The 142,432-nt window shown below is 36.6% G+C and overlaps 13 protein-coding genes and 1 non-coding gene across 25 annotated transcripts in view; 11 read left to right on the plus strand and 3 right to left on the minus strand.

Moving 5' to 3' along the window:
• The window catches only part of LOC6565341 (glycine, alanine and asparagine-rich protein), a 4,401-nt gene extending 973 nt beyond the window's left edge, over positions 1-3,428 (plus strand). The window contains exons 2-4 of one of the 2 annotated variants that reach the window (XM_043216259.1): positions 340-497; positions 1,253-1,445; positions 1,767-3,428. In XM_043216259.1, coding sequence (XP_043072194.1) covers positions 340-497; positions 1,253-1,445; positions 1,767-3,260 — 1,845 coding nt within the window. In that variant the 3' untranslated portion in view covers positions 3,261-3,428. Of the gene's footprint in view, positions 1-339; positions 498-961; positions 1,175-1,252; positions 1,446-1,766 lie in introns of those variants that run through there. The other variant, XM_043216260.1, reaches the window with a different exon arrangement.
• A 1,777-nt stretch (positions 3,429-5,205) lies between these two features.
• LOC6565340 (glutathione S-transferase theta-3) lies at positions 5,206-9,766 on the minus strand. The gene is made up of 4 exons (XM_001991850.2): positions 9,401-9,766; positions 6,659-6,945; positions 5,804-5,939; positions 5,206-5,726 (listed from the first exon to the last, which is right to left on the minus strand). Exons 1-4 carry the CDS (start codon positions 9,516-9,518, stop codon positions 5,548-5,550), a joined length of 720 nt encoding a protein of 239 aa, XP_001991886.1. The 5' UTR covers positions 9,519-9,766; the 3' UTR covers positions 5,206-5,547.
• Positions 9,767-11,937: 2,171 nt separating this feature from the next.
• Positions 11,938-12,009, minus strand: Trnad-guc. The gene has a single exon. It is a non-coding gene; the product is annotated as a tRNA-Asp (tRNA).
• A 1,071-nt stretch (positions 12,010-13,080) lies between these two features.
• LOC6564785 lies at positions 13,081-14,639 on the plus strand. The gene is made up of 2 exons (XM_032738247.1): positions 13,081-14,137; positions 14,199-14,639. The coding sequence occupies exons 1-2, from the start codon at positions 13,101-13,103 to the stop codon at positions 14,464-14,466; spliced, it is 1,305 nt and encodes a 434-aa protein (XP_032594138.1). The 5' UTR covers positions 13,081-13,100; the 3' UTR covers positions 14,467-14,639.
• Positions 14,640-16,120: 1,481 nt separating this feature from the next.
• LOC6564784 (rapamycin-insensitive companion of mTOR) lies at positions 16,121-26,530 on the plus strand. The gene is made up of 12 exons (XM_001991848.2): positions 16,121-16,529; positions 18,039-18,249; positions 18,322-18,867; positions 18,934-19,087; positions 19,156-20,031; positions 20,088-20,276; positions 20,342-20,550; positions 20,653-21,444; positions 21,511-21,635; positions 21,744-21,982; positions 22,040-22,752; positions 23,747-26,530. The coding sequence occupies exons 1-12, from the start codon at positions 16,466-16,468 to the stop codon at positions 25,839-25,841; spliced, it is 6,213 nt and encodes a 2,070-aa protein (XP_001991884.1). The 5' UTR covers positions 16,121-16,465; the 3' UTR covers positions 25,842-26,530.
• Positions 26,531-26,878: 348 nt separating this feature from the next.
• On the minus strand, positions 26,879-29,385 carry LOC6564783 (sarcospan). Of its 4 annotated transcripts, XM_001991847.2 has the most exons (5): positions 28,434-29,381; positions 28,236-28,362; positions 27,927-28,093; positions 27,214-27,545; positions 26,879-27,155 (listed from the first exon to the last, which is right to left on the minus strand). In XM_001991847.2, the coding sequence occupies exons 1-5, from the start codon at positions 29,040-29,042 to the stop codon at positions 26,981-26,983; spliced, it is 1,410 nt and encodes a 469-aa protein (XP_001991883.1). In that variant the 5' UTR covers positions 29,043-29,381; the 3' UTR covers positions 26,879-26,980. The 4 variants fall into 4 exon arrangements, with proteins under 4 accessions (XP_001991883.1, XP_032594136.1, XP_032594135.1 ...); XM_032738245.1 differs by lacking the exon at positions 28,434-29,381 and having other exon boundaries at positions 27,927-28,040; positions 28,236-28,292; XM_032738244.2 differs by lacking the exons at positions 28,236-28,362; positions 28,434-29,381 and adding an exon at positions 28,098-28,183 and having other exon boundaries at positions 27,927-28,040.
• Positions 29,386-35,469: 6,084 nt separating this feature from the next.
• LOC6564782 (sushi, von Willebrand factor type A, EGF and pentraxin domain-containing protein 1) lies at positions 35,470-44,729 on the plus strand. Its single transcript, XM_001991846.3, has 14 exons — positions 35,470-35,767; positions 39,792-40,057; positions 40,112-40,586; positions 40,704-40,856; positions 40,930-41,079; positions 41,172-41,348; positions 41,411-41,706; positions 41,776-42,184; positions 42,272-42,451; positions 42,537-42,663; positions 42,906-43,018; positions 43,095-43,448; positions 43,521-44,072; positions 44,159-44,729. The coding sequence occupies exons 1-14, from the start codon at positions 35,587-35,589 to the stop codon at positions 44,290-44,292; spliced, it is 3,567 nt and encodes a 1,188-aa protein (XP_001991882.2). The 5' UTR covers positions 35,470-35,586; the 3' UTR covers positions 44,293-44,729.
• A 338-nt stretch (positions 44,730-45,067) lies between these two features.
• On the plus strand, positions 45,068-47,658 carry LOC6564781. Of its 2 annotated transcripts, none has more exons than XM_001991845.2 (7): positions 45,068-45,215; positions 45,283-45,386; positions 45,446-45,517; positions 45,597-46,236; positions 46,304-46,892; positions 46,962-47,148; positions 47,212-47,658. In XM_001991845.2, exons 1-7 carry the CDS (start codon positions 45,125-45,127, stop codon positions 47,530-47,532), a joined length of 2,004 nt encoding a protein of 667 aa, XP_001991881.1. In that variant the 5' UTR covers positions 45,068-45,124; the 3' UTR covers positions 47,533-47,658. The 2 variants fall into 2 exon arrangements, with proteins under 2 accessions (XP_001991881.1, XP_032594133.1); XM_032738242.2 differs by having other exon boundaries at positions 47,215-47,658.
• Positions 47,659-48,396: 738 nt separating this feature from the next.
• Positions 48,397-50,766, plus strand: LOC6564967 (serine protease gd). Its single transcript, XM_032738241.2, has 5 exons — positions 48,397-48,731; positions 48,834-48,984; positions 49,046-49,217; positions 49,475-50,119; positions 50,216-50,766. Exons 1-5 carry the CDS (start codon positions 48,465-48,467, stop codon positions 50,727-50,729), a joined length of 1,749 nt encoding a protein of 582 aa, XP_032594132.1. The 5' UTR covers positions 48,397-48,464; the 3' UTR covers positions 50,730-50,766.
• Positions 50,767-51,851: 1,085 nt separating this feature from the next.
• On the plus strand, positions 51,852-52,644 carry LOC6564966 (protein twisted gastrulation). The gene has a single exon (XM_001991843.2). The coding sequence runs from the start codon at positions 51,852-51,854 to the stop codon at positions 52,581-52,583; it is 732 nt and encodes a 243-aa protein (XP_001991879.1). The 3' UTR covers positions 52,584-52,644.
• Positions 52,645-58,890: 6,246 nt separating this feature from the next.
• LOC6564964 (voltage-dependent calcium channel type A subunit alpha-1) lies at positions 58,891-113,416 on the plus strand. Its single transcript, XM_043215942.1, is given in 33 exon segments — positions 58,891-59,360; positions 59,597-59,915; positions 60,092-60,231; positions 62,688-62,788; positions 63,267-63,422; positions 63,503-63,723; positions 63,799-63,902; positions 64,967-65,082; positions 67,813-67,872; positions 67,933-68,037; positions 69,831-70,028; positions 70,172-70,685; positions 71,706-72,041; positions 73,320-73,883; positions 78,061-78,204; positions 78,361-78,562; positions 80,406-80,570; positions 81,897-82,007; positions 83,844-83,927; positions 85,850-85,855; positions 92,063-92,112; positions 92,114-92,237; positions 93,473-93,564; positions 97,968-98,249; positions 99,021-99,223; positions 99,308-99,516; positions 101,754-101,813; positions 108,173-108,294; positions 108,379-108,542; positions 109,314-109,514; positions 111,431-111,582; positions 111,859-112,085; positions 112,158-113,416. Coding segments are annotated over 32 exon segments (5,583 nt in total). The 5' UTR covers positions 58,891-59,360; positions 59,597-59,696; the 3' UTR covers positions 112,309-113,416.
• Positions 113,417-117,288: 3,872 nt separating this feature from the next.
• LOC6564963 (PDZ domain-containing protein 8) lies at positions 117,289-121,632 on the plus strand. 2 transcript variants are annotated; one of them, XM_001991840.2, is made up of 8 exons: positions 117,289-117,699; positions 117,773-118,015; positions 118,085-118,277; positions 118,368-119,682; positions 119,767-119,916; positions 119,978-120,622; positions 120,689-120,947; positions 121,013-121,632. In XM_001991840.2, the coding sequence occupies exons 1-8, from the start codon at positions 117,535-117,537 to the stop codon at positions 121,229-121,231; spliced, it is 3,189 nt and encodes a 1,062-aa protein (XP_001991876.1). In that variant the 5' UTR covers positions 117,289-117,534; the 3' UTR covers positions 121,232-121,632. The 2 variants fall into 2 exon arrangements, with proteins under 2 accessions (XP_001991876.1, XP_032594130.1); XM_032738239.1 differs by having other exon boundaries at positions 119,981-120,622.
• Positions 121,633-123,140: 1,508 nt separating this feature from the next.
• Positions 123,141-126,283, plus strand: LOC6565309 (leucine-rich repeat-containing protein 20). 2 transcript variants are annotated; one of them, XM_001991839.2, is made up of 4 exons: positions 123,141-123,734; positions 125,539-125,682; positions 125,749-125,916; positions 125,988-126,283. In XM_001991839.2, the coding sequence occupies exons 1-4, from the start codon at positions 123,437-123,439 to the stop codon at positions 126,146-126,148; spliced, it is 771 nt and encodes a 256-aa protein (XP_001991875.1). In that variant the 5' UTR covers positions 123,141-123,436; the 3' UTR covers positions 126,149-126,283. The 2 variants fall into 2 exon arrangements, with proteins under 2 accessions (XP_001991875.1, XP_032594129.1); XM_032738238.1 differs by lacking the exon at positions 123,141-123,734 and adding an exon at positions 124,953-125,179.
• Positions 126,284-128,159: 1,876 nt separating this feature from the next.
• Positions 128,160-138,859, plus strand: LOC6565308. Of its 5 annotated transcripts, none has more exons than XM_032738236.2 (7): positions 128,160-128,245; positions 132,650-132,872; positions 133,814-133,897; positions 133,999-134,136; positions 134,321-134,460; positions 134,829-137,064; positions 137,118-138,859. In XM_032738236.2, the coding sequence occupies exons 2-7, from the start codon at positions 132,684-132,686 to the stop codon at positions 137,256-137,258; spliced, it is 2,928 nt and encodes a 975-aa protein (XP_032594127.1). In that variant the 5' UTR covers positions 128,160-128,245; positions 132,650-132,683; the 3' UTR covers positions 137,259-138,859. The 5 variants fall into 5 exon arrangements, with proteins under 5 accessions (XP_032594127.1, XP_043071884.1, XP_001991874.1 ...); XM_043215949.1 differs by having other exon boundaries at positions 128,240-128,268; positions 132,669-132,872; XM_001991838.3 differs by lacking the exon at positions 128,160-128,245 and adding an exon at positions 128,543-128,603.
• Positions 138,860-142,432: the final 3,573 nt, after the last annotated feature.

Here is a 142,432-nt window from a genome sequence, read left to right on the forward strand (position 1 = left end):
TTGTGTTGTATGTTGTACTACCATTTGCCATTGGCGTTTTGCCTTTGTCAATAGTATGACATTCAACTTGTTCGCTTTAGCAATTAGTTCTCTTCTGCTCTATCTGTCCTTCCTACATACCCCCTACCCCCTACATACATACATACATATATACCCATATATACCAGTATATGTATTGGATGTTGGTTACTTATCCCCCTGTCTATAAATAGTCACGTCACACACTTTACTCGATTGCTTGTGTGCAAAAAACACAAAGCTAATTGCTGCGTTTAAATACCCTTTCTCTCGATCTTTTTTTCCAACTCACAACAACAACGATAACAACAACAACAACAGGTAACGGCACGCTTCTGCGAGGGTGGTCACATCTGTTCGCTGCCACGCGAGTGCTGCACCCAGGGCTGCTGCCCACCGTATCAGGGTGGACCGCGACAGCTGCCTCCACCATCGGAGCATGTCCTCAACTTGTTCTTCATCAGCCACTGGTTCTTCTGGTAAGTAGTACTCTAACTCGTCTTTTTTATTTATTCTTTTTTATTTTGGGGGGCAAATTAAATATATTGTCCAGCTACTATCGTCGCCATTATTAGCATTTGTGGTTGCAGTTGCCCGCAGTCTCCTGTGTGACCGCAGGGGGTGGTAGGGGCAGCTCTTCTGCATAACGTTCAAGGCTGCCGGGAGGGGCTTGATTGGCATTGTGTATCTGTGTATGTATATGACTGCGAAAGAGTATGAGTATTATTATTGGCAGCAAAGGTGGCCCCTAGCTGAGTTGCGTCAAGTCAAGTCAAGTCAACTCAAGTCGAGGCCTTATGCAAGTCCGGCCCGGGTTCCTCAGAGACGAGACGAGACAGAGAACGCCAAATGGCATTGCCAACTAATGAGACACTGTCTTGTGTGTTGTTTTAAACCCCCTCGAACATATGTATGTATGTATGTATGTATGTGTGTGTGTGTGTGTGTGTCACATAATCAAATCTCAAGTCGCCAAAATGCCAAGCGACCAAACCAACCAAACAGTTGAAACCCATTTAGTTTGAATTCGTTTGCGAACGCAGCCAGGCCGTAACTAAGCAATATCCTGTCCTGTTCCCATCGTTCTCACTTCTTACTCACCCTCCTAATCCCAAATGGGCTTCTTTATACAGTCACGCCAGCTGCAAACGGAGCAGTAAGCCAGGGGATCCATTCACTGATCCCTCAACTAATCATTTGTTGTGTTTATTATTATTCGTCTCATCACTGTCAGGTGCGTGGTGGTTGCCGTCATCCTGGCCATACTCTGTGCCTATTCGCTGTGGAAGAAACGACGCACACTCTGCGGATGGGGCTTTACGGAGCATCATACACAATCCGAGGGAGATTCGGCCGGCTCATGTTATGCACCGCCGCAATATAGCCGCTGTAATTCATTTCATCATCCGCCGCCGCCCTACACGGAAGTAAGTCCAAAAATATTATTCCTTTAGAAATTATTGTTGTCTTTACTTAAAAACAGGCGTGCTCCAATTTTGCGAAAACGGAAAAAGAATTTCGTTTTTTATAATTGCTTTTATTGCGAACATCGTCAATTGAAACTCACATCGCTAACAAAATTGTGCGTAAATTGAGGCACCCAAAGCCGGAAACGGACGAGTTTGTTTCAAAGCAAAACCCGAAACGGAAAACTTTCCCGTAAAGTGGAGCACGCATTTAAATGAATTAAATTGAGTTTATTATGGAATTTATTGTGGATCACTAATTTAAAATCCATTCCATGACAGGTAACCTCAAAGCCGGATCTATATCCGCTCGTCTTCACGTGCAACAGCGACAATAGCAAGGGGAATGCCGGCTCCAGCTATCTGATGGTGCAATATTTTCGCAATTATATTGTGCGTCCGGCTGGTTCGTTGAGTGCCGCCAGCACCGTTGACTCGCTCAGCTCAAGCTTCATATGCAACATCAATGAGGCAAACACACTGGTGCCACCGCCCTATTCCCGGGCAGCCAGCCCCGAGCTGAGCATGCATTATGGTGGTGGTGCACATCGAGAGCTAGCGGCGACGACGGCAACGACGACGGTACCACTATCATCGCAATTGGTTGGGCCGCAATACGGCTTGCCACGCTCCGCCTCGCAGCTGGTGGAACCGGACTATCAGCCGCGCCAGGCAATGCAGATGCACTACGCCACGGTCGCTCTGGGTGGGAATATGGGTGTTGGCGCCGGATCAGCGCATTACAGTACACGACTGCATGCCTCGCACAGCGGACACTTTTCGCCGGACGAGTCCGGCAATGAGTCTACCGGAGGAGGAGGATTAGGAGGTGGATGTGGAGGAGGAGGAGGAGGAGGAGGTGGTTTTTTGCAATCGCAGAGCGATCAGCATTTTCGGTATATGGGAAATAATAGCAGCAGCAGCCTCAGTGATATATTCGTGAATAACAGTTGCGCAGCGGGCTTCGGTGGCACGGGAGCGGATCAGGCTGGCATTATGGGAGAGGCTGCCACGCAGGCAACATCGCTGTGCAGCCTGGCAATGGCTGCCGGTGGCACATCGGTCATCTATGGCAACGGTTGCATACAAGCGAATCCGTTGCACAGCTTGGACAATTGCTGCCAGGTGGCGTCGACAACGCAAGCGGCAACGGCAGCAGCAGCAGCAGCAGCAACGGCAACAGGACCAACCACAGCCAGCACCGTTTCTGGTGTGAGCAGCCTATCGAATATTGGTACGCCAAGCTCACCGCCCCAGGCGACCAGTCCCACGGGCGAGGTGCGTGAGATTCTCGATCAAATCAGTCAACTGCAGGCGGACGTCAACTATGAACAGCTGCTGCTGAATGGTGGTGCGAAATCGCGACTACAGCATACACTTTCCACACCAATGACACGACCAGCTACACTGCAACATCAGCAGCCAACATCCTCATCCTCATCCGCATCCGCATCCGCATCCAGTAAGGCCAAGAAATATTATGCATCAAAGCCGCCAAATAAGGCGCTTTATATACCAATGGCCGTTTTGACGCCACCATCTGCACAGCGCTGTGTGCTCAAGAGTCCCATTAGCAGCGTTGTCAGCGGCGCCAATTTCTTTGTGAATCGCGGACGTGTTGCCCGCAAGGGTTGGATAACACGCTCGGCGCCAACAACACCCGGCAGTGGATTGCCGCCCAATCGGCTGGGCGACGACAGTCCATTGCTGCTCAACGAGCATGACGAGGATGCCATCGATGAGTCCATGGGCGACCATGGTGGCCAGCTGGAATAATAATAATAATAATAAGTATAATAATAACAAATTGGCAGCGACATCTCAAGCGTCATTGTAGTTGTAAGCTTTTAAACTGCAGTTCAAACATTTTTAAATGAATGCATTTTTTTTTTTTTTTTGATAGGTTGTCGTTTTTTAAACGTCTGAAATCAAAAAATGCCAAAAATACAAAATCAAACTAAATTGGATTATTGGATTTTTCGATTTATTTTATTTGATTTTAAATAACAACATTTAAAATTTATATGAAAAACAAGAGACAAATTTTGGCTTCCCGATAAAAATCGATTTTTTTTTTTGTTGTTGGTTTGTTTGTGATTTGTATTTTGGCAAATTGACTTAAACAAATGCACAATTGAAAATGATAAATGTATGTATAGAGAAACAAATACACATGTACATGAATGTATGTACAAATATGTAGATAGATAATTCTTAAATTATTGGCTGATAATTGTAACTTGATGACAGGCTTGGCCCGCAATTGCCGCTTCTAATGGCCAACCGTGTTCCTATTGCACAAAATGTATACATCAACAAAAACAACAACAAAAACAACAATTAAAATAAATAAACATACAATGTATCATTGATGAAACCCCTTTTTAAAAGTACGACTTCATCTGTATGTATATACATATGTTCATACCAATACGTTCAGATGTACATATGTTTATACATACATTTGTATGTGTGAGCCAGTTATGATTCGTACAGCTAGCAAAGGACTCGAAAACAAATATTTTGGTGTGCTTCAAATATTGTTGTAAAATGTTTCAAGTTTCCATGTAGAGCTTAGGTATATTAATATATAAGAACTTAAATATATTTCGTTGTTTTGTGTTTTTGTTTTTGTTTGTTTTTTTTTTTATCTATCTAAGCAGTACTCAGTTGAGAAATCAACAAGACAAGACAAGTTTAAGGCCAAGGCACAAACGCATTGACAAATTATTTTACATTCGTACATATATAGTTGCATATATATGTACGCATGTGGCATGCATAAGACTTAAGCTGAAATCAATAAATAAAAAACAAAAACAAAACAAAACTACTCAAATTTCAAGAAAGTATAGAGAAAATGCAGAAAAAAAAAATATATTAAAAACGATGAGATAAGAACGCGTTAGAATGCAGCAGTGCCTTTCGACTAAAAAAGAAAAACAAAATACCGCTTACATATATTTACACAGATATGAATCTATATGTGGCATATGTACTTCCATATATGAATGTAATAGCAATAACCAAGCAAAGAGCAACAAGAATGAGCTAAAAACTAATCACACAAACAAAAAGCACGCAAATAATACAATCCAAGAACAGCAACAAACGTGGGCAATATTTAAAGTCAAAAGAAAAAAACACTACAAGATTTAAGCTAACCAAAACGAAACCAATAAATATTAATATATTTGACTATAAACCCTATGTATACATATATACATACGAGTACATACATATTTGTAAGCGCATTTTAACAAGCATGATTGAGACCCTCATTTACACAACACGCTTCAAATAGTAAATTTGTTTTCACAATCACAATTTGGGTACATACATTTCTTAATTAGCTGTAGCTCATTTAATCCAATACCATTCGAGTTACTTTTTATTAGAAACACATAACAACTAAAATCAAAAACTCAAAACAAAGCCAGTAAATTTTCAAAAGCAAAAGTGAATTGTTGTAAAAAAGAATAACATAAAAACCAAATTTAGAAACAATATAGAAACCCTAACGAAATAACAAAAAAAGAAAAACACACACAAAAATAAAAATAAAAACATCCAATGAGCAAATAAAGAAACATTCAATTGATTTAAATATGTACATGTTAAAGTATTTTCATCTGGTCCACAGAAGTTTCTCCATCGGGTTTCTTGTCTACTACAACAGCTATTTTGAATATTCAGTTCAGTTGAGAGAGATTTTGGTTTGTTTTCGGATTATTATGTGATATTTTTAATATAAGTTTTAACATATTTATATATATAGATACATATATATATATATATCTTGTTGTTTAGGTTTTTATATATTTGTACATACAAATATTTTGTTGTTTAAGTTTTTACACATTTAATAACTAACAGCTTAGTTTGCGCCCATCAGCGAAAATTCTATTAAAACATTTTCCATTTAAGTGAGGTGCGTCAAAATAATAATAAAAAAAAAATGTTACAACAAATAATAAAATAAAATTACAAAAAATAAAAAATAAAAAAAAAAAACAAGATATCAAAATAAATACAAATTGGATCGGAGTTGGACAAGAACTGTTTACTGCTTCAAAGCATGCGCCTGCGCCTCGCCCTGTTGCTGCTGCCCATTGTTAAGTTTCAACTTGGCGTTGAACTCTTTTTGGACACTCTTATAATAGGGACCCAGCTCCTCGGCCACTGACTTATACCAGTCGGCTAGTTTGTTGCGATTCTTGAAGGCGCCGAAGCCGATTGCTTCTGCAATTCAGAGAGAGAGAGAGAGAGACTGGCTAAGATTAGTACAAATTTCATTCAAATAATCTGCAATTACTTACTGGTCTGATCAACTTCACAGATGGCACTCAGATCCGCATAGGAGATGTTATTGCCAAGTATAAACTTGCGCGAATTCAGGAACAGTTGCTCAAAGTCATTCAGCGTGTGCTCAACCTGTTTGCCGGCCACATTAACCTGCATAGAAGATCATTTATTATAAACATATATATATATATATATATCCTGTGATGTAATAGAAATCTTAAAGATACATTTTTCATTCGTCACAGAAGGCATTTTTAAAGTCCATATTATTTAGTGTCACACGCAAATTACGGCAAATTTCTATAAGAATGTAATTGATTTCTCGAATAATCTCCGACTGTGCGAAATATATTCATCAAATAATCCATAAGCGAGAACGAAATGCTCTGATACTAATAAGTAATATCAGCTGATAACAGGTACCACAAAACAATTTGCTGATATTTGCTGGAAATTTCACGAAATGTTCCCTCCAAGAGTGGCTTTCAAATTGTACAAAATGTTGGCGATGTTTGCTAGTCAACGGCCTTCCAAGTTTGGTAATCTTAGCTCTACAATTGCGGAAGATGTAAGCTTAAGAGAAATTTGGAAATTTTGATCTATGAAAGACATCGCCAACAATCTATCAACCAAATTTACTGACTGAGCATTAAAGTTTTGGGAGATATGGGGGGGGCCTTATCGATTCGCGATTATGGATTTTATCGATGTCGAAGACGTGGACGTAGCAACCCAATTTTAACACTTTGTCTGACACGACAAAGAGACAAGAACAACATTTCTATTATCTATCATTAATAGTCTTAATTTTGGTATTTATTATCAAGTTAAAGACACACATAAATTGGAGATTGGGTATACGAACTTACCGCACTTTCGGATGGCCGGGTTTTCTGCAGGTAAGGCACCAGCCACTTTTGCTGGAAGTAATCAGTGGTGGCCACCGTCATGTTTGATTGCTGCCAGGCGAGATACTCATCGGTGCGACTGCGACCCAGATGACGGCGCGGATACCAGTGCTCTGGAACAAGCTTCTCCCTCGCCAGATGACGGAAGATGGCCGCACTCTCCGATAGCTGATAGCCGTGATCGGTGATCGCGGGCAGCTTGCGGAAGCGATTTACATTGTCTCGAAACTCGCCCGTCAAATGCTCACCTGGAAAAGTTATGAAAAACAAATGCATTGCATTGATTACTTGCAATCAATAAATGTTTAAACAAAATATTCAAATAATCAATTATTAACAGTGCATTTATTGTGTCGTGTTCAAAATAAAAAAAAAAAATTAATTGCTTAAAAATTAAATAGTGGAAGCATTTAATCATTCTTTCCAAGCATGGCACTGAATTCATTAGATTAATATTTATATGTATGTATGTATATGTGTGTGTACTTAGGTGTTGTCAGTGTCCCAGACAATTGTGTCAAACATTTAATTGCAGCCAATTGAAAATGATGGAATAATTGTGTACTTGAATTTTGATAAGCTCAAAATCATTGTCAAAGGGCATTTGGCACACTAACAATTTAATTTTAATCGCAACACTCAATAGTGATGACCATTTGGCACTTTTGACACATTTGTAAATAAAACAATCAATTGAATTTATAAGACAATTTCAATTATTCAAACCAAATGCCATAATTATATATATATTTATATATATAGAATACTTATTTCAATAAAATCGATAACAAATTGTTTTTCATAATTCCCATATTTGCCGTTGTTTTCTATATTGAAATACGAATATTTAAACAATTTACTACGATTTAAAAGTCTATAAATGTATGCATATATTTAAATATAAAAAATATAAAAATTTTTCTGTCGCTATTTTGGACTTTTTTTTATGGCATCACTGTGACCGCTAGATTTGGCTGAAGCCTACGTGATGTGGCGCCATTTGTTTTCGTTCCATTCAACCTACTAGTTAATTCACATGATAAGCAAGTGCAGCTCCAGTCGGTCAACAAAGGATGGCGCCCTTGCACCCCTTCCTAATTACCACGCTAGTCAAGTGGCATGATCTAACTGAATATCTGATTTGTGAGGTCTGAACTACTATATACATATACATATATACACTATAATTATAATGATGCAATATTTAAGATGGCAAACTTATGTGACAAACAATGTAGATAAAACATTGTTATTGCTATTCAAAATTTAGTGTTTTCATAATTTACATATTGAAAAGTCGGCTTTTATTTGTTTATTTATGCTTGTAAAGTGCATTTTTGCTATTTTTCTCATTTGAAAAAGTGAGCAACAAGCGCAGTCAAGCAAAGTCTTTAACCTGGCCAAGGCTGTCTGCGCTCAAGACTCTAGCAAATCGTCTGTTTCTAAGCTTGTAATAGAATAGTATATACATATATGTCTATTGACTATTTACTGTTTACACCTGGGCTCAATGCACTGCCTCGAGGCCAAAAATATAAATATATATACATGCAACAACTGAACAACAATAGTTGCATTGCGATTTCGATTTCGATTGGGTTTAAAGTCCAGCAATGAGCAAGTTTTGTGTATCACTTGCATTAAACTGTGGCAACAAGGAAGCTCTGATCAAATCTGCAATTTGTGTTTCACAGATGCGGATACGAGTTATGGCCAAAATGTAAAATATACATATATACATATATAAAAATATATACATATATGTATATGCATAACTGATGACAAGTTTTTGCATTCAAATAGCTTTGTTTTGGACGGTGGTGCGATGGCACTTAACCTTGACCAAGTTCACAACTACAGACATACGAGCGCCGAGGCTCGGCTGAGCCATGCTTGAGCTGGCTTTCAAATGGCTATCAAATTGGCTAGATGCTAAATAATATATGGTAAGACGCACGCGCTGCTAACAAAAGCTTGTTCTATTTTTTTTTTCCTTTCTTTCTGTCTTTTCTGCTGTTGTTCGTTATTTGTATTGTTGTTAACGTGTTGACATTGTTGCAAGCGCTTTAGACACCGACTCTACACCAAAAGAGCAAACTTTGCAACTGCGTGTGAAGTAATTTCATTGTATATTCTATGTGTGTTCAATACACAACGCCAGATTCCAGGCCCATAGATAATCCCATTAAGTGTTTTTTTTTTTTTTTTTTTGGCAGACAATTTTTTTATTATTGTATTATTCAAATTGGTGCATATATAAATATATATATATATATGTGCATGTATCATCTAGTTATAAGTCATAAGATCGTGAAATTGGAAGAGGCACGTATAGATTGGGTTACAATATTGTTTAGATGTGCCACTAAACTATATTACCTAATCCATTGTCAAGGCGTTTGCATACACATTTATGTACATACATTCATACATACAATACAATACATACATACGTATTGCACTTTCCCCTCCGAAAACTTGATAATCGGAATGTTGACCAAAGTGGAAAATTTTTGAAAACACTACAAAAATATCACATAAAAACGAATAGACCAAAGTACATGTGTATGTATGTATGTGCATGTGTGTATGTATATATGTGTATGTCTGTGTGTTTGTCCATGGGCTGATGCAGGTTGATCAACATTTGGGTTAGTTAGACACATTTCGGCACGTACTCAAAATATCAATATGTGGACATACCTTTGACCATTGAAATAGGTATCGCCTCGAATGGGATTTTGGATGCCTCCAGAAATATGTAGAGGGCGCGGCTGGATTGATTCAGCAAATCAAAATAGAATTTCAACGGTTGCGTCATTTTGTTCTCGTTTGTCCACCGTTTTGAACTTAATTAATTTTGTTGAAGTTTTACGATATTGTTTTTATTTCCACAAAACGGGAAATCAAATCAAATTAATCGGTATTGCAATCAAAAACAATGACAACAATATCACAATAATAATAACAAAAACAATCGACTGCAACTAGACTTAGTAACAAGGACAGTTGCCTTCTGTTCGATCGCTCTGAGTGCTGCTTTTAGACTGAGCTGAAAGCGTCGCCGAATGCGACATTTTAAACTGCGACGCATTCGCAGTGACGAACGCTGCCAACGCCAGCGCCGGCGTCGCAGCACTGCATAGGCAAAGCCTCCACCGTCTGTCTGTCCACTGCGCCTGCGCCGCATTCGAATTATGCATATGTATGCGTGTATGTGTGTATTTTACGTAGAGGGGGGAAAAGCAGCGGGGCGTTTAAATGTACACATGCGTGCCGCTGCTGCTGATGACGCGTCGTCGATTTGCTTCTTTTGCTTGTAGTATCAGCAATGCAAGAAAAATAAAAGAAGCTGTTCGGTGCTTGCCTGTTTTTATACCCTATACGTATCAGGATAGGTAAAAGGGATATACATAAGAATGTTTGTATACATATGATCAGTAATGTTAATGCATAAGCATGATTTGTATACAGGTTCGTAATCGCAGGGTATTTTCTCGCCGAACATTTTGAATCACACTTGTTTGATTTCGTTTGGCATTTTCTTGCGTTCGCTGTTTTTGCTGCTGTGCTTATGACTTGCACCCATTGAGCATTGATATAAAGGGTATATATAAATGCGTATGCCAATTTGCCAGATACAAAAATCAAACTTCAAAAGCAGTTGAAGCTTATTACATTTTATCTACAACTCACAATTAAAAAAAATATATATATATTTGCATTCATTATTATTTGATTTGCAGTCCGTATTTTGGGGCAATTAATTGTGTACTGGGTATCTTCTGATTGAGATTTCTTGATCAGCTCTTTAACTGGTTATCAATTTGTATTATTACTATTTTTTAAATGATTATTATTATTATTGTTGTTGGTAATGGTGTTTGTGTTGTTATTTCGTTTGCTGGTTTGTTTTTGCGGCGCATTTAATAGACGATTTTGTGCACCCTATAAAAATTTAAAATCGGCTCGATTGACTTTCATACACATAATGTAGAAGGGTGTGGCATGTTGTCTATCTGATAAGCTTAAACTTTTTTATTAGTTTGAAATGAATTATCAATTCAATTTAAATGAATTTTTCTTAAAAAAAATAATATCAAATCGAATTTTAGTACAATATAAAATATACAACATATCGGCTTCAATTTATGCTATATCCAGCTGTTTAGTTAAACTTAAACTCAATTCATCAACCAGTTTCATTTGAATCTATCGCCTTTTTTCGCTATCCGACCGGACATCCGTATATTATACAGGATAATAAACTATAATTGACCTTTCATGCAAATGAAACTTTGTCTCCAAGGGTATTTAATCTTCGCCCCACCGAAAATTATAGTTCTTGTTTGCTAATCTTCTTTTCTGTTTTGTTTGTCGTTCATTGCTTATGTGTTGATTTCTTGCGCTTGGCTTTTTGCTAGCCGGTTTCTGCTGCTGTTGTTTATTTTTTGTTTTGTTTTTGTTCGATCTTTGATTATCCACGATTACACTTTGTACTTCGCACAAACCGCAATAGTGTTGCTTCTTCCATTGTTGTTGTGATCGTTTCTGCGGCATGTACCTGTATGTACATACCTACGTACATACATGTATGTATTTAGATCAAAACAAAAAAAAAATATATAAAATGTACGCCTTATCTATTAGCGATTTGCAATCACACACATCGTACATACAAATACATTCATACATATGTTCTAATTTTGGAGCAAATACACACATACATATGTATGTACTTATATATACATATATATTTTCCTGCACTACCCGTTATCTTGTTTACCAGCGAACACACACACATGCAACAATATTACCAGACAATATCGGTCAGTGCGCTGTTGTTTTTGCTGCTGATAGCAGGCAGAAACAGCGGCCGGCTTCTTTGACTTGGTTATTAAGTTGTTGTATCTTTAAACATAATAAATATAACAAAAAATCATTAAATATGAGGTGCATTAGTGGCCTTAAATGACAGGTGGCACAAAATCAAATCCAAGTGAAAACCGCAAATTAAATTACAAGTTGAGAAAGTGTGAAAGCGAGGGATGGTCATAGAGACAAACGAGAGGGAGTGAGACAGAGAAATATTGATAGTAATTACGAAGGTGAAGGGACAAAGGCAAATGATTCAAATCTTAAGAATCTACATACATATATACATATTTGATAGTTGTATATTATATTAATTAAAATAGAAAATATGTTTGATAAAAAAAGAAGGAAGGAACTACCCTTCTCTCCCCGACGGGGAATTGAACCCCGGTCTCCCGCGTGACAGGCGGGGATACTAACCACTATACTATCGAGGATGTTGCGGCCAATTTGAATATTTGTAGGCATGAATTCTGAACAGAGCCAACTCATTACATTAAATTTAATGCTTAAACATTTATAAATATACATATATCTGTACATACGCATGCATATACATACATATGTAGATGTTGATGTTGAAATTACATCGCCTGGGTTTGCAAATCGAGTGAAAGCTAAACAAAGAAGAGCGGGAAAAGCTTTCAGTTGTTCTTACGTATATAAATCTATATATATATATATATATATGTATGTATGCAGATGTTTCTACATTTTTCATAGCCTACTTTAGTCAAACCTTTAAAAATACTCGTATTAGATATTTATCATTTTTTTTGTACTATTTTACTGCGAAATAATATCCGAATATTATTTGGAAAGGATGTTTCCTAGCAGACAATTTTTTACTAACAACTTATACCATAAACTAAATGCAGATACAGCTTTAAGTTGAAGACTTCCTCTTCAGTTTTTAGAAAAAAAGGAGAACTACATTAATAAAAAAAAAAGCAGATGTCATCGATTAAATGTTCTTGCTTGACCTGCTTGATATGATGTTGTTCCAATTGAATATTACTGGATCCAAGCTGCTATTTGAGGACCTTTGAACTGGGCAGCAGTTTCTTTAGGTAACCAATGGTGAACTTACTATTATTATTACAATTTTTATTGGTTGGGTGCTGCAATAATAAGCATTGAAATTTGAGTTACGAATTTGCGGTTGCGGTCTGACTATAAATATATAGCTATGTATGTATATATGTATATATGCACATATATAAACCAAACTGTGTTGGCAATGATCGAAAGAAAATCAATTAAAAAAAAAAAAACATAGAAAATGATATATATTTAAAAATATAAAAATTATTAATCAGTATAATATATAAATAATATTTAAATCAATAAACAAAAATATTTAACAAAAAAAAAAAAAATTACAATCACGGACTCTGGTGGCGATCCCTCCAAAATGACATCACTGATACATATATATGTAGGCGAATACATATATACATGGTGCATATGGCTATAAAAGCAATTGCCGGTTAAAGCCAGCTGCACACAGTACGCAGAGTCTGCCGCGATGGCCCAGCAGCAGGAGAAGCAGGAGCAGCAGGAGGATCTGCCCAATGCCAGTGTGCGTCAGACACTCGAGCAGTTGCTGGGATGCAAGGATTATGGGCTGGAGTTGGCTTGTGCCAAGGGCGATAACTATTTGGGCATTGTGTGGCGCATACACGTGCCAAAGGAGCAGGGGCAACTGGCGGTTGAGGTAGAGCAGGAGGTCGAGGGGCAAAGGAGTCTAATCCTTAAGTTGCCGCCACAAAATACGGTTAGGCGCAAACAGTTTTTTGCCCGGCCATGCTTTACACGCGAGTCGCTTGCATACGAAGAGTTTTTGCCGCTGATTCAACGTTTTCAGGCCGATCAAAAGCTGAGCAAAACGGAGCGTTTTCGCCAACATGCCCGCTGCTTGGTTACCCGCCAGGATGAGCCCAACGAGTGCATTGTACTGGAGGATTTGTGCCGTCGCCACTATCAGCTGCATGATCGTTTCACGGACTTAACGCCCGCACACGTCTCACTCGTGATGGGCGCATATGCCAAGTTGCATGCCACATCCTTGGCACTGAAAGCAAAATGTAAGTCGCAGCAGCAGCAGCAGCGGCTGCTGTTGCCATTTCAGACACTTGTGGACATATTTGAACAGCGCCGCAATGATGCCGCTTTGGGTGCCTACTTCGAGCAGCTGAAGCAGAACGCACTGGATGCACTGCATCAGCAGCAAGATGCACACTATGTGCAACGTTTGCAGGCATACTTTGGGCGTGGCAGCTATTTTGAGCTACTGCTGCCACTGCTCAGTGGCATGAACTGTGAGCCATATGCTGTCGTTTGCCACGGCGACAGTTGGAACAATAATTTTCTGTACAAATGCGATGTGGCGACAAAGCAGCCATTGGATGTGTGCCTAATTGATTGGCAACTGATGCGATATGCCTCGCCGATAACCGATTTGGTCTACTTTCTGTTTAGCTGCACGACACGACAATTTCGACAGCAACACTTCAGGCCGATGTTGCAACTGTACTACAAGGAATTGGGCCAACAGCTGGCCAGGTGAGTGCTTGCTTTTGAAATTGAACTCGGAACAGTTCTCAATTTCTGAATTCTCTGACAGATTGGGCGAAACAGCAGCCACATTATTTCCATTTGACGCATTCGAGCAACAATTGCGCGAAAAGGGCGCTGTGGGATTGCTGTTAGCCATGATGGTATTACCAATAGTGACCATGCGTGGCGAAGATGTGCCCGATCTGCAGGTGATTAGCGACCTGGTCGAAGGCGGCGCCAGCACATCGGGATTTCTGGGCGTTGGCAACGAGTCGCTCTACAAGCAACGAATGCGCGACGTCATCCTGGACTGTGTAGACTATGAATATATTTAGTTGTCCACCATTTCTACTTTGTAGATGTAATGTTTGGAATACATCTGAAGAATGTAGACTAAGGCAACCCAGCAGGGTTAGATGGGCACCCGCCTTGGGTACATCATAGACATAGTCTCCATTTGTCTATAAATAATAATAATAATTTAAATAAAGTATACATATATATATTATATATAAACTCTTCCAGACCGGAGTCAAGCTGCCCATTTTTATAAATTAAAAAGCTGACTTTTTGATCCTAGAAAATCTTCATACTTTTGGCTCAACTTATTGCTCAGAAAGCATATTTTCAAAGCGTAAGTTTGCCTGTTTCTAAGAACCAAAACTTATATTTACTTAATACCAGGATCGATTTATCTTAAATTTAGAGAATAGATGCCTAATTCTCCTTTTTTTTTATGGGTTCCCCGAATTATAACATCACTTTCTTTTCTTACTCCAATTATTAATTTAAAAATGTTAATACACAACAATTTCAGATAGTTTATCAAATTTAGAATTTGAATTAGAATTAGTTGTACGTGAGAGACTAGAACCTTAGAAAGGGAACTAGACTAGACTAGACGACTAGAACGAATGGTTGAGTTTTCAGGAAGATGTTGCATATTTCTTTTATCACTTTTAGTTTCCAAGGGTTGACGACCAAGATTAGCTGCCGATGGACTAGTTTTTGCATAGAAACACAGACAAGACAGAGAGAGAGAGACGAGCGACCATAGTATGGGTATATTTTGAGCAAAACAATCACAAGTCATGCAACAACCATGCTCATCGCGGGATTCGAACCCACAGCCGTTTATTGACTAGAAGAACAGAACCAATACAAGACACTTAGTCTTAACGCTCAGAACTAAACAGCCGGCAATTACAGCGCCTGCAAATTAATCCTTTATCCTGAATTCATTTACTAATTCAAATGGATGTGGAGAGCTGTAAATTTCTATTAACATTGGGATTCGCCTCCGAAAACTTTATTTGGCTGACATATTTTGGATTGTTTTTAAACCTCAGTTTGGCCATTTCCTAAAGGAAACAGTACTCAAAACCACGTTGAATATATATGAGGCTTAGATATAGTGGGGCAGCTGGCTCTCCGACTTTACTTGGCTACACTAATAAAAATAAATTACTTCAGAATTGGTTTACTCCATGAAAATCATAATGATTGGTTTTGGCGTGATATTTCAAAAACCAAGCAACTCGAGATACAGGAGATATTGTAAAAGTATCGATGCTATCGATGTCGCATTTCATTATACTTTGGTATCGACCCTATCCGATATGCAGTTTCATCGCACATACATCGATAGATTTAGTTTAAATACCGAATATATTTCGAATTTTTGTACTCCACCATTACGATTAAAAATTTCCACTGAAAATATGACATACAAAATTGGCAGCAAAACCCATAGAAAGTAATTTCTGATTTTAAATTGGTTTAATCGTTTTAAGACAATTTACATCATTAGCAGTGCTGCCAACTGCTCAAAAAATCGCGGTCTTATGCTTTTTAAGTAAACTAGGGATGGGTGAGCGTTACAAAATGCAGCCCTGCCAGTTATCGATTGTTCTCATTGCTGCTATTTTTCTACAAAAAAAAAAAACAAAAAAAAACAACGCGTCCGCTAGTCAACTTTGCGTTTGGTTCCCTTTGCAAATAAAATATTGATATTAATGAAAGCCAAAGTGCATGTTATCAAAACACACGTATACGAGCCAAAAATATATTTGAAAGTGATTTGAAACGTGATTTAATGTTATAATATGCAAATGTTGACCAGCTGGAGATTAACATCGCTATCAATATCAACAACAGTGCAAACAGTGCCATGAAATGCAAATAAAATGTAGAAAGTAAACAGTGGCACCTCAAGTGAAATTTAAAGCAATATATTTTTATTTTCTCGTGTGATCTTATTATTTTGATTTGGCATCGGCGGCGAATGGGCGCCGCTGCCACCACAACCGCCATCTTCGCCGTTGCCCTGAGATTATGGCCTCCCTACATTCCAGTTGGCGTTTTGGCAAGAAAAGAATGAAGCAATTACGCATTAAAGGTACTACATAATGTGATGTCTAGGCTAACTACAAATGTTAATTAACATATTTATGTATCGGCAACGCAACTGTTTACATATGTGCATGCCATACAGATGCAGCCATGTAAATATACATAACATACTGCGATATGTTAGTGTTATTTCTAGCATGCCCAATAGCATGTGGTTTAGCTATATTCTCATGCATGCACGGAGGCACATGTAACTGTATTGCTAACAGGCGACAGGCGCATGTCTTCTTTTTTCGTCATCCATCGCTAGCATACATGTCTATGCTATGCATGCGCATGCATTTGTATATCTATGTATGTGTGAGAGTGTATATACTTCATCGACCTGAGAATATTTGTTTACATTACTGTTAAAGCATCAACTGCTAACGCAGCAGCGACGACGTTATTGTTGTTTTTAGCAGAGCCTCGCGTAATCCACTCACTCGCAGGCAAAGTCGATTGCGCATAACGGTATCAAAGTTACAGCAGCAGCAGCCGCCGCCGCTTGGCACCATTCTTTTTGACATTCCCGCATTGTACATACTTAAATTTATTTGATATGTTTGTATATGTAAACGCATATGAACATATACATATATATATATATATATATATACATATATGTATATTTATGTTTCGTTTGGCCAAATATTTTTCGACATATTTGGTTTCTATTATTAGAGGCCCCAACGATGACGCAGCAAGCTAAAACAAACACAAAAGCAACATCAAAAACAAAAACACACATTTGTTGTTAATTTCTTTTTATTTCTGAGTGTGTGTGTGTCTGTGTGTGTGTGTGTGTCTGTCTGTGTCTGTGTGTGTATGTTGCTTCTTGTCGTTCATGTACAGTAAGGTTTCGCTGGACTGCAATCACAACAAAAACAACAACAAGAATTTCACGTGCGCCGGCAGCGCTGTTGACGACAGCAGTTGGCGCTGATTAATTTCGATGGTGTAGCAATTTCACCTTGACTACTATTTTATTATATTATTGATATTATATATGTGCTTATTCTCTGTCTATAACTATGCAAATTTGATGCCGAATTACACTTGAAATTTTTAAAATATTCAATTCACGAAAGAAAAAATCAAAATTAAACACAAATAATTTCCATTTTATTCCTTTTGACGATCATTGCCATAACTTTGTACCATGATAAAAACAAATTATATCAAGCAACACGATAAAAAACTATTAGCTCCATTTTTATATATATATATATATATAAATATTTTTGTTGATAGTTTTTAATCTTGTCGCGGAAGAGATTAAATATGGTTGAGGTCTTATAATTTTTTAGACTGGGATATATACAGTGGTTTGCGAATGATTCCTATTAATAATTTTTTATATATATGTATTATTTAATTAAAACATTATAAATCCCAAATTTATAAATATCTTTTTTAGTTTTAAATATTTGATATTCGTTGTTGAAATTGTAATATATATTTTTAAGATGTGTGTAATGAGAAAATATGAACATAATTTTGTTGTTGTTTTCAGACTCGCAGGATCCGGAAGACTTTTATCGTTTGGACTCAAAAAAATCGGCGGCAGAAAATGCCTATGACATATACGCGATGCTCAGTGTGGAGAAGACCCGAGACACAAAGCGTCTGTTCCTGCTCAATGCGCTGGCCTCGCTCTGCCTGGCGGCCAACACGGGCTCACCGCACAATAATCTACGCTTTAGCACCGAGGAGCTGCTCTACTGGTGACAATTGCTATATATATATTTATTATAATTATTATATTATCGTTGTTGTTGTTTTTGTTGTTGTTGCAGCCTGAGCGCCTCGTTGGTGCACACATTCACGCAGGTGCGTGCGGCTGCATTGCGCACGATTCGGTATACGCTGAGATCGTCAAAGGATATCAAGGCATTCAATTCGCTGCAGTTGCAGCATTTGTTATGCCGCTCCATTGATCTGATGCTCAAGAACGATGATGAGCGCGTTCAGGCATTGAAATTGGTACGCAAAATGCTTGCGATTGCGCCGGAGGATATCAGTCCAGTGGTGATCAGATGCCTAGTATCGCTGGCCGACAGCGGCATTGAGGAGAGCGATAATCTGTTGCGTGCCTGCCTTGCAACGCTCGCCGAAATCGCTGTACTCAATCCGGCGCTGCTGATTGTGTGCGGTGGCGTTACATCAATCACCCGCAACGTACTCGAGTGCCACAATCCACGCATCGCCGAAAGTCTGTGCGGTGTGCTGCTCTATCTGCTCGAATGGCCCCAGACGCGCAACATTTGCGGTGTCCGACTCGATTGCCTGGCGGCGCCATATTGTGACTTTACTTATCGATTAGGCATCATGGACAAAAACAAGTAATTTCTCATTTGAATTGTTCATTTTTATTATTGAATTTCATTGATCATCTCACTTGATTGCAGAGATGCTCGAGAGTTGCGTTACACCAGCTGCCGACTGGCGTTGCTTTCCGTGCTGCGCAGCTGGACGGGCACACTCGAATTCTGTGATCCAAGCAAACCTTCGGGTTTGAAAGCAATAGTGGACGCTTTATATTTAAATCAAATTGAAGTTCGAGTATGTACAAAAACTATCTATGTATATATATATGTATATATATCTAACTGATTGGCATCTCCACACAGAAAGCAATATTGGACTTGCTTTACGAGCTGTTATCGGTGCCCCAACCGAGTTGGACTGATGATTATGCGGTCGCATTGCAAACGGTTGATCCGTCCGATTTTCAGGACTCGTGGCTGCTTAGCAATGGCTTCGTGTCCGCCGAGGGACGCTCCATCTTGCCTAGTCTGGCCGCACGGGCGCCCAATGTGGTTGAACAGCATTTGGCGCTGCTGCTTTACTGTTTCCTAGAGACGGGACTGCTCAACGCACTCGTTGAGGTGGCCGTTGGCACCGATCAGTTTGTATCGGTGCGCGCCACCGTATTAATTGGCAAAATCGTTCAATTAATGCATACACATTTGCCGGCGGATATATGCAGCACGAGTCCAGCGCTGCCGACGCTCATCGCATATGCCACCCAAGGCAATCAGCAGGCGAATGCGGCTGTCGCCGCCCTCCAAAACTATCAGAAAATGCTCCGCCAGCGTCCGGCGTCGTGCAGTCTATTTCTCGATAGTATTATACAGGGCGGTGCGCTAATACAGACGCGTCTCTTTCGCCGCAACATCAATGCCCAGGAGTCGAGCATTGCGCTACAGCTGCAGGATACGGCTGGGGCAGCCGCTGCCGCCGTGGCCGTTGCATCATCATCCGCTGGCGTTTATCGGGGCACACTGGACAGACAGCGTCTGGACTCGGTCTCCTCTAGTGATGAGTCCAATTCGCAGGCATCGAGCTCGCTGCGCTCCAGCTTTCGATTGAAGCGCAAGTTTCTGCCGCAGGTATTCAATATCGATAATATTCGTGCCTTCAATCGAATGCTGGACGAATCAAATGTGCTAAGCCAGGCGGACGCCAAGGACTGGGATTGGGAAGTGATTAGCACGCTGCTGAGAGTAAGTAACGAATCGATTTATGTTCAATTTTGTGACTAAACCATATCCGTTTTCAGTCGAATTTAATACGCAAACTGGACTACACTCAGGGCAAATTCCTAAATAAGCTGCTAAAACGTCTGGTGGACTTTTTCAAGCCAAGCAACAATCGTTTCTCGCATCAGGATCTTGTGCCCGGCCAGGCACTGCCAGCGTATGTGAGCACTGGCCTCGACCTTATCGATGTGCTCCTCAGCAGCAGTGAGGTAAGCATTTCTCAATGATTATATATATATAGATATATATAAGTATGTATTTGTTGTTGTTGCAGTTGGAATGCATGCGATACATAACGGATTATTTCTCGGACATTAGTCAGCATCTGTTGGCGGTGACGACTTCAAGTCGTGCTCATGATTGCCTGTTTAGTCCACAGCATATGAACAACACAATGTGCCAGCAGTATTTCCTTTACATTGGACGGATGTGCCGCAGCAGCAAGGGTATCGAGGTTCTTAAGAACACAACCGTATTCGAATAGTGAGTAGTATGAGTAGTACCCCATCCCATCACATCCCATTTGAATATTCGTTATTCATGTTTTGTATTCATCATTTATTATCTCTCACTCTCACTCTGAAGTCTGATCACATTGGTACGTCATACGGATCACGTTTGCTATGTGAAGCTGATTGTCTCGGGACTCAACTACAGCTGTCAGAAGCTGCCGCAACAGGTGCTGGAGAAGGCGCTAACGCTGGCCAAGACGCGCAGTGGTCGCTTGTATGCCACACAATTTTTGGCTGTGCTGCTGCGTGCCCGTTTGCCAAATTTTGAAGTTTGGGGCATACCGTTGATCATACAGCAGACCAAGGATGCGGATCGGAGTGTTGTGCTGGCCGCCATGGATGTGCTCGAGGAGGCATGCCACGACAAATACTATCTGGAGGAGATTGTCAGTCTCTGGCCAAATCTGAAGCAGCTGGGCGATGTCGGCCGTCTGTTAATGTCACGCTTCTATTCGCTGTCACGCGGCCTCAACAGCAGCGAGGCGCACATCGAGGATGAGATCAAGTATTGGCGCAATGGCTACAACAAGCGCTATGTCCTCCTTGTCGAGGCCGATACACACGCCAGCCTGACGCTGCACGTCCGCAACGAGGATGGCTACTACTCGCGACGCAATTGCAATCAGCGGGCACAGTTGGTGCCGCCGAATATAGCGCCGCATCTCTATGGCCAGATGGTGCAGACCACACAGGGCATGACAGCATTACGCAATCACGCCGATCTCACCAAGCTGCTCGATGTGCTGACGCGAGGCAAGACCAATGACGATCTCGAATGCCTGGAGCTTAAAGCGGCCATTTGGGCACTTAGTCACGCCTCGACGCACTCCAATGGCATTGAATACTTTGAAGAGCTCGGCTCCAGGTGAATATCTATGCGATATATTTCAATCTTTCATTTTGTGCATAGTTTCTCTGCTTTGTGTTGTAGGCTATATGAGAAGTTAATACTGATGGTGACCAAGTGCGAGGTGTATTCGCTGCGTGCCACTTGCTTCAGTGCATTGGGCCTAATTGCTGGCACTCAGGCAGGCGCCAACGTTCTCTTCAAGCTGAGTAAGTTCCAAATGGTTCCATAACAGACAGACAGACTGAGACGGAGAGACAGAGACAGAGATAGAAGCAAATGTGTAATATGTGTTACGTGTTACTATTCATTTATAGATTGGCTCAGTGTGCGTCACGACCGGAACACAATGTGGCCGGTGCATCAGCCAGAGGATTGGATGTCCAGTCAGTTCACACCGGTTCGTCATCACTATGAGGATATGCCGCCGTATAATTACACTGGCATCGAGGATCAAATCGATGCTTCCTACGAGACGGGCAGTTGCTGGAATCTGCAGGATGCAAACACCACCACAACGACGACGACGGACAGTGTTCGCACCACTGCCGACGAGGTACATTTTGTTTTGAACTGTTTGCGAAATCTTTGATTCAATTTCAACAATTTGCAGCTACAGTTTAGCAGGCCGCTAAACATTGGCGCAGTTGCGGCTAAGTCGAAAACGCTGCCAGAAGGCAGCAATGTGCGTCAGGGCAAGCATCAGCGTTCGCTATCCGAATCCAAGACAACGGATGTCATCAGCCTGCTGGGCGGCGGTGGTGTTGGTGGCGGCGGCGGCGGTGTCGTTGGTGGTGTCGGCGGCGGCGTTGTCGGTCCCACTCCGCTCGTTGGATTCTGTCCAATGCACACGCTGCATCAGCATCAACATCAGCATCGCATACGTTACAATTCATGCACGGACTCGAACACATCCGGCGTCAGCAGCTGTGAGTCGGTTACGGGGCGAACGGCTGCCTTGGCCGCTGCTGCTGCTGCTGTCAACATGGGTGACTTTCAACAGTTCCCGCTGAGTCCCATACCAAGCATGTCCAATCTGATGGAGCTGCCGACAATGCAAGCGGTCAAACTGCTCTATCGCACATCCCTGATGGGCAACAGTTTTCTGCCGCCAGCTCTCAGTGCCCTGGACATGAAGGGCTATGCCCAGTTGCGCTCCCTGCGCGCCCACAGCCGTCCCGTGTTCGCCTCGACGGCCGAGCTGTATGACTTCATCGAAATAGCTGATCGAGGCGAGGTGCAGCCACGCAAATACTCCTGGGGCGAATCGAGCCGACGGATGAAGGTGCGCAGCCTCGATCGACAAACGATGTTCAATGTCTTCACGTAAGTGTTGTGTACTACAACAATTCAACAACAGCTCTTCTGTGGTCAACATACATACATCATTCATTTGTTTCTTATACCCTGTACCCATTAAAAATGGGTAAAAAGGGTATAATGGCTTTGTGCAAATGTATGTAACAGGCAGAAGGAAGCATCTCAGAGACTGTAAGAGGCAGAGAATTCAAATTTGGAATTTTGGTTCTCGTATACCAGGCGCAGATCGAGTTTGCTTTATTTGATCGATAACTGCCTCGGTTTCTCGATTATCGATGCATATAAATTTCCGATAGCAATAAAAACGACAATTTTAAAGGCAGAATATTTTAATTTATACAGATAGACATAGACATAGAGACATATGCAAATTGTTGATCAACTGAACAAATTTCATCAAGATCGGATAAGAAAGACCCAAGTTATTGTCGAAAATATATTATCATATCATCAATATGCGAGCGCATGTGTGAGACAGAGATGGCATGATAATCGACACGAGCGTCAATATGTCTTCGTGTTCAGTCTGCAAAGCCCCGTTACCCCGCTACGATTGCGTATATATGTATGTATTTATGTATATTCACGGGTTTGTCGGCGGAGAACGTTTGCAGATCTGCTGACATTTTGATGTCAAACTTTTTAGAGGGAAATTTGCCAATTAAACTAGAATATATTCAGGGTATATCGTAGTCGAGCTCACCCGACTACAGCACTCCGACTTGTTGTTATTTGTTTATTTGTATTTATTTATATAACCACAAACATCGCCTGGGTTTTGCTACTCTTTTTACATATTTTATCTGCATTTATATTCGTCAACTTTAGACTGCTTTAATTAGAATTTAATTAGATTGTTATTCAAGGAACAAGCAGTTTCGATAGTTGACTAATTTAAATGCATACATACCTATGTATGTATATAGTGTATTGATATCAATATCGTTCAATATGTAATTATTTCTTGGTTCTTCTCTTTATTTTTCTTGTTGACTTGCAGACGTCTCTCGTCGGAGGAGTTGCAGGTGCCGATACCAACATTAAATGTGCCCAAATTTCTGCCGTCAAATGATCTACAGGGTCCTTGCTATGCGGGCATCTGTTTGCCGAAGAATGCGCTCGATTTGTTTCCAACGCGCAATCTGAGCCGTACTTATGTCTCATGTGATATCATCGATCAGGATCTGATGGGGCTCAATCTGTTGAATGTGCGACCGCAGTTCTCCACATTTCTCAACGATTCCATCAACAACGAGGGCGGCGACGAATCCTCGGTAATCTCCTCGCTATCCGATGTCTCATCATCGGCCAGTCGACGACCGTCCAAATGGCAGCAGGGCGCCAAGCATGCGCGCAGCCAGTGCCTTCATTGTACGCGCTCACGTCGCCAACAGCAGCAGCAGCAGCAGCAACAGCAACAGCAACGATTACAGCCGCAAGAAACCAGCACCATAAATGGTGGCAACAGCACAATGGTGGCACCCTGTGAGCTTTATAGCAGCGCCGCTGCTGCACTGGTCGCCGCTGGCATTCAGGCTGGTCCGGCACTGGCGCGCAAGAGCTCGTCGGCGGGCAAGGGCAGCGTTGTCAGTTCCATACAGCTGGCGGATATGAGCTTCCATTCGCCGGAGAGCATATTGAGTGACGAGAGTCTGCCGGACAAGCTAACCGCTTCCATACTGTACAATGTGCAGCGACTGGCGAATCCGGTCAGTGCGAAACAATCAAAGATGGCATTGCTGGAGCTCAAACAGAAGCATCCGCCGGCCTTTCAGGATATCTGCCTGTATTCGGAATCGTGCAAGGCTCTGGGACGCAGCAGCTATCGGATGAGTGCGCGACGCTTCCTCCAGGAGCTGTTCCTTGACCTGAACTTTGATACGTTCTATGTGGAGCCGCAGCTGATAATTGGCGCTCGCAAGCAGCCCGGCGATGAGCCAATGGAATCCACACTTGCCTCTGTGGCGGCAAACTTACTATTAACCACATCGACAACATTATCAACAGCAACAACAAGCTCAACATTATCATCATCATCGTCATCATCAACATCATCAGCAGCAGTAGCAGCAGCAGCAGCAGCAGCAGCAGCATCAGCAGCACCAAATACAACATCATCAGTAGGAGTAGGAGTAGCAGCAGGAGCAGGAGCAGCAGTAGGAGTAGGAGCAGGAGTAGGAGTAACAACGACAAATCCCACATTGATGTCGCACAAGGCACAGCTGAAATCGAAGCAGACGGCCCAGCTGGCGAGCGTCTATGAGACGAGCTGGGAGAATCTACTGATGGATCAGTCACCGCGTCAAGGTGTCTATGTAACGCCGGTGCAAGCACGATCAGCGTTGCAGCTGTCGACGTTGCCGAAGGCGGAGGCGACACACATTGAGCTGCACATCCATGATGATGATGATGATGATGGTGATGGCAATGGCAACGATGATGATGAGGATGATCTATTTAGTGACGATGCTGATGATAACGACGACAACGATGATAACGATGATGATGATGATGCCGGTGACGATGTCTGCGATGGTGGCAGCGGTGCGGGCAGCACCCAGGCCAGCAGCGTCACAACGGCAAACACCGCCCTACCCGCCGCCCACAGCAATCGCAGCAGCATCGGCACCATCAGCAGTCAACCACAGCAAACACCATCGACCTCGTTGTCAACTGCCGGAACTGTAGCGGGAACAGGAGCGGGAGCAGCAGCGCCCGCTGCTAGCAAAATGGAAAATGATAATCGTCAATATACGCGCGGACGTTTCTATACGCTGGAACTGGATCTGAGCTGTACGAAGAACAAGTTTCCCATTACCGATCGCAATCGAGCAACGACAGCGGCCACAAAGACGACGGAACAAGAAGGTGGCAATCCGCCGGAAATGTTGCCGCTATTAATGCGGCAAATTAGTGCGGATACCAACACGGATGGCATCACCACACTGAGTGGCACTGATTACTCAAAAGTCACCAAGAGCCTGGCTGCATCCATTGCCAAGCCGGTGGGCAGTTTGTATTGCGAGAAGCGTTTGCAGAGCTCAAAATCGGAGGCGGTGCTGGATGCGGGCACCAAAGGCAATGGCAGCATCTGACAGACAGACAGCAGCAGCCAGCAGCAGCAGCCAGCAGCGTTGACTAATCTAATTGGACTGAATGAAAAATGTAAGATGTAAGATTCGGAGCGATCTCCGATTTGGTTATTCTCTTGATTTGCATTCGCTGAGCAATTTATGTGACTTGTGCATATATCTCCATATGCACACACATACATGTATGCTACATACATATGTACACACACACAGAGACACACAGACCCAGACCCAGACACAGACACACACACACACACACACACGGACACAATTCATACACACACACACACATACGCATACATATAAATATACATATACACTAACTATATAATATGCTAAGTTCTTTTTCTGCAGTTTTTACGATTACAATTATTGAATAAATTGTTTTTTTTTTAAGAAATCCATTAACGTTAAGTGACAAACATAATCCAAAAATAATCTATAATTTTTTTTTATGTATAATAATCAACAAATGAAGAAATGAAACAAACAAAAAAAAAAAAAAAAAAGCATACCCAAAAGCAACAACAACAAAAACCACCGCAATTTATTTATTCAACTGTACTTAAATAATAAAAGCATAATAAATAAAAATAAAAAATGAAACAAAAAACAACCGTTACAACAAATTAAAGATTGTAAAAGCAATTCAAAAACGAAATTCAATAAATACATCCCCAAACCAATTGAAATATTTTAAGACAATAACTACAAAAATTGATTGAATATTTTTTAAATTGAACGCAATTTGATTTTTGACAAGCACAAATTATGCCGAAGTTTCCAAATTGAAATGCAGCATTAATCCAAAGGCAAAATAAGGATAACAAAATTGATTGCTATTTAAACCGCTTCAGTTTGGACAAAGTTGCCATAACTTTATCCATTGTCTTCCTTTGACAGTGATCCGATCCGATCCAGCCGATTCCAACCTGCATATGGCTATATTCCTAAGGTGGAAGCTCTGGCAAGTGGCCAACACTTTAGATTTGAGTTCAATTCGAAATATGTATTTATATAAATATTTATATATAGTTTATTTTGTGCTTGATGTTTGTAGATATTTAAATAATTATTTTATGTGCATAGGTATGCATAGGTTAGGTTAGCAAGTACTTATCTAGTTGTAGGTACAAAGTTTCTTAGACAGATGCATTGAAATGTTTTCGACTGCTATTGAGACAACAAATGAATATTGTAATGTATAAGAGTGTTGCAAAAATGCCCACTGTATTGAGAGCCATCGAGAATCCCAACAGATATCGCCATTCGCCACGGATCGCCTCGCACGTTTCCATGTTGTTATTCCGATCGATGCTAATGAGTGGATTGGATTATTATTATTATTATTATAATTCTCAACAACTCAACTTACACAGCCTCCATGCGATCCGGCAGATCTCCAATCTCCTGATCTGTGGTCGCTGTCTGCTCGTCGTACGTGAAGCAGCTGCAGTTGCGATAACTCAGCAGTGAGCTCGTCGCTGGCCCGCAGGAGCCATCGGTGGGCCCAGCTGTGGCTTGCAGCTGGGCAAACTCATTTGCGGCACAGGCCAGAGCCAGGCAGCAGAAGATGAGCGCCAGGCCAGAAAACACATATGATTCAGCAAGCAACACCTTGTAGCAGTTGTTTTTAGGTGTTCGATGCGATTCGGCTCGCCGATCCCGTCCCAGCAGTATTAGACCGGCAATACTGGCAAGCAGAAGCTGTACACACAAATTAAAGAAATGTCATTTCAAGTTGAAAACTCTTAATTGGAGACAAGTGCGAAATTCTCATAAATTTTAACTGAAAACCAATTTCAATTTACACCTGGTTTGCACGTCAAATTCAATTAAAAGTTAATTCTTAAATTTGAAATGCAAAAATGTTTGTTTTCTTACTCATTTTAAGAGCAAAACAAAGCAAAAGTGTCTTCAATATCTATAATCAATCCCTAACTGTTTAAAAGGAGTTCAGATGTTGAAGAAATTCAATTCAATTTGATTAAGTTGAAAAACAGGCTTAATTTGAGAATTTCGATTCATAGTTAAATCAAGCAGTTCATACTTGGAATTTCTAAGGTAGATAGACGATTTATTACTTACGGATAAGCCACTTAGGTACGGATTTATCAGTATTGAGGCACTCGGTGCCAGAATAAGTATCCAGATAGCGAGACCAACAATCAGCAGGCCAATTGCCATTTGCAATATTAGGAGCTGGCGTGAAAAATTCAAATTACGAATGTGCGTTGAATATGATTCCTGGATACCTACGAGTAGCATTCAGAACAATGTGATAGTGTCAGAGAGTGAGAGCGAGAGCGAGAGAAAGAGAGAGAGAGACAAAAACAGAGAGAGAGAGAGAGAGAGAGACACACACATTTGATTTTGACATTGGGCTTTTGTACTTACTGTCGTGGTTCGTGTGATTGACAACAATCATGCGACTGTGTCTGAGACTATTTCGTGTTGGGGTATGTCGTCCAGCGATCTTCATGCCCTTTATATTCTGTGGCACCGTTGTGCTCATGTAGACTGCCTGAATTGAGATCGATTCGATTGTGAGTTGGTTCAAAGACAAATTAGACAATGGTTATTGTTAGTACACACCTGTGACGGCGATGGCGCATCTAGATCAGCTAATGGAATCTGCTCATAGGTGGCGCCAAAGCGCTGCGATTGAACTATTGGCGTTTTCATTGGCTGCACCAGATCGCTCGATTTCGTCATTTGGGGCATAATTGTACGTGCGGATTGTGGTGCACTCGGGTAATTGGTGTCCGGCCCAATTGAATCCATTGCGGCCATTGCGGTTGGTGTACACAAAATTCTCTCATTGATGTTGATGCCAAAAAATTTGGACTTTGCATCACTGAGTGCCGCTCGAACAGCTGCGATGCTGTGACTGGTTTCGTTCAGATCCTGTGTGGTTGTTGTTGCTGCGGCTGCTGCTGCTGCTGCTGTTGATGCAGCTGCGTCTTTAGGTATTTGTGGAATAATCGTTGTGCCATTCATGTCGGCATCACATTGTAAAGTTGAGCTCTCATTCACATTATTGATTTCCTCTGGCGACAGTCCTGAACTTTCTCCGGTCCACAATTGTTGTTGTTGCTGTTGCTGTTGTTGTTTTAACTTCGGCTTGGTTGTGTTGTTGCTGCTGGCGGTGGCACTCAGGTTGTCATAAGTGCTCACTGGACGAACGTTTTGTTGTTGTTGCATTGCTAATGCTGTTGTTGTTATTCTTGTTGCTGTTGCTATTTTATTAACTTTGTCATCAACGTGAGTCACTTAATCGATTGCTCTTAAATTGGCATAAAGTGCTATGTGCAAATATCACCACTTTATTTCCACACATTTTGCGGCATTACCTGAAAGTATTCGAGTTCTTTTTTTGGCTTTTTACACACACACACAAACACACACACACACAGGCACACACACCTCGGAATCTGCTATGAGGTGAGTTTTAAATGCGAGCTTTAGTCAATACATGGAAGTCTCTTTGAATCTACACGCTTCAAGCTACTTTGTGATTTGCTTAGAACGCTGACAAAGAGAGGCAGCAAGGGAGAGAGAGAAAGAGAGAGAGAGAGAGAGAGAGCGAGAGAGAGAGAGAAACGTTCTGGCCCGCTGAATATGCTTTCACTCAATGTTGTGTAGAGTTCTTAATTTGATTTTTTTTTATCTGTTGAACTCGCACAAGAAACACAAATTTGAATCTACAATTGCAAAACATTGCAACGATCTATTTAAAGGTTTCTTTTTCTATGTTGTATGTTGTATGTTGTGTTTGTTTATTTATCGAATGCATGCATCTCTCTGTGTTAAACAAACAAACAAACAAATGTATTTAGAACAAGACAGTTTATAAACATACCTATACCAATTAATATGTATGTCTGTGTGTATATTTAACAAACAATTCACAACAAAAACGAAAGTTGAATTAAACTGCCCAAAAAGGTTCGTTGGCACACATCAATTTACATACACATGCACATTTACAGCACATTTACAACAGAGCCAAGCAAATAGCGGTCAAAATGAGTGAACAGAAATGTTAACAACAAAAAAGCAACTGAGTAAAAAATTAAAGAAAAAAAAAAACAAAAACAAAAACGAAGCGCGTTCACTGCAACTGTACGCACCAAAAGGTGAAAACAAACTAAAAATAATTCTCACAAAAACACACTCTTCGATCGAGCGCTTTAAGCGAGCCATTTGCGCTCTACGGCTGACTGACTGGCTGACTGGCTGGCTGGCTAGCTGGCTAACAACCACAGATGCAGAGGCAGAGACAGAGACAGAGGCAGAGGCAGCGACAGAGGCAAGCACAGAAACCGAAATTGAAAATGAATCCGCTCACTTACCTGCCAGCGCTTGGCAAGATCAACAGCGAGAGCAAGCTAGCGTTCAAAGAGAGAGAGAGAGAGAGAGCCAAAGCAAGAGCGAGAGAGAGAGGGAGAGGGAGACCACATCAATTGACTCACGCTCTCAGCCAGTTCGAGTTTAAGCCAGAGGCTGCTGGCCGCTGTTATGTGGCTGAGCATAGTTATTAGTGTGCAGAGCAGAGACTAACAAAGTTGGTTGCCCAGCTTGTTGCACACGTAGACGTGGCAATACAATGTACATTGGCATACCTGCAGCATTCTCTTTATGGCCAACAAACCCAGAAAGAAATCGAGAAAGAGAGAGCGACAGAGAGAGCGAGAGAGAGCGAGAGAGAGCGTGAGATCGAAACAGATATGGGCGATTAATGTTCTACCAACATCTTGGAAATTTTAACTCTTTTATTTGCATTTTGTACTTATTTTTCTAGAGCAACTGGTAAATGTATAAACAAAAATATTGTTCTTTTTAGACGTTTTTTTTAGACTGATCAGAGCTAAATTAAATTAGCTAGAAATTATAGGAACCCTTTTGTTTTTCCTATTCTATGAAAAGTATTTGTTTCCCCATTTGTTGTAACCAAAACGCGATAAATTTCTACTGCATTTAGTCACACAAGATGAAAATATTTTTATGATTCTATTTCTATTTTAAATTGATATGTGAAATTTCCGAGTCTTCGATTGAGAGGCTCATCTGTGAATGCAAACTAAGACTGTGATTTGTGTTTAAAGCATTATTCATACCAAGATAAAACAAGAGAGAACAGCTTAGGCGCGCCACTGATTACATATCCTTGTATACCTTATATAAATTGGAAAAACAGACCGATTGTTCCAATGAAAGCTATGTGATACAGTCCGGTGTTAAAAGTTTTTATTGTGTTATTAACTTGATAATACTTATAAGTGATGAGTTTGATAAAAAAAATAACTCATTTATCGACCGAGTCTTCTATGGAAGATATATTATATATTAGTCGGATATTGATAGTTTCAGGTCCAAATGTTAATATTATAAAAATACTTAAAACTGGTTATTTTCGTTAAGATAACTTGGTAAACAAAATATTTGTTTATATAAGAACTCATCTTTTGGACCGATTATTGCTATGGCAGCTATAAGATTTAGTAGTTCTGTTCCAATGATTTTTTGCACAAATGTGAGAAACATAATTGTTAGCATATCTGCTGAGTTGGGTTTGTAAAGCTTGGTAAAAAAAATAAAAAAAATGTTTCATACAAGAATTCATCATATATATGGTGAGCTGATGCGACCGACTCTGACATATTATGAGCTGTTTGATATTTTTTTTATATTATTTTGCTTTAATGCTATACCATATAATCGTCATATTAATGTTGCAACATGGAAAAGCCAAGTAACGGCCCATTGCACTTTCCATCGAGTGACTAGGCTTCGCATGAACCACGACTATTGCAAAATGAATATGTCATATATATATATATATATATATACATATAAATGTATATATATATATAGATATTCAGATGTGCATACGATTTGCATTCACCGATGTTAGCGCATGCTCATCGGATGATAAGGAATTATGTATTGGTATTGTGGCTTCTTTGAAAGAGAAAGTTCTTATTTTGACCAATACCATCATTTTGTCGATTCCCACGTAAAATGCGCCACCAAACGAAAAATGTATATGTAAATTTCTTTGCTCCGACCGGAAGACCAGTGATTAATGCGAAGATCGAACTGAAAAAGTATTCCTATTCCTATCGATGGCGGTTATTTGGACAGATCGCAACGAATTTGAAAGCTATTTTCGAACGGAAACTACAACTTTACGGTATGACTATTTTCAGAGTTAGCTGTAAGCTGAAGTTTTTGCAATATACGCCAAAGTAGGATTGGTATATACAATTGTAATCTTACTGGTCATACTTAAGACTTTTTTATTCGGCTTACGTATTGATATATGTATGTATGTATATATGTACATACTTACATGTGTATGTATTTGCCACAGTTGACGGCTTACCTTTATTGACCATGCCAATTAATAGAATTAAACAGAACACAGCTTTTACTGTACTCCAGTTTAAGTAGGGTTTTATTTTTCTTTAGTCATTTAGACTGGCTCTGTGAACTAGCCAGCAGCAAAATACAAACAGCCAAACAGTAATAATAAAGAGAAGAAAAAAAAAAACAAGTAAGAATGCTTTAGTTGCGACAGCCCGACCGGAAAATACTCTATACCCATGTCGCAATTACCATAAACTCTGCTCAGATAGCCAAACAGCACGGTTTAATTGCTGTTTATATGCATAATTCGCATAAATACCTTTATTATGTAGTAGTCTGATTATAATTAAATTGGGCAAAAGAAAACTTGAGTTGATTAATTAAAGCTACAGAAACAAAGAAGAGGCATCAATCACTTGAAACTTCTCGACTGGGCAGATGGAGTTGAAAGTGTCTCCTTTGAAGCAGTACAAATATTATTATAAAATTATAAAACCCTCGATGAGAGTATGAAAAACAGCCACTTTACGTTGTCCACAATGGAGTAGCGCAGCCGGCGCTTTAGCGCACAGGTGGACCAAAAAGTTACAACTATGCTTGCTATGCTACCATCCAGCTTACATATATTTATATTTTCAGACTCTGATAGCATAAATTGTGCTAATTATGCTCATTTTCAATTGTGTGTTGCTCATCTAGAATTTCATATGAATAATAAGCGTAAGGTGACTGTGATGTTTGACGTGTTACATTCGTTACGATATTTTGTTATATTCGTTTCGAATGCACATTGTACAATGCTATCGAACTGCCCTCTCACAAATTGTGTAAAGCTGTGCGATTGCGCAGCTTGCTTGTATTTCACGTCGGCAACAATGCCACAACAATGACAAACAGCCAACCGACCAGCCGACCAGCAGACCGACCGACCGACCGACCAACCGACCGAACCGAGCCGAGCGCAGCCAACGAACCAAGTAACCAATCAACCTTATGCTGGTCGCTTGTCGGTTGTCGCTTGTCGGTTGTCGGTCGTCGGTCGTCGGTGCACACGCGCAGTGCTGCGCGAACTTCTGTAAGTAGTAAAGCGCCAGCTGAAAACCAGTTATAAGTCAACTTTCATTCCAAGCAGACGTGTCAGGCGTACGGATCGGATCGCGTTATTGTGTGTTGTGTGTTTGGCAACAACGAACACCGTTAATAATATCTATGTAGTATATATATATATATATATGTGCACATACTCTTGCATCTGAATACGTACATTCGTAGATATATATATATATATGTTTTGGTATTTTCACGCTCATAGATAACCATAAATTTTAAAGTTTGCAATCCATTCCAAAAAGTCACTTTTGTTTTGAACATTGTATGTATATATATAGTTTTTTTTTGTTTTGTTTTTGTTGTTGTTGTTTTTGTTTTTACTGTGCATTGTTTCACGAGTGTATGAACAACTTCGACACCCACTCCCAATATTGTGAATGGTAAAAACAGAAAATGTCCAAATGTCCAGAAAGCGAAATCAATAGTTCTGGCCATATTTGTACATGGCTTATGCATATATAATCATAAATAAATATATACACTCATGCATATATATACAAATATATACATATGTATGTATTGCAGACTCTGTGTGTGTGTGACATAAATAACTGAGATCGGGATCAACTTTTGGATTGCTTGTGTGTGCGCGTGTGTGTGTGTGTGTGTGTGTGTGTGTTTGCTTAGTCCCAATACTTCAATTTGAACGTATTGTACTTTCTCATATGGATTCAATTAGCACTTTGTAAATCAAGTTAATAAAAACACTGGCTAAAAGCTAAAATAAAATCATTTTGCTTAGATTTCTGACTCAGCTTTGGCCGCCAGTGGCTATCGATGGCACAGATACTGCAGAATATCAAAGCAACAACAACAAACACAGCACCGCTCACTGTCCACAAGCCACTGATAATTATAATTAGTGAAAGATACGCGGCTGTAACGAAAGTTGCTTATATGCAGCAGCAGCAGCAGGCTTGGAGAAACCGGCCACCAAATTCAATTCTCAGCTCAGCTCAGCTCAGCTCAGCCCAGGTCAGCACTGTTTGGCTCAGTTTAGCTCCGCTCGGATCTCGGCTTGGCTCAGCACCTCAGAAAACTTGCAAGCCATAATTTGCATTTTTGAAATGTATCATAGCACACCCAATGATCGCTTAAACTATCTATGTATGTATGTATGTGTGTAGATACATGTATACAAGCTAAATGCCCCAGGCCAAATTAGCTAAGCAGGCCACACAACAAAACAAAGCCTTGAAAGCAGTCGACACCATGCATATCATACGCACATGCAAACCATGTCTTAGTATTCGTATTAGTTTCAAAACAATGACAATGAATAGTTAACTAGTTGTGCATAATGCACTTACTTTCATATGATGGCTAATTAGAGACTACAAACAAGAAATATGTTTTCAGCAAAACGCTTGTCTGTCTGTGTTGACATTTGTTTTCCGACTTGACGCTGCACATCTGTATATGAGTATATCTCCCAAAGATACATATATCCTGTCGTATTTGCCAACGAAATCACAGTTTAAGTGTCACTGATACCAATTAACAGATCGAGTCACTAAGCAACTTCATCACAATTAAGAAGGCTATTTTCAAACTGGTTGCAGTATTGCAATTTTTGCAACTTGCCTAACCATTCAACTTTAGTTTAATGCATATGGATAATGTTCACAGCTGAAGAGACATAACTTGAACACACACAAACAAACAAATAACAATGCATGTATGTTTACATAAAATGAATTTTGAGTCTCAGTTAGTTTGGAGTTTCAAAGTCATTGCCCGGTTATTGTGATTTTGTATGATTATATGCATTTTTTTTTTATCTCTATGCAGTAATTCACACACACACACACATGTACATATATATAGATATATAAATTTATATATGTATATATAAATGTTGGTAACATGCATGCACACATTCATGATTATACAGTGAAAATTCAATGTGAATGCAAAGTGAAAATCTAGTGAACGTAAGACATCGGCTCACGCTATATATGTATGCACCTAAATACATGCCCGTGAATATAAATTGAATACACACACACACACACACACACATATATATATATATATATATATATATATATGTATATATATATTTATATATGTATGTGAAATTACATAAATACATGCATTTAAAAGATAATAATAATTATAATAATAATAATCATAATAATAGACAAGTGTATGCATAAGTTGATCATCATTGGTGTGATGCGAGTACAACTGTGAATATAACCAACCAACCACCCCTCCCCCTCCACCTACCCAATCAACAGCTAATAACAGCAAAAAGCAAACAATGTTTTGCTTTTGCCGCAAGTTATTGTTCAACGCGGTGGCACCTCGACTGGAAAACGTTTGGCTAAGAGCCATGGCCTTTTCGAGACATAGTCGTACGCACATTCCGTTCACAATGCCTATAATGATGATGATGGTGATGATGATGATGATGACGCTAATCGCATCCGGAAATTGTCATAGTAAGTTCCTTCCTTGCCAACATATCTATCTATTCATCTATCAATCACATTTAAATTAAGATCAAAATCCAATTATATATTCAATACACGACACGACAGCAAAATTAACGCATAAATCATCACTGAGAAAAACAACAAAAAAAAAAAAAAAAACATTTTTCGATTGTTGCACGTAAATCGCAACCAACTTCAAAGTTCAGTTTACTCCATGGATATAAACGAAAAATAGTTTTCCTGTTATGAGCTTATGGATATTTAATAAAATTGCAAAAATAAAATAAATTGTAAAATCGATTCAATAAATATATATATATTTTTTTTCTAATTATATTACATGATTTTTGGTCAACGGTTTGTCGATGGCAAAAATAAAGCTGTAATATGATTTTCAAAATTAAAATAATCTCAATTGATCAAGAATCGATGGATTGCGAAAGGCGGACTTCATTTTGAAGAGTAGAACAGAAGAACAGTAGAACAGTGTAACGGTAAACCAGGCAAAATACTGTTAATCGAACAAGCATGCAAAAGCAGAACGAAAAACAAGCTAAGAAAAATAGAACTGTTTCAATTAGCTGCGTGTCCCACTCAAATGCTAAAGTCAATCGAAAACAACAATCGAAACAATCAACAATCTTTCCTTACCAGTTTCAAAATGCCGCATTCGATTGACTCTTGGCCATTTCACTGCTGTGTTACGAGCTTTGAACATTGCACACACACTCCTACGTGTTATGTTTCTTAAATGTCGTTTACGTTTTGTGTCCGCCTATTTGTGGCTGATGTTGCTGATGTTGTCATAACGGAATTCAGATTCAAGCCACCTTTCTATCGCACAGGTTAGCCGCCTGGTCGCCTGGTCGCTCGGTCGCCCTAGTTACCCAATTTGGCCTGATTCGAGTAGTTCTTCATTTTCATTTACTTCTACTTCTTCTCCTTCTTCTTCTTCTTCTTCTTCTTCGACTCCTATTTTTGCATTCTGTGCATTTCTGATGAAGTTACACAAAGTTATTCCCCCCCCCCCCCCCCATACAGAGTCAGAGTCAGACACTCCCAATACATATATAAGTATCTGTTCTCACACAAGCCAAAAACACCCATTGAAGTATAAACAAACATACATACATATATACATATATATATATATATATGTATATACATGTATCAAAGTATAGATACCACTGGTAAAACCGGATGAATGCGATTTAAGTCTCATAACAACAATAACTGCTTTTCATTCGGCTCTTGGGCATAAATAACATCATCGAAGCTAGCAACACTTTGCAACTGCAAAAAAAAAATAAGAGAGAAAAAAATGAGAAGGGAAACAAAACCTGACATCAACAACAGCTGCAACAGTCACAAAACATCGCGATTCGCGCATGTCTCGGAACAGCTATAAAAAAAAAAGCCAAGTAAAAAACTACACCAAGGAACATATGCAAAACTTCCGCACACACTTTGGCCCCGCCCTCTGTCAGATTATAGGCAAAAAAAAAAAGGCAGCAATACCAATATATATTTAAATAAATAGAAAGAACAGATCTCTCTTTTGGCATGAGAAAGATTACACAGCCTTGTTAAGACAGAAACAGAAATGTTTTCCGTAAATGGGAGCATGCCTGATTAAGTTAAACTATCTTAAACTGTTCCCTGAGAACAATCTTGTTATATCTTAAAATGAATACACATAGCAAGATTGTTCTCATGGGAACTGGATGGATAGATCAGTGCAAAGTACAAATATATATATATATATATATATATATTGTGTCGGAGTTGCCTTTCTCTTTTATTCATCAAGCACCTATAATAATTGTATTGTTTTTGTAAAGAAATATAGAGAAAATCCATATTAGGTAATTGAGTCATTAAATGTTCGCATTCTAAACGCGTTTAAGCCCATTTTCATGCTATTTGCATACATAAAGGTTAGTATGCCCATGTGCCTATGAGAAAAGGTTTAAACAATAATGAGAGAGTTTTATTCTTCAATTTTTTTTCGTCTATAATCTGAATAAGAATCTTTGTTGGTCTTACAGACATACATATTTGTGCATATATTACTTAGCCATTCATTCCCCGTTTGGTTGTAATCTATGCATTATGGGAAAAATCTCGACAAAACTCTAAAGTCAAATTGTTCGTTTACAAATTATTGCCAGTGGGAAAAACTAAAAAGAAAAATAAAAATAAAAACAAAAACAAAAACAATAATACCTAGAACCCAACTAAATACATTATATGCAAATGTGGGGTTAGGGGCCGTGTTCCTTTGCCGCTGGCAAACAAAGGGCAATCAAGAAGAAATAACAACCACACCCACAACACACAACATATATATATATATATAGTTTTAGTATATATACTAAAAACAAGTATGTTTGTTGTTATTGTTGTTGTTGTTGTTGTATAAGGCATTCTCAATTCCCGCGACACTTTAACAGGTTTCTTTTAAATGGCATGTATTTCGTAGGATTCTTATTTAAGAAACTTGAACCCCGACTGCTTTGTTTACCAAATGTGTGTTTGTATGTATGTATACCGCTTAAGACGCATACATATATACATGTACGTGTGCATATTTACTTACGTACAATTGTACTTTGTTATTTTACAAGCAGCATGGCACATGACATTCAAGCTTTCTCAACTAAACCCTTTTATTCAGTTGGTTAAGCCCCCGTTTGCATGTTTGCACATACATCATACATATGTATATAAGTGGTACACATTATGTATGTATATATATATATGTATGTATGGACGCAACCAACCCAATTAGAGTATTACATGCACGGAAAATAATGGTAAGAAAACAAACAAACAACACAAAAAAAACAACAAATAATCTAGTCGCGACTGCTTGACGAGAAGACACCTTGAATCCCAGCTTTGAAAGTAGGCCTGCTGATATTAATTTGCTCGATATTAAAATGCGCTTGGGTACGCCAAAAATCTACGTTCCTTATCCGATCTTGGACAATAATAAATCAAGGCATTTGTTTGATGTTTACCCATTTTGAATGATTTCAGCTTTTCATGTTTTACTTTTTTTGAAAATGATCTTAACTACAGTTTCTAGATGACATGGAGTGTGTATTGAACTAATAAATAATAACAATTGGCGGACATATTCATATATTGTCTTATGAACTTATGTATATAATTCCAATGAATTCCTCCAATGTCTGGGACACTATCCAATACAATCTAATCTTTTAAAAACTAATGTTCAAGTAAGGTTTTCTTTTGCACACCAGGCATTTCAGTTATATTAGTTGATGGGCCACTTTCACGGATGACACATCAATATTAAGATGATCAAGCTGCTTTCCCGGCAAGGCACTTGTTTACACTGAACAAAATGATTATGAATTCGGTACTTGAACTGTTGTCTAGCAGCCCAGAAATGGGTTAATACAAAATGTGAAGAGAAATCACAAAAATATCTATCATCAAGTTGGGAATTTATTATGCTATATACAGGCGTGCTCCAATTTGCGGTAAGCTATTCCATTTGCGCAAATCGGAACACGCCGGATAAATGTATTACTTCAAATATGTATATGTAGTGTATGACTGTACATACATACATCTCCATATGTACAAATGGCAAAGTCTGGCCGTGATACTGCAATTAAGAACAAGCTTAAGCAATAACAAGAAATACCAGTAATTGTAGACAAACCGCAGATTACATATACACAGACCTTAGCAGACCGGAGTCTACTCGTATCTTAATTTCATTAATTGTTTTTGGCAAAAATTTTGAAAATCTGTCCGCAAATTGGAGCACATTGATGTAAATATAAATATATAAGTGTATTTAAGTGAGTAGTTGCAAGTTGGCTATCAAAGACGCGAATTTAGTGAGATTGGTTTGGTTTGTGAAATTTGCTAGTCTTAAAGAGAAAGGCAGCTGTACGATAAACTGATCCGATTCCATATATGCCATATATGAATAATGATAATAATAAAAATTATAATAACACCGAACTCGTATTGATTTCTTTACTTGTAGTTTGTGGTCCGCCCGCAGTGCCTCTGAATGCCAAAGTGCGCACAGTTTCGGCAGAGGCGACGGGCATATCTGAGGCACATTATACATGTGATGCTGGATATGAGCTGTTTGGCTCGCCAAAGATTAAGTGCGATGCGAGTGCGGGCTGGGAGCGGGATCTGCCCTTTTGTGGCGTTAATGTCGCCTACCGCAAACCGGTCAATCAGAGCTCTTACACGCGCAGTGGTCCAGCCAGCTATGCGAATGATGGCAAGCCGGGCAATAAGGTAAGCTGAATAACAAATATCTCTACAGAAAAGTATAATCCAATAAAAAAACAGAATCCCGATGGACAAGAGTGCTCGGAGACACAAAAGGAGCCATCGCCGTGGTGGCGTGTGGATCTCTTGACACCGCAGGCAGTCCATGTGGTGCGCATAACGACACGTGGATGTTGCGGACATCAGCCGCTGCAGGATCTGGAAATACGTGTGGGCAACAGCAGTGCGGATCTGCAGCGCAATCCGCTCTGTGCCTGGTATCCGGGCACCCTCGACGAGGGCATCGTGAAGACTTTCACCTGTGCGCGTCCGCTCGTTGGCCAATATGTGGCCATTCAGCTGGTTGGCGTTGAGGGCAGTCTCAGCCTGTGCGAGGTGGAGACATTCACCAACGATGAGTTCTCCGTCGATCGCTGCCTCAGTCCCAAAATCGGTGTGGATACGATCGTAACGACATTCTCCAAAACATGCTACGATTTCCATACAACGAAAGGTGAAAGCTTTGAAAAAGCTCAAGCCATTTGCAAGCAGACAGGCAAGTGCGATTGCAACTATCGATAAATGTGCAATCGATATGTGAACAGCTTTTACTCATTTCTTTTGTTGTTGCTGTTTGTTTTTGTTTGTTTGTTTATCATTTTGTTGGCGACAGGTGGCAACTTGGTGCATGAGTTTCGGGGCGCCACCAGCCAATATATTCTATCAGAATTGGAACGTCGCAAGACGGAATTGAAGCCGCAATTAGTTTGGATTGGCGCACAAAAAGAGCCCGGCATCACATCCCGCACTTGGAAGTGGGTAAATGGTATGATATAACACACAAAAATCGAAGAAAAAAACATTCACATATTGATGTTAACACTGATTGCTAACTCCAGGTGAAGTTGTGCAGAAGCCCACCTGGGGTAAAGATCAGCCGAATAATTACAATGGCGAGCAGAATTGCGTTGTCTTCGATGGTGGACGCAATTGGCTCTGGAATGATGTTGGCTGCAATCTGGACTATCTACATTTCATATGCCAGCACTGTATGTATAGCCCTCTCTCTCTCACTCACTCTACATATATATATGTATATCTTTCTCTCTCTCTCTCTCTCTCATTTGTCTTTTCTGTTTAGCGCCTTTGTCCTGCGGCTCACCGGATGCGCAGCAAAACACAACTGTGCTGGGCAAGGTGTTCACATTGGGTGAGAAAATTCAATATGATTGCCCAAAGGGACACACGCTGCTGGGCCACGCGGAGCGTGAGTGCCGAACGGATGGCGTCTGGAGCGGATCAGCGCCACGCTGTAAATGTGAGTAGCTAGCGAAGCATATTTGTTCGGGATGAGTTTGAAAAGTTTGCTTTATTCAAAAGATGTGGACTGTGGACCATTGCCGGAATTGAAATTTGGTTCGATACATCTGTCCGAGGAGCGCACCAGCTATGGCGTCGTGGCCACCTACAGCTGCCATGAGAATTACACACTAATTGGCAATGAGAATCGTACGTGCATGCAGGATGGCTGGAATGGCAAGCAGCCCGAATGTTTGGTTGACTGGTGTCCAGATCCACAGCGCATAACCGGCGGCAATGTGCGTTTCACGGACAAGCGCGCCGGATCGACAGCCGTGTACGTGTGTGATCCTGGCTATGTGCTCGTGGGTGAGGCGGTAAGTGAACTACTCTATAAAGTTATCCAGTTATCCATCATCAATCACAATCGTTGCACATTATTCCAGATCATATCGTGTGGACTGGGCGGTGAATGGTCGAGCAAGACGCCATCGTGCCGATTTGTCGATTGCGGTGCGCCCGCTCGACCAGATCGGGGTATATCCATACTATTGAATGGCACGACAACTGTCGATTCTGTTGTTAAATATGAATGCGATGAGGACCACTGGTTGGACGGGCCGTCCGAGCTCTATTGTACAAAGGATGGCAAGTGGTCCGGAGAGGCGCCCGTCTGTGAGCTGGTTACATGCGAAACGCCCCAAGTGCCCGCTGGCTCCTTTGTCATTGGCTATGATTATAATGTGCACTCGAAAATACAATACAACTGTGATCCGGGTCACATAATGCATGGCAACACAGTGCTCGAATGCTTGGATACTGGCGACTGGAGCTCCGATGCGCCCTACTGTGAATGTAATTAGCAATGACATTTCTATATATATATATATATATACATATTGGCAAGCATCCACTTAATCAAATCCATATATTATCGTACAGATGTCGACTGTGGAACCATATTGCCAATACCGTATGGCAGCATCAAATATGTGACAAACACAACATACGTCGACTCCGAGGTGGTCTTCAGCTGCACCCAATCCCACAAGCTGAGTGGTGTGGTCAAACGCAAGTGCCTGGAATCGGGCACCTGGAGCGATGCCTTGCCCAAATGTGAAGGTGCGACACCAATTGAACATTAGCAATTATACAATTTATACACATTTATTATTAACTATTACTGATTATGTATTATATATTTTAGAAATTCGCTGTCACGAACCGCAGTTGGCGGCGCACAGCTTCCTGTCCGTCACTGGCAACGACAGAATGTACGGACGCACTTTAATACGCACCTCCGAATCCACACAGAATACAGCCCAGACATACAAGTAAGTTGGAAGGGGTCTCTTCATTTACCAGAGGCTAAATTGGTAAATTGAGAAAATGTTGCCTTCTTCCAAAATTTTATCTCGAATATTAATCATTCAAAAATGTAAATTTTGAGTTGTGGCTTTGGTTGGAAGCTGTTGTAATTCCATACTAATCAATTATGTCCTGTAGACCGATTACTGGTTCAGGACATCTTGGATATATAAATATATATATAGTAACTGATTCTTTGGCATTGCAGAATTGGTGCACTGGCGAAATACCGTTGTGAGCGTGGCTACAAAATGGTTGGCGAGGCCCTGGCAACCTGCGAGGATAATGGCCACTGGAGCGGTACCATACCGGAGTGTGTCTGTAAGTGTTACGCATATTGATATACGCTTTATTAAACTATATATAATCAAATGCTTATTTGCTATTTTTTTTCGAGATGTGGAGTGTGGAGCGCCCGAAAATATCACCGATGGTAAGGCGACCTTGGCTACCAATGCCACATACTATGGAGCTGCTGTTCTTTACGAATGCAATGCCAATTTCAAGCTGAATGGCGTTTCGCGCCGCCTGTGCACAGAGCACGGCAACTGGAGTCATGAGGCACCCAAATGCGTTGAGGTTGTTTGCGATTTGCCCAATTTGACAGACAGTTTGATTGTCGAGGGAGGCACTCGGGCTGTTGGTGCCGTCGCTATATTCACTTGTGCCAAGGGTCGCATTCTGGTTGGCAATGACACACGCGTCTGCCAAAAGAATGGCAAATGGGCGGGCAAGAGTCCAACATGTCGACGTAAGTAGTACACACAACACTCACCTCTTGCAACTCTACTAATTCATATTAATCATGTTTAAAAAAAAACAGCTGTTGACTGCGGCCGGCCACTAGCGATTGACAATGGTCGTGTCATCGTGGTCAATGATTCCACACTGTACGGTGGCTCGGCGGAATATCACTGCATACCAAATTACAATCGGATTGGCCAGTATCTGCGTAAATGCACCGAGGAAGGTGCTTGGAGTGGCAAGCAGCCGAAATGTGAACTGGCCACCGTTGAGGGGCAAGAGAGTTCCGAATTGGGTACTGGCGTTGCCATTGGCGCCACTGTTATTGTCGCGCTGCTGGTCATCTTTGGGCTCATATTCTTGTATCGCAACAAGGCGAGACCGGTGAAAAACACTGAGAACATTCAGGCAGCCGAAACGAAGGATGAACGCAATGCCGCCGTAATGTCGTATTCAACGCTGGAGGCTAACAATCGAATGCATATGGACAACAATCCGTCTGCAACATTCAACACATTCCAAGGTGGAGCAGCGCGCCGAGGAGCTAATAACAATAGCAGCACCAATAACAACAATAATAACAACAACAACATTAACTCTGCGGACGGTGAACGAATGAATAATCGCTCGGGTGAGTGTGTGTGCACGAGAGAGAGAGAGAAAGAGAGAGAGAGAGAGGGGGAAGGAGACAGACTAATAAATATGTACAATTTGCAGAAAATATTTACGACCAAATACCAAATGAACAATTTTACGATGCACCCTACGAGATGCGGACGAATGATGAAGTCTACGAGCCGGAGCCAGTGCCCAGTAATGTGATCACAATCAATGGCATCTCAGTGCGATGAAAATAACCATACATACATGCATACATACATACGTACATACATAGATGCGTATGTAGTACTTGAATATGTGCATTCATAAATGCATCATAGTATCATTAATGTTAACTTGTGTTTATAAATTGTATATAGTAATTTTAGAGAGGACGTGAATTATATTCGTAGTTTCCGACGACAATTAATCGCCTAATGTTCATGTTAAACATTAATGTTTGTATGTTCATTGTACATACATACATACATACGATGTATACTTAAATAGGCATCTTACACGTACTGATTTCTTGAACAACTCCTTTTAAATTTATAAATATAAATATATACAACATGGAAAATAAGTCAAGCGGCAACTTAAAAAACAAAAACAAACAACAAACAAAACAAAACAAAAATCATAAACAAATTAGAGCACGATTTCCGTTCCATGTTTCCTTATATATATATATTATATATTTTTTTTAAATTATTATGTATTATATAAAATATGTATGTATAATCAGAATGTACAATTTTGTTATGCAATGTGTAAGTACTCGTTAATATTTAAGTTAAAAATGCAAATTATGTTTTACTTAAATAAATATGTGGTTAACTAATTTATTATGATTCAGATAAACTAAGTGTATCTATTCATGAATGCATGCACCTAGGCACACCTACACGCAAACATTGTTTGATCAATACTTCCCTGACAAACTTAAACAAAAAAAAAAAACAACGAAAACGAAAAACAAAAAACATCAGTTTACAAATAATTTTTGAGCATGTATTAAGCAAAATTTGAACACATTTTTTGGATTTTAAATTGCATTTGCATATAAATTAAGCCGACACAATGGCAAGGAGAGGAGTAGCTCAACAATTGCAAGCTGAAATCAAGACGGACGCGGATTTGGAAAAATTCTTGGCTCGTCCAGGACTGCTTGGTAACATATCTAAAACGATTTCTTCATCTGTCACTCATCTCATCTGTTGTCATCACTGCATTTGCAGTCTTGGAAGTGTACTCGGAATGGTGTGGCCCATGTCTGGGAATGGTTGGCACATTGCGTCGCATCAAACTTGAAGTGGGTGGCGATAATCTACATTTGGCAATTGTATGCAGACTTTCTATAATCCAACCGATACTTAATAATTTCTACATTTATCCCTTCAGTGTCAATCAGATACCGTAACGGCTCTCAAGCGCTTTAATAAAAAAAGTGAACCCACATGGTTATTTGCTATTGTAAGTTTTCTCTTTCTTTCTCTCTTTCCAACTCACTCTCTCTCTGTCTCTCTCTGTTTCACACAAACTTTCACTTTAGAGGGGTCAAGCTGTTAACATTTTCTATGGGTCAGATGCTCCAAAATTGGCAAACCTAATAATCAAAGAGCTGGAATTGATGGCCCAAAGTGCACCGCGAACAATGTACAATATTGCAGATCTACAACCGGTTGAGAAGGAGGCGCTGCGGATTAAAAACGAAACAATCGAAAAGGCCGAGCGCATTGAGACCGAAAAGAAATATAAGAAAAGAATTGATTATCTGAATCATTGTACGGATTTGATAATGGAAAATTTGCCGGATGTTGGTGTTACGATATTTGGCCCACAAGTCTCGCGTGACATGTTCAAGAAGCTCTCCGAGCCCGCCGATCATCTTAAAATGCAATGCAAAGATCGCAGATATCTCGAAGTGTCATCAGCTGACTTCGAAGTTGTTAACTATGCCTGCAAGAATCCACTATCTGCCGATATTATCGAAGTACTCGATGGCAAAGAGTTGCTCGTGTGCTTCTGGAAAATAGATCCATCCTCTGGTCCCATACCGCATGTGCTGGCCACTTACGCCCATGAGCTGACCAAGGAGCGAGTTGCTCCACCCGATGAGGAATTCAGTGCACCACATCCACTGCCACCAATTATATCGCCGCTAAAGGTTAAATTCGAGGTTGAGGTTCAAGGTAGGCATTTGACATTTTTGAATAGACTAACCGACCTCTTATTTGTATTCATATATTGCTTTTGCAGAGGGTGAGGTATGGGTGGAGGAAGTGAGCTCCGAAGAAGAGGTTAAATTAAAGGTCGAAAGGGCAAAGTCTGTGACGCGTGACGAGAGTCGTGGCACCAAGGATCATGACGGACCAGACGATGATGGGGAGGAAGAAGCGATTGAGGAAGAGGAGGAAGTACATGCCGTAGCACAGTCAGCAGTCCCTGACATGACATTCGATCTAAATCTGGGTCTCGACGATGATGATCACGTCAGCGAAGAGGAGGTTGAGGAAGAGGAAGAAGCAGCGCCACCAAAGCCCATAACTCGCACAAAACGTGTCAAGATTCCACCAATATGGGTTGCCAACAATCGACGCACCCATGCGACCATGGTCTATGTATTCTTCCGTAGCCAAACAGTTGGATTTTTACCACCAGATCCAGTACCGGAGCCACCACATATCATAATGGCATTCGAGGCATCCAAACGCGATGATGTGATGGAAGTTGTGGAGGCGACTAGAGAAGATATACCTCAATATGGAATCTTCACCAGCGACATTGCGGGCGAGGCCAAACTCATAACAAACTCGATTTATAAATATGACGACATGGCGCCTTCAAGGTACGTTCAACGTTCATTGGAAAACAGAACACAAAAAAAAGTGAACTAACAAACTTCTCTTGAATTTAGAACCGATCGAATCGTGCTCAAAGTTAACAAGGTTCAATCTAATACGATGCTAACTCTGGTGCAATTTGAACCGACCTACTGCAGTAGCAATGTCAACTCCGGACGCTTGGAAGCACTCAAATTCTTCCCAGAAGATTATAAGACCGATGAAGCTGTCCCGCCCGATGTACAGAAAAGGTTAACGAAGGTAAAGTAATCGGTTTGTTTTTAATTTCAAGTAAATTGTATTACTGACCCAACCTCTCTTCAGAAGAAAACAATTGTAGTGGAACCAGAAGTGGTCGAAGAGCAGCTTCCAAGCATTGTGTCTGCCACAGCTCTCACAGGTGCCCCGGAAAGCGCAGTCACAGTTGCAGAAAGTACCGAAGTGGAGCCGCCCCAACCAGGTGAAACGCTGCACGCTGAAGCTCCAGCAGCATCCACAGATCCAGCTGTTGCACCAACAGATGGAACCGTACCACCTGTCCAAGGCACAACGACGGCGCAGGAGCCACCCAACACGGAGACTGCTCCTGCTCCTGAACAGGCAACTGCCCCAGAAGCGCCAACCGAATCAGCACCAGCTGAATAGTTTCCCAATAGTTCCTCGGAAGCACCTAACCAAACTGTTTGTATATATTTACATATCTGTACTCAACTTTTATAACGAAATTCCCAAGTTAATAACAATAATAAAGTCTGTAAAATATCGTATGATAAATTGTGGACTTGATGCGAATTTAACTTTGGCTTTTTTAATGTCTTACATTAATTAAATGAATACATTTTAAACCATTTATCTGCGTCAACTGATAACAGTTGTTTTTGGCTAACCAGCTGATCATCTGCCTCAATCGGGATGCATTCTTCAACTGTAACTGTTACTGCGACTGCAACTGCAGCTGCTACCGTTATCTATTCGTAGTGACCTATCAAATTGCACTATATACGTAAATATTAAAAATGTATATAATAATTATCTAGCTAAAAGTCACAACTTTTCAGTTTGCAGAAAATAATAATAATAAGAAAAGTAAAATCACAATTTTGCCTTAGAATAAGCAATGACTCTTTTTTTTAAGCTTCTGTAAAAAATTTAAAAAAAAAATCGGAGTGTTAAATGGTTCTTAGGATATACATATCTATATATGTATGTATGTTTTTACTTATATTGCAGTGCCAACCGATAGTCTGTGTTTGACAGTCTGGTATCACTAACATCCCGTCCATTTACTTTTATGCAAATTATTTTTAATACACATATAGTTTATCTATTTTTTACTTTTTTACAGTTTTGCAATTTTGTTTTGTTTTTCTTTCTCTTTTTTTTATTGTATCGTCAATATCAAAGAAAGCTTGATAGCATTAAACCACTGCGATGATCGATGATAAAACATAAACAAAGAACAAATCGCGATTACATCGACAGACAATGTACACAGACACACACACACACACACAGACACACACACTCACACACACACACACTCACTCACACACACGCACAGGCAGACCCATGTAGATATGTTTAGGCGAAAACAAAAAACAAAAGAGATTGATAATTACATGCAAAAAGTGATGATGAAAGTGCATTTCACAACTATTTTACTTATATGCTTTGAGCAATTGACCAAGGCCATTGCCCAAGGCATGCCAGTCAGTCCGTGTCCAAAGATCTTTCAATACAGATTCGATGGCAGTGAATGGTTTGGTCTAATTGCCGTACGAAATCCAGCTGTACAAGCACTACAAATACGCGTTACGCTCTCCATGCGAGGCAAACCAACGACGGTGGGTTATTATACATACATACATACATACACACATACATATATTCATACATACATACATACATACATACATCGATATATATGTGTATGATTTACCTTTCAGAATTATCTTGGCGAAATAGAGTTGCTGACACGTGGACAATTTACGAACAATGCACCAGTGCTCTACAAAATTCGATTTCCAAAAAATCACTTTCCCCCCAAATTGGTGCTCATTTCGGCTAACAATAATGTGATTTGTTTTGGATCCGGCGGTATGTAGAACTGGCCAGTCAAATGTGAGAGGAGGAATAAAGTATGTGTGTATCTTTGTAGATCACAGCATTTTCATGACACAAATTCAGTTGGAGCATACACGAAAATTGACTTTTATACCAGATAAGAAAACATCGGGTCTGTTGCCTCATCCAGACGGTGGCAGTTTCGGAATGGCAGTTGGTAAGGAGTTGCCAGGCTCGAAGCCTCTGCCGCACATCCAGTTCAAGAAGTATGCATCTGGAATGTGGTCGGTACTCACTACAATACTATATATATATATATATATATGACAAATTGCTTGTGCTAAGATCGAGCATTTTTAGTAGTTTCCTATCCAGCATCAAAGGTCTAATTTCTTTTTCGTTTTTCATCCGATCGGTGTTAAACGCTCTTTTGAAAAACTATATTAAAATTCTTATGGGCATCGTTTTTTTTTTTTAATTTTGTTTATATGATTTTTGTAAGTAAGTTTTGATACCATTGCAGAAAACCGTTCTATTCGCCCGGTGAAATCTGTGGTAAGATCGATAAAAGTTTTGACTTTCGATTGCCTCAACGAAGGCAACGTACAATAATCATATCCACCAGCCCCGCCCCAGCAAGTACTACGTCCCATGATGGGATTCGTCTCAATGCCGATCAAGATCACCATCCGCCGCCTACTTTTGTTTCGCTCGGTGAATACGACAACGATGGCGATGAGCTCGATGTGGAGAGCGAGGTAGACGATGGCGATGAATTAGTAGACGAGGACACGGCCGACTCAATAATTATGGTGGATGGACAGAATGCAACGACGGCCAATATCCTGCCATCGATAACAAGGGGTGCCTGGCCCTGGCTGGCAGCGATTTACGTCAACAATCAGACATCGTTGGATTTTCAGTGTGGCGGCACTTTGGTCTCTGCCCGTGTCGTCATCAGTTCGGCACACTGCTTCCAAATGTTCAATCAACGCTACACGGCAAACGAGGTGCTCGTCTTCTTGGGCAGGCACAATCTGAAGAACTGGAATGAGGAGGGCTCGTTGGCGGCCCCAGTCGATGGCATCTACATACACTCCGACTACAACCAACAGTTGAGCAACTACGATGCGGACATTGCTGTCATCATGCTCAAAGATGAAGTCCGGTAAGCACTACATACATACGATGTATGTATATACATACAGACATGTATCTCGCGTATCTCAGTTGAATATTGAAACGTTTCTCAAATCTTGGCCAGCTTCAACTCATTCATACTGCCCGTTTGCTTGTGGTCGGGCTCCAGCAAGTCGGAGTATGTCGTGGGCGAGCATGGCATTGTCATTGGCTGGAGTTTCGATAGAGCGAATGCAACGCATAAATCACCATCAAGGGGCTTCTCGTGGGCTGGTGCTTCAGCTGCTACTGAATCCAGCATACCGATTGTGGTCAAAGCACCGATTGTTTCCAACGAGGTGTGCTTCGCGGCGAATCCACACTTTCGCAGCCTCTCCTCGAATCGTACATTCTGCGCGGGAATTGTGGTCGATGCGAGGACGGCCAGTTTGCGCCGGACTAGCATCTATACGGGCATATCCGGTGCGGGCCTGATTATACGTAAGAACAATCGTTGGATGCTACGCGGTACAGTTTCGGCCGCCTTACCCGCAGCGGCGGCTGAGGGATCACCAAGTGGCGTCTCTGCTGCTAGTCAATATATCATTTATGCAGATGTGGCAAAGTTTATTGATTGGATTATGGCATTTATTATCTAGTTAGTGAGATCTGTCAAATAAATACCAGCTCTTGTGATAACTATGCTACTCCAATCGAACCTATGTTCAAACTACGGCTATCTAAGGCACTCCTGGGATTGCATGCCCTTGTAGACCGTACTTAATTGGCTGACATCGAAATTTTAGTCCGGAGTTCGAAATAATATTATGTTTTTGTATCTTTTAAACTAATTCTATTTAAATGAACTGAATATTTAGCATTTGTGTAGTGAAATTAGGCCAATCCTCGATCCTATAACTTAAAACTCTCTACTGATGATGATTTTTTGATGAAAAATACATTTCTTAGGATGAGAAAAAATGGTTCCAATGACAACTATATAAATAGTCGTCCGATGCGATATATATACATGTTAAGATTCATCAAGATAGCTTTCAAACTGAGATTTAGTCATATGGAAGGACGAACAGATGGATCGACTCAGCTAGTGATGCTGATCGAGAATATATATATACTTTATGGGGTTGGGGATGTCTCCTTCATTGACAAAATTATAATCGCATCTATAATGGTAAAATTAAGGTAAATTTCGAAATATAAGAAATTACTTTATTAACCAAAAATATTTTTAAACTTAATGTAAATTCCCATTAATTGGAATATATTTTCCTCATTAGACAAAGTCGAATTCAGCTTTAATTTTAAAAATATATCATTTAATGTTGTGTTTTAATGTTTTCTTTATTTTCTTCAAATTAGAAAATACTTTTTTATAATTAGATGTTCGTCTTGACTTTGCATTTTCTGGTATTTGGAATAATTTACGTAAATTTGTGTTAAATTTGTTGATCGGCCATTTGCTTTTCTCAGTGTACGTAGCTCATACATAAGTTAATTTTATTGCAGTTTGTATTTTGCGGGTTTTTACCTACAAATTAACTTTGGCTTAACATCTTTTAAATTGCTTTTATGACAGACCGAGCCTGCCTGTGGCGGACTCGTACGCTACCTAAAGTAGATAATCCTGTGGGTTTTGTTGTGGCTTTCGTTTTTACCTGTTGTTGGTCAGGTGTTGCTCGCCTGCTCTCATATATAAATGGATATAAAGGGGAGGCGCAATATTGTGTATTACCTCATTGTTTGTCGAGACTTGACCGAGAATGCTGCAGTTGGTTTTATTATCATTATTATTGAGCCTGGGACTGGTGGCCACCAACGATGATGGCTGCAATGAGATGGTCTGCGGTTCGGTAGTGTCCAAGTGTCTGCTCACCCAGAGCTGCCAGTGTAAGTTGAACGATTGCCACTGCTGCAAGGATTGCCTGAATTGTCTGGGCGAATTGTACACTGAGTGCTGCGGCTGCTTGGACATGTGTCCCAAGCACAAGGATGCGCTAACTTCGCTTACACCTCGCTCGGAGATTGGTGATGTTGAGGGTGTGCCCGAATTGTTTGACACCCTCACGGCTGAGGACGACGACGACAATTGGTCCACCATTCGGATACCAATGCGTCCCGGCTTCAAGCAGCGACTGGAAGGTGAATCCAACCAGCTCCTGTTGGCCAGGCATACGGCGAGCGAGAGTGTCAACTGTACGGTGATCTATGTGAACTCCTGCATCCGATCCAACAAGTGCAGGCAGCAGTGCGAGAGCATGGGTGCCAATAGCTATCGCTGGTTCCACGATGGCTGCTGCGAGTGTGTGGGTGCCCATTGTCTCAATTATGGCATCAACGAGAGTCGCTGCAGTGCCTGTCCGGAGGAACGGGATCTTATTGACGCTGACACTGTCCATGCCGATCCTGAACAGGATCTGGAGCGTTTATTTGGTCTTGAAGATGACGCAAACACTGATATGTGGGACTATGGCGATGAGGTCGACTTGGATTAGACTCATCTCAAAATCCCCACACTGACTATAATTCAGTATAATCAATTGTAAATAGGTGAAAAAAAAGAAGCGAAACAAAAAAAATTAAAAATTTCATTATAATGTACTTTAATACATAAGATATTTCTATATATACATATTTGTAATACATACAAACGTAATAAAATATTGTTATTATTTACACATACATAAATATTGATCCTTCTACCAAAATGGTTTGAGACCTGTTGTTTTTTACACAGTTGCAGAAACTCCAAAGATTATACACAAAAGTTGAGAGTTGCAGCGTTTAAAGAGGAAAAATTAACTAAGCCGGATTACTAGAAACCTCCATCAAGGATTGCTAAGATAACATATCTTGACTAAGCAGACCCACCAACTATCAGCTGATATTAATTTGGTAGGCCCAAGTGGAACGTTCTCACTTGGGAACTTGGGAATCAGATCAGCGAGAAACTCATTTCAGCAATGCTCTTTATTGAATAATAAATTAATTGATACGTGTTAGAAATTTAAAGATACTAAACTTGGCACGAGCAAAGCCGCTTAATACTGACCTATACAAGTTGTGTGTGTGTGTGTGTGCATGGAGATATTGTGACGCCTGCTAATAGCTAATACTATGTATGTATGTATGTATGTATATATGTAGTATAGGGAACGGTGAAACTAACTGCGACGTGTACTCAATGCGCATATGCTGGCTGCTATCGAGCACGTCATCGCCTGCTGCTATCGTTGTCATCATCATAATCAGCTTGAGCGTACTTGTGTTGTAGGTTGGCTGCTATGTGTGGGGTATATGTCTGTCTGTCTGTCTCGCTGTCTATCATCTGGTTCCAGGTGAAAGAAACAACAGCTGAATTAGTTTCCAATGCCTGAGCCACATACATAGATATCAGTTCTGGCCAAACGGTGTCAGCGAGTGCATCCCAGTCGCGGCTCGGATTTTAAGTTTCTTTTTTTTATTTTTGTTTTTGTTGGTTATGCTTTGCAAATTGACTCCAGATCGTTAATCTCTCGTTGCTGTGCATGGTTTTTTCACGTATGGATATATACATATATAAATATTGAATACCTTTAAATAAATACTCGTTAAATATTCGAATACCTTTCGGGTATCAATATATCCTGAAATTGATCTGCAACTGTAACTCTAAAAGTTTTCAATTTGTTTTTTTTTTTGGTTGTGATTTGTTTTGATTTTATTTTTCGGTGTTTTGTATCGTCAGGATGCTGGGTGGAGTGGGAGCTCGACGCAGAAGAGGCTCATCACCGATGGCACGCTTAACAAATGCGAATATCTTTAGTTTGGATGACAACATTGCCATCATTGGAGATGGCGTCACCAGATGTGGTGCACCACCCAATCCTCAGGCGTTCAATAAGCGCAGACGAACCGCTGCCGCCGTTGCCAGCGCCACAGTTAGTGCCCAAATGGAAAATGCTGCGCCAGCTCAAATCCGTCTGAAGTTGGGTGATATTATGTAAGTATTAATATACCAAATACGCAAACATATGTACATAGCAAAGAATATGAGGTAAATCCAATAATTTGATTGCCTTGATTTTATTTGAAAATATCTTTGTTCTTCAACTACAAACTATTTTCGAAAATACTTTTATTTTCGAGTTTTTCTTTTTTTATACATTAATGTTTCTTTTTAAAATCGAAACAAACATATGTTTTCTTTTAATTCGAAAACAGCATTAGTGAAAAAAAATAGAAAGTATTGAAATGAGCATTTGTTTTCAAATTGGTTGAATAATCCTCGAGTTGATAATAATATGTAATTATACATATTTATGTGATGTGTAATCCTACACATTTTGCAAATCCCGCCATAAATATGAGCTGTATGCGTATGCGTAAGCTTCCTGGTTTTGCTACCAGATGGCGCCCTAACATTAGCATCCCTGGACAAAAGCTGGTAAATAAATCAATATGGCGAATGAAAGCATAATTGCTTGCCAGCTGTCAATATAGGTTTTTTTTTTTTTTTGAGGGGGTCAATTTGTTTTGTTAGGGTGCTGAGAGCCCAAAAGTGTGCTCTGCTGTTTTTGGGGGATGAAAGCGTTGTGGCCGAGAGAGAAAGCTTAAAGCTCCCCATTGAATGCCCTCTGTGTGCAATAGAATAGGCACCATCGAACATCTCTATTTTCGGCAAGAGATATATACTGTATATATACATCTCTCTCTTGTGCCTACCGTCTCTGCAAAGACACTGACTCGGCCACATGTGCAGTTTATTCGCGGCGGCAGTGCCTGCAAGTTCAACTTGAGCTTGAGCTTTTTTGTTTTCACTCTAAAGCGCAGGACTGTCTGGTTAGCTGGTTGGTTGGCTGCTTGTGCTTGTGATTGTGCTTGTACGTGTAGTTGTAGTGTGTAATGTGTAAAGTGTAATACAAAGTCTTTCATCGACTTGCGTTTGTTAAGTTTTTCGTCCAACTGGTGAGACAAAGTCGGTAACTGGTCCAACCGTGCGGTTTTTACTGTGTGTGTTTTTTTCTTTTTGTGTGTGTTTTAAATATCTACACATAATTTCTAACATGCGATGAACGATGAGAATGTGAAAAAAATGTTGCTTTTACCTGCTTAATTCGCCAAGTGATAATATTTTGGCCCTATTCGCCCTAATTGGGGAGCCTGAAAAACTCGACATTTCGAAGTTTTGTGTGTGGTGGCATATATACGTACCCCAAAAAAAAAAAAAAATAATCGGGTCGAGTGGTGAAAATAAATTTACAAACCTTCCTACCGAATTATTGCGAAATTTTTGTGAGTGTTTGTGTGTGTGAGTGTGTGTGTGTGTGCGTGTGTGTGAGCATGAGAACCCAAGGAATGGATTTGAAGTGAAATGAACGCTACGAAATGTGAATTAAAAGAAAACCATGCACCAAATAATATTTGTTCGCCGCTCATTAGTTGCCCAGAAAATAAAGAAAAATAAAAAGAAAAAAAAACATTCGCAGCAGCACCTGCTCTCCTGACGAACGGACGAACGGACGAGCGGACGAACGGGTTAATGTTAGTCTTCCACATGTTTTGTCGCGCTTCGCTGGTGTAGCTTGGTGTGGTTGTTGTAATTGTTGAGTTGTCGCTTACATTTGCAGTTAACTAGCCCCAATCCATATACATATACATGTACATATACATAGAAGTGTACATATACATATACATATACATGTGCATGTACATATACATGTAAATATACATATACATATACATAGAAATGTACATGTACGTATAAATACTTACATACAAACGCACTTGCCGTACATATAAATGTACATATATACTGACGTATGTACAAACAAACATATGTACATCTACTTACAAATGCGGCTGCGACAGTGTGCGCGCGCGTGTCTGTATGTGTGTCTATATATATGTGCATGTGTGTGTGTGTGTTCGAGTTGGGTTTGGGATTGGGTCAGCGGGTTAGCGGGTGGAAGGTTGCGTGGGTGATGACGGCGTCAGAGCTAGCGTCAGCGCCAGCGTCAGCGTCAGCGCCAGCGTCAGCTCTGACAACGGCAAGTGAATTTTTGGTTTCGGTTTAGGTTTTGGTTACAGCGGCTTTCGTGCTGTGACGTGTATGCGTCGGAAGGTGAATGAATTGTACCGAGCAGCAGCAGCAGCAGCAGCATCATCATCATCATCAACAGCCCCATACATACATACGTACATACATGCGTACATACATACGTACATACATACAGATACATACGTGTACCACTAGTGAAGCCCGTAAAATACTAAGTTCCTTTGAAATTGTTTATAAAATAATTGTTGGATTATTTATTTAAATGCCTCTGCATACAAAAAATCCTTACATATATCTGACGTCTATATATGTATGCATGTATGTATGTATGTATGTATGTGTGTCAATATGTTTACAAGACCTACAAGAGTTGTCTTTTTTTGGATTGCCCTCGGGAGTGAAAACTGTTTTGTGTTTTGTGTGTGCTAATGGGATTTGTTCTTACGTATGTGTGCATACACACACACACACACATGCATACATATGAATGTTAAACTAACATTTATGTTTACGAACGTCAGTTCATAGCACATGTATACAATTCATGTGTGTGTGTGTGTGTGTGTGCGCATTGGAAACAAACTTAATTCAGTTACAATGAGTAGTAGGAGAAAGCTTTAAAAAAGTCACATTTGTTCAATTGCAAGCATTACTTAGAGAAATACACATGCACATACACATACACACACACACACACATACACTCACACATACATAGATGAATACACGCAAAAATTCGTCCAAAGGGTTTTTGTTTAGCCGAAATGTAAAATGTTTTTGTAAAGATTCGCAATGAAAGTAGGACGAACGCACGAGAAAATGGGCAAAGTTACGTCTTTACATGCATGCAACTACATATCAAGATCTATATATATATATATATATATATATACATACATATACATATTAACAGTTGTTGGTACTTAAATTAGCGGCTATAAGTTGGCTTGTCTCGGGCTTCTTCTTCTTCTTCTGCTTTGTCATATTCATTTATTTGGAATCCATGCCATCCCGATTCCCGAGACAATCGGGGGAAAACACCAAAGGGCATACAGCTCGATGACGTCACAACAAGATTACTCGTCATTTGCATTATTCAGCACCTCAGATAACAAATTTGTAATTGTAGTTAACATTTGACATATGCATGCATGTGTGTGTGCGTGTGTGTGCTTCAGGACACGCAAAATTTATGACTTTTAAGTCAAATAATCAATTGTGCTCATAAATATTAATGTAATAAGATACATAGACAGAGACAGAGATGTACATTTGTATTTGTATGCAGACATATAACATTTTTCCAATGTAAACAACAATATTTACATGAACGAAACATACTGACAAGCACAAGCACAAGTTCACCTACTTTCACACATACTTCTATATGCATGCAGAAGCCACCACACACCAGCACACGCTCAGAATGTACATATGTGTATGTGTATGTATGTATATATATATATATAACTATGCCAGTATCTACTAAATAGAACAATTCGCAGACTTTACCCAAATAGAAAACAAACAAAAAACAATTTAGCTATTGTTGTTCGTGATTGTAAACGGTAGTTAAAACTGAGAAACTAAGAACTGGTACATGTCCAAATATCCTACCAGCGAACATATCAATTTGTTGCACAAACAAAAATACGTTTTTATGCATTGTAGGCCTCTGTAGAGACATGCATGGTTGCTGCGCTATAATCTTCATCTGTAGAGATTTGTAGTCCGGCTGTCTCATGCTCAGCGAAGTCGCAAAATTTTGGTTTAGCGCTGCACAATTCACCACAGAGTGGTGGAATTTTTCATGACCACACTTCAGACCGTTTCTACGTACGTACGTACGTACGTATGTGTGTGAGTGCTATGCGTGTGAGTGCTATGTGTGTGAGTGCTATGCGTGTGAGTGCTGTGTGTGTGAGGGCTGTGTGTGTGTGTGTGTGTGTGTGTGCCAGTGCAGACCATTTCATCCCCTAACTTTTCATTCATAGCGTGCTCCAGTAATAAAATGTTATACCGATATTTGAAACTACTAGCATACAAATATCAGATGGATAACCCCCAGAAATGTTTCTTATTTGAATTTGTCTCTTTGTGAGATGCAATTATAGGCCAAATGTATGTATGTTTGTCTGTATATGTGTGTGTGTGTGTTCTCGTATATGTGAGCACATTCGTACACACACATACAGACACAGAGCACACAAATGCCTGATGTGTATGCATGCATGCTTGGTGTGTGTGTGAGTGTGTGTGTGTGTGTGTATTTCGATAGGTCATGAACTGAATTGACCCGAACAAAAACAAGACCAGTCTCCAAAGTAAAGTAGCATCGCGATATTCTGCTTAAGTCGAATGAATTAAATGAATAAATAAATCGTTTGTTTGTTTTTTTTTTCAATTATTTTTGTTTTAATAAGTCTCAAACGTTTGTTTCACATAGCACACATGTATGTACATATATATAAAAATAAATGTGATAAAACCGGCAACCCATACATAAGCTCAGCGTCTAATAAACAATGTGAACGTGTAATATATATAATAACAAGTGATAAAACGACATGGCTGAATTCATTTCTAATTAATCATTAACGTTAATCGTGAACGCAACATTTGGCACACATACTATGTAAATTCAAACGGTTTAATCTCATCGAATCAAGAATCTGAATGTATTTTGTGTTTGAAAACAAACAAGAAAACCAACAAAAAGAAAATAAAAAATAAAACAAAATAAAATTAAATTAAATAAATAATAATAATAATAATTAAACAAAAAGAAACAAACAGCATTTTGTGCATTAAACACATCAAAGAAACAAATCCTCCAATCAGTTAATTGAAACAAGCAATAAATTAAATTTAATTACAACAAGCAAGAGAGAAGAACCCAACAAACTGAACTAGAAAAATTGTGTGAGACCGAGAGAGAGACAGAGAGAGAGAGAGAGAGAAAGAAAGAGAGAGAGAGAGAGAGAGAGAGAGATAGATCACAAGTGTTATTTTAATAGTCCTCGGACGGAATCATATCGATTCGGATAATACCCCGGCCATTGCCAAATAGTACAGTGCAGCCTCTGGCCTCCCAAATTAAATGTCCAGTTGCCACATTTGTGCCATGCGGACGGCGTGTCACTCCCGACAAATGCGTATTGTGGTTCACCTTGTGTAATATAATTATGGCCGAGCGGTCGTTACAAAAGTATCAGAAATTGGATATAGTGACGGTATGTTTTTAGTAAACGAGCTAATATTTTTTAACTTAAGCATTACATATGTATATCCCATATGTAATGCATATGCATATATGCATTCATACTTACAGCGTCCAGTTTGTACAATGTTCGCTGTTTTTGATGATTTCACACGAGATTCGTTTGATTTAAGTGCGAACATTGAGCAAATGTGCTGACCCCTTTTCGATTGTATACATTTTGAATGATTTCTTTCGTCCACGGAATAGGTTGGAAGCAGCTCAGGAAGCAGTGCTAGCAGGGCATCAACAGGACTCCTTAGGCGGGGGGCACTTGGGTCGAAAGGGAGCCCATCGCTTAGCTGATAGAATGGGTGGCCCGAAAAAAGAAGAAAACCCACCAGGTGGTGGTCCGACTTCGTTGTTTATCCTCACCGAGGATAACCCAATTAGAAAGTACACACGATTCATAATTGAATGGCCGCCCTTTGAGTACGCTGTGTTATTGACAATCATAGCCAACTGTGTTGTGTTGGCACTAGAAGAGCACTTGCCAGAGGGCGACAAGACAGTATTGGCACAAAAATTGGTAAGAAAGATGAAAATCGAAATGCTTAGTTGATATTATGATACGTATGTATCGTATATACGTGTACGATATAATATTAATGTGCAAGTGAGAAAGTTACCAAATTTAAATTGTGTTTATAACATGTACATTTCTTAATCCCCCCAATTTTTTTTTCCAATTATTTTACACAACAGGAAAAAACGGAGGCCTATTTTTTATGCATTTTCTGTGTAGAAGCATCGCTCAAGATTCTTGCCCTAGGGCTTGTTCTGCATAAACACTCCTATCTCAGGAATATTTGGAACATCATGGATTTTTTCGTTGTAGTGACGGGGTAAATATGTAATTTAGTTGCAAATTCAATATTTTCGTTTGTACAACAATATTTTGGCATTGATGTCCTGTCCGCACATAAGCAGCAAATTATGGTTTGAAAATTAACACTTCAGTTGCTCATCATTTATTTTAACAAATATTTATCCTGCGATACATCGAATACACCACTTGGACAACACCTTCAGTAAGGGTAATGGGTAATACATACCCAATCTAGTTATAATCACGCGATCTCATATACAAAAAAAACTTTGATTTGATGATGTAAATTTGATTTCAAAATTAAACGGATTTTTTTTTTTGTTGCATTTTTTCGCAATTATTGAGAATACCTAATAATCGACAATATTCACATAACTTTGGTATCCCAAAAGTGCGAGTCACATTCGTGAAGAAATATTAAAATCTCGGATAACTTAATGAAGGATATTCAAAGATGGTTTAGAGTCTGAGACACGTTGAACAATATTAATGGGCGATGATTTAATGATGCATGTTGAACCTATAGTTTAATGTATTTAAATTATTATTACAATAGATTTAAGATACGGTAACTGAGTTGTAATTGAAATCAATAACAATTTGCCTATGTATATGCCGACTTTTATATGGCAACTCCAATGCCAAACAGTGCCATGACGATATTTGCTGAGGCCAATATAGATGTTGACCTACGCATGTTGAGATCCTTTCGTGTATTACGGCCACTGAAGCTTGTGTCCCGAATTCCAAGTAAGACCACGTAATTGGAGACATCGTATACTTAATTAAAGCGACTATAGGCCAGATACATAACTACAATGTCATTTATTTCAGTAATTGTGTACATTACATATTATATATAGAGCAATAGAGCATCTAGGAGCTAGCTCAATTTATAATGATAACATTTCTATTCAAACATTAGCCAAATACTTTGCATATTAGAACTTAGGAGCTTCCAATCTTCATTCGATCTGCTCACAAGTATACATCTATATGTTTTTTTTTTGGTGAGTTATAGCCGTATTAGTATCCAGGCTTAAGTTATATTTTAGTATAGAACTTTTTAGAGTACCATCTAGAAAAATCTGTTGAAATCAAGTCTGAATTACGAAAATAGTTGCGACCTATAAGCTATACGACTTATTTAATATTGGATAATAATACTTTAGCTAATCTTGAAACTCATTAGATTCAAACACCTGTTTTGCACATGACGAGATTAATGATGATATACGACTCAAAATAATTCAATCTATCTATTATAATATATATAATATGATGTTAATATACCTAAAATCGAAATGACTAGGTTAATAGTCAAGAAGCTATTTCTATACTAGATTAGAACCAATTGTAAAGTTTGGTAATAATAATATAAATTATTACAGGATTCTAACGAATTAATAATTAATCTAGTTGCAGATATGATATACGTAAACATTATTAAACATATTTAAAATAATAAATTAAACTTATTTTATTCATAGTCCTGGCTGATTCGGTGGTGAAAAAATGTATAGCAAACTCTGTACTAAAAACATAAAAGATTACAATTAAAGTAGTATACATTTTTATAGTTGAAATATTATTGATACAATGATTGACCATAGTCAATGAAAACATTTAGATTATACCTACAAACAATTAGTGTTCGATTTGATTTATTTATATATATATACAGCGTTATTGATTACATACAGAAGCCACAGAAGCCTTACTCTGAGAGTAAATGGCAACTCAATTCACATTCAAACAAACAAACAAATACACTTACACATTTATGAAACGTAGGTTAACGATCACAATTTTATAAATAGTAACCGGCATAATCTGAAATAGCTTTAAGTTCATATATTTAGTTTGTTTTCTTTTTTCAATGCTAATTAAAGCTAGTTCTTAGATACTACAGTCCACTTGTCAAGTTCCAGTTGAGTATTAAAAGTCTTTTAAAATAGTTGGTCAACTGTGTTTATTGAGAAAGTGGCCATAAAAATTCACATACATTAATATTAATTATGTATTAATATTAAATAAAATTTATACTTACTTATGTGATAGATAAACATATTGGTAGTGATTATAGAGTTACGTAGCCAAAGGTACATTAAAAGGGTGTCCCACTGTGTGTGTGCTAAATAAATGAACTAATTGCGCGCTAAACGTGAAATTGTATATCTAATTTATGTTTAAATTGTATATAAATAATACATATATAGCACTATAGGTTAATTACCAAGTGTTCATTTTGATTTGATTGATTTGGTTCACATATTACCCCGATTCTATGTACACATCTTATGTTCATTAGTTTTAGTAGCACAATAATTGTTGAGTGTTGAATTTGAACGATTTGATTATTTAATGATTTGATGATTTGATGATTTGATGATTTGATGATTTGTTGACCCTTAAATTCATTGAATATTGCTAATGAAATGCTCGTTTCGATCGCTTAACGTCTGCAAACAGATTCATGACACAGTACCCACAAATGGGGCCCGAGGTAGACCTAAGAACACTTAGAGCCATTCGTGTGCTACGGCCCTTAAAATTAGTGTCTGGAATTCCTAGTGAGTAGTCCTTACGTTTCCTCTTTTACTTTCTATCAATGTGCATACATACATACATACATACATACATACATATTTACATACATATGTGTGTGTATGTACGTACTTACAATACGACTTAGCGTATGGTAATAGCTATTTATATATATATATATGTATATATAAAAACATAGACGATTGCATGCTCAAGATATGTACATGTGAATCAATATACATACATATGTATGTACATATATATGTTATGCGTTTAATATCGGCATACCTACACACATATATATATCCAAATATATATATATATATGTTGATACATACATATGTACATATATTTATAAAAAGTGGTGTAACTGCGTAGACACAACCGATTTCGATTCATTTCAATGTTACTAACCCAACTTGTATTTTACAACACCGCCGAACCAAAACTTGCGATCGGATTAACGCTGTGCAACAACATTTACCTTGGAAATATCGTCTATAGGTTTACAAGTAGTTTTAAAATCTATAATCAAGGCGATGGCACCTTTACTGCAAATCGGTCTCTTGGTGTTGTTTGCAATCGTAATATTTGCAATCATTGGACTCGAGTTTTATTCGGGCGCACTGCATAAGACTTGTTATAGCTTAGAAGATCCAAGTATATATATATATCAATAGATTCGTAATCAATTATGCAACTAACATATTTGTTTCCCCTTGCCCCTCCCCACCCACTAGACAAACTAGTGAAGGAAGGTGAATCGGAGACACCCTGCAACACTGACAACAGCACAGAGAAGGCGGGCGGCTCCTTTGTATGTAATAGTACGACGAGCATGTGTCTGGAGAAATGGGATGGACCAAATTCAGGCATAACAAGCTTTGATAATATTGGGTTTGCCATGCTGACGGTATTCCAGTGTATCACAATGGAAGGCTGGACGTCAATACTATATTGGGTATGTAAGACTCGTATATAGACGGAAAAGAATCTGAGAAACAATTATATAAACATCTTCATCATCTATTTGCAGACCAACGACGCATTAGGTTCAACATTTAATTGGATATATTTCGTGCCTCTTATAGTTATAGGCTCATTTTTTATGCTCAACTTAGTTCTTGGTGTCTTGAGTGGGTAAGTTGACCTGAAAACTTTATTGTTTTATTTTTGAAATCACACTGGTTACCATTATTTAATTTCAATTTGATATTATTGATTTGAATTGGGTATAAGATTTCACCATAACATATACATATGTATCTACGAAAAAGAGAATTTTCAGAGACTCTGTCGGTGTTGAAATCTTAAATAATTTGTTTGTTTTTTTTTATTCAAATAACATAGGAAATAATTGATCTCTGAGTGGGTATTTGTTGAAATCCATTCTATCCAAATTAGGTGTACATACTCAAATATTTACGGACCTTCATTTAGTTTCGGAATGGTGTCAACTTCAAAAATGTACATTCGAGTTTAAATATATATACCTTCAGATCGAACTCAGACTCAGATTCAACAACAATACTCAAAATGTATATTTCAAAAACGTTAAAATAATTGTGTATTATATTAAAATTCAAGCAAGGCCAGTTACCTATTTTTTCATACATATTGAGAACTTAATCGGGAATTGAAGTATACGAAGGCATTAGTGGCAGACTGAAGAGAAACTGCGGTTGGTTCCAGTTTATGGAGACCAGATTCATCGACATCAGACTCATGAACTGCTCATATAGATAACTTAGCCTTTTGATCTTCAAAAATGTATATATGCCAAGCGATCGCCCAAGAGTTTGACAAAGATGTACATAATGGCAGAGTGAAGGAATGATGATGATGACTTTCACATTTGATGTATAGACATTTCAAAAACATAATAAAATATTTTAATATCTTGAAATGCGGACTAAACTAGTGCACTGAAATTTATACATATACATATGTATATATTTTTATAGATATGTATTTATCCCAATTTAAATAAATATTATTAAAAAAAAACAACAACATCTATAATTTGATGATGTATACATTTTAATCAAATTATTAACGTCCCATAGTTGAATTTAATATATATATATACATTTATTATTTGATACACATTTTATTGATACTGATCAGCCAGTTAAGCTTTTACGTTAACGCATAATTTGTTTTGGCTTATGTTTTATTAAAATATGATATTCTTGAAAATTCAGAGAGTTTTCAAACGAGCGAAACCGCGTCGAGCGTCGCATGGAATTTCAGAAATGCCGCTTTCGTGCCATGTTTCAAACAGCAATGGTCTCGTATCTTGATTGGATAACACAAGCAGGTTTTTAAATATGAACATATGAACATGAAATGCAACCTAGCAAAATGCCATAATAGTCGTATAATCTCACAAATTGGCCAAAACCGTCAAATCCCTAGAATACTCGTATCTCGAACAGAGATTCCACCCAACCTGTTCTTCCTTCTATTTACTTACTTACTTAGAGCTGTTACTACCTCCACAACGAACATAAATAAACCAACTAAAATCAAATCAAGTAAAAAAAAAAAAAAAAAACAAAACAACAACAACAAAATCTAGGCAATTACAAAATTATATATTTACATACATAAGTATTGTATGTAATAGAAATAATCAGTTAAATTGCATACTACTTAACTATTTATATGCGAACATGTTGAAACTAATACTACTATCTAGATAAAAACTACAATATTTATATATTTTTAAATAGAACGCAAGCAATTCCCCGGCAACAAAACAGTTTGGTCTTACCTACAAATATTACAAATACCTACAATAAAATACAGCAATTAATCAGTTAGTGCTAATTCGAATGATGCAATACAACCAACAATTACAATACTATTTATTAACGGATTGCTGTTTGGCCCAACAACCCAAGAAACCCAATAATAATATACTAATGCATACTAACTACATACAATACGTATACTCGTAGCAACCCCGTTCGTATATGCTACATATGTTACATACATATATCTTTTAAAATGCAGTATGTTACACAACAACAACAACAACAACAAATTAGCCACAATATACTACTACTACAACAACAACTACTACTACTACTACTACTACTACTACTACCATGTTAAACCCCAACAACAAATATCTAGTTTAATTCCCACTTCTACAATATACATAATTATTCAACAAATAAATATGCCTTTTGGAGTTGCTGTTATCGTGTGCTTGTCTAACCATATTAATATTAATTACATGTGCTCGATACGCTGATGTGTTTTGGTTAGATTCAGATTCAGATTCAGAGACACAAATATTGCACCAACAGTGATATCAAATCAATTATATCCCCTCAATCATAGTAAACTCATTTCAATCGAATAGTCTATATCAGCAATATCAAACCCTATTTTTGTACATCATGCAGGGCTAAGTGAATATACCCTGCAGAATGCTCTGCAAGCGTATTCCATTGGACAAATACAATACATAATAATAATAATAATAATTACTATGACACAATCTATGTATATACATATGTACATTTGTACATTACATATACATTTACATATACCGATACATATATGTATGTATTTTAGCTGGATCCATCTCGATGGCATTTGACCCCCATTTCACAAAACTCAACTAAATACAAATTGCAAGTCCAATTGACGCATTTCTTTTACTTGGCATCAATTCTCAACTGTTCAACGAGCTGTGCACAGTATGCTACTCAGCAATACTTAATCATTTTATTTCAATTGATGGTCGTTTTGAGTTAGTTGGTTTCGTTTCTTACCATCAGTCATATATTATTTATATAAAATATATACATACATATACATAATGAAATTCATGTTATAATTTTTGTAAGCCACTTATACATACACATACACATATATACGAATATATTCAAAAGTAACAAATTGAAAATTGTATTATGCAATGCAATACATACATATTTGTGCATTTGATTGTTCCTTGTTGTTTTTTTGTTTGATCATGTTCTATTTGAATATTTTTTGTAGTGAATTCGCAAAAGAACGAGAAAAAGTAGAAAATAGACAAGAATTTCTTAAACTTAGAAGGCAGCAACAACTAGAAAGAGAGTTAAACGGCTATGTTGAATGGATTTGTAAAGCTGGTATAGTATTTACCCCTGTTTCATTTTTGTAATACTATTTAAAATACTTAATGTACATGTAATCACAATCCCCATATAACACACAAATTCATTCATATACACAGGCGCACACACACACACACACACACACACATAAATACATATATACATGCAATCATGAATAGCCCAAAAATGAAATCCTTCATTATATAGTACATCAACTTATTTCAAATACTTGTGTATGAAATGTTTTATACAAATCTATCGCTGAGATACAAAAAAAGCAACAAAAAAAAAAAAAATACAAAAAAAAATAAATAAAATATATCTACAAGTTCAATGATAAAAGAAATTCTTATATGTATACCCCTTTTACGATATATGTACATACATACAAAAACATACATACTAAATAAATTATGAATAGTATATAGTACATATTGACATATTTACACACACAATGGAAACCAAAATAGTTAAAATAGACAGCGTTCATGTCTTTGAAGTTTTTCGCATTGCAATGCAAAGCAGTAATTTGATAATATAATGCTGTTTGCAGCACTTTGTGGCACTTTGCTAGTAGTCCCCATAGAACACAATTTTATGATCTGATATATGACACACAGACACCGATACACACACAGTATACTTCATATATGCATTGAAATACACACACACACACACACACATACATAGGCATATGTATTTTGCATTTGTTATTATTCGTATCATTAAAATGCAAATGCATATGTATATGTAGCTAATTAACTAACATACATTCATATTAAGCTAATAAATGGATTTGTTAATCCTATATACACTTGCTTGTTATGAACTACAATACAATCGTATGTCGTTACCGTTACCGTTACCGTTAACGTTATCGTTATCGTTATCGAACATATGATAATCGGTCTCACATTATGCACTTATTTCAGAGGAAGTTATTTTAGCCGAAGAACGTACAACGGAAGAGGAGAAAATGCATATAATGGAAGGTCTGTTCTTATCTAAGCTCATCCAAAGCGCTTGATTGATGAACGTCTCTTCTATTTTAGCTCGAAGGCGAAATGCAGCCAAGCGGAAAAAGCTGAAAAGTCTGGGAAAGTCGAAATCAACCGATACTGAAGAGGAAGAAGCTGAGGAGGACTATGGGGATGACGGTAAGGATAATATTTTGGTATTGCTATGAGATCCGGACGTTTCGAAATTGGCATAAGTAAGGCTTGTGATATGACTGCAAACTACTACTAAGAATATGGCTTATTTAATAGATATGGGAGTGATGTTAGGAATTACGAGAATACGATTATGTATGTTATTACCTAGATGACGAGGTATACAGAGTTCTTTCTCAATCAACCCAATTCCAAATTATTAGGTAAGGTAATGGGAATAATTAGTACGTACATTTGATGTTACTTTGGAAACTTTTGAAGTTCCAAAGAATTGAAATTAGTCTAACTTCATACATATGGGAAGGTTTTAAGACTTTGCAAGCCATTCATTTCGACTTATGCCATTTGAAAAGTGTCCTTTCAATAAGCCGGGACTTTAAATTGTACGTAAGTTGAGTACAGAAAACATCTCTGTAATAGTTAAAATAAGATTAACAATTAACGGTCGATATATATACATATTGATTTTATTTACGAATTGTAATACACAAATACTTAAGTAATTTTGAATTGAGTTAAATCGAATTATGTTTGCATAGTTATTGTTAACTTTGACAAGTACTTATTGTTAAATTGTACTCTGAAAAGCTGACTGTGAGTTCATGGAAATCATGAATCGATTGGTTGCTTTGAATTAATTAATAATAATCTATAATGGTTTTAATATAAAATTATATATAAAAGTGCTTTAAATATGTGTTCTTAAATCCAATTAATTACATTTTCCGTTTTCATTTAAATTTTTCAATATCGACAAAATGAAATTCTATAACTTACATTGAAAATATTACAAATGTAAGTAAATTATAATTCGAATAATTATTCACAGTAGCAACATAATTGTATTACATCTGAACAGACGGACAGACGGTCAGACGGACATTGCACTAATTCAATATATGTATATACTCCTCTTCCATCCTTTGGAAACAAACGTATATACGCATCAAAATATATACACGCCAGATATTTGTGTATACTCACATTTGAAATAAATATAGCTCAGTGTCAGCCACTAAAGCCGATTAATCAGTATGATGTATGTATGCACCTAGTGTTTAGTGAATATATATTCAAATGTCTTTTGTGTAGTCAATCGAGTGACATATTCATTTTAATTGATGCTAAAAATAAGTGCACTTTTTAATGCATTCTCATTCAAATCAATCGTAGTTCGATAATCTATATGCAAATTTTGCTTGGGTCGCAATGATCAATGAGCAATATTTGTTTAAGTTTTTCCAATCTTTCAGTATTATTATTTTTTTTTTTTTTTGCTTAAGAACATTGAAGCTAGAGCCACCAAATCTAGAATATCCGACAACCTATATTTGATAAAATGTAATTTTGCGAGAAATGCTATTTAGTAGTTTAGACAATCGGTTTGAAGCATTAATAAAACATTGATGGTACATTAATCCAATCGTATGTTATACATTGTCTCATAGGCTTAGTATTAAAATCCAACATTTCATATACATATATGTATGTATGTATGTATGTACTCGTACTTCGTATTCGTACTCGTGTAGATGTCTTTACATGTACTATTTGCCACTTGTCATATATATATTATATATATATATATATACATCAATTTTGTAAATCGAACTAACAACTACCACACTGACTCTATCTATATGTAAATCACAATGTGTGAGTACTCATATATGCTATATACACAAACTATATCGATGGAAATAAATCGACAGATCTTTGCAGCAAATTGAATGAACTTAATACCGATTATGGATTCTTCTATTGTGTACATTTAACAGGCTATCTGAAAACCCGTTCAAAACCCCAAGGCAGCTGTACAGGATTCTGGCGGGCGGAAAAGAGATTTCGCTTCTGGATACGACACACAGTAAAGACGCAGTGGTTCTATTGGTTCGTCATAGTACTGGTCTTTCTGAATACCGTTTGCGTTGCTGTCGAGCACTATGGCCAGCCAACATTTCTCACCGAATTCCTGTGTAAGTAATTTCTACGATCATCCCGATTTAAATGGCTCGAAGAATATTGCTGCTTATCATTGTCATAAATGTTGTAATGCTCCCGTACACATGTACATATATAATAGGTTTAGGTGATTGATTACCGCTTGATTTTCTTGCAGATTATGCGGAATTCATCTTCCTGGGCCTGTTCATGTCGGAAATGTTCATCAAGATGTATGCGCTGGGGCCGCGCATCTACTTCGAGTCGTCGTTTAACCGTTTTGATTGTGTCGTCATTAGTGGTTCGATATTCGAGGTGATCTGGTCTGAGGTCAAAGGTGGCTCATTCGGTCTGTCTGTGTTGCGTGCACTGCGGCTGTTGCGCATCTTCAAAGTGACCAAATATTGGTCATCGTTGCGCAATCTAGTAATTTCCCTGCTAAATTCAATGAGATCGATTATCTCGTTGCTGTTCCTGCTCTTCTTGTTCATACTGATATTTGCACTGCTCGGCATGCAGCTGTTTGGTGGGCAATTCAATTTGCCCGGAGGCACGCCCGAAACCAATTTCAACACATTTCCCATAGCACTTTTGACCGTGTTTCAAATCCTAACCGGCGAAGATTGGAATGAAGTTATGTATCAGGGTATTATATCGCAAGGTGGTGCAAAGAAAGGAATGATTTACTCTATGTAAGTTTTATTTTATATCATTTCATTACTTTCACATTTTTTTGAGTATGCTAAACCGCTTAGCCAAAAAACAAAATTTTTTTTTTTTACATATTCTGGTGAATCTATTAACCGAATACCCCATGAAACACTGCAAATCTCAAAAAAAAAAACCCTGCTAAGGCAAGGAACAAATGCTAGTTCCATGTAATTTGTGATTAATCCTAAGCTTTAGTTTTGAAACTGCTATTCAGTATTTAAATATGTAACGGAGAATATATATGAAATGTGCTCAACTAGCAGATATGCTATTCAACAATTATATACGTAGATTCAAAAAAAAAAAAAGAACGTCATTGAACGTCGAACCATTAATGTGTGCAATCGACCACCAAGATCCGAAACGTTTATGTTTTGGTTTCATGTGCGATGGGACTTTAAAGCTTGAAGAATTTAGTTTGATTCGATTCTGAAATTCTGCAAGCCAAGTCCATCTGTTAATTTGCTCAGGCGCTATTGAACTATCGAAAAAAGTACCGCATACTCACCCGTCCCATAATTACGTAAGTGAAAACATTTAGCTTGGCTAATTCAATTCACATTTACCCGCTTAACCATTTTTGTATTCCTATATTTATTTTTTCAGCAATCGCTTAACTTGCTCTCAGCATTCCAAGTATTAACCAGGAATTGAAAATAAGAGTTTATGTCGTCATTTACATTGTATGTATTTGGATGAAGTTGCTTGGAATAGTAATGCAACTCTGTAAGACTCCGTAACTAAAATAGAAAGGTTGCTCCTTGCATTCCGACTCTTTGCGGTACATTTAGCAATCAGATCAGCATTAGTAGTTTATCTAACAATCAAAACAAACCGTCCGTCTGAACTAAGCTCGACTCCAACTTCTTGACAATTGGTTCGCTTAGCATTTAAAAGTGTATTTTAAATATCTCGTAATACTATCGATATTTTAATCAAATAGTAACATTTTTAGCTCGTATTGTGCTTGGATTGAACTGATGAACTGGTTTTCCCCACAGATACTTTATCGTTTTGGTACTCTTCGGTAATTATACGCTTTTAAATGTGTTCTTGGCTATCGCCGTCGATAACTTGGCGAATGCACAAGAACTTACAGCAGCCGAAGAGGAACAAGTCGAAGAAGATAAAGAGAAACAACTCCAAGAGCTAGAGAAGGAGATGGAGGCACTCCAAGGGGATGGTGTCCATTTGGAGAACGGTGAAGGCGCCGTCGTTACCAGTAAAGGAAAGGGCAAAAAGAAGGAGGAAGAGAAAAAGGATGAAGAAGAAGTGACGGAAGGCCCCAAGCCAATGTTGCCATACTCATCGATGTTTATACTTTCACCAACAAATCCGTAAATATTATTCTCACATATCTTTATAAATACATACACACATAACTGTGTATGTATATTTATATGTGTATACATATATATATATATATATATATTATATATGTATGCATGTACAATCCTATATATATTCAGCGTTAAGAGGGATTTGTGTCAGTGAGATTATTCTACAAAGTTCATAAATTACAAAAAAAAAAAAAAAAAACAAAAGAAGAAAAATGCTAAACTTTTGCATTAGGCTATCAGAAATCGATGGAACAAATGAAAAGTGCAAGTTCATTGTATGTATGTAATCAAGTTTCTTTGCAGCAACTTAACGGCCCACTGTCTATGGGATGGGGCTTGGATGATAATTTCTATGGGGATATTAATGAATGTGGTTTATGATTTCAGTTGCTTAAAACTTGCATAGACTCGTTAATTTAAGTACAGGTATTTCTGTGTTCTGGGTTCCTTTTAGAACATTTTCAGTATTTATACATATATTATTATATGTAATTAAAATATTATAGTGTCACTAATAATTATCTTTATATCTGATAACGTGAATTGAATATTATAACAAATTTACTAACTATTTTCACTTTTTTCTTTTACTTTTTCCTTTTGGATTCGTTTCGATTTTATGTTGCACACTACAAATGAACAAATTAATTAATTAATTCATAAATACTTAATCAAATCAATGAATCATAAATTTTGTAAATATTTGCACTACAAATATCAACGAATGCTAAATTTGATTACTATACCAATCACCTTCACCACGAGAAACTGCAACTCATCTTATTAAATTCATCATCACCTTCAACAACAACAACAACAACAACAACAACTACTACAACAACAACAACAACAACAACAATAACAATGACTACGACGAACACCGTTAATAAAAAAAAAACATTCTGCAATCATCTCAAAATTATAACAACCAAAAATAATGTCTAAAAATTAACAAATGATTGGAAAACAAAACAACTGCAACTAAATAAAAACGGTTGACTAAACAAAACGCAAATCGCAATCGAAAATCCACAAAAATCAAATTAACTTACGAATAAAATTGAATAAAAAAAATGTAATAAATGAAATATGAATCGAATCTTCCAATTGTAACTGCAAAAAAAAAAATACCACAAAAACTATATATATATATATTAATATATATATATGTATAAATATATATATCTGAATTCAATGGCATACTAATTGATAACAAAAAAAAACAACAAATCCAACCACATATTGGTAAAAACTATTTAAATGACCTATATACAGCATACGACGTGGTGCCCATTGGGTCGTTAATTTACCATATTTTGATTTCTTCATAATGGTCGTCATCTCAATGTCATCAATAGCATTAGCAGCCGAAGATCCCGTTCGTGAGAACTCGAGGCGAAACAAGATCCTAAATTATTTTGATTATGCATTTACCGGCGTATTCACGATAGAAATGTTGCTGAAAATTGTAGACTTGGGTGTCATACTACATCCTGGCAGCTATTTAAGAGAATTCTGGAATATTATGGATGCTGTGGTCGTTATATGCGCTGCTGTTAGTTTCGGTTTCGATATGAGCGGTAGCAGCGCTGGACAAAATTTGTCAACTATCAAATCGCTTCGTGTTTTGCGTGTACTGCGTCCATTGAAGACCATTAAACGCGTACCCAAATTGAAAGCCGTCTTCGATTGCGTCGTGAACTCATTAAAAAATGTTGTTAACATTCTAATCGTGTACATATTGTTTCAATTTATATTTTCTGTTATTGGTGTCCAATTGTTCAATGGAAAATTTTTTTATTGTACGGACGAAAGTAAACATACTTCCGAAGAGTGCCAGTAAGTAAAATTTTTATTCAAGATTGAAATTATTGCTCTCTTCTTATTTAAGTTATATGTTTCGTATCATATAAGTTGACATAATTTTGTTTGCTAAATTTGCGTTAATTTGTTCATATTACTTATGCTTATCATTTTGTAGTACTACTATTTCCCCAATGATAATTTACATCCCCAGTCGCGATACACATACATTCTATGTGGTATGACATCTATAGCTCTCCCATTCTATCAATCACTCTCGACCTATCTATGTGTCTCTCTGTATCTCTGTATCTCTCTCTGTATCTCTGTATCTCTCTCTCTCTGTCTCTCTCTCTCTCTCTGTCTGTCTCTCTGTTTCCATATTTTGTCTTTATGTATCCCTTCTCTCTCTCTCTCTCTTTACGTGTATATATAAATATGTGTACATTTTATATATATTTTGATATATACGATTTTGATTGATTGAATAAACATATACATATGTATGTATGTATGTACGTAGATATGTATATCTTATCAATCGATGCCTCTCTCTCTCTCTCTCTGTGTGCCCCAATCCCTTAGTTGTTTAAATGTGTCTACAAAAGCTTTTATATACAAACATACATAAATAGATACTTACCTACATATGTGTACATGCGTAGCCTTAAAGTCACTTCGCACAAGGTACATACATACATGCATACATACATACATACATGTATATGATACGTCTGTCGATCAGCATCTTAGGAAACTGTAAGCGACAGGACATATACATTTTATATATGTAAATACATACATACATACAAACATCAGTTAAGTGTCATCTAACTAAATAAATAAGCCAGTTTTGCATTTCCATGTCTGTGTCTATGTGTGTATGCCCCCTTTTTTGGGGCGTTGCTAGTACAAAGTACTACGTACTTAGTTAGTACCTAATTGTATATGTATGTCTAATTTTGTTTACCCGCTTTTATACACAATTATACAACATTATCGACGGTTGCTATCGGTACTCATAAATATATATTCACAACAATTATCAAATATCTGTCAAATTGCAGCCAAGGCTCTCTCTCTCTCTCTCTCTCTCTCTCTCTCTGGAGCTAATACTCTTCTTGCCTGATTTGGTTCAACATATATGGATATATATATGTGTATATGTGATAATCGGGTTTTTGTTATTCATCTGCGCATCGGGTACCCGTCCTTATAAAGGCAATCTTGAGAAGTTTTTGATCATAGACCCAACCTCATGACTTTTGAATTAGTTAAGGTGTCCTACACTCTTGAGAGCTATAATTAGACACAATCTTATATGTGCATATATGCTTTAATAGTACATTTATTTATATAATAAAAATGAATAATGGTTCCTATGCTGGCATATATGTACATGTACATGATGATACCCTGGTAAAATGATGGCATTGCGCAAAAAGTATAACATACTTTTTTCATGAGTTTGTTACCTATATCTTTTGTATTGATTATTGTATATTATTTATAAATTAGCCTAATGTTTTTTTTTTGATTTCTGTTTTTTTTTTTGTTTGTATGCTGTATTTGTTTTACTGTTTTTTTTTTTGATAAGAAAACAAAAAAGGTGCACTGATTTAACAGAATGTAAGAGTAGCATTTTAAAGTTTCTCGCCCAGTTTTTCTTGCCTGATTTGTGTTAAACAATCACGCGAGTAAACGGGCCACAAACACATACGAAAATTATTAAAAAAAAAAAAAATATTTAAAAAAGGAAAAAAAATGGAAAAAGACCAACCATAAACAAACAAATTATTTTAAATCAATAAATAAAAAAAAAAACGAACCAAAAACTTAGTAAAAAAAAAAAACAGCGCAAAAACAATATCAGTGTCTGTGTATTAAAATCATAGAATAGAACTGAAATGCGAAACTACAATTGCCACCTAAAACCTTTCTAGTTTTCTTCTATTTCATATAGTTAATCCGTTAAGTCACTCAATGTATATTTGTATGTGTTGCCTTCTACACCAAATCAGTGTCCAAAATCAATTAAACACAAGCTAACTCAATCAATTTAATCCAAGAATCTACTGTCGTTCGCGTGTAGCATGTAAATAACCGTTTCATTTCTTTACAATTGGGTATTTTGCAATACCAAAGAGTCCATATTACTACCAGAAGATTTCTTAATAAGTCTGTATACGCGTACACTCGATAGAACCAGGTATTTGTTACGAGACAAAGTAGATTTCGTATTCTCACATCAAATACGTAATTAATTAGTATTCTCATTTCCTGATATAGACCTATTTGGAAATACTTATAGATTCAATAATTTGTTTCCTTTGCATCTTATCAAGCCACTTACAACAAGTTTTTGTACATTGTATCTCGACTAATTCTTTATCATATTCAAATTGTACACATGCGATAATATTAACGCAGTTGTACCATGCAGATCCAAATCAGTTCTAATAGTTCGAATGTTGTTTACACTTCTGATAATACGTCATCGCCAGCCACTTCGTAGAATAGCAAAATGTACATACATACATATATGTTGTGTATATGAAGATGATGAGCTCTTTTTTACTTTTTACATACATATACTTAGTAGTACTTTATTAGCAGTTCGTTATGCATTGTAGTAATATTTTAATAAATAATTGGCAACAACTATGAATCCAACTCGATGAGTCATTGCACTGGACGTGAGTGTAACGATTGCTTCAATCAAAAGGGCACACAAAAGAAATTGACGCGCATTTTACACTCACCGACTTGAGAAGTGAAAACAAAATCAGATACCCATCCACAATATGAGTATCTTTTTGTTTAAACTGTTTGGCCTTCGTATGCAATAACGGTGGCCGCCCAAAACCCAATTGACATAACCAAAAATTTTAAAGAAACAAAAACCAAAAAAAAAAAAAAAATATCTAACATACATATGTACACGTACATTGTGCTTATATATACAAAAAAAAAAAAACAAAAAAGAAAAAGAAAAAATAAGAAAAGAAAATATCTCTTTCTCTACATACAACATACGTACGACTTTGAACGGCTATGCTTAATTTTCATTGAACACATACGCATATTATCTTGACAATACTCCATTCAGTACCAGTACCCAGTTGAATTATGCTTGCAGTCAGCTCGAGTTACTGCTTAATAAGTTTCATAAGCGCAGCTGCCTTGTTACACATCGCCAAACGAACAACCAGCCGAACAATTGCTACGTTAGTTGTGCACTTGTGGTACCAGTATAGTACTGGCAACCAACCAACCAACCAACCAACCAACAAGGAACACGCTCAGTTACACTCGTTGCTCGCGCACTCATTCACATTCTCATTCACATTGGAACTTCTTACGTTTAAATGCTTAAATGCACTGGAGAATGTTACTACATGTTAGGCAGATGATTTTTTTTTTTTTTTTTTTTTTTTTTTTCGTTTTAAATGGTTTTTGTAATAGTTGTTTACATATTTACATATTTATGGATCTGCTGAGACTTAAGTGCAGAGCTACTCTATGTAATTTGTTGGTTTTCGTACATTTCTTTTTTTTTACGCCCTCTGATAAATGATTGTACAGTGTTGATTTGTGTTGTTCTGGGTTACAGCTAGACAAATTTAAATACTAGTACAAATACAAATGCAGACACACAAATAATCGAATCACACACACTTATCCAAATACATAAACCAAAGGAATACATGTTAACATACATATTACACTATTTTCATTTAATTATGCAATATTTACTTGTAACTGACCTTACGATGTTCTCATATCAATATAGGTCGTTATTTTTATCTATTAGATCTCTTTATGTACTACTTACATATTAACATACATTCTAGTATTTTCATATTTCAAAACTTCTTCACTCAACATGAAAAAAAAAAAAAAACAAAAGTGACAACAAAAAATATAGCTAAATTAATATTAATGTTATTTTGATTTTAATTGATTTTTCGTTCAATTTTATTCATACCATATTGTACTTTGAAAAATGTTGATTTGATTTTTTCTGTAGTGACTTTTGTTGTACCAGCTTTTTTCAATTTCTAATATATATGTATGAAACGCAATTACTAATAATTTCACAACGTATAACCGCAAATAAAAAAAAAAAAAAACAATAACTAAACCCGAAAAACATCATAAACAAAACATGAACATATCAAATCAAACCATCGACACAACTTGACCCAAAAAGGGGTTCGTATTTTAAATATGAGGAAGACGAGTTGCTGCCCAAACAGGAGATGCGAGTGTGGAAGCCACGCAGCTTCCACTACGATAATGTTGCCGCCGCGATGTTGACGCTATTCGCTGTACAAACCGGCGAAGGATGGCCACAGTAAGATATTTGCTTGTAGCGCTTAAGTTAATACACATGTGTAAAGAACAAATGCTCCGTGCCAATATGAATGGTGAATAATGAAATTGTACTTTTATTTTTATTTTGTTTTGTGCTCTCTTCACTTAAATGTTGCTAATGATAATCATCAAATAGGGTCTTGCAACACTCAATGGCTGCCACTTATGAAGATAGGGGTCCAATCCAAAATTTCCGGATCGAAATGTCCATCTTTTATATAGTATATTTTATTGTATTTCCATTCTTCTTCGTCAACATATTCGTGGCCTTGATAATCATAACGTTTCAAGAGCAAGGCGAAGCTGAATTGCAAGATGGTGAAATTGACAAAAATCAGGTGAGCCAGTAAATCCAAAAAAATTTTAAAAATTCAAACAAAACAAAAAAACAAAAACAAAAAAAACTCAAATAATGCTTATATGTGTGTGTTTCGTGTGTAATGTACTACTTACTTACTCGTAAAATCGATAGTCGTAAAGTAAACCATTTTCTATCTGCACGTAAATGTACACACAAGCCAACGATACCCATACATGTATTCCTCTATTAAATATCTACTACTACAACTACTACTTAAGTAAGCTAGCCAAACAATAAGTACTTGCAATCAATTAAAATACAGAACGGCAAATGCGCTTGCGCAGACGCCTTTAGCTCAGGTACATTTTACCTGCACATTATCCTCCTGTAATCGCTTCTACGTTTCCTACAACACAAACTTCTAGAATGTATGCCAAGTAGGTACTTAGTACTTAGTACTTACTACTACTACTACTACTACTACTACTACTACTCACTACTTACACACTGTCATCTTGGGCAACATCGTTGACCCAATACCCTGTCTATCGTTTCTGGTTACAATATACTATGTACTACATACTTTTTACATACATACATTTATGTACGTTCTTTAAAGTATTTAAATTGATGGTCATAGTCTATTAGAATAGTTTAGAACAACACATTTTGTGATTTCCATGTGGATTGCTCATAGTATCCCGGAAAATAGTTGAATACTGTATCAATTAGTATTGATCTCCAGATGTAAATACATCAAATTCATCATGCCATAGGCCTAAGGGTGTACGTTGGATAATGGTTTGATCGGAAATACCCTTTATATACAAATTATTAGCTAGCCTTCGATATACTAAAGAGTGAACATTTACCGGAAAGTAGAGATTTATCATAATATTCACGATAGTCCTTAAATATTCAGTTTTGAATATTTAACGATTGGTATCGTCAAGTCACCATTGTTGCCAAACCAATGTATTTCGTTGCTGACAACTACTGTAAGTATGAACCATGAACCATGAATCCAGCAATGTAAGAAGCCGATCTAATTTATGAAGAACTTAACTGAATTCTATTCGGTTTTATTCAAAATAATTGGCTCAAGGAAATTCCAAAAATTAACAATTATTATTTCCAAAAATACAATGAGGCACCTGCACCAACACCTGGTATCGATCAAAACAATTGCACAGAAATGCAATATTATCTAATTAGTTGATCTTGTTTTAGTTGGCATGATTTTCATTTAAATTAGGATGTCTAATCTACATATATAAAACTTAAGACACAATAGCGGCAGGATATTGTAACAGATTTTAGTGTGTTTAGAGTAATGATAAATACTCATCAAAAATGTTATTGTTTCAATATGATATATGTGTGTTTCTATATTTGTATACCCTGTACCTTCAAAATGTGTAAATGTGTAGTATGATAAATGTATTTAATAATCGATTTGATCATTTCATATTTGTCTGGCTGTCCGCTTGCAGAAATCCAAAACATTCTTTTCATATTTATACTGAGCTGCTTGAACGTATAGGTATAGGGTATCTGCTATTCGAGCGCCCTCGACTAGAGCTTACTAAATTTGATTTGTATATCATTTTTATTTGTATATAATAGCGCTTATAATTTAACCAACTGCTCACTAATATAAATATAACGCTTTAAAATACTATTGTAACTTTGCTAAGCTACTAACTTACAGAAAGTTGAACATTTTTCAGTATTAGCGTATGTGTACTATGTGTATTATTTTATGGAAAGAATAAACTAGAGCCAAGTGTTGCACTTGTAGATATTCCTATACAATTGATCAAATACCCCCAACGATGTCCATGTAATAAATTTCGTACCATAACTTTCTATTCCCTCAGAAATCTTGTATTGATTTTACGATCGGAGCTCGACCACTGGAACGTTACATGCCCAAAAATCGTAACACTTTCAAATACAAAGTGTGGCGCATTGTTGTCTCTACGCCCTTCGAATACTTTATAATGATGCTGATTGTGTTTAACACGCTGTTATTGATGATGAAGGTGAGTTTCTGTGTTTATGTTTCCACTTGAACACTTTACCAACTAGGCTGAAAATTAAGAAACGTATTTTAATTTGGGCCAACGATTCTAGACACTACATACGAGGGCCAACTTAAAAGTCCCAGTGTGAAACTCTATATTATTGGGTGTATTATTTTCACAACAAGCAAGCTGTATTCAACTATTTTATAGAATCATCATATGATTAAATTGTGCAATAGTATGTAAAAAGCAAAAGAAAGTATGAATTTATAAGTATATATGTATATATTCTTGAGCAACATCGACAAGCGAGTCGATTAAATCATATTCGTCTGTCTGTATGAAGTCGCCGTTCTCTACAGGGTCTGGAGACCTAAGTATATAAAATAGGTCCATGTATCTAATTTTATCGATAATATATACTAACATAATACATAGATCAGCATATAAGCGACATGTCGTATTTATGACAGGTAAAGACTTAGGTTTCCTAATTAGTTGTGAAAATAGACTGAGTTTCTTGGTTAGACCGATCAGTCGGCCCTCGTATTTAGCAACCGTAATAAATTCACACAGTTTAGACTTTTGTTAAATGTACAATTCTTACATACATACATACATACATACATACATACATACTTACATACATACATACAGTTTAAAAATACGCCACATATCATTTTGTATTTATTTTATTTATGAGTTTACCACTATTAAAGACCAGTATTTACCTGTCCTTTAACAGTGTTGTAATTAACTTTACCTTTGTCTTTGGCTTATACACACTTCAAATTAATGTTCTAAATTTGGTTTCAATAAGCAATAAATCAAATATTATAATCAGCATCAGAATTGTACAAATCAATGTTGTGTATTGTATATAAGCCAATATAAACTTATGTTTGCTCTTCTCTAACTGGCATGCATATTTTTGTTTCTTATTTGTTTTATATTTTGTCATTAAGATCGGTATACAATCATTTTGTCACAAACACATAAGACATACGTATGTAGGTATGTATTTCGAATCCTCAATGTCGCATGATTGGTTATAAGGAGCAACATGAGTGCATACTTATCGCGAGTACATCTGAAAGAGGATTAATTGTGTAGCTTTAGGCGATGATTTAAGATGGACCATGAATATAGAATAACCATAATACATTACGCAATTTGTAATTACATTTTGTTTGAGGCAATCGAAATGCGTTGTTTAAATACACACCTATTTAATTCGTACATAATTGTGGCCCATTTTCGCGAATTGTACTTTTGGTTTAAGGGATAATTTCTGTGATGTTTTTATGAGAGAACTAAACTAATCATAAACAAACATCTTAACAGTATCATAATCAAAGTGAGATGTATGAAAAGTCACTCAAATATATCAACATGGGATTCACAGGCATGTTCAGTGTTGAAACTGTGCTCAAAATAATTGGATTCGGTGTCAAGGTAAGTTCACGATTGTACAATATAACGTACTATAAGTGTAATCGGATAAAGTTCCTTTGAATCAATATCAGTTAGAGCGAGCTATCGGCAGACTCTAAGAACATACACCTTCATATATACCATCCCATATCATTTGCGGGCTTATTCGCTTTACGCAGTCCGATTATTTAAGTGTGCTGAAATTTACAATGTCACATCTACAACAAATACAAGTACAAATACATATTTTTATGTATAGTGCCAAAGCTACTCGAGTGCGTTGAAAATGTAAGGACTTTAATATTACAACATTAACACACATTACCAACTCGAACTCACATGTGCCCTATTTGTTATTGTTATTTTTTTTGTTGTTTTTTTCTTTTTCATTTTCGAGAAACTAGTTTGCATGAGTGCACTCCTATTCGAACACTGTCTTTGTCTTTAACGTAAGCAGTTTAAAAATACTTGAATAAAATGTAAAAAAATACATTTGAAAATTAATTGTGTCACACATATAACTCAGATTTCTCCTTTACAACTTACTGGTCTAATTTTATACAATCTATTTAATTTAAATACAATTTAAATTTATGCGCCAAAATAAACGTTTTAGATTTGATACAGATTTATGGCTGTGGACATTTTTAGCTAATACCTAAATCGAGTTTTTGAGATCAAGAGGTATTGACCAATATAGTATTTATTTTGAAAATTGCACCAGTTTTGACAAAGTTATAACAATGAAATATTGAGACAAATTTTCTAACTCATTTGATACGTGTATTGTACATGTAAATGTATATTTTAATTGCACACAATTAAACTGCAAGTCACATTTAAAAAGTTCGTAACAATTGAAGATTTATTTTGTGGAATATGCTTATGCAATTCAGAATATCGACTATTTCTCGGGTATTTCTACGTATTTTTTTTTAATCAGAGCTTTACTTAGTATTCAATAGCTTTATAAAAGTGCTTATCAAATTTTTATTTATATTGTTTATTGTCTTACAACAAATAAATGTCTAGCTTTATCCAGCTGTCTCAAAACAAAATATGTATATGCATTTTTAATATCTTTTTGGACTCAGCGTGAAAATTAACATAAGATGCAATTCTTTTACTTTACATATACTATAATCAATATACATAATAATTTTTGTTTTTATATTTGTTAATTAGCATTATTTAGTTCTTACTATACATACCATACATATACAATATGTATTTTGTATGTAATTGTTTAGATTTCAAGGTTGGGCTTAAACTTGCCAGTTATAAACACTGATACGCAGTTCCTTAAACTTTGGTGTTAGTTAAATGTCATGAATCATCTAAAATAAACTTCCGTTCGATCCCAAATGTCTTCGTGTTCTCATTTTGTAGTTTCATGATGCACCGCCCACCCACAGTGATATACTGACCTACATGAACCTGGTATTCACCTTGTTCTTCTTAATGGAGACAATACTTAAATTAATTGCATTTGGATGTACGGTAGGTATTCATGATAAATGTGTCTTTCATGTGCGCTTCTTTTTAAATGTACAAGTATTTGTAAAAGCTGTTTATTTAAGGAATATTTATTATTTCTCATTCTTAGAGTGAATAATTTTCAGTAGTAAACTACGCGCAAAATAATGAAAGGCCATTTATTTATAATTAGCATTTAACCTTTTGATATCAGAATGTAACATTGTAAATTTCAGCGTATAAAAGATATAATCCATGTTCATGAAAATAAATAAAAAAAAGCAGAAGAATAAAATTTCTTTTTGCTATAACTAACTAAAATTAGATTGCATATATTTGAGCGATTATCATTTAAATAACACGTAACCATTTATTTTATAGAACTTTTTCAAGGATCCGTGGAACATTTTCGATCTAATCACTGTGCTGGGTAGCATTGTGGATGCCCTCTGGATGGAATTCGGGGTAATTATCTGTTGCTTGCAATAACAATAACTCAGAGCATACATATTATTGTTGTGTTCGATTTATGTAGGCCGTTATGCAAGACAAACAAACAATATAAGTCATAAATAAAACAAAAAAAAAAAAGAAAACAACAACAAAGTATCTAGCTTTTTGTTTCGTTTTGCCAAGATACTCGTACCCGTCAAATAACACATTCACGTTAATACTAATCACAAATATGCATACATATACACGTACACATATGTATATTTACACACACGTACATAGTTATGTGTACATACGTGCATATGTATTTACACGCATATTTAAGCAGTATGTGGATTATGTCAAAATAACCAATCTATGGTTCTCTAGGGTTAATTGCATTGAAATTGAAATTGAAATGTGCCAGCTAATATTTTTAATTTTTAAATCGAGATTTGATATTACATATTTGTATGTATCACAGGGCATCTTAATTCACAACTTTTCTTATATTTCTGAAACATTTATCTTCGTTATTGCCATGCGTACAAAGTATATATAAATACATATCTATGTATTTCGACAATTACCTAAATAATTAGCAAGGTCTGGCTTAAGACATTTATTACTTATTATTTATATCGAAACCCTTAAACTAACAGATTAAGAAATATTTATGTCTACATAGACTTTTGCTTATCACTCACATTAACAAATGTATATCCCTGGTGCCAAGTGTCATTACACATTTTGTTTAAATTATAGGGATATTTATTGAGTTTTTTGTTCGTTTTGACCTCAAGTCTTACTAACGTACAAACGGAAAGTTTGTGGAAAGTCGAAAAACAGTTTTTATGGGTTACACAGACTCCGCATAGGTAATATTGACGATCGATAAATTTATCTAATAAGGTTGTTTTTTAATTCATTTTTTAGTGTGTGTTTTTAAGGTACATATAAATACAAAAGACACTTTTAATTCTATATTTAATTCTCAAACGAATATACACAAAAAGTGATTTCTTTATTATTGAAATTTGATTTGCACACGATTTAACACAAACAAACAAAAAAAAAAAAAAAGAAGAAAAATATTTATTTTAGAAGTGTCACAAAATACAGAAATTAATAATCATATTTCTTTTTGATTTCCTTTTTCATATTTATTTGTGTACGAAAACGAATACCAAATACGAAATGTGGTCTCAAAATCGGGAATAACCAATCCGAAAAAAAAACGATGAATGCAAAAAATATAATAATCAAATAAAACACTCACGCAATCCAACCATTCACACCCTTCACAAATGTTAATGTATGACTTATGTAACAAATGCAAATATTTACATGTATACACATTTATATATGTATATATGTAATGGAAATGCATATATGCGTCTACATATATGTATATATATGCAAACATCATACATTTTCTTACAAATGCCTTCGATTCAATGATTCAATATTCCCCAAAAAATTGGCCATCGGGAAACAATAACATCACGTTATCACTGCCCAACACCAAATCAATAATAATAATGAAAACAAAAAAAAAAACAAATATTTATATATATAAAAAAAAACACATTCACATGTTCTATGTAATTACAAAAACCAACACCAATGCCAATACCAAATGCAATGAATATGCAATCAACTCGTTCATCACAATCACAACTTGTATTCAATAACAAAATTCACCGAACAAAATTAATCAATTAAAAAAAAAAAAAAAAAAAATACCAATCAAAAATTACCACCAAATGAAATATAAAACCAACCAATCAACAAATTAAATTGTATTACAAACATGTTGTCATTCAACAATTATGCATGTGTATGTGCTTCAATTGTATGTACGTGTTATCCAACACACATATTGCACATACATATGCATACATATATATCTCATCTACAACATCGACATGTACAACAAATTTCAACACCAACAGCACGATGTAAGTACGAAACACAATCTACACAGAATTGCATTTATCAAAATCCTATGTGTAAAAATCGATGATTATAGATTTCGCTTTTACTGCTAACCACCTCTCCACTTACTTAATAAGCTTTGTAAATCTTTTTGTTTTTCTTTTGTAATGCCCTGTAACCACCGATTCAATAAATTGCTTTTAATAATCGCATTATTTGTCTGCCCGAGGCGCTGATCTCAGAGACTGAAAGCGAGAAACTCTACCGAAGTCTACCGACTTTTAAGCAGGCAGATCTCTTAGATTGATAGAATATTTATTTAAGTGTTGTCATAACATCCTCAAATAGAGAGAAAATGATTAAAGCTGTAGTTTTGATGCTTGGTAAATGCACATATTTAATTGCAATCGTTACAATGCTTAAACAATAAGCACAAAAATTATTAATGATATTCGATAATTGCAGGCTGTGTACAGGGTATGTACTAGTCGGCCATTGTCGACTAGAGCACTTTTATTTTCTTTTTATTGCTACACATACAATTTCACACACATGTATTAAAAGTTGCATTATTTTCTCTAACTTGTATGCCTAGCAGAGAGTATTATGATTTTGTTACGGAATGTTCGCAAATGCGCATTGAAGGACCAACAGGATACAAATTAATCAGAGTCTATATAGCAATGTCTGTCAACTAGTTTCTATGTAATTTAAGTAGTATCTCTGTTCTAAGTTTAATTACTCTTGGCAATCATTTTCCTTTTGTAAGTCACATAAAACTGGCGTATGTAGTCATCAAAGATATTTACAATTCACTTGTTTTATTCAAGCTACATTTTGGTGTACAGTTTATTATCCAAGCTTACCAATAATTACAAAATTGTTTCCTCTTTTACAATGTTTAACAAAATGTATTAATTTGATTGTTTTAACCATAGTTCGACTATAACGAATTGGCATTTTTGTCATAGAGGAGATATTTATTTTCGGTATTTTCCGAATATTGTTGGTCTTTCTTGTTTTTATCTTGCTTGTTTCCGTTGCGAGTATCCGTTTCTGTTAGCTTCATTTTTCTCTTGCATAGCACTCGACACATTGCGGTTGTAACTACTTCTCTTGTAAACAGTTGTGTGTCTAAGTCTAAGTCTAAGTCTAATTCTGTAGTCCACTTGGTAGAAATGTACAGCGGCTGGATGGGTTGTCAATTTGCAAGTTGTTTTATTAATTTTTTTTGAGAAAATCATTAACGCTGATATATAACAGTTTGCATAAGCGACACAGCTTCTGAATTTTTGATTGTTAATAATGTCAAAATTGCTTCTGTGAATATGTTTCTTTAATTTGCAATGGTTTTCCTTCTATTCAAGTCCCAAATACTATAACAAGCGAGATAAGTGTGATCTTATGCTCATATGCTGGTTGGGCAGGACTTCAAATTATACGTTTTAGTTACTGAATGATTGTTTCTTATTTTCAATAAATTATACATTTTCTCTCAATTTCAAATTCTCTTAGATTCAGCAAAAAAGTTTTATGGTTAAAAAAATAACTTTAATAGCTAGAAAACTTCTAATTCATAAGACCGATATAGAATCACGAGAAAAATACAAATTTGAAAATAAAACCCAACCTACTTGATAGAAATTTTATTCAGACGAATAATCCTGAATGCAGACTTTCAACATAAAGTTGGTGTTATGCAACTGTTGTCATGTTTGGCGTTAATTTTTAATAATATTTCATATTTGCGCATGGCTTTGATTTTACTGGTCTATAAAATTGTATTTATTAATTAATTGACTTGAAAAAGAAAGCTTATTATGTTTACCTGACAACTTTAAAAAGAACTTTTGAACTTCATAATTAGCATTAACACGCATTAAGTGCAACAGTCCAACAAACAATACTTAACTCTTAAACTAATTTTGATAATAATTGAATGAGCAACTTTGAACAAATATCTGTGCACATAAGCTAATTCTAACTAACTAATTCTCTGATAAGAAATGAATTGTGTAAGTGAAACGATTTAGCTGAACAGTGGTAAATGTAAGTAAAGCATATTAGTTAGCAAAGGCAATATCTGAACAACCATACAAACTAAAGGTATTATAAAGAATTTCCGTTAAGCACCCAACGTTTTCAAATATTCTCTTTCAACTGTATATACTATCTACACTTCCGCATGATTTTTCAGAATGCTTGGCTAGTAGTACTGGCCAAGTTTTGGGCTTTCAAATTCTGACGGTTGGTCAAAAAATACATTATTACTTACTATAGGAGTACCGACTGTAGTGTTTCCGCTATCCCTTATTGCTGCAAGTCTTTTCTAATTAGAGACCTCTTTTAACTTTGAACAAGCTTTCACCCACTCTATCTTCCTCAGATGCATATATCTTATAGATTCTATGAAATTAACTTTTACCAAATATTTCATTGGATGTTATAGTGATGCAAACCTTGATAAATTTGCTTGTATGAAATGCATTAAAATTTGCTTTCAAAAATCAGAAAACAATTGCCGGACTGAAGCCGGTTTGCATCCCTGTTAATGATTGTAGTGTTATTAAGTTTAAATGCAAAAACTCTATATAAAAAAAATTGCATAATGTTAAAATGCATGCTGCGAATAAATACATTCTTCTTGTATTGTACTTGTACCGAACACAATTCAGTACTGTAAAGCGTATGCTGTATAACTGCTTTGTTAATGTGATCTCTTCTGGTATGTAAGGTATAATCAAAATGTAATTCCATCAATTGGTATCATCAGTGAATCTCAAACAAGTTATTCAAGTGCCAGCAATTTATTAACGAATATACATACATCTATCTACAAATGCCTACCTTGTGTATGTACATACATATTTGCAAGCTAAATTGAATAGAATAGAAAATGAAATGTGAGCTGATGCAAACTGGTGCTCCAAAGACCATCATTCTCCATTGTATACTATCAGTAGTATTCATGCATTTTCATATAACATATTCTGGCTAGCAATTTTCAATGTATGTACTCAACTCTGAGTGGCAAGGATAACTTGCATACAATTTAACTGTCCTTCTTTTATGTTCAACTATACCGTATTGTCTTATATGTGGCTTTAGAAACTCAAGGCTTTTTAGAGCGATCGAAATGCAGTGTGAAATGAAAGATTGTTTTTAATCGTTATTAACTATTTAACACATGATACAATACATACATACAAGATTATTTACACTTAATTCTTCTCACAAATTTCAATTGATTTATCTTTGAATTCAGCAAGAAAGTCAATTATTACTACTAATTTTCAACTCTACTTTATTTATTTCTTTGTTTTTTTCTAACCAAAAATAAAAAACGAAATCGAAAATCTTTACCGCCGCCAACGTCGTAATAAATCCGTAATTCGATTAAAATAACCGATACGTAATCGTAATTGCAAAATAAATACTAAATTGAAAATGAAAATGAATATGACTATGCAAATAAACATAAAACAATAAAATCAACAAAAATTTGTAAATAAATTGCTTATAAAATTAACGAACGTTAAACTGCACTGCAAACAATCACAAACATTTCATTATCGCTGAAAACTTTTGAATTCATCTCTTGGCTGCTGTCTGTCGATTTGAACTGAATGCAACTGAATACAACTGCTGTTTGAAATCCATGCAATGAATCTGCCGTTTGATTATTCTAAATACCAATACCAATACCAATACGAATACGAATACGAATACGAATACGAATACCAACACAACAATTGTGGCATCAAATTCGGTGACAATGCGGTATATGAGTTATGTGTACATTAATTTCATAAACCGATTCCAAAAATTTCAATTGAACATGGTTTCTGATTATCCAACAGGATGTAAGTAAATAAACTAAAACGAGAACAAACATATACTACAACATCAACAAAAAAAAAAAAAACAATAACCACAACAACAACAAATCTATTTATTAGCATTTTAGCTAAACGTTTACTACTATATACTATATCCTATTCTGTACTCACATCGCATTGATGATGTTTTCTTCCGTAGTATATTCTTCAATTGCCTTGATTTTCAGAAATACATATATACTACTATATATGTATTTAGCTGCTCATTAAATACTTTTTCTAGACTAAAAACAAAGAGTATCATTGCCTTTTATATTTTTCGTAGTGCTGTTACCCGTTTCCATTGCCACGTTGATGTCGATTTGGCTGAAAATACAATGTTCCACAACGCGAATTCTTATTAGTTTTGTCTCTGTACATAATAACTTTATTGTTACTGCTTATGTATGTATGTGTATCATATCATGCTAGTGAAGAAACAAACCAAACCGAACCAAATCAAACCAAACCGAACCAACCAAACCGAACCCCTATTTACCCACCCAGTAGGCATACCAAATGGGATAACTGCGAGATTTTCGAATATGTACGATGTACTATGTAGATGTATCTCTCGCTGTAACAGTATCTGAATCTGTTACAGATGGTCGCAACCTGACATTTGGTATATTAATGTCTTCATATAGCACTATCCTTAGCTGCTTTATAAAATAGCAACAGTGCATAATTGTAATCTACTACTTGAATATGATATATATATGTATATATATATAAATCAGGTTTTACATATGTCTGTATATATATATATACATATATATATGTAAGTTTATTTATTCAAAGCCAATTGTAATTTTTGAATATATCGTAATATTTAATTTAAACTATTTACTTAATTATCACGTAGAGGCCACGTCGAGGCGGTATGCGTCCCAAAATCAGTGGGTTGCCCAGCACCTATTTACTTATGTATGTGTGTCACATTCACGGTCACGATCACGATCACGATCACGATCAATGTGACTGTCACTGTGACTCATACGTTCGTACGTATTTGCATTATGTGAACATCTGTTTGATTTTTATATGCAACAGCTGATGAGTAAAATATTTTGGTCAAAGTTCTTGAATCGGTTACGAACTAATCGGATACCGACACCGCAATGCGTATAACTACCTATCAATCTATTTTCTGACTGCTATACATAACAAACTAACTTATACTCTCAGAAATGCATACGTTATGTATACGTGTACAAATAACAACATCAACAACAATAACAGTAAATAACTTAAGGGAAATGTACATACAGACAAATGCATACAAATTATTCTATTCGTAATTGTTAATTTTTTTTATGTATATTGTACTTTATTGTATCGTTATGCTTTCTTATTATTGCAAAAAACTCACTGAGATAGTTTAGTACAGTACAAAATTTACCTTCAACTGTTTTTTAGATTTTCAACTATTAAGACCCAAAGGCCCTATACTTGACACATTTTCAAACTGTTTTGTAATTAGTATCAGCAACTGAGAAATAACAAATACAAATGCACATGTTACGCTATATTGGTGTGGTAGTCAACACACACACATACACATACACATACACATACATATAAACACACACACACACAAACAAACACACAAACATACACACACACAGCGAAAATGTTACAATAATTATCTAAATCTAAATAGCTTTTGATCAAATTCAACATCCAAATTATGTATATTGCATTTGTTGTAATTAATTAAGATACAAACTGTTCAAAACACACTTTTTATTTAGCATTTTGTGAAAAAAAAAAACAACTTTCCTATATATTTATATCATTTTCATCTCTATATATCTGAGTTAATACTTTGCAAATTTGACTGTAATTATTTTGTATATCTTATATAGAGCAGAAAATCCAAAAAAAAAAAAATAAATAAAATAAACCAAATTATTTTAATGAATCGGTCATTACTAACCAATTAAAATTCAATTATTTTAATGAATCGCTCATTACTAACCAATCAAATTACTACTAACTTAATGCCAATATGTATATGTATGTACTTTTATTATGTACTACTAGTACCACTACTTACTACTTACTTACTACTGCTGCTACTGCACTACTACCTACTACTAATATTACTACTACTATACCACTACTATAACTGCTACTACTAAGTACTAACGAACTTAATGAAAAAAAAAAAAAGAAGAAAAGCAGAGAAACAAACTGAGATAATATTCGAACTGAGCTGAAAAGCATCAATTTTGAATACATCTGAATTGGTCTGTAAGGAACACGGGACAACATCACTCTAATACTATTTCTCCTTATTTCCTGTTTCTCGTTTCTCTCTTTTCTCCTTTGACCAATAATATTTTACAGTCGAACTCAATCACGTCGGCTTCTTGCGTTGTTCGTGCGGCCCGTCTTATAAATGCTCGCTAGGATATACATACGCATTCTCCTCTGGACATTTGTACAATCATTTAAAGCACTTCCATATGTCTGTTTGCTTATTGCAATGCTATTTTTTATATACGCCATTATTGGCATGCAGGTAAGTTTCCGTTCTCACCCAAAACAACAGTACCTTTTGGGTGTCACTGAAAAATTAATGTTGGACACAAATTACGTAACACATAAGGCAATTGATCTGTCACGATCAAGTTCAGGATTCAACCAACATAACACTTGGGATAACTACAAACTACTAACTACAAATTCGTAGTAAAAAAAAGAAACAAATAAAACAATAATCATTTCTTGTAGGATATCTATCTACTCATTTCTTATTTAAATATCATTTCCAATCCTATAAGTTCTTAATAGTATAATGAATTAAACTTAGCAGATAGATACAAAGTATAAATACGATCAATTTCTATTTTCAATAATTGCATCATGTTCTAAAATATTGTTTTATTGTGTTCTATGCTAAGTTTCATAATATTTTTGAGAGGAATAGCAAATATTTACATAATAAAACCGCAGATAGTGCAATAAATACCTATATACTTAGCAATAGAAGAAGATACGTACAATAGGTCGTATACTTGATAGAAACATACAATCACTTATTTAAAAATCAACAAAGATATTAACTCTTTTTTCATAGGCTAAACTATTAAGTGTATATATATTAGCTATGAATAGATGACTGATCATTTGTATTTTACTTGGAGAGGATATAATTCTAGAAAATTGTAGGTGTGGAATTTTGTTTGATATCAAAGCAGGACTTAACGGAGAAAAAAATTGTAAAAAAAAGGGAGCCTTTAAATTGTCATATATGTATGTTTGTACTTAGGCCTGCAATTTGTTTTGCTATTTCGCATCATGGCATTTTTTTCATAGATGTCTTGCTCAACGTTCTTTTCTTGTTTGTGTCTTTTGGACATATACTTTTCGGAATTGATAAGTCGGTTGATATTAAGGAACAACGATTTTATGAGTTGTAAATATAATAAAAGCAAATCATATCTTCAGGGCAATGATCCACTAGTCTTTTCAAATTAGTTAAAACACATTATTCTAAGTAAGCTTCGAGCTCAATGAATGAAAAGTAAGAGCTTAACACTTATCTCAAAAGTGTTCTAGATTAATTTGTGCTCATTAAGATGTACATTTTTCATTTCGATTAAACCAAAAAAAAAACAAATTTTAATAAAATAATGGAAAAGTAGCAAACCGAAAGGCCATAATTGCTTTTCGCACAATAACGTAGCGAAATTCAAAATTAGATATGAAATGTCTAATAACATAAACCAATTATAATGTCTCACAAAATAAAAGGTTTTTGGCAACATAAAATATGATCCGGACACGCAACTGAATCGTCACAATAACTTCCAATCGTTCTCTGGAGGAATCATGCTGCTCTTTCGGTAAAGGAAGAATCAAGTTAATTAGTGTATCTTTAGTGGCTATAACTGATGGCACTAACAGACATGCTTACATAATTACTCACGCTAGAGAAACTGTATCTAGTTTTCTTAAAATCAGAAATTCGCGTGTCCGAACACGAGATGATTATAAATCGACGTGTGAGGACATCGTTGTTGTATTCACTATATATATATATATATTAAAAGTCAAAACCGGTTGATTATTAAGTCACAATCACAAATGGGGAACGATATGATTTAGCATTTCTTATTCAAACTATTGTTAATCTGCCGTCGTTTGTGACTTGGATAGTTTCGAAGCATTATTTAGTCATATATTTATATACTACTTAACTAGTACATAGCATAACTTGTTACTTGTGTTTGAATCGTTCGTTAATTGTATAGATCAATCAATCAATCAGATGTAGAATTCAATTGCAATCGAACTGCCAAGAAGAAATTGTATGCATTAGTTGTGGCAGTTCAAAAAGTTGTTCTATAAAACACTTAACTATACTTATAGTACTTACTTACATATGTATGTATGAAACTGTTAAAGTTATAGTAACGAATTACTATTGTAAATGCGCAGTAGATATACTATTGTAGATATACTATTTGCTTAGTGTTACAACGTTTTGCTCATAAGCATTTGTTTGAAGCTCAATCAATACAAATGTATAATACACCTAATTAAAACAGTTGCTAAAAACTCAACCAGTTCGGTTTGCGTCCCTTAATTACCTAAAATACTACATTTATGCATTGATTTAACAAAGTCAGCTTTCACACTAATACGTATCTGATAGCGTCAAATTAAATTGTTGCGTTAGAGTTCAGCTTTAAATATCCTACCTATGTACCTACATCCATCCTATATATTTTCTTGTAATATTTAAATTGCATTGAAGAGAGCGAGTCAGGCACTTTCATCGTAATACATTTTTATAATTTCATATCCTATGCAGGTACTTACATACATACATATATATAAACATGTGTACTCCATCCAGATATTCTAGTAATTTTACAGACGTTACTAAATAATAAATACTCGTGTACGTTTTTTCTATAATTTGTATGCATCATTATTAATGATCCTTAGAAAAGTTATTTATTTCATGTACTTATTATAGACAGTATCAGTACCCGTATTTCCAACACTTCATCTTTAGTTACTAAACCCGAAAATATTGATAAGGAGTGGGTAATAAAAATAGTTTAGCTTATCTATTTCGTGGATCTTTTAGATGTAATTTAAATGGGTAAATATAATCAAAGCTTTTATAGCGTTACGGAGTGAGGATATTTGGGTGAAAAAGTGTTATGTGTTTTTGACTTCTTCATTTTATAGTTGATGTTAACAATACAAATTAATCATTATATTATTTACCGATATTCAAATCGTGCATAGGTATTCGGAAATATCAAACTAGGTACAGTGGAAAATTCTATTACTAGACACAACAACTTCCAGTCATTTATACAAGGCGTCATGTTGCTTTTCAGGTATGTAAATTTTAGCTTATTTGCGATTAAACGCATATAGTTAATACAAAACAAATTGTTCGTTAAACAAAGTTTCGATTTTTCAATAATTAAGATAAATAATAGATATATACTATATGTATAGTCATATACATAGTTATATTCCCACATTATATACAAGCTACCTTAGCGTTAAACTAATATAATAACTAATAGATTTCTGTTCTCGTATTATACGAGTCGTATATCGATAAAACTATGCCCTAAAACTGGATTTGAGGCGATACCTGCCAATACCACTGTAGTATTTTAGTATGATATTTCGGAAACTCGTTAATGGGAAACTAAGATTACATATTACAATAGCATTAGATAAATAAAATACAAACAAAAAAAAAACAATTTAACATGCGGTTAGTTTACTATAAATTAGCTTAGATTCTAAGGCCTCTGATTAGTCAGTCCGAGAGCCACAACTCATCACATGATGCGATGCTCAAAAGTGAACATCAGCTACAACAAAATGTCGGCAACAGCCACAAAAGATAATAACAGTCGTTCATTCAGTACGTTCAATAGATCATTTAATAATCTATGATTAGTCACATCAAACTTTTATGCAAGTGCGTAACAGTACAGTAACAGTACACTCATTCTCGTAGTGCATAAATGTTGATTGTTAGTGAAATCCAGTGTATTTAGAGGTATCTCATGAAGCAAATGTAATGCACACACACATAGCTGGAGTACATATTCAGCTTCTTTTTGTTTAATTATTATTTTTTTTTTTAATTGTAGTTGCCAAAATATTGTATCTAATAGGGGTATTTATCAGACGTTTCTGAATAAGGCAAGCCTTTCCTGAAATCGATCATTCTTTCAACGCCGCAGCTGGTAAATGCCCCCATATATCCATAGATGTGATTAAACTACACATAATATATAAAAGTGAATTTCTGTAGGTTTGATTTGTCGTAGCTAAATAAGATATTGAACAATGAATCAATTGGTATTCCAAAATTGAGTGCATTACATACTATTTGACACTGAGTAAGGCATATATTTACAAAGATACTTATTAGCTTATACCTAGTTTGGGTACTATAAACAAACCCAATTCATTCGATCATGATATACAATTACCAAATTTAGAACTTATACTATTTGAAGGAGACTTGTCCTCGTACAATATACATATGTAGATCGTTGCTAGAGTTATGTGCGATATAAATACGATATATGTTTTCATTTCCATGTATAATATATATACATCTACGTAATATATATACATATATGTATATGTGTGTGTGTGTGCCTTTCCATTAAATATTGTATGAAACGCCATTTGATTCGTCAAGGTATGCACTTTTGTTGTTGCCATTGAAGTTGCCGTTGATGTTTGAGCTAAGTTATTATTTTGGTTTTTAAGTGCAATTGTTCTCACAGTATTTGTACTTTATATGCATAGTAGATGTATGATCAGAAGCGATAATTGCAATAAGTTGACGATACACTTATTTATAGATAGATGCATATGTATGTACATAAATAGACCACATTATAACTATATATACATATATATATTTATTTAAATTTGAATGTATTCTGGATCTACGATACTTGCAATATGCAATGGCTACAGAACATCTAGTCGAATAGTCTCGGGCTTGAGCATTGTTATTGTTAATACATATATTGTACTGTCCCCAGTTGTATTGGGGACTTATATATATGTATATATATATATATATATATAAGTTGCTGATATAATTGACCAATAATTTTGATAAATATATATGTATACAATAAAGACAGTACCCCCTGTGAACTCAGTTAAACATTCGGAACTTCATTAATAAAGTGTATATAAAATCTTCCCGTCAATTGTAAATGTTAATACAGACACTTTTGTATGTAATCGCAAACACATCTCAAGTCTATTTAAGTAAAGTGTAAATTGTTTGTGGGCCTATGTAATTATAGTTTGTATTATTTGCATTACCAACGATCATCTGATGGTAAAATGAATTTGAAATTCTTTGAAAATATGCCAAATTTGTTGAAATATCAAAATAATATTGTGAGAAAGTTATCCAAAAAACTTAATTCAATTTCAATACCAACTTAATATAGTAAATCCACTTTGATTAAAACCAATTTTTTTAAATTAATTTTTACTACAGCTATCAGATGATCAAAATTACTACACATTTTCAAATTTGTAAACAAGTGTATTTTTGAAACCCTACACACAAAAAAAAAAACGGCACCCATATGCATTTCCACTACTGTAACTCATATGTATTCTTTATAGGAATATATATGCATATACAGATGATTCATTATAGGATAGTTTGTCTCTCTGTCAGTCCGAGTATCCATTCATCTGGCGATCTCAAATCATATGTGGATTAAATTTAATTGAAGCCTTAATAATTGTAGCCATGCCGTGCTTGTTTATTGGGTGCAGGGTATCATTGTGTTGAGCATTCTCTACATGAGTATTCCTAAACGTTTATATATGTATATGTATGTGTTTACACAAATGTTGTTGATTTGTGTGTAGTATGTATATAAGTATTTTTAATATTAGTTCAGCCATTTGCATATTAGCATACAACTCATACAAGTATGTGTATGGATTCAGTTATTGTGAATACATATGTACATACATTGACATTTACATTTACATTTACATTTACATGAATAGCATTAGATATGTATACGTAACTATCATGCATACATTTATAAGTAAATCAGCATTTAGTATGTAGATCGTAATTGATTAAGGCAGTTAAGTTGTTTAGCTACTGTGATTATTAACTGATTTATTCTTTCGGTGTCGTTATTGTTGTCGCTATCTAATATGGTTGTCATTATCGTCATCGTCTCCCTCGATGATGACCTCCCAGATGTGCAACGGGCGAGGCGTGGCCAAACATAATGCTGGCCTGCTTAAAGGGCAAGGCCTGTGACGATGATGCCGAGAAGGGTGCCGGGGAGTACTGTGGTTCGACGTTGGCGTACGCCTATTTCGTATCGTTTATATTCTTTTGTTCATTTCTCATGTTGAATCTGTTCGTGGCCGTCATCATGGATAATTTCGATTATCTCACGAGGGACTCCAGTATATTGGGTGCTCATCACTTAGACGAATTTGTCCGCATATGGGCGGAATATGATCCAAATGCGACGTAATTATCAGTTTAATATATAACCTATATAATTAATGATTCCCACATATTAAGTTCTCCAAAATTATATGAACATTTCGTTTTTATATATTATTTGCAAGCACATGCAGACGTGCTCAACTCAACTCCTAGAGTCGTATGCTCTGCAACAATATTAAATGATTATTATTTGATCGTATTTGTTTCATATACACTCGACTCAAAATATCAACGAATACTCAATAACAAACGATGCCTGCACAGCTAGCTTTCAAAAGTCTTATACTCACTTGACTCTCTTATAAACTTACATACACCCGTGCATCCGATGCAATCTCGAAATACAACAAACAGTTTCGATCAACGTTTTTTCTTCTAGGGTTTAGGCAACAACACTATCCTTTGAGTTGATAACGGGACATTCACGAACAATTTACTTTCTTATTATTTATTATTTCACTTTTATCATATGCCTCACAAGATACTTCAATTCAATAAAGTGCCAATCATGTTAACTAGCTTAAAATACAATATGTATACAAAAAAAAATATTTAATTTATAGTCTGCTTCCTTGTTAAAATCAACGTTATTTTAAAAGATTTTGATTTTTATCTGCTTTCCCCAAAGCAAACTGTAATGCTAAACAAGTGGCTGATATCTTGTGATTGGTGTATTTAGCTTTGGTAATACCAATGATAATATTTTGGGTTTTCCATTGATTTTAAAAGTTTGTGGCGGCATTGAAAACTGATATCTTCTTTTTTGATTCCGGTGTCGAATGATAAAAATAGTGGTAGAATACATTATACCGAAATGTATGACATGCTGAAAAATATGGATCCTCCTTTGGGATTCGGTAACAAGTGTCCCAACCGTCTTGCCTACAAGAAACTTATACGTATGAATATGCCATTGGACGATGAATTGAGAGTCCAATTCACCACAACGTTGTTCGCTTTGATTCGGGAGAATCTAAGCATTAAGATGCGAGCGCGTAAGTTGAAACTAATTAATACATGCATCAGATGATTGAGTGCATTTTAACACATTATTCTTGTATTCGTGTGCACTCATGTAGCTGAGGAAATGGACCAGGCGGACATGGAACTCAGGGAAACCATCACAAACATCTGGCCATTGCAGGCCAAGAAAATGTTAAACTTACTGGTTCCACCCATTGATCAGCTAAACAAAGGAAAACTGTCAGTTGGTAAAATCTATGCAGGTTTCCTTATATTGGAATCGTGGCGAAATACGAGATTTGGCCAGATTGATTCAGGCATGCCGGTAAGTTTGCAACCCAAAAATATTTCGTAAAATTCGTAGCCAATAAACCAGTTTTGATGAGTCTCGTTTGGATCAGACAAGTTTCGAAGGGTAGCCATATACTCGATTCGATGCAATATTGAAGGCATGCCAATTGTGCCCAGGGTCTGATTAAGTCAGTACATGTATTTTGCTGGCTATGCCACATATTTGAAAGGGATGAGTGCATAGCATTTTAAATTCAAGCTACAAAATATCTAAAAGCTGCCAAACTGCATAGCTATAAATACCTATTTAAATGTAAGGCTTCCTCTTCAGAAATTAATTTACAGGATTTTCATTTGCTCAGTTTATTCGTTTGCTCATTTACTTATGTTTGTCACTTACACGAGCAAGACTTGTGTGCGTGTGTCCACTTAAAGACACATTTAAGACACTGTCCTGTCTATTTAACTATCGTAAATCAAAAATATATGTACACACAGCTGTATATACAGATTGTCCTACAAGTTGTTATAAAATATTTATTAATAACACGAGTTCACTTTGGCACGGATTGGATCTCTTATAAGCATAGTCAATAATTTTCATAAATTGCATTAGCCCTTAACTTAAAAGTGATCTTGTTGTCAGCAATGCTAAAAAAAAAAGTTCGACAATTTTACGCAAACTAATTAAACAATATCAATACAAATTTTATGAACCGAGGGATTCCAACGAGATATATATTTATCGTGTTCCATTTTTAATTAATTAATACATTCTGCAGAACATGTCTAAATTCAAATTAAATAAAAAACGCAACAGAGTTAAGCGAAAATCGAAAATGTATAGCATACTTGATGGGGCACAAATAGACCTCATCAAATATTGTGGCAAAATTGAAATACATTTTTTTAGGAGAAACAAATGTTTTGCAGATCCAATCCAATTGCAAAAAAATCCATGTTTTGTCACTACAAATAAGCACACATTAATTAAACTATTCAATTAATTAAAATATGTGAGTAATAAATATTATGATTTTTCTTCTCATATGTTTGACAATGAACTCTCGAAAAAAAAAAAACTAAACCAATAACTAAATGTACCACAACAAAAATGATAATTTTTATGAACTAATAAAAATGCAGAATTGGAAGGAGGTATATAATTAATTTATATGCAACCTCACACTTAACACATTTGTATATATGTTTGTCACATATGTATATATGTGCAACAAATACACTGCATACTCTCCACATTCGTTTACCTATACGTAATCAAACCAATAATATTCATGAGTACCGGACAACTTTTTCCATCATATCGAATTCAAATTTGGACTCAACATAAATTACGTAATGACGAGCAGCAGGTGCTAATTATATAAATTAGACATTACTCAACTAAGTTGTGGATCTTATAATTAGGTCTTACAACAAAATCACCCATCTCGATCCATAATTTGTTCCTTTTAAAAACATCCCTACATACATACTGTAGAGAAAATCTCATTCGAATTTGCAGTCATATAGAACCACATTGGACATGTTTTTTTGTTATGAGTGCTGGTGATGGAAAAAGTTGTGTACTTTTCTCTTATATGTATATTTGGAGTTTTCCCCAAGCGATGCACTTTAGCTACATAAATAAAGATAGACTAATTAGGCAAAATACATCAAAATACAAAAAAAAAAAAACAAAATAAAAAACAACAAAAAAAATCAACAAAACTGGTGCATTCTTCGGGAATAACAAAACCCATAATTTGCTATCAATTATATGCAATGAGTTGAATAAGACCAGTAGCTAAGTACAAATAATGGTAGAGTTAACGAGTTGATATTTTAATTGTCGAGTTTGTGATTGTACTCTTATGTTTGATTTCATTTTCTGTACAAGTAGCTTTCATTTTTAAGTCTTGATTCATAGACACACAAGTATCCATTTCAAAACACAATTCGTCGATCAAAATCAAAGTTGTTCTGTTATTTGTCTGACCTAATCCATCCAATGCGTACGTTGAGAACTAACAAGGGATTCCACATAATATATAGTATAATTGCAAATATCATAGTCCCATCCATTTAAACTACTAAACCAAAAAAAAAAAAAACAAAAAACAATCAAACAAAAAAAAACCAAATGTAATTAAATGACAAACATGTTTTTATTCTTGCTAATGCACAAACAAACGATAAATTAACACTGACAAATTGATTAATTTGAAATTGTCGACCAATACTTGTAATTGGATAATTGGGCAATGATAGCGGAAGAAGCCCGAAGATGATGATGATCGTAAATATAGCCCAACGGCAGTCGAGGAGCCGGTATATAATCTATTTACATATATCTTTCGCTTGACTTTACTTTGCCTTTTATAAGCTCCTCTTTCACGTGTTTGCCATTAAACAATTTCTGCAAGTATCTACCGCATTCGGCTAGAGGCATGTGTAAATACTCGCATAGGAACGTGCATAAATACTATATAGGCAACAACAAAACACTAGTATTATGCCAGTTTATAAATCTCCATAGACACCTAACTAATTTCTAAATATCTAGTACAAAAATAAAAAAAAACACATATATGCAACACGTATTTGCAAGTGCTATGCTATGCTATGCTATGGTTATATTTTCGCTTCTCACAACCACACACAATCTCTCTCCCACTCACCAATGAGCTAAACTACGGCCTTAACTTCAAATCCGTTGTAAGACTATGACCTTCCCCTTATAATGCACTAGGCCATAGCACGAGCAACCAAATAACCAAGAATTTTGAACCCATGCCAAGCTCTTTTTCAATGACAACTTTCTATATATTTAACCACCGTTGTAATTACATTCCATTAGCTTCAATTTGAGCGAATCCTTAGATCATTACAAACAATCTCCCTTAGAGATAAAGAGATTCTTATAAATATATTTTAAATGATCCGGCAAATTTGTGCTATTGATGCTATTATGTCATTCTATCCAAATTGATAATATATTACATCCAGTCTCATTTCAATCATGGCTGAGAATTATTACTACGTGCTTCTATACAATACACAACAATAGTATTTTAATTTTTTTGTACAAATTATCTTTGCTGATTTTGATTGTGAGCCTTTTTAATATCGCACCTTTAATTCAACTTTCAAATCAAATATTGCACCGTTACACTTGTATCCATAGAGAGGCATTGCTATGCATTATACATATATTATTCTAGAACATATACATGCATATAAATATATAAGTTTAATCACTAAGGCAATTGCATATTAAACGTTATATATGTAGTGTGATTAAACTAGTGATTGAACTGCATTGCTCACAATGAAATGTGTATAAATGCCGATATGGGTAACGATAATGCATCCGATACTGATATCATAATATAAATATCAATAACAATAAAAGTGACAAATGATAAAACCAATAACGAGCTGATAAAAATAAACATGAATTAGTGCGAACAATGACAAATGTCCTATATTTAACATTTTTATTTAATTCACAAGTTGTGCCGTTGAGTTTCCTATACCATATTAATGATGATAGGCATGCAACAGATTGTATCAGTCATAACTTAGGTACAAATGATAATAAATTGTATTTCTTATCTAAACACAGAACTAAACTAAACAAAAAAACGTTGGCATGCAAACAAATAATACAAATAAGCTGAACGTGTCATGAAGATGCAACCTAAACTTAGAAACCTTACGACTTTTTTTGTTTTGTGCTATACAATTACCATTATCACCTAAATACATACATGCTACGAAAAAAAAAAAAACAAAAAATCCTTGTAACGAAATCATAGATAAAACTAAATCAAACAAAAATCAATTTTTATTCACTTGTTCCGTCCACATTTTCTTCGAATTGGCACACATAATTCTTATAATAAAATATATATAGAGATTCTTCTTAGATTTTCTTCAAAACCTAGTGAGTTGTAAAAATGTTTGCGCATGTTTTTACCATATAAATCAGAAAAAACCAAAACAAAAAAAAACCAAAAAAAAACAAAACTCTTTTAAGCAATTTATTACACAATGCGAAAGTATTAATACATTTACACATTCACACAACAGACACATTATATAAATTGTGTAGAGCTTCAAACATCTCTAAATGGTATACTACTACAGCATACGTATCGTGTTCAATGAAATCTGCAGAAAACCGCTATTTGCCCTTACTTTATTATAATATAAACATATTTACATAATATGTAAACTTATACATATCTATTTAGCATATACAACAACAAAATCAATATACATATATATATATATATACATACATATATATATATATATAAATATATAAATTCAAATGTTTTGTGTTATTTATTTTAATTTTTGTACCTACTTATTACATTTTCAATTATTCTATAATAATTCTTACATTCCATTCTAAACGCTTAAACACAATCAAACAAAAATCCAAAAACAATCCTAATGCGTTGCAATGTAAACATAACTCTCAATACTCACCACTCACCCACCAATGTCTACAACAACAACAATTGCAATCGCAACAACGTTTGAAATCTACATACCAATAACCAACAACAAAAACATATCGGTTTGCATACTTTAATCACATACAACTGCAACCAACTGCAAAACTAAAATGAAAAACTTAATATAAACCAAAAAAAAAAAACCAAATCAATATCAATATCAATATAAAACACAAAATCTATTCATTAACTGCTACAACCTGAATAACAATATTAAATGAAATGATTGAAACGAAACCAAAACTGGCACCGCAATTCAAACTGCATCCACCCACTGCAAACAAATCAAAATAGAAACAATCATTCTTTAATTGCCTGCTCGATATGGCCGCCCTTGACAAAGGAGGATCGCGACAGGGCTCCATAAGTTTCGAGCCAAATGGGGAAGGAGCCGCCAACTCACAAACACATTTGTTAGCGAGCACTCATCACGCTAACGGTAATGTCGAACACAACAGTTTGGCAACAATAGCACGTCGGAGTACAATCAGAAAGCGATCTGTTAGGTAATTTACAAAACATCACTTTAACTTTTACTTGTAAAGTGCAAAGTATTGCCAACGTCATTATCACAAACAATCAATCAGTCAAACAATCAATCAGTCAATCAGTCAATCATCATCTTCATCAGCATTTTCAAAGTCATGATCATCATAGACAACACTATTTTAATACATTCAAATTGTAGCACACAATTCCATTCGCTTCTGTACATTTGTGATCAGCTTGTGAAAAAGATCTCAATAATTCGTATTGTATCCCAGAAGCTTAATAATTAATCAGAATTTGCTAATGCCCATATCTTGGCTTCCCCTTTTATGGATACAACGTGAACAGCTCAACACAATTCAAGTGTTTTCCCCCATAATAACCGATTTTGCAAATGTTTTATGTTGATTTCTAATCTTACATGGACATGTTCCCAATTCGATTTACGTGAAGTATCAAGTTATTCTGTAAACACATCTATCTCTTGATATTAATATCAATTTGCCAAGGCATTTGGATACTAACTAACAAAGCAAAGCCAAATATAGAAAAATTAAATTAAAAAGAAGTTTACTGTTAGGGCATCCAATCATAATTCATATACATAAATACAAACACAGGCATACATACATACATACATACATACATACATACATATATATTTATTTTTTTAACTGTCTGTATTCACAGAATTTAATGTATGTGTCTCTCATAGCTCAATCGATTTATGTTGGTTTGTTATTGTTTTCTTAATTTGTAAATTCACGAAACAACTCAACAAACACATACATATTTTTGTGCTTTGTACATTTACATAAGTAAATTGTTTTTCTAATTTTTAAATAATTTCAGAAACAAAAAGGTGAATAAGTTTGATAAACTCCAAGCGGTAAACGAAAAAGAAACTATCGAAAATTTACTAAAACAAGAATAAATAATTGTGTATTATATGAATATGTGTGAATACTTTTTGTGTCCATAATCCGTTTCCGATATAAATGTTGTTCACAAACCAATTACTTAAGTCGAAGTAAAACACTAGTACTACTTACCTTTGAATATATGTACGCTCTCGCTCATCTACATATCTAACGATATATGTATGTATGTAATAAAATATAAGTATATATGTGTACACATATTGCATATTTATGTAAGTACATATAGATATATATACATATGATGTATATGTATGTAAATGCGTGAAGTGTATCCTATTTTAAGCAATTTGCGTTTACTCAATAGAACAATAAATACATACATATATGTGTTGCATAGCCATTTATTGAACAGTTAGAAAAGCAAATCTTCGCTTAGTACTCGTACTCGTACTCAATGTTGTAATTTGATCGTTGATCGTATATAAGTATATAAGTACTTATACGTACGTAGGCATTTCTTCAGCAAGTTGCAAGTTGAAAGTTGATAACAGAGTCTCGCAAAGCATCAAAGGAGCTGTCAGATATCAGCTGTGGCTTGAAATTCAAAAATAATATACATATGTGTTCATATGTACATGTATGTACATAGACTTAAAATTACATCATTGATGCCAGCACAAATAGCCCTTGAGCACGCTACGCAAACTCTGATAACAACACGAACACGAAGCTGACTTGCAGAAATATTTGTAAGCAATTGCGCAATTTCTCGTGTATCTGACACCGATTAGAATTAAAGCACAGCTATCAGTTGAAGCTATAGTGGTAAAATACATACATATATAGTCATGTGCGTAGGACATTATTAAGCAGCAGCATTTTATTTAATTTCACAGTATACTTTTGTGTCTCAATTGTATAATTATATAACAGATAGTCAATATTTTTCTTACTTATGTATAATATGACAACTGGGACCAACATACACAACACCTATCCTATTTATAAAAAAAATATAACTTGACAGTTTGGTGGTTCCGTACTGTTTCTAAATGTCCCAAGTCAACTTCGCACATCTTTCTATATATCGCGATTCAGTCAGTAGAATCGAAATATTCTCATTATTTTCCATTTCGACGTTGAAATACGTTAATCCTAACAACTTATGTATAAATATGGCATAATATAATTGCCTTTCATTTGCACTATACACAAATGTAACATTTCCGTTATCTCTATACGAAAAGAATTGTAAACTTCAACGAAAATCGTTCCTTTCATGTGAATGAATATTAGTCGGGTTTCCGCCTAATTTATAGCGTACTTCATACATATATAATACGTAGTAATTATATTTTTACAATGGCTGTATGTGTATGTGGTTAGAGATATTTCCTTGGGTTGAAACAATTCGGCACATTTGAGTCTATGTTTAGTTATCTTTTGGTAAGTAAATCGGGCACATCCCCTGATCATGGACATTTGAACATGTCACCCAGCTGCACTACCACCACCACCCTCACCAGTTCCTGCAATCAGATCCAAAGAATACTTCTCTGTATATACGAACCCGCACACAAACGCACATAAATAGTTAATACTTACACACAAGACTACCTGTAGAATGCATGCAAATTAATGTAAATAAGATTTGTATATTTGTATATACATATATATATATATATAATAATACTTACATATTAACAACTAATAGGATAATATGATGTACAAATTGCATATGCTTAGTTTTTGATTTTGCTTTACACTGTGCCTGCTGCTTTTGCATAACTTTACGATTTATAATTTGTACTCACTTTTGATACCATTTCATACTTAATAGTAAACCATTTATATATGTATACATGCGTAGAGAGTAGTAATGTAAATTTGCGTATCATTAGCAATATAGGAATGCATTAATTTTAAGTTTGGAATATTTTACTTATGTTTGTTAATTTCGACAATAAGTCACATGGTTTTTTCATAAATATAGGACAACATTTAACTACAATTATGTAGATGAATCTGGGTAATAAATAATTGGCATATTAATAAAATAAAAAAATAAGAAAAAAAAAAACGAATGAAAAAATTAGCTTATATGATATCAAGAATCAAATTAGATAATAACCCCAATAAGATAGAAAAAAAATCAATACAAATAGTAAATGAAATAAAACCAAATAACAAAAATCTAAATTACTTTAAAGTGTTCAAGTATATATACATATATGTATACTCATAAGTAGTGTATGGAATTGTTTAAATGTTACACGCCCTAAACTAGGTAATCCTGCATTTGTGAACCTTTCGATACTTCAATCTAGTGCAATTAAAACCGCATTTGAATACGTAATTTGTTGCAGTGAAGTAATAGTTGTTTTTAATTTACATATTAATATATTTATATATAATATACATCCCTTATAATACCTACGCAACAAAAGTATAAATATACATATACATGAATACATATATGTATAAGTATATGTATATGTATTTTTTTTGTCGCTTTTATATATACGTATAAATTCCCTTCCCTCCAATACGGAGTATTGGAAACATTTGTAGCTTTTATTGTAAACCAATTATACCAAATGTCAATTATAGAATGAATTCATTTGAAATCCGTCAGACTTCAAAGTCCAATCACAAGAAAACGAAGCAGATATGCATAAGATTCTTTTAATTATCGATTAGATGAGTGACCATATCACGACTGATTTCAAATGCTATCATTCATATCTATTCCGGCGAAATACTAATCAATATGTCCAACTCTCTTGCCTAGATGCTGGAACTGCAGGATGCATCAAGACATCCATCACAAGAATCGCTGACTGGAGCCGATGCTGGCCATTTACATCCTGGACATTCGTATATGAATGGCCATCGGCATTCGCCTAGTTTGAGGTTAATTTTTACAAACAAACCACCCATGTTGGTTTTATTCTATTTGACATATATATACTAAACAATCGTGTTGTTCTGTTACAGACACAACGGTTCTCCATTGGCCAGATCGCCAAGTCCAAGACGGCGCGGCCATCAATACATACATCATGATATCGGGTTCTCCGATACCGTATCTAATGTTGTAGAGATGGTCAAGGAGACTCGCCATCCTAGGCATGGCAACAGTCATCCACGGTATCCAAGAGGTATTTATCCATATTTATAATTTTTGATTGATTAATACATATGTATGTACTATAATGTATGTATTTAATGCACCAATTAGTTTAAGTGTGAGCTGATCGCTAAAAAATAATTATATTTAAGCGCTCCTTACACTAGTTCCCCCAAGCAATCTTACGACAGAAACATGTCTGATAAGCGTTTTAACCATTTTTTTGTATAATATTCAATTCTAGCCGAAATTCGTAATACATTTAATACATTTCGTATGTATTACTTTGATTTTCTTAATGATTCTGTTCATAGAAACGATAAATTTGATAATGAAATATGATTAATAAAAACAAAAAAGACAAAATAAATAAAAACAAAAAACAAAATCTCCCTATTACTATTGTGAATAATATTAGTCATTACTCAACCGAATGTTATATATAAAGTGCATACATTTGAATTCGGAGCAACCGGAGTTTTATCTTAATATTTGGTAGTATCCTAGTCATATACATATATATATGATTATATGTCTACAGTTTACTAGCATTAAATTACAACTTTTATTCATTTCTGTTTTCCATTTCTTTTTACATATTTATAATTTGTATACTTTCGTATGTGTATATTTTTGATTATTGGTTATTCTATGCTCTAATATCAAATATCAAATTACATAATTATGAAAATGACAATTATTGCAATTCTAACACGATTTTTACAATACGTAAGCTGTTGTGCCCCGACATCCTTAATTATTGTCGTTTTTCTTTATTATTGTTGTTATATGTACAATATAGGTTCATGGTCAGCATCGACAAGTCCGGCCCGTTCGCCCTCGCCTTCTCGTTATGGTGGTCATTTGTCTCGCAGTAAACGCACTCAACTGCCTTATCCCACATATGGGACAACAAGTTTATGTCAAAGATCACGATCGCCGAGTCCCGCTCGACTTCAGGAGATGCGTGAACGAGACAGACTTGGTTATGGGATTGATATGGGTACATCTTTAGCACATGTTGTTATCTAAAGCTGACAATTCAATCAAAATCAAAAAAAAAAAAAAAAAAAAAAATTAAAATTTAAAAAAAAAACACTATCAATCAAAATCAAAACAAAAACTAAAAACATAAATAACATGTTTTCTACTATATATGCTAGTACTTTCTTCTACACAAATTTCTTCAAACATTTCTACTTATAAAAACATCAATCAAGTTATCAATATCAAAATCAAAATCAGACATGCTTACTCGTACATAGCTGCTAAAATGCTTAACATGTACATGTATTGTCATGCCATGAGACGTTCCATTATAAGCTTTCAATAATCAAATAGTTTTCTATTACCACTTACATAACTACACAGCTCTCAGTTTTGTTAGCGTTTCACATTGAACAATACTTATGTATGTATGTATGTATGTACTTGTACTCGTACTCAAATACTCGTATTAGCAGCGTTCATTTCATATCTCTAGTGCCCATACACTTACTTACATATACTATGTACAAACATTCATCCTCATCAAACCACACGGACAAATTCGGCAACATGAAATTTTCACTAAGCGGTTGTAAGATATTATATGCATACATCACAACTTAAAAGAATATAATCTAATACTAATTATTTCGCATACCCAAGCAAAACACAAAAAAAAAAAATAAAAAAAAAACAAATGGGGATATATTAGGAACTAATGTGAGACTGCACGGAACACGGGATCGATAATGAATGCGACATCTTAGGACGTGAACTTGAATTTGAATTTGAGCTTGGTGACATTTTCGAAAACAAAAAAAAACCCACTACTACTACATCTATATAGTTTTTGTAAAATTGTGTGTTGATTTTTGACAAGAGGCTAAATTTTAAAATATCGGGACAGCGCTATACAAGTCAATAGCAACTTTGCCTAAAATTCATTCTCTGCCCAATTTACTGACCAAGAATCTATGTGCTTAACCTTTCTAATAATTTGACATCGCAAAACACCCTTCAATATGAAAAAAGTATTTCAAATACTCCAAATAATCGTAGGCGACCGGCTATAAGGGACTCCCTTTGTCATTGCCATTGCCGTCATTTCGAGTGGAAGATATGGGCGGTGTTTTTGTTTTTATGCTTTGCAGAAGCCAATTAGTTAACAAATTGAATTCATGGTTATCATTCGGGATGCAGTTGGGTGTCTAACCAAAGTTGTAATATGTATATCTTTCGTATTTTGCACTGTTACGTTTATCCTAGTTTCATTCTTTCTGTCTCTATGCCATTTCGAATACTATTCTACTCTACTCGTACTCTATACTCCTTATATACTACTTAACTGTATGTACAGCTCACAGTCATGCATGCTAGCACGATTAGTTACCGACCACCTTGAATCATCTATAACTATCTGTGCATCTCGATGCGAAAATAATAATAATTTCAACTATTGTTATTTCTCATATATGGACATTTAATAAATACATATATCGTTTGTAAATCTGATCTATTCTTGCAATGAATGCAAATTTTGCATTGAATCAACATTAATAATGATGCATACATGTATGTATTAAATGTTCATATGCACACTTTTTTCACAAGGGTTTTGTATATGGGAATATTCAGATTTCAAAGTGTCCATTTCATTGAAAATAAATCATAAATTAATTGCAAAATTTAAATTAAACTTGGATATTTATGGACTGAAAGAAAAACTGAACATTCCTATAGAAAATACAAATAAACAACAACTTTTGCATTGTATGTATGGTTTGTGAATATTGTCCCTGTTTGATCAATTAGCCACATACTATTGTTTTGTATCATAACTTGAATATATTTGTAATCGTATAGTAAAGTCGATCTGATCTGCCATATAGTACAACTAATCATCGCCTTCTTTATGTCCAATATTTACAACAGGTGGCACGCATGTGCAGCATAGCTACCCAACGCTAGCATCTCGTCGTGCTGGCATTGGACGACGCCTACCACCGACTCCAAGCAAACCGTCGACCCTGCAGCTCAAGCCAACCAACATCAATTTTCCAAAGTTGAATGCAAGTCCTACACACGTACGTAGAAATCAGTGGCACAAAATTTAAATCTGTATTAGTAATAAAGATACTTAATTATCTATATGCTCAAAAAAATGACCATCATCACAGTAATCCTGTCAAATTTCCAATCACCCTATCGTTTTTCTAAGCATATATCGATACCTTGAAATTCAGTATAAATCGGTTAGGACATATTCATATTAAAGTCAGATTTCCACTGATAAAATGAATGTTTATGAGAAGTTTAGTCTCGCGTTGATTATTCTAAATATGCAATTGAAACTCTTGTAGATGCACCACTCAACACCCCACAGTGTTCACTCACTGCCACATCACCGCGACCTGTTGCGGGATCCGAGAGACGTGTATTATAGTAGTCGAGAAAGGGAGCGTGATCGTGAACGCTTCAGAGATCGAGATCGATTGCACGAGTACGACCTGCGCTATGAGTACCGGGATCGGGAACGGGAGTTGTACGAGCGTGAACGCGATCGTGAGCGTGAGGTGGAAAGAGAAAGGTGAGATCATAGTCATACATATTTGATGAAACGTATTTGGCAATTGTTAAGGGTGTATTTTTTTCATTGCAGACTGGAATATATAGCACCGTTGTCGTTTGAACAAGCATTGGCTATGGGCCGAACGGGTCGTGTACTGCCATCTCCAGTTCTTAACGGTTTTAAGCCAAAGAGCGGACTTAATGCCCGACACTCCGATTCGGATGAGGAGGATTGGTGCTAGCAAAGGCTTTGATTGCGATCGCGTAATCGAGTGGAACAGATCTGGGTATAGCATCCGGCCAATTGGTCGTTATCAGCACCAAACTTAGATCACAATTTTGATACGATACGAAACAAAAGATCTCGAAATACAACCACCCCAACAAGAACACCATCAGCATCAGCATTAGCATCGGCATCGGCATCGGCAGCATCAGCATCATCATCAGCAACAGCATTCGATATCAAATTAGCTCAAGACAGCTCACATGCATATGCATTAGACCCAAATCGACAACCGCAAACTCAACCGCAATCGCAACAATTTTTAGCACGACAGCCAGTTACTTGCTACGAGTACTCGCATAGCGAAGCTTCACCGTTGACAATATCATTAGTCCCAATGGCACTGTCATTACCAGCAACAAGAGCAACATCGCCCCTATCGGATGTACTATTTAACAGAAAATTAAGAACAACAGCAAAAACAACAACAACAACACCAATGACACCAAGAAATCAAGCAATTATATTACCAATACAAATACAAATACCAATACCAATAACAGTAACAACATCCGTAGATATTCCAAAGGTTTATTCGGATAACGATATAATTTATAATACCGCCACGGCTAATAATAGATTTGCGCTATCTGGCGGTGATATAGTTGCGCATCGTTATCGCGAAAATAGCCCCAATCAAGATCACGAAAATATAGCACCAGAAGACCATCAGCAGCAGCTGTATTCGTATCATACACTTTAAATTTGCAGAACCAGAGCCCGCTGAAATTAAAAACAAAAAAAAAAATAAATAAATTAAAAAAAAAAAGCAAAACAAAATATCCATAATTTTCAATGTAAAGCGAAAAAGTGAATAACTCAATGTCATAATGATGTGGAACGTATAATGCCTAAAAATATTTGGAACATTTGTAGACATACATAGCTATAAGTAGATAGTAGTATCTATATATATATATATAGGTACACGCATACATCGTAAGCTATCTAGTACATATATATTTACATACATAACTCGATGAATCTGTAATCCATTTGCAAGCGTTTTTGTCTTGTTTATATATATATTTAAAGTTAATAATTCAATTATGTACATTTAAATGCAGAACTAAATTTATTATTATACGATTGTGTATATTATCAAATATTATTGTAGATATCAAATTTTTGTATGTAATGTATTTATCTACGACTACGATTATAATAGCAAACAAGAGAACGCATTTCGAGTCCCAACAATCACTACGCCCCGCCACCTCCCCCCGCGCCCAACACTCAAACAAAAACATTGATTCAGAAATAGGACTATGAATATGAGTGCGTAGTATGTATGTTGTGTATGTAATGTAAGTGTATGTTTATGTGTTTGTACATGCGAATATGTGTATATTAGCAAAATTTAGATATATAGGCATATGTATGTGTGTTTGTGTGTGTGTGTGTTTTGTTTTTCAAGTTTATTTTCGTTGAGTTGAAGGTGAACAACAATAAACCCTGCTGCTCTCCGTTTGCCTCGGGCTAAGTTCTATTCCACAAGTGGGACAGAGGGGATAGAGAGATCAGTAAATAAGTACATTTTTGTGATCTCAGGAGTCATTGCCAGTCACAAGACAGCGATCCAATCAATTTTTGGGTGACTGGATGTAACCTTACCAATTCCTTGGGTTAGCTTAGCTTCCCATCAAAATCAGCTAGATTCAATTCCATGTGCATATATAGTATAAGTATTTTAACGGATCTTGCTGGTCTAGAAATATATAATTTTTGTTGAATTCTTGCGTTGTTATTCGTTATTTGTTATTGTATCATATTATTGTACACATATATGTATGTATATCTATGTATATATATGTTCTGTTGCCTTAAGATATGTATTACAAAAATTGTACATCTGTTCAGGATTGGTTGGAGAGTTTGAAATATTGTTTTTCTGATTGCATTGCATTGCATACACATACACATGGGCGCATACTTACATATGTATATACACACATAGACGATATGCATGCATATACATATGTATATATGTATGTAATTAGTTACATAGACAGCCATGACGTGTATAGATACATTTTTGAGCCAGTCTTAAAATAGATTTTCACTTAGACAACAATGGCAACTAGCTAAATAATATAATTGATCATTAGCTTAACATACATATATACATATGTACATATAGATCACATATGTATAGACACTAGTGACATTCTAAATCAAAACCAGTTAGCTTATAGATAGTTGAATCTGTGAAACAATATGTAGATGTTGGACTATATGGATATTGAAGAGCGCACAAATATTGTAATTTAAACAAACAACAAATCCATAATTTAAGTAAATTATTGAAACCGCTGAGCAGCAATGCGAATTTACGCAATATATACGCAAATGTTAGGCGTATGAAAGCAAACACCAACCAATATAAGGACTCACTTTAAATAGAGCATACGTGGTACGTATGTATAGTTTATATGTACTATGTAGGATAGCTTAATACTACTACTTCTACATTATCAAACATAATATTCAAATATTAACATAAATCAAGCATAAATCTTAACAAGCAAAAGCAAGCAAGCAAGAAAGAAAAAAAAAAAAACTCAATGCATACATTCAGTTAAATACACGCTAAATATGCATATATGCATACATACATACATATGTATATACATACCTACGCACATACATATGTAAGAAAATGCAATATCTAGTGTCAAAATCCATAGCTAAATGATTCCTTCTTTATTGAAAATTACAAGCATTATGTAAGAAAAACCAAATCACAAAACTTTAGACATCGTCGTCAATGCTTAAGAACATACCAACATATGTACATTTAATAAGGATGACCAGTGAACAATTCCTACTTACAACCTTAGCCGAAATAACCGCTTTACACATATTTCAGTTATTGCTCATTTATTTCTTTCATTATTATTTACATATGGCGATTGTTTATTTGATAAGCGTACTTTAGTATCTACAACGTACTATGTATATATGTATGTATGTGCATCCTGCTAAGAATTATTGCCGAGTTCACAGTTCGCTCGCTAACGGCTTCAAAATGATACATAATTAGCCCAATTAAATCACCTAAATGCCAAAAAAAAAAAATAATAATAAAAATAATAATAAAGGAAAAAAGAAAAAAAATATTAAGATCAACCTATTTAGTACAAAATTAAAACCTAAATGAATTGTAAAAATTTGATATTATTTTATTATGTCCTTAGACTACGTATATATTTTAAGTAAGTTACTATTGGCCTAGTTCTAAATAATTTTTTTTTAGAAATCTAGCTCATAGCCGCTTACTTGCCAGCCGTGAACTCTTTTATATGTATGTGTACATATATATGTATGATAAACGCCAATTGTAGGGATCAACTTTGACATCAATTAGGCGACAATATCTCATGAGTGAATAGGGCTTTCTAAATCCAGATCTCAATACAAATTTTCCAATTTCCGAAATATTTTCGATTCATTTGGAAGGTCTTCTATCTTCTACTACTATCTACTATCTACTATCTAGAAATTGGTTGTCCAGCATATGCGCCACGTCCATGCACCTATTTGCCATGAACATATGTAACTATTTATTACTTAAATGTCTTTTAAGTGCATACATATTTATCAGCCCCGAGTTCGGTTAGATCTTCCAAGCTCCAGTATTTAGAATTCACATTGTGTACATATAAAAAACGTTTCGTATCGATAGCCAATCAACCAATTCGTATGCACTGTACAATATTCCGAATTTCGCAAATTTATTTCAAGCTAACCCTAACTGGGATGCATATGGTTATTTAATAGAGACTTGTTGAATTATACTTACACATATATTTATGCAGTTAATAGTCGATCATGTTACTGTAAAGGAGATCGTCATGTCTTTGCTCATCTGATGGCGGTATTTTATTTTTTATGTATAATGATTGTATACAACTGACCTTGTTAAATTTTTTTTATTATATCGACTTTCCTGTACATTTGACTTGTTTACTTAGTGTCTGGTTTGAAAGTCACATGAGAAATCGAAATCTAAATAGCTCTTAATTTTTTACAACAAAAGTAAAACTCGAAGTCAAGAAAAACAAAAACTTTAAATAGATAAATTTAAATGGTAAAGGCAAAAAAAAGAAAAATGTAATTATAATACATATGCATATATACATGTACATATATATACATATATGTATATACATATATATATGTATAGATAAATATAAATATCTTAACTGAATACACTAAGTAATGATGCAGTTTAAATATTAAATATTACATTAAGAAAAGCTAGAGATAATGATAACTGAAGTAAATTTAATAAATAATAAATAATTATAAAAATGACTTGTAATTTATATACAAGATATACACAAACAAACATATAATAACATAAATACCTGCCTTCAACAAATTTGTTAATAAAACCTATTAATACTTTCTTATTTTACACAAAGTAAAGGAATTACATAATAATAAAAACAAAACAAATGCCAGAAAATTACAAACTTAAAATATATACACAGTCTTTCATTTCGTAATAGTTTCTTTTGTCGGGTGGCAAATATGGTGTTCGACATTGTTTTCTTAGCAATTTAGGTTCCTGCATTGGCTAAATTGCGCTCGAGCCAAAAACAGCGGCATACTTTTAGGGGCACGCAAACAACGAAATGAAATATTGTTGCTCGACGAAATCCATACGGATTATCGTGAGGAATGCAAGGACCAACTCCATCGAAGTGCATTTGAGCCGTATCCTGGGAACAGCTGTTTAGAGCTGTTACTCTTGAATATGGTCACACTGTTATGTAATCCACAAACGAATCAAAAATCAGCTGGCTGCCTGGCATGCGCAGTAGTAAGTGTAAGTATTGATTTTATGTCTTTTATGATTGTATGTATATGTATGTATTACAGAAATCATAGGTGGCAATAGACGCCTCAACCGTAATTGTAAGGCATAAGTTCGATATCAATAGATTTTTGCTTTCAAGAGAATAGCGTCAACAGTCAAATGGACGATGTGATCAGCTAGCACTCGAAATCAACGCGTCCAGTTCAGAAGAGATTGACGATGTCTGGCATAGATGACAGTCGCATATGTATACATATTTCGACGTAATAGCAAAGACTGAACAAAGTATTAGTTTGCCCGCTAAAAAGGTTGCTGCTACTAGGACAAACAGGCGAACTAAACAATAATAGCCCCAAAATGGAGATACCCATTTCCAATGTACTGTTGCTCTGTTTGATATTCCTGCTTATTGGCGGGGTAATTATGATATTGCTTCAGTATTTGCTGTTTGTTAAGTTCTCAAATCTGCCTGGCGAGAGCGACGAACAGAAACAGATGAATGCTAAATACACTCTACCCCTGGTAAGTCAAACATTTTTCATTCATGTGCGTATAATGTTTTTAATTCATTTTTATTTACTTATTTTCATTCAAGAACATTAAACAAACGGCCCGAAGTCTGAATACGACACAGACTGATGGTAGCAACTACGAGATACTTCAGAACAATGTTAAAGGCTCATCGACCGTGGTTTCATTGAATTTCGTCATGCAGTTCCTTTTCCATGAGTTCAAAAATTCGAATCGTGTACGCAAATGGTTCTATCGGAAGCTTTCCATTGAGCTGGACGAGCTGATTACAAAGACAACCACCGGCAAGCTGCTGGACAAGCTAACGGTGCAGTCAATAAACTTAAAATATCAAGCAACCAGCAGAGTACTAATGCAACAGTATATTTTTTTTCAGATCCGAGAACTTGAGCTGGGCGATCAGTTTCCAGACATTAGATCGCTTTCAGTGCATAATGTGCAACTCGACGATGCCGAGCAGCGTATTGAGAATCTCGATCTACTATTGGATATTAACTACATTGGCAATTTCTCTACATCAATTGATGCGGACATGGTACTGGGGAAGAAGGGCTCCATAATGTTGAAAGGTGAGCATGAGTCCATAACATAAGCGTATGGATATCGATTTGAATTGATTTTGAATGATTGCTAGTTTGAATAATTAATAATTAATACAGTAACACAATTATCGGGCACGGCACGACTGCAGTTCACACGAAAGCCCTACACCCACTGGTCACTTAGCTTTTTGGGCGATCCGGAACTCAACTTGGTTATCGAATCCAAATACCAAGGTCGTCAAATGCAGTCGAACATCACGAATCTAATATCGAATCAAATACGCAAGGCGGTGCGTCGCAAACATACCTTGCCCAACTATAAGCTGCGGTACAAACCCTTCTTCCACTGGGCGGCAGATGATGAGCTCAGTGAATGCGACATCCAGCCCAATGGTGGTCTGACCGTGCGTGTCGCCGAGCTGTCCCGATTGATGGCTTTTCCGGGCACTAGTGAAGTGTATTGTACAATTACGCTGGCGCCGGTGCCGTTCATTGAGGCGCATCAGAAGGATAATCGTCATGTGCTGATCTCATTGGATGTCATTATACACAAGGCCAAGAATCAACAGATTGGCATTGTGTTCAAGCAGAGTAGCAGTCAGGTGGTCAAGATCGAGTCGGTGTTGTCAAACACGCCAGCCTGCAAATCGAACCTGATGGCCGGTGATACTCTGGTCGCCATTGAGGGTAAGCCGGTAACGACTATCCAACAGATTGCCAAGGTTGTGAAAAATCTGCAGTCTACCGTCTGCTGTTTGCGCATTGAGCGCATTATACCCGGCATCATACGCAACGATGCCATACTGGAGGATCTGGAGAAATATGATGATCTATGCGACATTCCCACAGCTCAGAAGTCCGATGCTGATGATTCCGATATATTGATGAACAAGCATTTGATTGTCAAGGCTTCGCACTGTCGCAATTCGAGCGAGGGCAGCCAGAGCACTACTCCAACAAATTCGCCCAAAAAAGCAAATATTATTGCCAAGGCCATCAAGAAGACGATGAGCCGTGAAAGTGGCGACAATCAGAAGGACAAAGACAAGGACAAAGATAAAGACAAAGACAAAGACAGGGACAAAGATAAAGATAAAGAGAAAAGCAAACTGGATGATACACCTTCGAAAATGACCTGTTCGAACGTTGACGAGAACGAGAAGCCACTGGATGAAGTCAATTATTTCTATCAGCACTCGACCATCGATTGTTCCTTCAGCCCACTCATACACATGGACGATCTGTCCAGTTTCCAGCTGGATGCGAACAGTCGCTATCTGAACGTATGCGTATTTGGCAAGTGCTCTGGTGAAAGCATACTGCTTGGCTACTATAATTTACAAATCAGTCAGATATTGGTCGAGTGCAGCGAGACGAGCCTGAGCCAATGCCTCCGACAGATAGCCCTGAATCCGGCAACACTATTGCCAGTGTGAGTACCACTTCGCCTCTCCATAATCTTTATAATGCTTAATTAGATATGTATATACATATGTTTTTGCTTCTGGCTCCACAGAAAAGCGCATCCGTTGTCCAATCAGTCTGGATTCAATCCCATGAAGTGTTTTGGTGATATTTTATTTGGTTTCTCATGGAATGGCAATCCAAATGTTACCGCAAGGGAGAGCACAGCAAGAGGTACACCCAAATCCCAGTCTCCAGCCAGGTACATATATTTATTTCAATATTTCGCATAACAATCGCATATGATAATTGCATATATTTAGAAGTCAATCAGCTGCGGCAAGTGATAAAATTCAGGAGGAGAATAGCGCAGACACGATGTCAATGAAATCTTCAAGCATCTCGGGTGATAGTTTAATAGCCAGTGCAAGTGCGACGTCTACATCGAAACCCCATAACTTTATACGTACCCATTTCCATCGGGCCACCCAATGCGATTTCTGTGGCAAGAAAATCTGGCTAAAGGATGCCATGCAGTGCAAGGAGTGCACAATGTGCTGTCATAAGAAGTGCATTGCCAAGTGTCAGAATGCCACCGTATGTGGTCCAGTGGATTGCTACGCATCCATGCCAGCGACGTCGACATTGCCAGCATCCCAATCAGCAATGGTCAACAAGCCAGAGTTTACAATCACCCAGGCTGAGTATATAGATATCTTGGAGCCGAAGGCCTCAAGCTCAATGCCAGCTGAGGACAGTGGCGTTGAGGCACAGACACAGACACAGACACAGGCTCAGCATGGAAATCTGGATGTGCACAGATCGAGTCTGACGGGTATGCTGGCGCAGGGCATTAAGCGGCAAGCCAGCAATCTGGATATACCCGGCATAGTCTCCTCACTCTCCGGCAATAGTTCACAGATGAACTCGAAAAGCCTACCGCCGAGTCCCCAGCATACACCATCACGGTAAGCTTTGTGGCCTCCAAGGCGCTATCCAGTGAACAGTTGGTTTAATGTTTTGTCCAAATTAAGAACGGCATCGATATCGGAAGAGGCATGTAGGCATTCACATAATCAGTCACAATCAAATCCCTTTGAGAAGGTCACACAGCATTTAGAGGCTCTGCCCTTGGAGTGTACAGCATTAAATTTCGAGCAGGTTATTCTGATCACCGAGCCAATCGTCAGTCACTCCCGAAACGATGACCTAATGAACCTGGCCAAGACCTACAGCAAGCAACTCTATGCGGAATTTTCCCCCAACGAGCGAGTGGCCAAAATAAATGAACTGGTCAGTTTTCTTTCGAATCCCAAATAATTGCACATCTCTCATCTGTGTCTCGTTTATCGATGTAGCTAACAAAACTGAAGGTTGCATTAGATGCGGAAACAGAGGGCTACACGATGCTAAATTATACTGAAAAGGCGACCACCCATCGGATGGAATCAGAGTCGCCATGGAAATCGGTGGTCAGCACGGAAAACAAGTCCGAGGAGCGAGTCCAAGCTCTGAGCATCATCATGCTGTATTTGTGCACAGGACTGCAGCATGCACAGGGCAGTGTTATGCCTTAGAGAGGAGGGTTTGGCTGAATGGGTGTATGGGTGTATTAAGGTACTATGAATATACTATGTAGTTATGTATTTGACTGTAAATGTGTTAGTGACCTACTATGAGCATTTTAAAATTGTGTTATGGCATTGGTTTATTATTTGGCCATTTGTTCCGATAATAAGATATATATATATATACATATTTACATAAACATATGTTACAAAACAACAAAAAACAAATTGTCAAATTAAAACTATTTCTATATATAGGTGTGTGCATAGGATATCATTGAAATATGCATACATATTCATTTTAGACTCTGATTCAAATAGTTTACTAAGGATTAACAAATTTTATGCAAACAAATAAAAATTCGATTACATACATTGAGCTGAAAAGAGGGTTGTATGTAAAGTTGGCAGTGCTTGACTTTTATTTCTGTTTAACTTACCATTGTGACGTCATGATACAGGCAATTATTGATGAGACATCGGCTATCTACTACCAGCCACCACTGCTACTTACTCTCAAATCCACTGGCAATGTTTTTCAGTGACAAAATCTTGAGACTGAGTCAAACGCCAATTGATCGCTACCTACTGAAGTGGGCGACTACCAAGTAGGCGGGCAGGATTATGACACTTCAACTCTAGCCGATATTTGTCTGTAAATAAAAAAAAAAATCGAAGAGATTCTTTTCATAAATACGACTTGGACAATTTTATGGTGGGGCACAGCTAAAGCTTTTGCGCGACGACTTTCACTAGCTGTGTTTCACAAAAAGGAAAAGCTGCCCAAAGCAGCAGGCGAACTTTCTGCACATGAAAAGCGGAAAAGCGCAAAAGCTTTCTGCATTCTTTTTAATGATCTGCTCAATCGAGCACGCAAAAGATACATGGATATACATTCGTATGCATGGATATATTGTGTGATTGTGTACTGGTATATGTAGGTGATGCCACCCATACATTATTATCACTCAAGCACATGCGTAATAACATACATACATATATTCATATTGCGTTCTATGTCCGTACACATACATATACACATACAAGCGACGTATGACAAGTGTGCGGAAAATTTTTACAGCAGTTCCGGTACCTAAGCATCGCTATTTATCAGATGCGTAAAAATTGTGATCAACATATAAATATATTGTATATATATATATATATATATATATATATATATATATATTGAGCGTGTACGCATCAAATTCTCATTGAAAGATTCCCTTTCTCTCGCTCTCGCTCTCCTCTCGATATGTTGAACTTTTACACTTCTCCATTGCCAGAACACAGCAGACCAAGAGAAATACTGTTTATAACTGAGGGTATTGCTCTTACGATGACAAGACGATTTTGTAGAATGCATCTATACCCTTTCCTCGAGTCAGTCCAAATGATTTAGAATTTTCTTTGCGACTCGCGATATGAAAAAGATTACAAACACTATTTGGCATCGAATTCGAATTTATCGAGCTTTTGCTTATTGGGTAGATTCGCAGTATAATATTTGCTAATCTTTATTAAAAAGAATAAACACTTTATCATGTAATTAAAATATTCTTCTCGACTCAATTTACTTTTCAAAAAAAAAAAAAATCCGTAACTCTTTTCAAGGGATATCTAGTTGATCCTAGATATTACTGCTATAATTATTGGTCTGATTTGTATCACCATACATAATTAATATAAATATATAACAATATGAATATTTAATAATATAACAAGCAAGCAAAATATTTGGACATGCACACATGTGAAAAGAGTATTAAAAAAATTTCTTAGCGGGGGTACTCCCAATTTGTGGCTTATTATTTGTTGCTGTTTGTTGTTGATTTTCTTGCCATTTTACTTTTCATTTGTTTTGTTATGCGCAGTTTTTCTTTCTTCTTCCGTGCTATAAAAACCGCAAGTAAAAAGCATTTTCAATATTTCAATGCGCAAGAGAGTCACGTTCAGTTGGTTATTCAAAAGTTCGCGTTTATTTTCCGAATAATTTATAATTAATTCAAAGGAATTAAATGCGTATTACAAAATAATAAAAAACACAAACCTAATATAGTGATATAAACATATTTGTTTCAAATTTATTTTTTTGAGTGGAGTTTAAGTGAAGTAAAGTCCGCATTACAAACAATAAACAATTGTGTTGCGGTGACAGTCGACCACCAATAAAGAAAACGATAAGTCGAAAGGATATAACAATAATTAGCAAAGATGCGACCATTTGGCAATGACATCACAAATATCGCCAATAACGCTGGAAGCGGAGGCGGAAATGGCGATGATCGTTCAAATGGCAATGGCAATGGCAATGACAACAATCAAATCAACAGAGGCAGTGCCGAGACGGACACCTCCGGCAGTAATGTTGGACTGGAGACCGAAGCAGATCCACGCATACCGCCACATATAGCCAGGATTGGAGGCATTCTCACATTCTCGCCAATCGCCGGACGTGGAGTTATACGCGTGGTGCAACGCTGTGAAGACGCTAAGGAGAATCACAAACTGGGTAAGCTGCAAATCGGAATTATCACCTATACATACATGTATATGTATCTGCTGCTTGAGATAATGCGACGCAGCTCTTACACATTTGTTTTTTGTAAAAATGAATTTTCATAGCAGACCAGAAATTGGCTTACATCCAATTTCAGTTATTGCGCACTCTGTTTCAATATAAACAGTTTTGTTTATAATATAAACTTTATATGTAGATTTTTTACAAATCGTCGAATTTGATAATATTGCGTTGCTTTGTGTCTGACGAATGTAACCAATTATGTATGTATAATTACTCAAATTAATAAACGACAACATACTGATAAATATAGGTACAAGTATGTACAGATATGTGTGCACCCAAATACTCCAGTTTGTACCTACATACATATTCCAGTATGTACGTATTAATATATATTCATATTGCTCAATTGAAAATGTATAAATTGATTCACTTCGTAAAGCTACTTGCTCGCTGTAAAATACAAAAATAGGAAAACAAATTGAAAATGAAGCACTGAGAACCTTTCGACCGAGAAAGGTACTTGCTAAAAGGGAGAACCCCTTTGATGTAAACCATAGAAATACATTCTTGTGTAGCCAATTATTGGTGCATTGCGTTGAAGTTTGACTGAATGTAAAGAGTTGTTAGTTGGTTATTCGTTCAGTGGTAATTTCAATGAAATGATAAATAAATGCACGGTTGCAGCAACATGCAAACAATCACATACATATACACACACATCGTACGCAGAGAAGCAGTGAGTAATACTCTGATCAGCTTTTCTCTCTTTGGTCAAGTATTTATATACACACACATACATATTCATTTCGGATATTCTCACTGCTTTGCTTCCGACTGCTTGCGAAAACATACATAAGAGAGACCACAACAAATTACATTTTCATTGGATTGAAAAACAAATTATAGAACTGACAATTTGGATGACTTATACGCTGCATTTATGAGTCGTCGTTTCTTCTTGGTCGAGGAGCGCACAAAATAGAGAAGACAGACAAAGAGAGAGCGACAAAGAGAGAGAGAGAGAGAGAGAGAGAGAGAGAGAGAGAGAAATGTTGCGTAAACATGTTTTGTTTCTACCAGCTGATTGCTGCTCTCTTGTTCTCTCAGGCGGTTAGTCTGCGTTGCGTGTGTACATTTATATCTATATATATATATATATTTATATATATATATATATATGTGTGTGTGTGTGTATATACATTTAGTGTTGAACAGAATAGTAGTGCGTTAGGTTCTGTTTTTTTGCTGTGCACGCTTGTGGGCAGACATAATATATATAGTAAAGTTCTTTAGGAATGTTTGACTTAACCAAATTCCTATAAACTTAACCACTGCTACAACAAAAATATACAAATGCAGTACGAAAATGGCGCACTTAGTGGTCAAAGTGATTGAGCGGTGCGAAAATGCAACCGAAAATGCTAATTTAGGTAAGGCAGATCGCTCGCATATCTTTTAACTATAACTACTTCTACTATATCTATATTATATATATATATACATATAAATTCATGCACTTGTGTGCATATATATATAATTAAATGTATGCTTCCCTATATAGATATATCTGAAAGAGTGTAAATATGTTCCAAATTGGTTCCACCTACTGCAAACTTTTTTTTTGTTATCTATAAATAACTTTAAACTTGTTGATAGTGAGACGAATAGATGTAAGTTGTATGTTTAATGTTTAATTATATGATTGCAACTGCTTAGCTCTTATGGTTATTCTTCGATTAATATTATAACATAATCTAAACTATATTGTACATTTCATTCCTTCTTTCAGATCTATCAAAATGTGAGCTAATGCAAATACCAGATGCAGTTTATCACTTGATGCGAAATACAGAGCTACAGACTTGCAACTTAAGTGGCAATGTGCTGAAGAAAGTGACACCAAAGTTTGCGCTGAAGTTCAGCGCCATTACAGGTGATTATTAAATATTTGATTGTTTAAACAATTCAATGTATTTAACGATATTGCATTGCATTCCAGATCTCAATCTATCACATAATCAGCTTACGAAACTGCCAGACGAATTTGCCAATCTTAGTGCTTTAACCACATTAAATATATCTCACAATTCATTTATTGTACTACCTCAAGTTGTCTTTAAGCTGCAGAAGCTAACAAGTTTGGATGCTCAACACAATGCCATTTTGGGTGAGTACCCTTCATGTGTACTGCATATGGTCTTATCAATCTTATCAATCTGACACAATCGACAATTTCAGAGATTGACACTGATGAATCAATTAGCAGCGACTGTCTGGCTGTGGTTGATCTGCGCAACAATCCACTGAGCAGACTCTGTCGGAACAGACTCAAAGATTTCAGAACCAGCTTTCGCCTAGAGATTTCAGATGTCGTTGATGATGATGAAGATGATTGGTAGAACTGGGAGAGCCTGTAAATAAGTCGAAATAAGTCCATCGTTATCTCTGGAAACTACTTGCTGTACACTCAATGCAATGTTTTCAACCATTTGATTTTTTTTGTGTTTAATAAATTCAATGTATATTTACAGTAATCATTGGAGTTTTGACATATTACTAGAACCTTGGGTAGTGCTACTTATTATATTTCATTGGTCTATCTTAAACTTGCAAGTACTATATATAGTGACCTGGTCGAATCCGACATATGTACTGATATGTACAGATAAAACAATGATATATGCAAAGATTCAAAAGGATAGGCTATAAAAACAGAATTTTCATATCTTATAACTTTTTAGACACTTGCAGATAGTTTAAATTAAAAATTTTTAGAAGTAGGCATCTTTGATCTAATAAAATATATATATAGTTGTAATCAGCATTAGCAACTTGATTGATACAGCCATATCCGGAAGATAGCTTTCCGATGCATAACTGAGAAAGAGAATTTTCGTCTCCAATGAAATGCAATGACGTCATTGAAATGACAACTTGCACTTCACTGCTAGCATATCACTGACAGGATGAATGTTGATCTGTTGTAATACGTTTCATTATTTGAGTTAATCGTATGCTTTCTAATGCCCGGACTACCTGGGGTATATCCATGTACGAATGCGGCTGCGTTATCGTCTCTCATTTCATATTCTCTCAGCAGCTTAACAGTTTATTTTGCCGTCTGCTGTGAATGGCGGCTGCCAGTGTGACCATGCTACGTATGTGAGCTAGGGCAGTACGCTGGTTAGCTGGTTAGTCTCTGCTACAGCAAGAAAACCTGTCCGGATCCATGCGTCAATATCAACTTGAAGTTGAGCGCATTGCGCGCGTTCAACCCTCAACGGAGCACAGTGGGAAGCTCCGTATTAAATTAGTAAAAGTTATTTTGTTCTTTGATTGTTTTCTCGAGCATAATACACTATTAAGTTATACACATATATGATCAAATATTTAACAACGCAAATGAAGTTAATGTGCGTATGTTGTAGAGTGTAGAGTGCTCCAATCGAGAGAGCTCGACTACGCGATACCCTGGCTTCGATATTCCGATATTCAAACTCACATGTATGTAAGGTATGTATATAGGATGGTAGAGTGTTTATTCTGAACTAATCTAGAAGCCTAACTATAATCAAAAAGGCATTACTTCGAAGTTGTTTGAGACATTACTGTATGACAACAACTTATCATTGGATAGAAGAATCATAGTCTTTGTCTAAAGCGCACAGCTTGCAGTTTATGGGTTTCTGGGTATATATGTGTTTGTACACGAAGAGCAACTACTACAGGGTATCTACATATCTGACGTTTTCAACAAGAAATTTTCCAAATTTCCAACGAAAATGATAGACTTTTCCTTACTTACTTTTCGTAACTAATAACCACTGTGCGGGCGCTCAGCACATCGTAATCGCTCACTCTTTCGAGGGCCTCGCTTTTGCTCACTCTCAGTGTGTCTGGGCAACAACAACAAACGGCAAAAGCCAGCAAACTGAGTAAGAGCCAGAGTCAGAGCCAGAGCCAACGCAATTAAAATGAACGCAACAGGTTTGGCAACATGCCGAGAGATATTCGTTGAGATACCAAATCCGATGTCGAGATACCCCTCCATCAAAGCAACTCCGTCAGAGAGCTCTCGGCTCTAGTTGATCATGTTAGAGTGGCCAGGGGTGGTGGGGTGCGTAGGTCAGCTTTGTCTGGCTAAAGTAAATTCGTTGCGCACCGCTGATTGTGAGGGGAAGGCGGTATGGAAATTGGGAGCTGGGAGCTGGGAGCTGTGAGCTGCAGTGGTGAGTGAACAGGTCTGACATCGCGTCAGTAAGCAGAGAGCGACTGAGCAGCAGACACACACAGACACACACACACACACACAAGTAAATACACACAGATAGGCGGGTAACATGGCCAAAGGTGGAGTACAGAGACAGAGGCAAAGCCAGAGCCAGAGCCAGAGCCAAAGCTGAAGTATGAGCGGAAGTGGCTGACGCTGTGGAGCAGCGCCAAAAACTGGCTCGAGTCGCTGTCAAATGGCAAACGGTGGCAACAGTCGCAAGCAGGTAATCCACTAGAGCGCGTTCGGGTACGGACAAAGTAGAGAACACGATTTGCAAAGAATCGACAATAAATTAAATATCTATACAATAAAAATTCAATACATATAGAAAATTAACGATCGAACCAACGACCGCGGCTAGCAAAAAACGTCGAAGCGCGACACTAAAAATTGGTTAAACAAAAGAAAAAAATATATATATATATATATATATATATTTGAAACAATAGAAACATTTGCTATATTCGTAAAAAAAAAGAAGCAAATTCCCGCAATACCGTTGCGAAACTCTGTTGTTTACGGTTTGATGTATACTATCCGTATACATGTATTGTTAGCTATATAAATACATACCAACAAAAGTGAGCATTATGTTAGTAGCATTTCTTATTTAAGTATAATGCACAAAATGCATACAAGTGCATATGTATTAGCACACATATGTACTATCTATGTACACAAAATATATACAAAAATATGCCACACTTTTTTTTGAAGTTATGTTCACAATATTGCATGCATCGCGGCTTTTAGCCTCGTTTTACTAATTTTTATTTTTTTGTTTTGTGTGTGTTTGTTTGTTGTTGTTGTTTTTTTTCGCTGTGTTTAAATAATGCAAAAACTAACACATATACATTTAATGGATAACTAATTGTTATATGTGACTGATGTGTCATAAGATGTTGTGAATTGAAACGTGGCGAGACTACAGACGATTTAATATGAAATACACACCTTTGTTCATGTATGTAAATATGTTGTACATTAGCATATACGTACATATCCATAAATCTCAGAATAACAGAATAACAGATTCGCATTGATCACATACATACACATACATCAGTATGATACACCTGTATGTATATATACACCTATGAGCAGAACTCAATTGTCACCAATGACTCAGACTTCTGAGTATAATCTTCTGCATTTCCAGTGAAATAATCTTTCTATATATCTTGGCTCTATTCTGTGATCAAGCCTTTGAGTAAGTTAATTGCATCTTGTGGCAGCTCTCAAGTGCTTGTAGACTAAGTACTTTCTTACTTCAAGCTTAATATCTGTGCAGCTGCTTATTTATACATACTTCTGTACATATACATACATAAATGTATGCACACATAGAAACATACGCATTATCTAAATACCAGATACCCAACGGAAAACACATTCTATCCAAAAATTACTGCGTAGTTCTTTATCTTGAGAACTTCTTATTGGAATACTTAGAAATTGAAGAATCGCTAGAGTTAAATCAACCCATGAGTGCCACAAGGGACAACTTAATAATGAAATCTGATTATATCTTATACCTCAACAGATGTGTAAAGTTTGTATGCCAATCATATAGAAAATATATTCTCAAGACATCATTTCATAGAGTTCTACGGGAAGCTTACAACAGATTTAAAAAAGCTGATTAGAAGCCAAATTCAATTGGGTATGCACATATACATATTTATATGCGTACATACATAAGTTACATGGAATTGTAGATGCGTGGGCAACACACATTTGAAATATTGCCAATTTTCGCAGCGAAAGACACTGGTTGCTGGAGCTTAACATTTTGCGTTAGTTGTGGCACCGCCTTTTGTTCTATCTCTGGGTATGGATCCGGTGAGCAATGGGCCCCAGGGATGCTGATTTGGATTTGTGTATGTATGATTGTATGTCTGTATGTACGTATGTATATACTGGACGCTGTCATACTGGTATTTATACTCGCAGCGGCTTTTCGTCAAGTCTGTGGCAAAAGCAAACCCAAAGTGGCAGCGGCGTCACGTAATCATTAAAGCCAGTGTACCAGAGAGCCGAGCTGAGCCGCGCTGAGCTGAGTCAAGGCAAAATCTGAGCTTATAGTTAGGGACAATCAGAGAGAGGGAGACGAGAAGAGTCGGGGAGAGTCGAGCGGAGTAAAGTTGAACAGAGAAGCAGCCAACGTCAAGTCAAAATACCAGTTTTGCTCGAAATCGCCGTCATCTGGGCTTATGGTTGCGCTAACACTTCCAGACACACAAATATATATATATATATATATATATATATATGTGTGTGTATGAGCTTGTGCGAGTGCCATTACCTCAATGTGCAGGTATGCATACTCGTACATATAAATGCGTACACACATCTACAGTTGTAAGAGCCATCAGGCATACAAATACTCTGGGTATGTGGTGTTTATAAGCTATGAATGTGCATTCTTGATGGGCTTTCGTGTTTTGTTCATGGTGGATTACAAGCTCTCTTCGCATAGTATTGTTTCGGAGCTATTCAATACTATTGATGATTTGTATCTTTCTATTTGCCTTTTGACTCATCTTAGAATTAAAATCAAATTATAGCCCCATAAACTATTGAAAGCTTTTATTGTAATTAGCTCAGTATATATACATATATGCGCCGAATCATTCCATAGATATTTCAAGTTTTTATCAAACCTTTGCATCGGTGAGCATTGAAACAAATTTTGAAATATTTTCTCGCAAGTATTTCACACGGGATTAGCTGACTCACTGCTGTACATTGTGTACACTTATATATCTAAAACTACTCCTATGCTATATACGCAATGCACTTGAACTTATTTGTCCTTTTCGTTGAAGACTTTGTCAGCGTCAACCGAGGGCACAACACGGCGCAGCAGCTTCAGTTCAGTTCAAACCTAAGTCGAAAAGCTCTTTAGCAAACATTTGCAACGAGCAGTACCTGTATGTGTGTGTGTATGTGTGTGTGTGTGTGTGCGTGGGGGAGGGGGCATTTTTTGTGTTAGTATTGAGTGTCTTGGCTAAAAACTTGTTTGGACAACAAATGCTCAAATCACGTAGAATTTAAGCCACAAAGCAGCAAGTCAAGTTTGCCTCTACACAAATTTTGCTTGACTTTTATTTTCTCGCATTGCAGCTGCTGCTGACTTCTCAAGGCGACTTGGTTGAGACAAATATGGCAAAACTGTCGTAGGTGTTGTTTTTTTTTTTGTCTTTTGTCGATATGGTAAGAGTATATCATACATATCGATGTATAGTCTATATATATATATATAGTATATAGTATATAAGTTGCGATCTGATGGTTTTATTGGCTGTTGCGTGAGTCTTCGTTGTTGCGTCTGGCCAATCTGGTCTTATGCAATACAACCATACATAGATTACAAGATACCAAGTTAGTATGAATTGCTGCATACATACGTTCCATACACTAACTTCACTTATCTCTGCAAAAATGGGCATTTTGAGAAACCTAGTAAGTCACTTTAATTTCAACACAAACTTTCTTTTATCGTTGGCTGTTTGTCAGCTAAAGGATGGCAATCGGTTTATTTTACCAATACACACCAATGCACACACATATACGAGTGTGTATATATATAGACACCCTTTCGGTGTTAACTGTTTCTCAAATTCGGGCAGAGTGGTTCTCTGTAGCTAGAACCACACCCAACTGACCAACTCTCCTGATTTTTCACTGGATTCCTCAAATTAATGTATGCATCATATCAAGAAGATCGCTACTTACTTTTTGTCATAAAAAATAAAATAATAAAACTAAAAATAATATAAAAAAAGAGTGTTCTCGCCATTTCTAGTCCAATCTTTATTTGTATCTGTATCTGTATCCATTTGACGGAGCTTAAGAAAGCCTTTTACAGCGAACAGCAAAAACAACATCAAAATGTTGGCGATGAAAAGAAGCCGATGAGAAAAGTGCTGTTTTTTTTAGTTCTTATTGTTCTTCTTCTGCCACTTGTTGAATGGAGAGAGAAACCATGAACAAAATATGTTTGTATGTAACTTTTTTGTTTTTTTGGTTTGTTTTTTTGGCTGATTTGTGTGTGCGTCAACTATTTGGGCCAAAGATCGTTGACAGAGGGTCATTGGCGAGATACTAACAAACTAACGGTATCCATATCCGCAATTGAAATTCCATTGGTGTTTTGAGCGAAGTACACCCAACTGTAGCGGGCTCAAGTGATCCATATTCATATTCATTCATCAGCCAGCGGCAAACAATTATTTGGCCCGTAGGTAGCCAGCCTGAATAAGTCGAACAAAATCGCATTCCCAATTTGGCAACTTGACTGTAGATTGCTCTGATCGCCGCCTTTGTTGGTTGGCTCGTTCTTCAAATGCAGCTGCAAATATCTGCAGCAGCAACAAAAAAAAAAAACAAAAAAAAAAACAGCTTAAAAGATAACAATTCAGTATCTGTGTAAGAGCAGCTGCAGCTGCAACCTGGTCTCCCCAACTGCGTCACGATTGGAGCTCGACTCACTGGGGGCCGTAGTACAAAAGATACTTGGCTATATAGCCAGATCTATGTGGGCATTGTTGTTGCTGTTATTGCTGTTGCTGTTGTTGTTGTTTTTGTACTGTGCGCTAATTTCAAGCATTTTTTTCCTTTGCAGCGGTTTTTTTTCTCCACAGATACCTTTGAGCACAATGAAGTCAGACCCGTGGCCGCAGTTGTGGGCCAGCAGTTGGCGCTGCATGCTTACCGCCTGCTTACCCCTCCTGCTGCTGCTAATGTGCAGCGGGCAGGCAGTGGCCCAATCCAATTACGTACAACATGGCGATAGCGGCAACTATTCTACAAACGGACTGCCAGAGGAAGCGACTCTGGATGGCAAAGTAAGTAGCGCCTTCTCACCAAACACATATATGTACATACATCATATATACATACATACATACATACATAAAAATGGTATATTTCTTTAAATAACCTTTAATTGGCTATTATGTGATATTTTAAGTATTGTTGAGAAACCTACTCTCAACTCTAAACCCGTTATGGTTACGAAATTAGTAGAACATCGATTAGTTCTCTTTAGATATTATATAATTCAACTTCTTTCAAGTTTCTTGAAATTATTTCAAATTAAAATTCCTAATTTTACTTAAAACTTGATTTGAAAAACTCATTTCGGCAAATAAACAATAGAAACAAGAAGTCGGTGCACCTTTCACCATTAATTTGCATCAAATTTAGAACTGAGAGCATATCGAAATAGATAATATTTGGAATAGGAAAACAGTTTAAAAACTTGCCTGAAGAAATGGAAGGAAATTTTGACACAAATTTATGTACTTATATATTTACATGCTAACATCCGAAGTAGGCTTGCAGTTCGAGTGTGAATTTTGAAAGAAAACCAAAACAATGAAAAACAGGGCTACAGATTTTCATGAACTATCTCAAAACAATAACTAAGCAACTACAAACACTGCCCGAACATTGAGATACTTGAATGCATCACATGAATGAGTATTGTTTGTTTATTATCGAGGACAAATTCAAAGCCACTGTCAACGGAAGCTACCAAGCAACTACAGCAACAACTACCATGTGCTGCGAACCCACACTAGTAGCTTACATAATATGCTAATCCGGATTCGGAATGTGTGTGTGTGTGAGTTGGTTTTTGGTAGTTGGTTGTTGATTGTTGGTTGTTGATCTTGCTCTTGCGCTTGTCTCATTGCAAGCTTCCCACGCGCCTCGAATTGGCAGCCACTTGGATATTGTCTGTCTTATTAAACCGTATGTATTTTTTTGCTGATGCTGCTTGCAGGTTACCAAACTGGACGACATCAGTCCCTTGATATTTTTAAATCGAACCAAAGCCGCACTCAACTGTGCCGCAGGCTCAATGCAAGTAAGACCCTTTAATTTAAGTGATTTAAATAAACTACTAATTACCATATACTAATGTTGTCTGTGCTTTGTGTTTTGTTTTTTGTGTTTTGCCTGACGCAGGTTGATCTCAAATTCAATGATCCGTTCCATGGCATCATCCAGGCCGACTACGATCGCAGCAGCGCCTGCCGCGTCAGTGGCAAAGGTGCACTCAGTTATCGCCTGGAGCTGCCGCTCAAGGGTTGTGGCACAATCCAGGTATGACTATCGACTGTAAATCAATGTTTAATGTTTATACCCTGAACCCATCGAAAAGGAAATCATACCCAACCAATAAAGTGTATATTTACATATACTCATATTAGGGTTCAGGTTATTTCCAGATCGAGCTCTTTCGACTTCTTACTTGTTATTATATGTATATAAATTTTAATTTGCGTAGAATCCTACACGCGTCTTTACCAACAACATCATTGTGCGCTTCCATGCCAACTTGGAGATGGATGGCGATGAGATCATCACAATTGTTTGCCGCTACCCGCCACCAGTGCCTTCACTGCCACCAGCACTGCCAGCGCCCATGTAAGTACAACCATCTAAATTCTCTAAGCTTAAATTAGGAAAAACGTTTATTAAAAGAAAAGAAATCAACAGGCCTCCCAATTGTGAAGCTGTCATAACTAAACTTTGGTCATAGGAACTATTAGATATAAATGTAGTCCGCTTATGCAACTGAGGAATCAGAAACATCTGATTCCACAGGAGATCTATAATCTTTCATATAGAGAGATAGAGCAATTATTGTGCCTTAAGAGAGGGATCATAAGGTCAAAATTCATTGAATAGTTATGTTCGACATTACAGGAACTTTGGGAAGTTTCAGTTAGAGCAGTTTTAATGCAATTGGCTTTCTGAATATCATTCGTAATTAATTACTGATGTGCTTGCAGATTGAATCCTATTGCAACTGGTGCTGTACTTCAGCCCCCGCTGAAGGGCATACAGATATTGATGATCATCTGTGCGATAATGTTCCTCACCCTGCTGTTGTTGGGTTTGGCCGTCTCCTACTATTGTCTGCGCAGCCGACCCATTCCAGTGGTACGAAGATTGCCCATGAGCATGGGCAGCGGCTCCGAGATTACCAAGCTGAGCGGCAGCAGTGCTGGTAATATTAGCGCCTTTGAGGGCGTCAAAATACCGCGTGCCCATGCCGCACTGCAGGCCGTTTACAGTTCGTCGGGTAGCGAGGGTGCGTTGATACCATCGGATTACCCAAGTGAATCGCATTCGGAGATCGAGGAGATTGACACACGATCACTGCCATTTAGCTCTGCGGGCAGCTTTGAGAATCGCGCCTTTGTCCAAGAGACGTCGAGCATCTACAGCGATCACTATGCACCTGCACAGGAAATCCCAGTGGCCAATGCAATGATGACTACCGTAATGCGACATAATACGCCCATACAGGAAGCGGTCGCCGGTTCGCCCAAGTTTGATGTACAGGTGCGCGTCAAGAAGTCACCACCGCCGATTCCATCGCCCGTCACCTCGGATACGGAGAGCGTGGCAACGTTGCGTACGGATCGCAATAATCTGTCCACCATCATGGAAGCGTACGAGGATCGAGAGAGTGTGATGACAATGGACTCGCTGCCGCCGCAAGTGGAGACGATGCAGTCGCAGTTTACGTATGTGCCTGAACTGCATCCGGCACCGCAGATGCCACAACAGACACAACCCTTGCCACTGGTTGCCGAGCCCAAGTTTTCGGTGTATACGCGAACGCATCACGAGGTCGTCGATGGTCGTCCGGAGACATGGTCGGACTACACCGACGGACCCGCGCCCAGCGAGATAACCGATCTATCTTCCGAGATATCCGACAGAGTGGTACATGACACCAATCGTGCTGTGGACACCATGCACTACTACGAGGATGAATATGTGCCAGTAGATGCGGTAGTGTCCCAGCCCCAACCGCTGCCAGTCACATCGCACATGGTGGACGATATCTATTTGCGTACGGTGACGGAGAAGAAGACCATCGAGGACATTGAGAGCCACAAGCGACGCGTAACCGAATACAAGAGTAAGGCGAAGGCACCACTGCCACCACCACCGGCACCGCCAATAGTTGATCCCAAGTTCGATGTGAAGGTACGCAAATATCCGAGCGAGCGCGAGCAACAGCAATGGGAGAACTTCTCCGATATCTCCAGTGCTTCCGGCCTGACGCTGACGCCCAAGATGGAGCGCAGCGAGTTGAGTTTGGCGCCACCAGCGGAGCCGCCGGCACAGATACATGACAACAAGCTGAAGTTGACCAGTCCTGAGCTGGTTGGCAATATGAAACCGATTGAGGTGCCGCCCCAGGACAAGGATGTGCCCAATTGGGATGTCCTCATACGCATTCTGGAGGAGCCGGAGCTATCCGAAATTGGTGACGATGTCAGCTCGGTGCACAACAACATCAGCTATGACGATAGGGCCAAATGGAAGGAGATCATTACCACCCAATCTTCCCTACGCACCATGCTCACTGAGGCAGTGGTCCGTGAGGACTTCGAACGCATTCGCCAGGACACCCGCTATGAGCGTATGTTCGAGCCGCAAACCTGGGACGTCATCATACGCATCCTGGCTCCGCCCAGCGACGATGACGAAGACACAGATGTGGAAATGCGTACACCCAAGCGAGGCAAGAAGTCCGCCCCGCAGCCATGGGATACCCGTTCCCGACGCAGCTCCCTGCCCACGCTGTATGAGTACGATAGCGATGGTGGCTCCAGCGTCCGAACCATACGCAACGATCCCACACTGCCGCTGCATGTGGGTGGTGTTGGTGGTGCCGGTGCCGTACCGGGCGCATTTAATATGCAGAGATCGCGACGCAGCTCCCGAACATCCTATCAGACGGACCACAACGACTTCCGTTCGATGTCCGAAGTGACGGTTGACTTTGGCCGACCACAGCCCGATCATTTGGACAATGTGAGCGATGCCAGCTCGTATTATCGCATGCAGTACTATGATGATGAGGATCGCCGCTCGTTCCATCGCTCCATTAGCCATCCATCGTTGGCACGATCCGCCAGCGAGTTCACCGAGCATTGGACAGCACCCGACGATGTTGAGATCTCATCACCAGAAGGCACACCTCGCGCACACCGCGCCCGTCATCAGGTAAGAATCTCCGTTATTAATCAGATTTCTTAACTACAAATCTGTTTCATCAGCAGCCAGCTCAGCTCGGTGCTTTGGTGCCAGCTGAGGAGCGTATTGTGGCGCAGACGCAAAGTGAATATGTGGAGACCCATCGAAGCATCTACCAGGCCGGTGGTAAACCGTTGCCCCCGCCGCCACCGCGCAAGTGGTAGGCGCCTACACGCAATCCTCCTTGTATAACGAGTCAAGATTTCTTTTTTTTTGCAAATATTCGACTAAAACTACACAGCTCACGCACAAACACACAAACTAGCGCGATCAAACGCTTCGGGGAATGGTTATAAATACTTAGTTTCGAAATATAATACAATACACACAGATATTGCTTTGACAAATCTCTCGATGTTGGCGTAATTTCTTTAACTGATTTAACTTTATCAATAATATGGCTTTTCTTGACAAACAGCAACTCGGAGACTCTAGCTACCAATCAATCTATCTATTAAAAAATGCGTTGAATCACTTAATGAAACACCCCAATTATATATACACATAATACTATACTAACAAAAGTGCCAATTACAATTGCCTGAAAAAATGTTCACACACACACACACACACACACACACAGTTTGCACAGTTAGTAATAGAACAAAAAAAAAAAAAAAAATTGAAAGGAAAATTGATATTAAATAATGGAAAGACACTTGTAAAGTCCTTTGTCCTGTGCCCTTTTTTTGTTTTATCAAATACATTAAAGCGCATTCAACTACAGTCAGCTTAACATCGTAAGCTCATAGAATATATTTTTGTAGTGCATTAACTATGTATGTATGTATGTATGTATGTATGTATGTATCTCTAATTTGCATTAGACAATATGCTGCCTATTTCTATTAACTATTATGGAATTCAATTCGATTTTGATTAATTTTGTCATGAAATGTACAAAAGTACTTATGTTATGAAAAAACTAATCAATAATCAGAAATCGATCCAAATAAACTAACTCAATTTTGATTATAACATTCCTAACTGCCACCAAGACACAAAGAGACAGGCGAAATGTAAAAGACTTGTACTCGATCACATTAATGTAGTAATTGTGGATGGATCACAGGTTTTAAAGTATTACTAGAAAATATCAAGGACCACAACATATACTCGTACATGCAAATAATTGGGTTATGGCATTTCCAATACTTGGCACAAATTTCAAATTGTTGCAAGCACATGCTATGTTTCCTAATTGAACATACATACTACGACAGAATCAGTACATGTGGCTTCCAGTGTTTCCTGCTTTTGGGATTCTCAAACATATATAAATGATATATTTTTTAGTTTTTTTTTTTTTAATATACGATATATGTTGAAAAGTCGCTTACAGCTTTTCATGAATAATATGAACTAATCCGTCCAAGATAAATGCATATTTGATAATATTATTTACATTAATAACATAAAAGAAATGCTTGCTTCGGGTTGCCGAAGATCAAATACCCTTGCACTGCGAAATGTACTAGAATCGCGTTAAGTGCAGTTAAATTTGTAAGCAAAATGGTTTGTTATTTATAAAATTAGTCCGATTTCGAAAGTATTTTATAAAATTGCACAGAAAAGAACTTGACTGCACTTAAAGAATACAAACATCTTGGATTGATCAGGCATATGTGCAATGGAATTCTCTTTTCAATGCTTCATTCTGCAAGGGTATCGAAGTACATATAAATGAATGATGCGAGTTATATGTTCATTACCGTAGTATATTGAAAGCATATCAATTAATTAAACAAAATGCTACTTTATCCAACATATTATTACTAGATTATTATTTATGCTAACTGAAATGCCTGTAATCAAAATACAACAATAAAAAATAGAAAGATAATGCAAATAAATAAATCTACTAACAAATCGTCTTTTGGTTTCAATTAAATATACATTATCGAAGTAAGTATTTGAATAATAATATTGAAATAGTACAGGTTACATAATTGTTTATTGGGTGGAAATCAGTTCGATTGTCGACAAATAACTAAAGGAGTTTATGTTAAAAGCCAACCCTGTAGCTGTGTCTTGACTAAGGAAACACATACGATTCAACAGATGGCGCCACAAACTTCATTTGTAGTGTTCCACGAATGCGCCATCTATCGTAAACTATGCATACTAAACTAAATTGACTTGTTTTTACCGCATACAATAGAGGGCAATCCGTAGAGTTTTATCAGCCGCAGCAAAAATTTTCCCAAAGAAAGCTATTAAACTAATCGACTAGTTTGCATGGAAACAAGTTTTTGCTAGTGATTTTAATTAGAAATATACCATAAATAATGAGGCTATAATTGAGTGAGCTTGACACGATATACACTGAACCCAGCTGTTAAATATACTCTAGTTTTATTGCCAAATTTCACTAAAAAATTCTTGCAAAAATTTGAGTTCAATATGAGAAGACGTATAATTTAGATATTTCTTATCTGATTTGCATGTTGAACAATATGTCAATGTAAATTATATATCAATAAAAAGCCACTACTATTAAAATGGTGACTGTAATCGCTATCGGAAATCGAAATGTATCGATGATCGCGAAACAGAAGCAGTTATCGATAAAAATAAGCACACTTTATCTGTACGGGGTATACGAGAACCTATATTCCAAACTAGTCTGTAGCTCCTATAGTCTCTGAGGACGGACTTGACCATATCGATTCGGCTATTGATCCTGATCAAGAATATATATACTTTATACGGACGGAGATGCTTCCTTTTGCCTGTTACAGACATTTGCACAACACCATTGTTCCCTCTTTACCGATTTTCAATGAGCCTATGATAACTAAAAACAATCTTGAGCAAGCCGATTGATGCATATCCTTGATAACCGATTGTTTCTCTATTAGATTTATGAAATGGTAGTCACTTTAATTCAAAATGATTTTAAAATCGGCTATCAATATTATTATATTTATCGAAGGGATAAAGAACTATATTCACATGCACATCCTTCAAATCAATTTAATTCTATCTCGGTTCATACAAATTTCTATATGGTTTATCTACATTAATTTAACTTAATTAAAAAAGAGTTTTTAGATATGCCTAAGTAAATACGTGTATATAATATATATATGTATTTTCTCATGTGTGTATGGATTTATTTCTTATCTGGAATGGCGTGGGAAAAATATTATTAACATGCTGTTTGACCCTCAATATCCCACAGCAAGTGATATGCCCATTTTTTGCACATATCGTACATATCGTTTGTGAACGTATATATCCAATGTTTTATATTATTCTTTAATTATTCTTTTCGTTTTGCCTGATAAGCGGCTAGTTTCCCACAGTGCTAAGCAGCAAAGCAAAATAAAGCGATGATAGTATGCATGTGTGAGTGTGTGAGAGTGTGTGTGTGCACATAACACAACCAGAAGCTAAATTTTGTATCACGGGAGCACCCAGATGTGTGTGAGTGGGAAGGGGGGCTGAAATTGTGTTTTTTGTCGTATCGGTTAATGCTTATCATATTTCATAAATTTTATTGAAATAATTAAACGTTAAGGTTTTGGAAGAACTCATCCCAACCCAAGTTCGAAATCTCAGCCCAAATTCGAAATCTCAACCCAAATTCTAAATCTCTCTGCCAACTGGTAACCACTCCCCTGAGTACGCACTTGTATATTTCTGTTAATATGCGATAAAAGTATATAGTTCCAGAAATTTTTTTATATACATCTCTGAATACATATGTAGACAAATATATATAAGTGTATGCGATATGAGCAAGAGTACCTTTCGGATTTCGCTGGGTCACCCATTGTTGACTCAACGATGAGACTGGTGCAACTGCAGGTTGCTGAAAACGGGTTTTTGTACTTTCAACTTTGCGACACACATTTGTACATATGACAAATGTCAAAAAGTCATTTTTAACTGGTCAATATGCGAATCACATGTCAAGGTCCTGGTATTTAATATATATATATATATATCATTAATATGCCTTTCCTTATATAAAGCTCACTTATTAAAGAGAAATCGCAGCTAAGGCCGTCAGCTTGTTGAGTGTTTACTTTAATTTATTAGTTTACAAGTGTACATTGTTAAAATTGTATTATCGTAATTATCATGCCAGCAAGAACCTATAATAGCTGGTCAATTTGATATAATTTCAACATGCGTTATTAGTTTTAGATACCAAATATACACATATGAATAAATAATTCAGACCGCAGTGCGACCGCAGCCAAATCGGATTTTATCACAACTTTTATCGCAATACTTGGAATTTGAAATTAAACGTAAATATGAACATTTAACATTTGTGCCATTTAAATTTAGGGTTTGTTTATTTAGTACAAAATAACATAACAAATGACAATTGATAGCGACATATGAGTTGCTCTTAAAACTCTAACAGAGAGATAGAGCGAGAGCGAGAGCGAGAGAGAGAGAAGGAGAGCGCACACAAGAGCGTGGCCAAAGAGCGGCTTCAGGCCTATTGGTCGCACCGAGGAGAACAGGCGCAGGCTCCACCCAATGACAGATAGCAATGGGCTCCCCAAAAAAAACACAAGCAAAAGCAAAAATGCGCCTCAACCACCATGACCTACAAAACACAATCGCCAAGACAGACGCACGCACACACACACACACACGCACACAGAGTCGCAGACACTCGCTGGCCAATCAAGAGGCGTCGGGAACATAACGGTACGCACACAATGCACAGGCAAACAACAGCCGATTGGCCAGCGACAACGCCGACGCAGAGCTAAACTCATGCAGTAGCAGCAGCCGCAGTAGCAACAGCAACAACAGCGCCAGTGGTAAGAGAGCCAGCGCGAGTTCAGCTGTGCAAAAGGCAATTGCTGAATACAGAGACCAGCCAAAGAGAGAGTGAGCGAGTGAGAGAGAGAGAGAGCTGCCAGCTTACGTACACAGCTTATCACAGCAGCAGCAGAACAGTCGCGTCGTCGCCGATAGTGATGACGATGACTGAATTTTGAGCTCGGCTCGGCTGGCGGCTGTTTTATGGGTTAAGTCGCCGCTGGTGGCCAAGTTAGGTGTCAGTAACAATTTAGTTCGACACGCGGACGCACCTGTTTATTTTTTTTTACATATTTTGTTTCTGGGCATAGCTAAAAGAAAAACCCCAATGCACATTTATACTCTCGATATTGGCGTTGTGTGTGCTCTGTGTGTGTGTGGGTGCGAGTGTAATAATTATTCAAATAATTATATATAATTATATCGCAATGCATTTGCCTAAGCCAAGTTGGGTAATAATACAAAATACAAAAGCGCGCCAAAATCAACATTTTTTGAAATGACAAATGAAACACAAATTTAAATGGATTTCGATTTCGACAAGTAA

Source organism: Drosophila grimshawi, unplaced genomic scaffold (assembly GCF_018153295.1).
Source record: "Drosophila grimshawi isolate 15287-2541.00 unplaced genomic scaffold, ASM1815329v1 contig_848, whole genome shotgun sequence".
Classification (NCBI taxonomy): Eukaryota; Metazoa; Arthropoda; class Insecta; order Diptera; family Drosophilidae; genus Drosophila; species Drosophila grimshawi.

What these genes read in the sequence shown, in the direction of transcription:
- LOC6565340 (XM_001991850.2), bottom strand. Translation starts at nt 9,518, where the DNA reads ATGACGCAACCGTTGAAATTCTATTTTGATTTGCTGAATCAATCCAGC. An exon ending in ACCTATTTCAATGGTCAAAG is followed by an intron (nt 6,946 to 9,400) that starts GTATGTCCACAT and finishes TAACTTTTCCAG; the next exon opens with GTGAGCATTTGACGGGCGAG. An exon ending in CTGTGAAGTTGATCAGACCA is followed by an intron (nt 5,727 to 5,803) that starts GTAAGTAATTGC and finishes TCTGAATTGCAG; the next exon opens with AAGCAATCGGCTTCGGCGCC.
- LOC6564785 (XM_032738247.1), top strand. Translation starts at nt 13,101, where the DNA reads ATGGCCCAGCAGCAGGAGAAGCAGGAGCAGCAGGAGGATCTGCCCAAT. An exon ending in TTGGGCCAACAGCTGGCCAG is followed by an intron (nt 14,138 to 14,198) that starts GTGAGTGCTTGC and finishes ATTCTCTGACAG; the next exon opens with ATTGGGCGAAACAGCAGCCA.
- LOC6564784 (XM_001991848.2), top strand. Translation starts at nt 16,466, where the DNA reads ATGGCCTCCCTACATTCCAGTTGGCGTTTTGGCAAGAAAAGAATGAAG. An exon ending in CAACGTTCTCTTCAAGCTGA is followed by an intron (nt 21,636 to 21,743) that starts GTAAGTTCCAAA and finishes ATTCATTTATAG; the next exon opens with ATTGGCTCAGTGTGCGTCAC. An exon ending in TTCGCACCACTGCCGACGAG is followed by an intron (nt 21,983 to 22,039) that starts GTACATTTTGTT and finishes AACAATTTGCAG; the next exon opens with CTACAGTTTAGCAGGCCGCT.
- LOC6564783 (XM_001991847.2), bottom strand. Translation starts at nt 29,042, where the DNA reads ATGCAACAACAACAAAACGTTCGTCCAGTGAGCACTTATGACAACCTG. An exon ending in ATGCGCCATCGCCGTCACAG is followed by an intron (nt 28,363 to 28,433) that starts GTGTGTACTAAC and finishes ATCTCAATTCAG; the next exon opens with GCAGTCTACATGAGCACAAC. An exon ending in CGTACCTAAGTGGCTTATCC is followed by an intron (nt 27,546 to 27,926) that starts GTAAGTAATAAA and finishes TTGTGTGTACAG; the next exon opens with CTTCTGCTTGCCAGTATTGC.
- LOC6564782 (XM_001991846.3), top strand. Translation starts at nt 35,587, where the DNA reads ATGTTTTGCTTTTGCCGCAAGTTATTGTTCAACGCGGTGGCACCTCGA. An exon ending in CACTTGGAAGTGGGTAAATG is followed by an intron (nt 40,857 to 40,929) that starts GTATGATATAAC and finishes TGCTAACTCCAG; the next exon opens with GTGAAGTTGTGCAGAAGCCC. An exon ending in ATGTGCTCGTGGGTGAGGCG is followed by an intron (nt 41,707 to 41,775) that starts GTAAGTGAACTA and finishes ACATTATTCCAG; the next exon opens with ATCATATCGTGTGGACTGGG.
- LOC6564781 (XM_001991845.2), top strand. Translation starts at nt 45,125, where the DNA reads ATGGCAAGGAGAGGAGTAGCTCAACAATTGCAAGCTGAAATCAAGACG. An exon ending in ATAATCTACATTTGGCAATT is followed by an intron (nt 45,387 to 45,445) that starts GTATGCAGACTT and finishes TTATCCCTTCAG; the next exon opens with TGTCAATCAGATACCGTAAC. An exon ending in TACAGAAAAGGTTAACGAAG is followed by an intron (nt 47,149 to 47,211) that starts GTAAAGTAATCG and finishes ACCTCTCTTCAG; the next exon opens with AAGAAAACAATTGTAGTGGA.
- LOC6564967 (XM_032738241.2), top strand. Translation starts at nt 48,465, where the DNA reads ATGTTTAGGCGAAAACAAAAAACAAAAGAGATTGATAATTACATGCAA. An exon ending in TGCGAGGCAAACCAACGACG is followed by an intron (nt 48,732 to 48,833) that starts GTGGGTTATTAT and finishes TTTACCTTTCAG; the next exon opens with AATTATCTTGGCGAAATAGA. An exon ending in ATGCTCAAAGATGAAGTCCG is followed by an intron (nt 50,120 to 50,215) that starts GTAAGCACTACA and finishes AATCTTGGCCAG; the next exon opens with CTTCAACTCATTCATACTGC.
- LOC6564966 (XM_001991843.2), top strand. Translation starts at nt 51,852, where the DNA reads ATGCTGCAGTTGGTTTTATTATCATTATTATTGAGCCTGGGACTGGTG.
- LOC6564963 (XM_001991840.2), top strand. Translation starts at nt 117,535, where the DNA reads ATGGAGATACCCATTTCCAATGTACTGTTGCTCTGTTTGATATTCCTG. An exon ending in AGCTGCTGGACAAGCTAACG is followed by an intron (nt 118,016 to 118,084) that starts GTGCAGTCAATA and finishes ATTTTTTTTCAG; the next exon opens with ATCCGAGAACTTGAGCTGGG. An exon ending in TGGCCAAAATAAATGAACTG is followed by an intron (nt 120,948 to 121,012) that starts GTCAGTTTTCTT and finishes TTATCGATGTAG; the next exon opens with CTAACAAAACTGAAGGTTGC.
- LOC6565309 (XM_001991839.2), top strand. Translation starts at nt 123,437, where the DNA reads ATGCGACCATTTGGCAATGACATCACAAATATCGCCAATAACGCTGGA. An exon ending in GAAGTTCAGCGCCATTACAG is followed by an intron (nt 125,683 to 125,748) that starts GTGATTATTAAA and finishes ATTGCATTCCAG; the next exon opens with ATCTCAATCTATCACATAAT. An exon ending in TCAACACAATGCCATTTTGG is followed by an intron (nt 125,917 to 125,987) that starts GTGAGTACCCTT and finishes CGACAATTTCAG; the next exon opens with AGATTGACACTGATGAATCA.
- LOC6565308 (XM_032738236.2), top strand. Translation starts at nt 132,684, where the DNA reads ATGAAGTCAGACCCGTGGCCGCAGTTGTGGGCCAGCAGTTGGCGCTGC. An exon ending in AAGCGACTCTGGATGGCAAA is followed by an intron (nt 132,873 to 133,813) that starts GTAAGTAGCGCC and finishes TGCTGCTTGCAG; the next exon opens with GTTACCAAACTGGACGACAT. An exon ending in CCAGCACTGCCAGCGCCCAT is followed by an intron (nt 134,461 to 134,828) that starts GTAAGTACAACC and finishes ATGTGCTTGCAG; the next exon opens with ATTGAATCCTATTGCAACTG.